The sequence below is a fragment of the Aedes albopictus genome, chromosome 1 (assembly GCF_035046485.1).
Source record: "Aedes albopictus strain Foshan chromosome 1, AalbF5, whole genome shotgun sequence".
NCBI lineage: Eukaryota > Metazoa > Arthropoda > Insecta > Diptera > Culicidae > Aedes > Aedes albopictus.
Window position 1 is genome coordinate 25794286 of NC_085136.1, and position 117787 is coordinate 25912072.

At 39.6% G+C, this 117787-nt stretch overlaps 1 protein-coding gene across 3 annotated transcripts; it reads right to left on the bottom strand.

The window, feature by feature from the left end:
• Positions 1-4237: 4237 nt before the first annotated feature.
• On the bottom strand, positions 4238-110100 carry LOC109428393 (uncharacterized). Of its 3 annotated transcripts, none has more exons than XR_003892822.2 (3): positions 109542-110100; positions 108874-109479; positions 4238-4774 (listed from the first exon to the last, which is right to left on the bottom strand). XR_003892822.2 is itself a non-coding variant. In XM_029855849.2 (2 exons), the coding sequence occupies exons 1-2, from the start codon at positions 109695-109697 to the stop codon at positions 108967-108969; spliced, it is 669 nt and encodes a 222-aa protein (XP_029711709.1). In that variant the 5' UTR covers positions 109698-110099; the 3' UTR covers positions 39931-108966. The 3 variants fall into 3 exon arrangements, 1 of the variants encoding a protein (XP_029711709.1); XR_009995973.1 differs by lacking the exon at positions 4238-4774 and adding an exon at positions 39931-58760 and having other exon boundaries at positions 59471-109479; positions 109542-110099; XM_029855849.2 differs by lacking the exon at positions 4238-4774 and having other exon boundaries at positions 39931-109479; positions 109542-110099.
• Positions 110101-117787: the final 7687 nt, after the last annotated feature.

Consider the following 117787-nt stretch of genomic DNA (forward strand, 5'->3'; position numbering starts at 1 on the left):
ATAAGACCGGTGATCCTCTACGGGCACGAGACATGGACCATGCTCGAGGAGGACCTACAAGCACTCGGAGTTTTCGAGCGACGCGTGCTAAGGACGATCTTTGGCGGTGTGCAGGAGAACGGTGTGTGGCGGAGAAGGATGAACCACGAGCTCGCTGCACTTTACGGCGAACCCAGTATCCAGAAGGTGGCCGGAAGGATACGGTGGGCAGGGCATGTTGCAAGAATGCCGGACAACAACCCTGCAAAGCTGGTGTTTGCAACTGATCCAGTAGGCACAAGAAGGCGTGGAGCGCAGAGAGCACGATGGGCGGACCAGGTGGAGCGTGACTTGGCGAGCATCGGGCGCGACCGAGGATGGAGAGCGGCAGCTACGAACCGTGTATTATGGAGAAATATTGTTGATTCAGTTTTATCTTGAATTTGATGTAATACTAAATAAATGAATGAAATGTATCAAACAGCCGTCTTATTTCATATAAACTATTCATATATCTAATTTATAACTAAATATAATGTTGAAAAAAAAAAATAGTATAGCATAATTAGTAATCAACCTGAACTCAATGATAACGTAATCTTCGATAACGTGCTATGTGCTATCAATTTGTTATCTTTACTCGGGTTCATTGTGACTCTCATCGCAAAGACATTCGTTTGGGTCAAACGTGCCTCTGGAGCCGACCTACTGAAGCGAAATATATGTATATGGATAAATTGAATGTAATTTGATCAACTAGCGCCCAGCAATTTGGTAAGAGACCAAGAGGCTTGAATACCCAATGGTCTATTCATAGATTAGTAAGTTTTGCTAATACCTTGGAAAATGAAGCATGTTGCACCGTCTTCCATTCTCCTCTCTTTTCGTGCTCGTTCAGGAGAGTTGTTATCCTATGATGAACTGGTTGGTTTTAGGTTATCCCGTTAGGCGGTTTCAATGATTCATAGTGCTGCCGAGGTAGAATTTTACTGGAGTTCTTTGAGCAGATGGAGCACACTGGCAGTTGCTTGAATCAGCTAAAACTGGATTAGTTTGTTTCATTTTTCATTTAACATTCTTCAGCCACTTGACAATATCGGCTTCGGTTCAACCCGGATCTAGTTTCCTTATTATTACAAATTCTAACAAACTTACTGTGATCGAATAGTGATCAATCGACTTGATACTATCGCTACTTCCTACTCGTTTTATTTGTATCTCCTACAGTGAAGCTAATAGCATATGGCTTTGCTACTCTCACTGTTTGCGCGAGGGTAAAATGGCTGATTTTCGCCACAACACATAAAAATTTTGAACTTGTGTATCTAGAGAATAGAACTACATACTCAGGTCCATATAACCACAGCTGTAAATTACGTGAGCCGTGAAATACGATCACGCATCATTAGAGGAAATCGTTTCTACTGCGAGCTCCGGAAGAAGCTGGGATAGATGAGAATGAGATGTGCAGAATGCTAATAAGGTGGTCCTTTATAAAATTAAACATATACCATGCTCAAAGAACATTTGCAAACATTTCGAATTACGAATTGCTAAGGATAATCTTTGGCGCTGTACGAGAGAACGGTGTGTGGCGGCAGAGGGTGAGCCACGTGCTCGCTACGCTCTGCGGTTGTTAAAGTATGCCGAATATCAACCCATTATATATAGAAATTATTAGAATGCATATGCAGGAATGCCTAAAAACTGTTGGAAACTATCCATTGAAAAACTACTAGTAGATTTTTTTAATTATTACTAATGTAAACCCTTTCTGGAACATTTCAAACTGTATTTTTTTATTAAGAGAAAATCAACTATTCCTTGCATCATGATCAGTCATCTTAAATAGATTTACATAACTCATACGCTGAAAGACGGCTTACGGTTGAAATTACTATTCTGAGGGTCAATTTAAATACACAACGCCACTAAATTTGTGCAGACTGAATTTCGTTTCAATTGGGTTTTTAAATTAAGAAAAATGCATCGATTTTTTATTTTATACGAAAGAGCACCTTTTTCTAAGCCACTATGATTTTTTTCAGATTTTTAGAACTTTATTTTGGTACCTAAAATCATTTTCAAAGAGATTTTTTGAAATCACCTTTTGACAGCTGGGTAACTGTTTGACAGCTCCACCCAGTACAAAACGCGACGAGGGGTGATTCGACAAACTCGAAATTGTGACGTGCTGGAGCAAATCTGAGCCCGGATTTGGATTCAGCGGCCCAAAATCTGTCAGAGACACATAAGTTTGCTCTTGAGACAGATCAAAAGCTAATTTTTGTTACGCTGTGTAACCTGTTGAAACTATCTAGTAAAAGGAACAAGTTTTGTTAAGGACAGACTTGTTAGAATCCCAAAATGGCCGACTTTGGCACCTACTCACGATTTCGAGGGCACAAATCTCTTCGTAAACGAAAGCATTGCACCTGATCTTCTTATTTTAAGCTTATTACGAGTGAGCAAGAACAGAATAATGAAATGCACTGCTGTGTAAAGCTTGCTTCTTGAGATTTGTGCGTTTGAAGTTCTAATGCAGTGTTGAAGGATTTCAAGACGATTGTCCTTAAGTGAACTAAACTTTTTTTTTACAATTCGATATGACGGATAGATAGTAAACACTGCTTATGATTAAATTATCAGCCTACTGTGTTTATAATTCTACTGAAGTTAGTGAAGTTCTTGCTAAAGGGCTGTTTGCAAATCAGAAGGATTTTCTCGGCCTATCTTGATGCATGGGAAATTCCTTGTCTGAATCGCTCAAGAAACCGCTTTTCTTCGATCGCAGTACGCAGTTGCGAAGAAAAGACAATTCAAATGGCAGTCACTGTAGAAAGTTTCTGCCAGGAATCGATCAAGAAATTTCTTGGGCGATTTCTTTTAACTACGAAACTGGGCTTAATCCTCCAACAGGCACAGCCTCCCCCCGACGGGAAAGGAGGGGCGAAGAAATTAAACTGGTGCCATTCTCAAGAAACTCGTAAGTTTTATCCACCAGGGTGCCAGGCCGCCATTTTTAAGAATCCAACATCAGTATGTAAACACTTGTGTATCCACAATGGATTCCATTGTGGATACACGATAGATGTTGGCTCCTGTCAGATGCATTAGGTGGGATTAGGGTTGCCACATACGTGGTTTTACCACAATCTCAGTGCATCCCTTCAACAAAGCACCTGATAATGATGGTATCGCGGCAAATACACACACACACACACTCAGGCAAATAATTGTAAGGAATTCATAAAAATGCATTATGAAATTCAGCCATAACTTAAACATACGATATTCGTAAGTACTCATTATGAAACATGTGAAAACGGAACAGATTCTGTTGCCGGCTTGGTTGCCGGTATCTTTAAAACTGCATTATGAAATCATAGATAAGCCCATATGAATTCATTATGTCACATTATGAAACTCATAATGTTCTCTTTTGATTTCAAATGAGACCTTATGAAACCATAACATGTGTTAATGAATTCATCAGAGCTTGATTATGATTTCATAATGTTGTTTTATGATTTCTTGCTGCTGAATTATGAAGTTCAGTAGCCAAATTAAGAAAATCGTAGCGCTTAGTATGGAATTAGATTATCGGTGGAATGATGCAATGCACGTGTAAATTGACTCTAGAGCGATTTCTTTACGCATAAACTGGACCGTTTTGAATTCGAAACTAGTTTATTTGTTGTTAATTGTTCAATTTCATGGTGATGAAGCTTTCGCTCAAGAGCCAAACCTCTCCTAATTCAACGAAGATGGTTTACGGTAACTATTCCGTACGAACCGCTGCATACTTGTGACAATAATGTCGCCGTGATGCAAATTTAGTTCCTCACTTTTGGAAACTGAAACAGTTCATAAAGCACATTATGATTGTCTAACTATAGAAGCATTAAAAAGGTTAATCAGTTCTATGGAAATCAGCATGATCGTTACGAAAATCATAGCTGCCCTATGGACATATTTTTTCATTTTTCTCGCTGCTTCATAAAGTTTACTTTATGAAATTCGTATGCACAGTTGCCTGAGTGCAGTACATGCTAGTAGGCGGATCGATAACGACAGGATTCGTTTAGGAAGTAATATCACAACGATAGACGCGGATACCTTTGAGGTAGTGAAGGAATTCGCCTACCTTGGATCGGTACTCACTCACAACAAAATGAGTCGTGAAATACGAAACACTCGGAGTTTTTCAACATCTTGAAAGGCTGTCATCGTTAAACCGTCCCAAAACAAAGTCCAATTTACTGTTCTACAGTTGTACATTTATTTTCAACAGTGTTACGCATCTTATACACTACAAGTAGGTATATTAATGTAAGAGGGGTTTCGATTTCTTTCGTTCTTTTTTCCGTTTACACAGACAATAAACTACCATTTCATTCCCATTTTTAAATATTCAGATTTGTTCGCTTCACTGAATCGATTTTTCGCACCACCCCTCAGTACGGACAGACTTACAAGTGACTATCTCTAAAAAAAGAAAGTTCATTAGGATATTGGTTTCAGGGCTTTCAAAACCGTTGCTCTATCTATATAAGTACAGTTAGTTGTTTACTATTCCAAATCCCAAAGTGCACAATTTCTAAAACTGCCAGCGTTCGACACTGTCACAGAGAGTTCTAAACGAAACGAAACGAAACGCAAATATGTTGTAAATATGTAGTACATTTTAATTATTTTTGTATACTTTAACTCGTCTAGAGAGTTCTACTTTGAACGTAATTAATCTTCTTTTTGATTTTAGGTGATCTCCTATTTTGGTTGTTAGCTCGTGGTTCTAGGGGAGAAAACGTTTCTTTAATGTTTTTTTTTTCGACTTATAATCTAATATAATTGAAGCTAAGTATTGGAGTATCAATAAACTTCACTCTGTCAGCAAACGTGGAGGTATCCAGCTACGAAATCTTAATATATATCAGCCTGAAGCTGGAAATCTCTAGTTTAAAGACAAATAATTCTATTCCTAGTGGCGAATAAGGATGTGAGAAAGAAAATGTTTAGGGAATGTCTGTAAAAAGCTTTATTTTTTTCTGCAACAGCTTTTTGTAACAACTCAAACGCAATATCATTAAATTTTGATTTCAATAATTTTCAACTAAGACACTCTAGGGTCAAACCGATGTAATTATTAAAGTTTGTTTTCGCATCAATACATAAATAAGTGTAGGACAAGGGAGTGTCACCATTGTATACAGGCGAAGAGGGCAAAGGCAAAAATAATTGATAAAGTTAAGGACTTACTGCAGCACGCAGTCGTAGGTCGATCACGTGATTGTCAAAGCAATCAAGATAATGCGTAGATATGCCGTTCCCTTAGGTTAAGAAATAGTATGTTAGTAGTTTAGCATATTGCTGAGTAGGCGATGTGTACGGGAAGGTTATTATTAGTGAAGCTGTCAAGTACACTGGATGTATAATCTCCACATTGTGGACGTGGCTCCAGTAGTGAAGAGAAAGATTGTAACCAGGAGAGAAAGATTGCAAACCAGGAAATCACTACTGGAGGCTTTGAGAAACCCGTGACAATTATTGAGAAGAACCGAAACTTGCGGTACCCCTTGATCCATCTACATGAATTCATCGGTCATATGTTCGGACTCGATGAAGCGCAATGGCTATTGATCGATGAAGCCGTCAAGATCACATCGTTCATCTGGACTGCATACACTGTGCTGAAGCAAGAGGCTAAGTCTAGTGATATTCCCCTTGCCTGTCCTTCCCCTAGTAAGCATCGGTGACAGCAATCATGTTCATCATGACGAGACAGTGAGTGTGTTGCTGCCTCATTGAAGAGTGGAGCTTTGGCGGAGCCAGTCGCCTGTATTGCGAGGTCCCGTATCATGCCAAGTGATTCTACTGCAGTTTGCTAAGAATGTCGGAAACGGATTGTTAGAGTGAGTTGCATAATATTCACACATCCAACTACATATTTTCAGTTGAAGAAAAGGAGATGTGGTAGTTTAGCATATTGATGAGTAGGCTATGTGTACGGGAAGGTTATTATTAGTGAAGCTGTCAAGTACACTGGATGTATAATCTCCACATGGTCCACTGCACGAATTTATTCTGGCCTGCTTACTCTCACACGAAATTTGACGTTTGAGAGGTGTCGGCACCGCTCAAACGTCAAATTTCGTGTGAGAGTAAGCAGGCCAGAATAAATTCGTGCAGTGGACCATTGTGGACGTGGCTCCAGTAGTGAAGAAGAGAAAGATTGTTAATGAAGCGAACCAGGAGATAACTACTGGACGCTTTGAGAAACTCGTGAGAAATGTTGAGAAGAACCGAAACATGCGGTACCTGTTGATCCATCTACATGAATTCATCGGTCATATGTTCGAATTCGATGAAGCGCAACGCGTCAGGAACTGTCAGGCAAAAGGTCAAGGACGATACGGCTTGCGCAGAGTTAGTATTTAATTTTAGATTTCGAATTATCTGCCAGTAGTACTTGATTCAATGAAATACATGATCTTTTGTCAGTCGAAATAGTGCGTTTCACTGCGAAAGAACTCATCCTCGGGAACCCGGTCAACCAGTGAGAGAGTTTCGATGTCGATCGATATCGATTTGTTTTGAAACGAATGGCGATATCACTATCGACAGATAAAGAACCATAAAGAAAATTTGAATCTGGTTGATAGAGAAGTGACTCCTCTACACCAAGGTGGAATTCGATCCTCTTAGAAAGCCAAGACTTCTAGTCTAGTGCAAGTATCCAGCTCTTAGGTTTTGAATTTTCACCTCAGAAGTTTCACTTGACCTCTTCGGTGATATTTTATCTGAGTAATTTCAGTAACCTAACGCTGTCAAACTGTTGACGACTGAGCAATAAAGTTCAGCATGAGGATAAGAAAATGTATGTTTATGATATGGCCGGTGTCAGGTTAGGATCAGGTAAAACTCAGACATAAGAAACCCCAAGTAAATAGAAATATGGAATAGGAAATAAAATAAATAAAGCATCGTTCGAATTTACGTTCATTCTTCCATTGTTTGAAAAAGAAAGTCCATTTTTTGGTAAATCAGTGTCATCATCGTGAGAAGAGTTGATTTCTTGGCTAAAGAAATGTTTGGTGGCTCCAGAGAGGATCCAAGTGTTTTCCTCATGGTGGCCGTTGTGACTAGTTCTTGTGTTTGATAGTGACATCCTAAGACACGGCGGGTGATCGGTATAGGTAAAAGAGCGATGTAGCATACTAACCGTAGCATACTAGATCACTTTAAGAAAACCCAACAATAAACAACAGATCAGTTGATTAGCGATATCAATAAACCTATTAGCATAAATTCCAAAATGTCTAATTGTCATTGTCATTAGTTCTTTTGTCTACGAGAAACTTACGGTTTCACTCAAAACAAACTCACCAACGGTTTTACCCAAAAACATCACATTATAAACATCAGAAGCGAAACGCCTTAACCTTCTAGGGGTTACCCACAATAAAATAATAAAACAAAGTTTGTAGCCAATGCCAGACACTACACCGTTAAGTTATTTGCCTACTCACATGTTTGGGTCACGTACCTGAACGGAGAAGAAAAGTGTAAACTAGTATTTAAGAGAAACGTAATAAAGAAAACGAGACATTCTATCTCAAGCAAAAATCTTAGGCGGACACGCTGTCCGTCATGTGTTAAATTATTCAATCATCACCACCGGTACTGAAGTACGCCTCATGGCGACCGGACTCTAAAAATCGGCAATCTTCGAAGTGAAAGAAGTGAAACGTGAAAATGTCGTGGTTTGGAGATACCATAGTGAATCGACACGAGAACACCATAGAAGTTCGTGTGATAGCGGGTACATTCGCCATTCTGGTATGCGTACTGATCGCTTACATGTGCATACGCGCGCACAATAAATTCAGCAAACGAAGCGTGCAATCCACGATTCAGCACGAAATACGACTGAACAATGTGCGAGTACAAGCGGACAAGTAATTATACAGACAATTGATCAGTGCTAGATACATTTTTGAAAATTCACAAGGAAACACAAGAAGCTCAAAATAAGATGTTCCAAGATTTTTTTCAAATAACGAATTTGAAAACGGAAAAAAGTGTATCTTTTTCAACTGTATCCCCTTTTGTAACATGCGTTGACAACGATCGCTGATTGGTGATCGATGAACATAGCAAGGTTCATGTATTGGCGCTTCAAGTATCTCCCGTAGGTTAAATTATATTTCGTAAAATTTCAATAAAACATTCAGTTTTCAACCTTCGAACAGGATGGTGAATTACTTGGATAGTACATATCACTACCCTATGAGTAAAGTTATAACATGGCTACCCAATGACAGGCAGATCATTATTCTAGTGAAGTGAACAATTCCAATGGAAAAATAGAAAAATGGGCAATAAGAATTCATGTCCTAAAACCGAACAAAGTGACCCAGGAAAATTGTAGTATATAAGATATTATAGGTAAAATAGGGTAAAATAAAGTTAGTTCTTAGCTTCATCTCATGTGAGTCGGTCGTTGAAATCCGAGAGCACCATAGCACACTTCTTCTTGTTAATGTTCGGTTCGCCCCCAAACATTTTTGGTGTCACTCCAGAGAGGAGACGTTAATGGTGTTGTCAGCGCCCAAAGATCGACAAGTGTACGGGATTTATACGCGAGTGAAATTAGAACTCCGGAAGTAAATCTGTCGTAATAAAGAACAGCTAAGTGAAAAGTAAGAGTGAGAAACCTCATAAGTCGTTGAGCCGCAGATGGTTGCAAGAAGTGAGACTAATTAAGGCACGTAAAGTAAAAACGTGCTTCAAGTGAAGTGAGAACTGAAAAGAGTTGGTAAATCAGAAACAGTGATTTAAAGACAAAGCCAACAATGGTGGAAGCAAAAGTGTTTAAATTTGTGGACAATGAAAAAAGGCGCAATTGTCGTTTGTGTGCGGAGACCGATAAGAAAGACAACATGGTGTCCTGCGACGATTGTGAAAGGTGGTTTCACCTGTCATGTGTGAACCTCTTAAGAAGGCCAACTGAGGAGAAGAAATTTCTTTGTCAAAAGTGTGAGTATCTGTGTAACGAACGCGACATTAATAACAAATTAGCAATTATAATTGATGATGGAAAATTGCTACGAATGAATCATTTACACATCGTCTGGCTTTTTTGCATATTGCAATCGGCGTGCTACATGGCACTTTCCTCCCTTAGTTTGAGCGTTTATTGAGTTTTATTATCTACCACAAACTTAGAATGATAAGAAGGTTTGCCGAAAAGCGAACGGAAAGTAGAATTAAGATAAGCAAAAGGGACCGCAAATTATTGCCGGATGCAAATGCATATGCGTCAGAGCATGATGCAGATCAGGTAGAATATTTCTAATGTAATTGTATTATATAAGACCCTTAGGTAAGGAAAATAAATGAGTTCTTAGCTTCATCTTTCATGAGTCGGTCGTTTTTAAATCCGAAAGCGCCGTAGTAACACTTCCTCAAGTAAATCCCCCAAACATTTTGGTGGCTCCAAAGAGGAAAAGAACTCCCAGAGTACAGTGCAAGTGAAATTTGGTGTTGCCGGCGCTTATATCGACAAAAGTGGCGTGGTGAATGGTGTAGCAAGAGCTCCGACATTCCTGTCGTATTTTGAAGAGTAAAGTGACATTTACAGTGCAAAGAAGCGTGTATAGTGACATTTAAAGAAAGTTGAGTCGAGTCAATCTAACAGTAAAATACGATGGCGATGGCTAATTTCTCATTCTGAGAACAAGAATGGAAGTTCAGCGACATAGACAATTTGAATCGTTTACAGCAAGCATAAGAAGGAAATGCTTTAAAAGCCGTGTATCATTTTCTGTTTGAGCTAAATAACGTTCCAAAAATAATGGAACGTTTAGAAGAAAACGTTGGCCGATCAAGCCAGGTATACGAGGAATACCTGAAAAAGTTTACCAAAACAAAAGGCGGTTCGTCAGATTCTGTCGTTGAAATTTCCGATACATTGGATTCTCTAGTAGCACACATAAGTGTCATGGAGAAAAAAATTTACCTGACGGATTTCAGGTTAGTATATATATAAGATATTACTTAGGAAATAAAGTTCAGTTGTTAGCTTTTAGTTATACAATACGTCATTCTTTTAGACATACGCCTAGTATATGTATAAGGATGTTTGAAATAGATGAATAGAGGTCAGTTGAAATTTAGTATTTCATTCAGAAAGTTATCCGTCCCTTTGATCCTCGTTAAGGCGACCCTTGTTTCAAGGTAGTTACCAAACTCTCTAAAGAGGCCAGGACTTCTGCTGCGAGTAAACAGCCCTTAGGTTTTTGGAATCTCACCCAACGAGTTCACTTGGAACTTGTAAAATATTCAATCCAAAACTCCCTCCGTAAACCTTACGCTCTCAAACCATTAGAGCAACCGGCCGGAGGCTTAGTGAGGAAAACAATGTTTTACAAGAAGAGGTTTCTTCTATTTGGCAGTTTCACCTCTGACAGTATTGGCACGGTACGCAATTCCTTCGCGCGTTTTCCGGCCGTTACACCAATGATGATACGTCGACTTGACAAAGCTAACCAAAAATAAGGCATATGTCACAATGAATCTATCAACTGGTTTTTCTTCCTTGGATCTGCATTCGGACTAGGATCGTCTGGACTAATTGCATATGACTGTGCGGATCCAGGAGTCAACCTGACAAGCTATTCGTTGTTAGAAGTTGCCTCTTGCGTACCTCCATCCTCTAGACTGATAACTACAGAAGAAACTATACAAGTACTGCAACGGAATGCGAAATCTCTTACTAAGGTTACGCAATGTAAGGTGATGATACAGCGTTTCATACGACATTGTGGTATGCATTCCCATATATCAGATTACGAACATGGATATGCGTATATAGTAAAAGAGTTTTCTACGGAGGAGTGCATTAGAGCGCATCAATTGGCAACCAGCAGTTATTCAGGAGCTAAAAATGAACAGCACAACACGAGGAGAAGTATTAATAGCACGAAGCGTTCATGGAAGTAACTGCACTGAGACGTACCGAACACCAGCATATACGTGAACAAAAGCTCTAGTGAACTATAGATATGTAATTACGGTGAACGATTATACAACCAACATCGATATGGAGCTTGATCAGATCTTGCTAAGATTGGTGCACATACTCTATCGGAAAATGCTTGGACGAGTAGCGGGGTCTCTTCTACTCGACAGTTTTAACTTCAACATTATCGGCACGGTTCGTAATTCCTTCCGGTGCGTTTTCCGGCCGTTTACATTTGGTGGCTCCAGAGAGGAAACCAAAATCGAACAGTACGCAAAGCAGGAGAACGTTGATAAACCATAGATCGCATCCGGCTTCTTCAGGAGAAGAGTTGCAGCATAACAAACGAGACGAACAACGAGATTACCAACGACGACATCGAGGAAGTAGCTAGGGCGAGGTCTGATAACGTTATTGCAAAGTACAGTGTGTGAAATGTAAGTTATAAAAAGAGTAGAGGCAATAAAATCATTGTAACATGAGCATTCTGCACATGTTGCCGAAACCGTCTATTCACATATCGTGGGAAGCCTTGCTAGTTCCCATGCCATAAATTATTCTGATTCGACACAAAATGTGTCGCGATCATATTGCATTTATTCAAAGGCATAATCGATGTATTGTCGTCAACCTCTCTTCTTTAACCAAATTCTCTCACACTCACACCAATCACAATTGGTGATCGTTCATATAATAATTATGTAAAACTCCAAGCACCTCCAGTAGGAAAATCTGTAGAAGTTTAAGAAAAAATGAATACAAGGCAGAGTGATTTCAACCTTCAACGTAATTGGTTCAATTGTGCTTGCGAGATATCACGGTCCACTAATTACTACTTTTACATGGCTGACCGTTGACCCGCGCCTTCTCCGTGATTAGTGAATTAGTGAAGCATGGGTAACCAAAAATCTAGCCCTGCGATTAGACAGAGTGGAGATGGAGACCTGACCATCATTAATTATCAGGAGCTACATACGGAATTTCACATTGGCCATGACGAAAAGTTGTTGATCATCATTATCCTTGTCTCAATACAGCTAGTGGTAATGCTGTATAAACTCATCTCCAAACGTGAAAGAAGACGTGCAGCTAATCGAATTGCTAAATCAATGGCAAACCTTACTGAGGTTACAGTTCAGAAAGACTAAAGTGCAAAAAGGAACTAATAAGCCCCAGCGAATTCGAAAAACGACTTTCGCGGTGAACCTAGGTGAAGATATTTAAGCAAGTGCATCGTTTTAGATTACGCCAAGTCAATTATCAACGTTAAATTCCAGTTGATAACGTGAGATGAACAGTGTACGAAACCAGGATTCCAGAGAATCAGTTATGTTTATATTTTGAGTCGCTGATGGACAATTCAAACTAGGTGTATAAACACAACAGTTGGGTGTCGCAAATGTGTTACTGCAGCATGAACAAGTGAAACCTTGGATTCCAGATGATCAGTGATGTTTATATTTTGAGTCGCTGCTACATCGAGTACAGACACAACAATTGAGTGCAGTGGATATGTTACTACAATTTCGTGTGGATCCGATCTCAGCAGTAAAACCGAAGCAGTGTGCAGGGGGCACAAATGGCAACTTGGATGATAGTTGTTTGCAGCTCATGCACCACGGGATGCCGTTCCAGCTGACAGTAAAGCTAAGTACCATTATAAATGAAATAGTTCAAAAATTTAAAAATTGTGCGTTGTGATACCATTCAAGTTTACATTCAGGTAATGGATTTTCCTTTCTAACAATTTGAAAAGCAATCGTCAGTTTCTTATAATTTGAATAATATTATCAATGAATCAGTTCGAAAAGTTAAAAAAGCTTCATTCAAACTTGAAAAAATCCATACATAATAAAATTTCGGACAAAACCTTGCAAGCAAAACTTGACATAAGCACTGCGTTGTACAACGAAATAGAAGCATTTTTAAAGGAAAATTGTGCGATTTTGGAGGAAACAGTTTTTACTAATACAGTCGAACCTCCATGAGTCGATGTTCCTTGACTCGATATCGACTCATGGAGGTAAATTTTTCCATACTGAAAAATAATTTCTGGGTTACTATGATGGCCCCCCCCAAAAAGCATCCCAAAGGATTTTTGTTCCACTACTCGATATTTCCTTGAGTCGATGGTCCCTTCAATATCGACTCATGGAGGTTTTACTGTATATGTAAAAACTCGCGTCTCTTTAATTACGAAATACAACAAATTGTTAATCAAAAAATTGCTGAAAACAAAATACAAAATAATTTAAATTCGTCCAGTAGACACAGTTTGAAACGCGTTGCTAAGACTACGGTATTGTGTTCGCAGTTGCTGTTAGGCACAAGAAGAAAGAATCTACACAAATCCCCTCATCATCATTCTAAACATAAGAAACGTTCAAATTCTACACAGCCTTTGACCATCGCTCCAAACACAGCAATGGCCTTCAATATTGCTACTGCTGCGCAGCTAGCGCAGTTGATTCCAGCATTCGACGGTAAGCCATCAGGATCAAAATCATTTATAGATGCGGTGGAATTAACTAAAACGATAGTGGCAGAGGCAAACCACGCGAGTGCAATACAATTGGTACTTACGAAATTGACAGGAAGAGCAAGAGATTTATTCTCTGTAGCTCCTGCAACTTTAGATGAAATTATCCAGAAAATTAAGGATAATTGTAGCGAAACCGGATCATGCGATTTAGCCGCAGCCAATTTGAAAAATTTGAAATTAAAGAAAACTGATGATATGGTAAATTTTTCAAAAGATGTCGAAAATTTTTGTGAAAACCTTGCTCAAGCGTACATTCGAGAGCAAGTTCCAGGAGATGTAGCTAAGAAATTGGCCCAAAAGCAAGCGATACAGACGCTAATTTCAAATTCACACAATTCTGAAACTAAAATAATGTTAAAAGTTGGCAAATTTACCACGGTACAAGAAGCCCTGAATGTTATGGTGGAAAATGAGCAAACAAGCCAAGGATCTACAGCATCAATTTTGCATGCTAATGTTAATGAAAGGAAAAATCACCGATACCCCAACAATGATCGTGGTTATCAACAAAATTATGGATATAGGACACCAAACAACCGGCCAACAAATTTCTATGGAAATCGCGGAAGATTCACTTCCCGCGGTAGAGGATTTCATCGCAGAGGTGGTTTTCGTAATGGCCAAAATCAGTTTTACAGAAATTATGGTCCAAACAACTCAAATAATCAGTTAAATGGTAGCTCAAGAGTGTTTTATGCTACTGAGTTTCCTCCACAGCAACATGAACAGGTCAGGGTCATTTCAACTGGGCACGTACATCAACAGGCAGACCCTTTAGTCGCTCCGCAGCAAATCCAACCAACAGCACAAAGGCAGCACCCTTTAGGAGTTCCGTTCGGGCAGCATACACAATAAATGTATCTGCCTCAAATTTTGTGTGCATAAATATCGAAGCGTCGGAAACACCATGCATATTGATGCTTGATAGTGGTTCCGACATTTCGATCATTAAAGCACAACATATCAAGCCGTCACAAATTTATTTTCCAGATAACAAATGTAATATTACAGGTATTGGTACTGGGTCTGAGACCACCCTAGGAGATACAAAATCAAACGTAATTGTAGAAGATCTGACACTTCCTCAGAAATTCCACATCGTAAGGAATGACTTTCCAATTCCAACAGATGGAATTCTAGGAAGGGATTTTTTGACAAGCTGGCGTTGTAACATTAATTATGACACTTGGCTATTGTCAGTAAAAACAACCTCAAAAGTTAGAGACATACCCATTCAAAATCAGCTAAAAGGCAAATTTGTAATCCCTCCTAGGTGTGAAGTAATAAAACCAATTGCTTTTGATCTATCAGAAGACTATGTCACCATTGCACAAGAAATTCAGCCAGGAGTTTTTTGCGCAAACACTATCATAAATAAAAGTAATCCATATATTAAATTCATGAATACTACTGAATATATGATTCAAATTCCATCAAATTTTCTTCCAAAATTACAACCAATTTCAGATTTTGAAATCTTGACTGCTTTTGAATCATCTCATTCAAGCTCCACAAGAAAACAATCTCTTCTAAATGAACTAACAGTTCAAAATTTGGATCCGAAAATAAAAGTTAAATTGGAAAAATTGTGCATCGAATTTAATGACATATTTTCTTTGAAAAATGATATTCTAACCGCAAATAATTTCTACGAACAAAAAATTCATCTTCACGATCCAAGCCCGGTATATATAAAAAATTATAGAATTCCCGAATCACAAAAGGTAGAAATGGATTCACAAGTTCAACAAATGTTGAGAGATAGAATTATTCAGAATTCCACATCGCCATACAATAACCCAATCCTTTTAGTTCCGAAGAAATCTACTACAGGTGACAAGAAATGGCGCCTTGTAGTGGACTTTCGCCAATTAAACAAAAAAATCAGCCCCGATAAATTCCCTTTGCCTAGAATCGACGAAATCTTAGACCAATTAGGAAGAGCGAAATATTTTACTACGCTTGACCTGATGTCTGGATTTCATCAGATCCCCCTAACGGAGGAAAGCAAACCTTTTACAGCCTTTTCATCAAATAGTGGACATTACGAATTTAACAGGCTACCATTCGGGTTAAACATCAGCCCGAATAGCTTCCAGAGGATGATGACCATAGCGTTAAGTGGTCTCCCTCCGGAATGCGCGTTTCTGTACATCGATGACATTATAGTCATTGGATGTTCCGTTGAACATCATCTCTCAAACCTACGGCATGTTTTCCAATGTTTAAGAAAACACAACTTAAAATTAAATCCCAGTAAATGTAATTTCTTCAGAAACGAGGTCACCTATCTAGGCCATCATATTTCTGATTTAGGAATACAACCAGACAAATCTAAATACGCAACGATTTTGAACTACCCGGAACCAAAAAACTCGGATGAAACACGACGATTTGTTGCTTTTTGCAACTATTATCGACGATTCATCCCAAATTTTTCGCACATTTCAAACCCGTTAAACAAATTACTTCGAAAAAACGTTGAATTTAAGTGGGATGCAGACTGCCAAAATGCATTTAAAGCATTAAAAGCAAGTTTGCTGTCACCACGCATTTTACAGTATCCCGACTACAGAAAAGAATTTATTTTGACTACAGATGCCTCCAAGGTAGCATGTGGAGCAGTGCTTGCTCAGCTACACGACGGTGTCGAATTGCCCATTTCTTTCGCCTCTAAAGCTTTTACGAAAGGTGAATCAAATAAATCCACCATAGAGAAAGAATTAACTGCGATTCATTGGGCAGTACGATATTTTCGTTCATTCATTTATTTATTTTCCATGAAAGATCCTTCATCCAAACTAACTCAAATGAGACTAGACTTGGAAGAATTTGATTTCAAAGTAGAATACATAAAAGGAAAGGCCAACGTCATTGCTGATGCTCTTTCCAGAGTACAGATTAATACTGAAAATCTCAAACAAATGTACGTTACGACACGTGCAATGGCTAACAAAGAGAAAGCAAAGCTCAATCTTTCCACTCAGGAGCCTGATCAACTCCATGTTTACGAGGCATTGAGCAACCACGAAGCTTTTGAACTACCAAAATTGACATTCGGATATGACAAAAACAAGTTGAACATCTTACTATTTAAAAAAAATACACAGGTGGGTTGACCTTAGGGTACAACCTCCAAATACACAGTAATACTATTGAATTGTTGCAACACATTTTTAAAACGATTGAGGCCTCAGTCAACAAAATAAATGCTAATAAACATTATACGAGAAATAAATGTGTAATTAAACAATTGGCTATTGCTAAAGATGATAGCATTTTCAATCTATTGAATTTTGATTTGTTTAAACAAATCGGTAACAGCATTCTTCGGAATGTTACCATAATAATCTACACTAAACCAAAAATATTGACAAAAGTTGATGAAATCGAAAAGGTTTTGAAACTATACCATAATACGTCTACAGGAGGACATTTAGGCATTAATCGACTTTATAAGAAGATCAAAGCCATGTACTTCTGGCCAAACATGAAGAGGACAATAACAGATTTCGTGAAGTCATGCGCTTCATGCTTGTCAAACAAACATTTTAATCCAGTAAGAACAAACTCTACTATAACAACAACTCCAATTAAACCATTCGACGTTGTATCGATAGACACGGTTGGACCTTTTCCATTATCCGAAAATGGAAATCGGTACGCCATAACGATACAATGCGATTTTACTAAATATATTATAATTATCCCGATACCAGATAAGTCTGCAACAACTGTGGCAAAAGCTGTCGTCGAAAAATGTATTCTTCTATATGGACCAATGTCTTGCATTAAAACCGACCAAGGTACGGAATTTAAAGCCGTTTTTCATGAAATTTGCAATTTGTTGGACATAAGACATATATGTTCTACTGCTTACCACCCCCAAACAATAGGAGCATTAGAGAGGAATCACAGGTGCTTAAACGAGTACTTGAGAATTTTCTGTAATGATATAAATAACGATTGGGATAAATGGATGCCATATTACGGTTTCTGCTATAATACAACACCAAATCTTGACCACAACTTTACACCATTCGAATTACTGTTTGCTCGGAAACCGAATAACTTTGAACACATAATTACAGATGTTTCTCCGTTGTACAATCATGAAGCTTACGATAAAGAGATGAAATTCAGATTGCAAGTTGCGCATGCAAAAGTTTTGGACGCGATTCAAAAAATTAAAAATAAACGTACAATTAAAGCTAATAGTGACATTCAAGAAACTGAGATAAAGACAGATGATATTGTGTATTTAAAATTGGAAAATAGAAGCAAGTTGGATAAAGTCAATGAAGGTCCGTATAGAGTTACCAAAACAAGTTTTTCCAATGCAACCATTGTAGATACCAATAATAAATGTTTAGAGGTACATAAATCCAGACTTATAAAATTTAAATAATTCCAAACTCTCTCAGGGGGAAGGAATAATAAATAGTGAGTGAAAAATAATAGTGAGTAGTAAGTACAAAATAAAATTTAACAATATTTCCATTTAGCCTGCTATGTAACCAGAATTTTGTGAGAGGTCCTTGGAGTCATTACAATCTATCCTTGTCCTTCAGACATTTTCGCTTACGGGGATGGTGTAACATGAGCATTCTGCACATGTTGCCGAAACCGTCTATTCACATATCGTGGGAAGCCTTGCTAGTTCCCATGCCATAAATTATTCTGATTCGACACAAAATGTGTCGCGATCATATTGCATTTATTCAAAGGCATAATCGATGTATTGTCGTCAACCGACTTCGCTAGAATTGCCCTCTCCGCATTTCTCTCTTCTTTAACCAAATTCTCTCACACTCACACCAATCACAATTGGTGATCGTTCATATAATAATTATGTAAAACTCCAAGCACCTCCAGTAGGAAAATCTGTAGAAGTTTAAGAAAAAATGAATACAAGGCAGAGTGATTTCAACCTTCAACGTAATTGGTTCAATTGTGCTTGCGAGATATCACGGTCCACTAATTACTACTTTTACATCATTCATTCAGTTTTTGTCAGGCAAGTAGTTAGTTTCTTTTTAAAAACTCCTATCCAAAGGCCCAAAGTTTAGCTGGCGCAGTCGGGTCGGATTTTCAATTCAGTGCTGTGAACCGCGGTAGTGCATCCGCGAGCGAATATTGTGGACTAGTGTTTACAACCTGCTGGAAATCCGGAGAACCTCTCTCTAAACTTAAACCGAGGTAAGCATTTTTATTTTTCCTAACAAAGCTGAGAAAAAGTGAATGAATAAGTAATATTTTTTATTTTATGTGAAGTGACAAAGTAATATTTTTTATTTTAAGTGAAGTTAACAAAGCCAAATATTTAAGCAATAGTATCGTGTGTGTGTGAAAATCAAAAATAAATAATGGATCAATATTATCAACAAGTCGCCGCTTTGCGACAGGAATTAGAAGCAAAAGATGAAGTGATTCAACAATTACAATTAGAAGCGCAAGGTGCCGCAGAAGCAGCTCACGCAGCTCGCGCGGCCCAAGCAGAACAAGCTGAAATAAAAAGTAGAGCGCAAAATAAGGACCTCCGATTACATAACTTTATTGCACCACTTGAAATAGGACTAAGCATACATATGCAGATGCACTCGAGCTAGGAAAATACACGCCCACATGTGGCTTAGGAATAGCAGATAGCTTAAGATTTCATCTCTTTTCACCCCTTGTGCTAGATAGGAACTAGACCGTACAAATGTTTCACAATTCTATACTTTCGAACCACGCCTTAACTAATAAGCCTCTTCGATTCTGAAGTTAGCAAACATGAAAACAGATAAAAAAATATCGAAAATCTCAGATTCGAGAGGGACATAGCACATAAGAGGAAATAAATAAAATATCAACCTATTCAGCGACAAATAAGTCTAAGCCCTTTTTCTATTAGATTTATGACATATTTTGAAAATCCCAGGTCCTGAAAGGGATATGAAAATTCCGTTTTTGACAACTTGTAAACCTAACTATTATACATCAATAATGCAACACGTTGAATCAAGATACACACTGTAAGAATTGTAAATAAAGTGGATGTTCAAAGATCATTCCAAAGTGTTCTCACTAATCCGAAACCGGATAAGGTTATTTTTGAAACAGATTCTCACCAAGTGGAAACTTCTCTCCCTAACCGTTTTTTCTCCGGTAGCTTGAAGAAACTTCACAATCAGTAGTGAAAACGGTCTCCCTAACCGGAGAACAAAGTAGCTACTGGCGGCGACAACTACCATAAATGGAACCAAGACAGGTCGCTAGAAGAATCATAAAGAGGAAACTTGTCTCTGTCCCAAATGTCACGAAAAGGAGAACGAAGTCAGGCAGAACATTCTGGATTCGTAAAAGGATGATGGTTGAGGCAAAAATCCAGAAGAAGGAGATTCAAGATAAGTACCTCACTGCCAAAATAAATTACTCGTTACGACTGCATAATGTTGAGGACCAGAATTACGCAAAGCACCAAGCGCTAATGAAGCTACCTAAATTAAGCGGAATCGCAAAAGAATGGCCGCGTTTCAAGCAGATCTATGACGAAACAACAGTAGAAGAAGGATATACTAATTTGGAAAACATCGCCAGGCTGAAAGAAGCTTTAGTCGGAGAAGCGGCAAGAAGTGTATCGAACCTCATGATAGGAGCAGCCAACATTCCGAAGGTAATACAACGTTTGGTAGACACATTTGGAAAGCCGGAAATCGTCTATAAACAGTTATTAGACGATTCAACCAGAACACTGAACAGCACTAGGGCAAACACGATCAGGATCTCGGAAGATCATGATTCCCTAGTCACAAATGTAGACGAGGATATGATAAACATAATTGTCTGTTAGGAAAAACCCGGTCCTTTAACCAAAATTTATCCAATAATAACAAAAGCTGAAATTCCATAAAAAACAAGCGAAATTAATTGGCAATAAAACTGATCCTTCAAATTAGACGTAACAAGGATCCGCCCGTACCGGCTCTCTTTTGTAACAGTCTTCAATCCTTCCGATCACGTGAAAGGGTTTCGCAGGTATTCTGTAGGTAAATTTAGAATTAAGCAATCCCTGTATATAAACGTTATTCTGAATATAGGAAGTTAGTTGCATTTTGAAACTTGCGTGAATCAGTCGTTTTCTTCCTTAAACCGAACTCACGACATCCGAAAGTTTCAATTTAAATACTTTTCAATTCTAGAAAAGCTTCTCGAACGAGTAGAATGACCTTGACAGAACCTAGAGAATTATTCAAGATTGATTGCCATTTCCGTGACAAAAACTTTTGTACTCTGGATAAAAACTTGACAAAGCTAAACAAAAATAGGGCATTTGTCACAATGAATCTATCAACTGGTAGCAGTGACTTAGATACACAACAAGGAATTGAAAAAAAAATAGAACAAGCTGTCCACCATGGATCAGAATGGCAATGCCAACGACGATCAGTCTGGAGGCAGCGGGAATCCGAACCGGAATCAGAATGCCCAGAACCAGGATGCGACGGCCCTGAACTTCCACGCAGAGGTGGCCAAGATTAACGCTGATCTCAATCGGTACAAGGAAAACATTGTCCGGCTGGTGGCTGCCGTTGGGGATGACGAGCGCAAGCGAGCAGAAATTGAGAGGAATTTCGAAAAAATCAAGCAACTGGCAAGCGGATCAGCTATGATATAGACATTTTGTCAGTGCTAGTGAAGGATTGACGAATGCAACAAGTATCTACGATAGTGAATGATACAATAATGAAAAATCCAATGCAAACACTTCAAGCAACTATCGACGGCGAATAACAAAGACAGTCAGAATCAAAAGGCGGAAAAGTGCTTGCTATCACGAAGTTTACATTTGGAATCCGAACGTTGATTAATAGAGCAGCATAACATTCTTCAGCAGGCACAGAATCCATGTTTGTGATTACTAGCCCGAAGCTTCTTGTTCGCATTTTGATTTGATCAACAGGTTGGTGGCTCCAGAGAGGATTAATCCTGAGACAACAGAGGAATCACGGCATATACGGTTGCATTCAGTTCAGAAGTTTTACAACAACCCCTGTAAGAAAGGCATTCGAAATGACAAAAACTTATTCACCACCAATGCATATTAAAGAAGTTTGTAGATTGACTGCATAATGAGAACTTTGTTACCGTATACGATAACAATGACCCCAAGCGACGCACCTGCATGAGTGCATTTACCGCGAGCAAATGTCCCACGATCGCTATTGAATTCGCGGAGTTAGCGAAGCAATGTGGGTATATTACTGTACCATGCTATTATGGCAACGCCTTTACTTCGGTCAATACAGCACGAGATACCGATGACAGCGTATTGTTGGACCGCACAAGTTATTGTTGTTATCACTGCGATATCACCTCCCTGTTCGGTACGCGTCAAAGTCTGACTAGTTCGCATTCTAGTGCTTCGTGAGTCTGCCGGTGTGAAATCTCTACTCTGCGGATAATCAATAGTAAGTTCCTTAAGCAACGTGAACTACCGGACCAGTAAATGAGTAAGTGGAGTAGCACACTTTCAAACCGGAGCGCTGCTGACTTGGGCACAGGCTTTCAAGATCACCCTGAACGAGCATGACCAGTACGTGTACGAGTATGGACCGGTGCTAACTGAAGCCCAGATTCCGAAACATATCGGAGAAATGGATTTCTCGGGCAAGGGAATGTGGAACGTGTATAACATGGTAGCCAAGGTCGAAGATTTTCAGCTGAAGTGTGTCGATGGAGCAGCAACAGCCGTGTACTCACAGTGGTTGTCTTATACTGTCACCGGTCTGTGGATGGAGGACACTGCCATCCTGCTTCACGTGTTTGCCACAGAGCCGATCCTACGTCGCTCAACGGGCAAATTCCAGAAGGTTAAACTTCTTCCTGCTCACTATGTCTGCAAGTTGGCTACAGCAGCGCAAACCAAACTCGGTGCCACAGACCCTTACGTAGGCATTCGTTGTCCTTCCGTGTCAGGCCGTGCTACACCCAAGTGGGATGCTGATGATGCTCGAAACGTATTTCTGGAGAGAGGGGCCACCCAGATCGGGATCACATCAACTCAGCCGTCAGTCTTGCAGGATGCCCTGGATGCCCATAAGAAGGTTATGCAAGCGAAGATTCGTCGTGATGGGAAGGTTGATTATGGAACGACCGCCTGGTATAAGGTTGACGGGACAAGCGGAATGGACTCCTATGGCACAGAGGATCCTATCGTCGTGCAGTTAGATAATAAGTACATTTTTAGTCAGAATTAAGTTTTACCCAATCTTCACATTTTAATAAACATTTATGAAAGCCCTTGGAATTATCATTACTAGTCGAGACGTCAACTGGGGAAGTACCACATTGGCGACGAAAGAACCCCCGTTTGCTTTGGATAGTAGCAACAAGAACAAGCCACAGAATCTTCCGGGCATCCGTTAAGCTATGTTGGATGCAGGTATGAATCTGGATTTGCAGGAGCTCACCGACATCGAGTGGGCTAAGATTATTAATGAGAAGTGAATGAAAGGCAGTGGAATACGTAGTTGAAATTTTGCAGTGATAACGGCGCGCAGAGATCAACTAGAATAAGTGGAAAGGACTCCGACAATAAAAAAAAGTTGTCGTAATAAATAGCCGTGATTGATTTTGTAACGTGGTTTACTGTCGCCAGGAGTGCAGTCTGAGTGTTGTGCATTATCACAAAATTTAACTGTTACAAATCTTGAGCCAATAGTGACAAACATTCGAAAGTTGTGAATAGATATTCATGAATCCGGTCTAAAATACCTAGTGTGTTGATTATTAAAACCTAGAGTGGTAAATCAAGTGAAACTAAGACATAGGACATTTTTGAAAATAGTGAAACTGCAGTGTGTGAATTAACAAAAAGGTTTGGAAATACCTTTGTAAGCTGTTATCAGAAGTAAACGCGCAGATCCGGCAAAAGGAAACAGAGAAACAAAGTAGCAGCAAACAACCAGGTGAGAGTAAAGCAAACATTTGCGATGGCAAAATCAAAAGCTATGTTCCAATTCGTGGAAAATAAGAATGGAAACAGCCGTTTATGCAAGGAAGCTGACACCAAGAATAATATGGTGTCTTGTGACGATTGTGATAGGTGGTTCCACCTTAGTTGTGTGCAACTTAAGCATACGCCGTCACAAGAAGAGCGATTCCTTTGCGCCAAATGCGAATATCTGGAAATCGAACGAGCGACATTATTGGACGTAAAAGTGAAGTTTGATTTAGCGAACCAGCTAAATGAACCGCTGAAAATTCAGAGACACATAAGTTTGCTCTTGAGACAGACCAAAAGCTAATTTATGTTGAGCTGTGTAATCAGCCCTTCGCTTGAGAGAGACCTGAAGGATAGGGCCGAAATACACAAACATTGTCAAGATTCACTATCTTTGTCTTGCGATTTAGTCGAACTTTTGCGCCGTTAATTACGGCTGAAACAAGTCAACAGATACCGAAACCTTCGCGCGGTATATTGTTCTATCAAAAATTAACATTGGTGGCTCCAGAGAGGAAAACAGTTTGAACTCGTTACTAGCAAAAGCGTGCGTTGTCGCTTGAAGAGCGACCTGTCAAAAGTGAGAAATAAAAAGCCGTTGCATAAGGAGAGCACCTAAACGAAGGAAAATTACGATTACGAGTACGATGTCATTTGTAGCATCCCTGCTACCCACTTCCAAAATTCACAGAATTCATAGCTTTTCCAAATCAATCCTTCGATCATTTACGCTTGCTAATTTAGAAATCGCATACAATCTGCTTTACAGATGTGTGCCTCATTCACGGTCATAAAACGGTAACGTTGGATATTTTGAGTATGCTGCGCTTGCAACCTTCAGCTGCCTGCGCCGAGTAATTATTATTGTTCATCACCCACGAAGCGAGACCTTAAGGCGACGTTGATACGTGGAAGCGAGAACAACGTGTTTATTCTTCATGTCGATGACAATGTTAAGGAGAATATTAGTTGGCATACCGTGACAGTTCTCAAGTCCTTCTCCAAAGTTAACAGTAAGTGAATAAGTGAAAACCGGCAAGCACAGAAAAAAGTGATAAAAATGACGTGGTTCGGCGACAACATTATAACGAACAATATCGCGGTTGATGAAATAAAACTTATAGCAATAGTTTTAATAGTTATAGTCGTGATACTAGTAGCCTACGGGATTTTCCGCGCCTACCATAACCACATGAAGGCAGTAGTGAAGAATGTGGCAACGAGGGAAATAAAGCTCAATAATATTGCATGAGATAAGTGCAATAAACAGTGCCCGCGAAGTGAATCGAGTAACGGTGCGCGATAGAATACGTTGTATAATCGGTGGAACGGTTCCCCAACAAAAACTACAAACTCAAAACATTTGTGCAGAAAAATGATAAAAGTGGCCTGTGGAGTGCGCGGCTGTTGGCCAATTTCAGTGACCACAACGGAAAGAATAACGACCACCACGGAGGCAGATGAAATTACGGTGACTAGTGTACATTCGATCCTTGAAAACATCCCGATCGTGGGAACAACTATTACTATGTTGGTGTTGCTCCTGTTATTCTACACAATTATACTGTGGAAGATCTACTCCATACTGAAGAAAACTCGTCGTGGAGCGACATTAATTGATCAAAAAGTTGCTGAATATCTGAAGCTGGAAGGGAAAAAAGCAAACAATTACCCTCAATTGGACCCAAAATATCAGCAAGGATGTTGAAAGCCGATATGTTTCATTGAAGATTAAAGGAGCAGCAAGTCAAGCATTCACAATAAAGGGTGTCCAAACTATCAAAAATCTTCAGTTGCCGTCGCAATCAGTGGATTTGCAAAATTTCAAGGACCAATACCAGCAATTCAAGGATATTACATTGGAAGAATACAACAACGCAAAACCAACAATCCTATCAGGATCTCAATCTACCTAAAGAGACAGGCGTTGATTAACCTACCAAAGTTCGATGGATCGGCAAAGGAGTGGCCAAAATTTGAAAAAAAAGACACCACTGATGAAGGAAGATTTACCCCCATGGAAAATTTGAACAGACTACAACAGTCTCTAGTGGGAGCAGCTGATGGACCCCGGAAACGTCGAAAACATTATGGGGAAAGATTAAAGTTGAATTACGGCCGTCCAGAAACCATCTATAATGAACTTGTGACAGAGTTGACAAAAATTCGAAAAGAAAGCAAAACTGCTGTTATCGAGATTTCGGAAGCTTTAGACAATCTTGTAAGTAATCTGGAACTGATAAATTATCAAGATTATCTACGAGGCCCGAAGTGTAGCATTCCTGCTACACATTAGTCATAGGATTTTTCCAAATCGATCCTTAGGCGTGATTACCCACGCCCCCTGAATTAGCAATCTCGCACAATCTGCTTCCAAGATGTGTACGCTCATTATCACGGTCATAAAACAGTAACGTTGGTTATTTTGAATTTGATGCGCTTGCGACCTTTACCTGCAAACGCTGAATTATTATTGTTTACTACACACATAGCGAGACCGTTAACCTTTCAGGACGCGCGCCATCAAGCAACCGAAACTGCACCACGCTCGCGCTGTATACGACGAGCGAGGTTTTTTTTGTAGTGTTGTACTTTTTACAACAGCGCGCGTCCTGAAGGGTTAAGCATGTCTCATGGTTATGCCGAATTGCAACCTTTGCAAGGGCGTCACCCGAGCTATGTTTATGATGCCTCAGTTGGGTTATTCCAAATATTGTCAATAAACTGTCTGTGTGAGGTAGCGTAAATCTAGGTAACTCTAGTTGTAGGAAACTTAGATGTAAGCTGATGAGACTATTCTTCTGAATCCGGACACAGTTGATTGCAGACTTCATTTTTGATGACAAGTCGGTAGTGAAGTTTCAATGGGAGAGATACTATTTGGCGAACCGCGACTAAGTGGCCAATGACCTGCCTTCTCCGAAAAAAATAAGTTCATCACACCGCAAAACCAAGTGTTGCTAAAGTGTTCGTACAGAGTCGTGCAGTAATAAGTGCTAAAATGAGTTGGTTCACATTTGATAACTACATCACGAACCAAGTGGAAATGAACACCATGGAAATGAGAATCCTGGTAGGCGCGTGCGTGACAATTGTAGTGGTGATCATCGCGTATCTCTTGCTGACTTCACAGCAAGTACATGAAAAAGGGGATCAAAAACGTGATTCAACACGAGATTCAAATGAACAATGTAAGAAGTTTGTGATCACTAAGAACAATATAACTATCGCGTGTGTCGCTATATGAAGAGATAACATAATGAAGTTTTGAGCACGGACGTTAATCGTGTAAATAAGTTAGTGGAAAATAGTGAAACTGTCGAAAATCATCTGATATTCGTGATAGCAACATGGACATTAATAATTGTGTCAACAGTGATAATTAGCGCTGTTTGGTACAGACGCAGACAAAAGAAGAAAAGAAGAGAAAAAACTAAATTGATTAAAGTAGTCGTTTTGACGGCACAACAGTTCGTTCTAACAAACACGTTGTAACGAACGCGACATTAATAACAAATTAGCAATTATAATTGATGATGAAAAATTACTACGAATGAATCATTTACACATCGTCTGGCTTTTTTGCATATTGCAATCGGCGTGCTACATGGTACTTTCTTCCCTTAGTTTGAGCGTTTATTGAGTTTTATTATCTACCACAAACTTAGAATGATAAGAAGGTTAGCCGAAAAGCGAACGGAAAGTAGAATTAAGATAAGCAAAAGGGACCGCAAATAATTGCCGGCTGCAAATGCATATGCGTCAGAGCATGATGCAGATCAGGTAGAATATTTATAATGTAATTGTATTATATAAGACCCTTAGGTAAGGAAAATAAATGAGTTCTTAGCTTCATCTTTCATGAGTCGGTCGTTTTTAAATCCGAAAGCGCCGTAGTAACACTTCCTCAAGTAAATCCCCCAAACAATCGAGTAAAGATTATGGATGCCGATTAAGACTCACAACGGATTCTTTGGAGAGAATGCAACAAGGAACAAGAACCCAATGTATATGTTTTGCAAGTTATGACGTTTGGTGCAACATGTTCTCCATTTTGTGCCCAGTAGGTCAAGAACAAAAATGCCGATAAATTTAAAAACACGTACCCAGAAGCCACCAAGGCTGTACAAAAACAACACTATGTTGATGACTACCTCGATAGCTTCTCCTCAATCCATGAAGCCAAACGTATAGTCAATCAAGTAATCGAAATTCATCAGCATGCTGGATACTTTATACGAAACTTTATCTCAAATGATATGGAGCTGCTAAAAACAATTCCGGAGGAAAGGAGGCACAAGTCATTTATAAAATCATTAGAAGATAAAGACTCGGAAGCGGAAAAGGTGGTATATATTGGAATACCAAAGATGATTGCTTAGCGTATCAAATAAAATGGAATAAATATGGAGATAAGTTGTTGAAAAATGAAATACCAACCATGAGAGAAGTATTAGCCAACATCATGAGTATTTACGATCCGTTGGGACTGATATCTGACTTGTCCATCCATGGAAGAATACTGATGCAAGAACTTCATAAAGCAACGACTAAATGGGATGATCCAAATCCTACTAATCTACATGAACAATGGACAACATGGGTAAAGACTATTAAAGAAGCGGAAAATCTATCGATTCCAAGATGCATAACTCATGGTAAAGTCGAATATATTGAACTTCATACATTTGTCGATGCATCAGATAAAGCGTTTGCGGCGGGAGTATATGCCAGGAGTATTGATCAAAACGGAATTTGTGTAAGATTAATAGCTGGAAAGCAAGAGCTGCGCCAATACCACACCAGCTGTCAATACCACGTCTGGAATTACAGGCCGCTTCTTGGTACTCGATTAGCGAACATAATTACCAAGGAATTACGACTCAAGATATTAAAAATATTCTTCTGGTCGGATTCACAAACTGTTCTGTCCTGGATTAAGAACATTAATGTAAAGCTCCAGCCATTTGTATCACACCGAATCGGAGAAATCTTAGATACCACAACGATGGATCAATGGAGATGGGTTCCCTCCGAGAAAAATCCTGCTGACGCCGCAACAAAAAAATCATAAACAAAACTATATGGTTAAATGGGCCGGATTTTTTTGAGATTCAACGAAGCTGATTGGCCTGCAAAATCGAATAAGGAAATCCACGAGTTTTTGTCACTTCATTCTAACCAGGATGAATATGGATTTATCAAAGAAACGGATTACTCCGACTGGTGGGTACGTGAATGAGAAAAGGTCTCGCAGGTATCTTGTAGGTTAATTTAGTATTAAGAAATCTCTATATAAAGGTTGTTGAAAATATTGAAAGTTAGTTGCATTTTGAAACTTGCGTGTATCAGTCGTTTTCTTCCTTAAACCGAACTCACGACACCCGAAAGCTTCAATTCTAATATTTTTCAATTCTGGAAAAACTTCTCGAACAAGTGGAAGAAATTGCCAGAATCTCGAGAATTATTCAAGATTGATCGCCATTTCCGAGACAAAATTTTGGACTCTGAGTTATAGAAGTTTAATTAGAACTTGCGGACTTGCAACGAAAAAGCATTGCAATGAGCGGGTTTGTAACGAGCGAACGGGCACTGTATCAGGTTGAAGGTAGAAAGATTGTTTTGTGTAAGGCCGTAGTTTTATAAATAAGGTTAGTTGTTTAGTTGACGAGCTGAAAAAAAAATCTTTTCTCTTCACATTTGAAATCCGAACGTTGATTAATAGAGCAGCATAACATTCTTCATCAGGCACAGAATCCACGTTTGTGATTACTAGCCCGAAGCTTCTTGTTCGCTGATCGATTTGATCAACAAATCCAAACGGGTGACAACAGTTTGGTGGCTCCAGAGAGGATTAGTCCTGAGAAACAGAGGAATCACGGCATGTACGGTTGCATTCAGAAGTTTTACAACTGCAACAACCCCTGGAAGAAAGGTATTCGAATGACAAAAACTTATTCACCACCTATGCATATTAAGGAAGTTTGTAGATTGACTGCATAATAAGAACTTTGTTACCGTATACGATAACAATGACCCAAGCAACGCACCTGCATGAGTGGTATAATTAACAAAATTAACATAATTAACAAAATTAACAAAATTAACAAAATTAAAAAGAATACTGATGCAAGAACTTCATAGATATACTTTTAAAAAATTTAATTAATATACAGAATAACTTCAAAAAGTCTCCCAATAGGAAATACCTAAGGCAGACTTTAATAAAAAAAAAGCTACTGAAAGCCGTAATTTATGTTATCATCTTTTAGAAAAGTTAGAATTCCACTCGCATGGAAAATTTATTTTAAGTGGTGTACGAAACACGTACAGCGAAATTAAAATATTCATAGTCAAGTCAGTAGGCTAGTGTAGCATACTAATTATTCCAAATTAACAATCATAAAATTACACTGATTAGGGTTTCCCAAATGGTCAACGACGGGAAATACCGACTTACTTTCTTACCTCTTCGAGTTGTAAAAACCCAAACAACCTTTTTACCAACAAACAAAAAACCCATCGCTTTTAACCTTTCTTTCAACCGTCAACAAAAAAAAAAAACCCATACGTAACGGCACTGCAATGCCAAGGCAATGAACAATAAACTTACCTTTTAGATAAACATCACTTACCTGTAAAAACATCACCAGACTGTTGTACAAACAGCTACCTAGGCTAAGAGAAATGTGTAAACATAGTATATAAGATATAGTGAACATTAAAGACAGATGATTCGTGAAGTTCAAGTTTAACTGAGCGGACACGCTGTCCGTTGTTTTATTCCTCAAGTTGTGACGTTCACCGCCAATCCTCTCTGAGTTTCTTCCGACCAGAACACCAGCGAACACGATGTTCGAAATGATTGTTGTTTAACTGCTAAAGTGTTATTATAGGCCGATACCGTCGCAGTTGCCGAATCCGCCGAGCGAGACGAAGAATTATTTCGTTCAATTATACATTATATTGTTTCCGACTAGAACATGGCGACCGGTGATTTAAATCTGCAATCATCGAATTAGAAGTGTGCGATACAAAAGTGAAACAAGTGCTTTGGTAGTGACAAACATTAAAGATGGGCTGGTTTTCTACAGAAAATTTTATTACAAACAACAACATGGCGGTCGAGGAAACGAGGATAATCGCAATCGTACTCGTGGTACTCACAGTGATATTAGTTGCTTTCGGAATGTTTAAGGCTTACAATAGCCATATGAAGGCCCATGTGAAGCACGCGGCAACAAGAGAGGCTGTGTTAAATAACGTTCGCGCGTTATAACAGACTAATGTTTAGAGTCCCATGTGGAACACCCGGCTGTCGGCCGATTTGGGCACGCCGTCCAGAAGAACGAAGCACGACGGAACCTACAACAACGACGATAACCAACACCGTGAGTGAAAAAGACAATGAAACAGAACATATGGTGTGCCTAGTATCCATCACAATATTAGTGTTTGTGTTGACAGTGCTAATTATCACTGTTTCGTACGTTTACATGCAGCGCAAGAAGACGAACGCGCAAACGAAATTAATACAAGTGATCATCGCGGCAGCGCAGTCCGCCGCAGTGGAAAAAGGTGAAATGCAGTAGCACAATTCCGTGGTCAGCATCATCAAAATATAACAAGTCCAGGGGCGAACGGTCGAGGCCAGATCACCCTGTGGGACAATGCAACGAACGGAGCGCAGAGATCCATAATTTCAGGGGCGAACGGTCAGAACCAGACCACCCTGAGCAACGAAAGGGGCGAACGGTCAGAACCAGACCACCCTTAGGGCACGAGAACGAGCATTAAAACAAATTCTTCGGACTGGTTGGTATGATCTTAAATTAAATTAATCCTTTTTCCTATACGATGCAATAAATCAGATGACCAGATTGAAGGAAATCAACCAATACATAAGCAGAGAACATCTAAATTTATTAAAAAGCATAAATCGTCCACGCTCATTACAAGGGGTAACAGAAAAAACCGAAATCTTGAAAGATTTATTTATCGAATACAAACTCATTTTAAACAAATACGCCAATAGAATACCACCATTAGAATGGAATAGAGAGATAGAAGCGTACCAGGCACTTAAAACAAAATATAATGAATGTATGAATATTCTGGAAAATACGCAGATAGCTACTACCTCTCGAAAGTATTCATTAAAATCTGTGGCAAAAACAATTATCATATGCAAACGCTTAAGTGGCGACAAATATTCGTGGGATTATTCACCCACTGTTTCCATCACGTCAAATCCAAATCCTTCTAATACACGTTTGTTCAAGTCCGTTGTCAACGCCATAATATTTTGCCAAAAATTAAGTGGAAGCGTTAAACCGTGGCAAAATACACCCACCGTTTCCATCACGTCTACACAAAACACACAAATTATTACAATGCCAGACCCGGCACCTTTTGACGTCAAGTCAGCGACGGCGATCGTACAGCCATACGACGGCTCACACGATGCCCTGAACACTTTTGTCGACTCAGCTAATTTGCTGAAAGAACTGACCACCGCGGAACACGTACCGATTGCAATACGGTTTTTAAAAACCAGGCTGACCGGAAAGGCTCGGTTGGGCCTACCAGATGCTTTAGCCACTATCGATGAGTTGGTCAACGATGTTAAAAACAGATGCAAAGGCACTGTAACATCCGAGACCATCGTGGCCAAATTAAAGACCACCAAACAAAGGGGAGACACGGAGAAGTTTTGCAACACCGTCGAGTCCCTATGCCATCAGCTACAAGCAACATACGTGGAGGCCGGAGTGCCAACTGCCGTAGCGAAACAAATGGCAACCAAAGCAGGAGTTGACGCCCTCACCTCCGGCGTTACCAATAATGAAGCCAGGTTAATACTGAAAGCATCTACTTTCACGGACATTAATCAGGCAATTCAAAAGGTAACGGAAAACGCGACAACCAACAATATCGACACCCAAGTCCTAGCGTTCAATTCAAACCCTAGGCACAACGAGAGGAACTCGTTTAGTCCCTCGTTTAGTCAAAATCGTGGGTATCAAAACCACTACGGACATCGCGACAATTACAGAAGTCAAGATCAACGGCAATCACAACCACAACACAGAAATAATTTCAACCGAAATTATACTAGAAAGGGATCCCAACAACCCCGACCTCAGTCCAATCAACCGCAATATAACAACCCACCGCAAAGATTCTATAACGGTTATAATAGTAATCGCTTCCAGCGTGGAAGGTCCAACTTCCCATCAAGAACCATTTATACCACGAGCGCCGAACAGGCTCAACCATTGCAGGCGTCAATGTCATTCGACACCCCAACTTCAATGGCAGTAGTACAAAACCATCATCAAAGGCTGATGATGCCACCGGGTGGCCCAGTTATGCAACCAGGTGGCTCGACGCAAAACAATACTTTTTTAGGGCACCAGGGCCAGTACACGGGCCCACCAAATCACTATATACAATAAATACTAGTGCAGCCAATTTTGTGACGTTATACGTACAAATGGCCAATCGCAAATGCACGTTTATCGTCGACACAGGAGCCGAAATTTCGCTTAGTAAGATAGGATTATTAAATCCTATGCAAATGATTAACACTAATGTAGTCTTTAGGGTAACCGGTATTACAGAAGGCGTCACCACCACAATTGGTGAAACCAATACGAACATCACTTTTTCAAACAATTTAACGGTAAATCATTCGTTCCAACTAGTTGGAGATGATTTCCCCATCTTGACCGACGGTATTTTAGGTCGAGATTTCTTCATTAAATACAAATGCACATTAGATTACGAGAGTTGGTTGCTCAACTTTAACTTTAATAATAGTTTGGTATCAGTACCCATAGAAGATAAGATTAATGACAGTATCTTGATTCCAGCAAGATGCGAAGTTATTAGGAAAATACCGAACTTTGAAGTAACCACCGATTCAGTGGTTTTGTCACAAGAAATCATTCCAGGAGTATTCTGCGCGAATACTATAGTTTCGCCAAATGCTCCGTATGTAAAACTAATAAATACGACCTCCAAACAGGTTGCTATTGCACGTTTTGAACCGAAAATTGACCCATTAAATGATTACACTAAGCCTGAGCCCAAAGGCAGTGATGCTCAAATAAATCGAAACGTTCGGTTAAACAAAATATTTTCAGAAATTAAACTGGATCAAGTTTCATCCCATGTACGACCGAAACTGAAAAAGTTAGTCAAAGATTTTCCGGACATATTCTGTTTACCTGGAGAAAACCTGACCACTAACAATTTTTATTCACAGCATATCCCATTACAGGATACTGCACCGGTGTATATACCCAATTATAAAAGTATTCACTCCCAACAAAAAGAAATTCAGGATCAGGTACAAAAGTTAATTGATGAAGACATTATTGAACCATCGGTGTCTTCGTACAATTCACCTATCCTATTAGTACCAAAGAAATCAGACGATGCTTCAAAGAAATGGAGGCTCGTCGTGGATTTCAGACAATTAAACAAAAAGGTGCTGGCAGATAAATTTCCATTGCCTCGCATAGACACTATTTTGGACCAATTAGGTCGAGCTAAATATTTCAGTACGCTTGATCTTATGTCGGGATTCCACCAAATCCCCCTAGATCAAGAGTCCAGGAAGTATACTGCTTTCTCCACTCCTTCTGGACACTTTCACTTCAAAAGATTACCATTTGGGTTGAATATCAGCCCAAACAGCTTTCAAAGAATGATGAATATAGCAATGGCTGGACTTACTCCAGAATGTGCTTTCATCTACATCGATGATATTGTAGTTACAGGATGTTCTTCTGACCATCATCTTGATAACTTACGAAAAATATTTGAACGACTAAGGCATTACAATTTGAAACTTAATGCCAGTAAATGTAAATTTTTCAGAGCCGAGGTTACTTATCTTGGTCATAAAATTACAGATCAAGGAATTCTGCCGGATGACTCAAAATTCGATTTATTGAAAAACTTCCCTACACCCACAAACGCAGAAGAAGCTCGTAGATTTGTAGCTTTCTGCAATTACTATAGGAAATTTGTCCCAAACTTTGCGCATATTGCCAAACCATTAAATGATTTACAGAAAAAAGGTTCAACGTTTCAATGGACCAAAGCTCATGAAAAAAGTTTTCAGACACTCAAACAATATTTGATGTCACCTCAGATTTTGCGCTATCCAGATTTCTCTAAAAAATTTATACTGACCACAGATGCATCGGATATAGCATGTGGTGCTGTACTTTCCCAAATGTACGAAAATGGAAACTTCCCAGTTGCGTTTGCAAGCAAAAGTTTCACACCAGGAGAGCGTAATAAACCAATAATTGAAAAGGAGTTAACAGCAATTCATTGGGCCGTTAACTATTTCACACCATACTTGTACGGAAATAGGTTTTTGGTCAGGACAGACCATAGACCTCTAGTATACTTATTCAATATGAAGAACCCTACATCGAAACTCACTAGAATGAGAGTCGATTTAGAAGAATTTAATTTTGACATTGAATTCGTAGCGGGAAAAGCAAACGTTTGTGCGGACGCGCTCTCACGTATTGCAATTCCTACTACCTCAGAACAACTCAAAACGCTAAGTGTTCTCATGGTTAACACAAGAGCCATGGCAAGAAAAAAAGCAACATTAACTACGTCCACGGATTCAAAGAAAAACTGCAGTAAGACTGATCATCTTACAGCTTGGCAAACCGAGAACCCGTCATACACCACAAAACTACTTAAACTTGGTTCTGAAGTGCACCACAACCAGTTAAGAATGTTCATTTTTAACCATAATTATAAGAAAATTTTAGGAGCAGTCAACGTTCCGCTAACGCGCGCTAATGGAAGCCGAACACTAGAGTTCGCGTTTCTAGAAATTGGAAAAATACTCGAGAAATACGGAAGAAATATTATCGCATTATCAACAGAGGACATTTTGTTTAGAAACGCATCCCTGCATACTATAAAGGAAATCGTTAACACAACCATTTCCAGTTATCAGCTAATCATATACAAACCTCCAACAATATTGACGAAGCAGGAAGATATAAACCATATATTACATCAACACCACGCTACTCCGGTAGGTGGACATGTTGGACAACATCGTTTATATCTAAAAATTAGAGAGTTTTACAAATGGAAAAATATGAAAAATGACATCACAACCTATGTCAGGAATTGCGAAACATGTAAATTAAATAAAATCACTAGACATACTAAGGAAGCAGAAGTCGTAACCACTACTCCTTCCAAGGCATTTGAAGTCCTTTCAGCGGATACAGCTGGACCCTTTACAAGAACTCACAGCGATAATAGATATATTTTAACCATTCAATGCAATTTGAGCAAGTACATAGTTCTCATACCACTAGCTAATAAAGAAGCCAATACGATTGCCAAGGCACTCGTAGAAAATTTTATCCTCAAATATGGACACTTCCTTGAATTAAGAACGGATCAAGGAACAGAATATAATAATCAGGTATTAGAACAAATTTGTAAGATTCTTGAAATTAAACAAACCTTTAGTACAGCCTATCACCCACAGACCATTGGTGCGCTTGAGCGAAATCACAGATGTCTCAATGAGTATCTGCGATGTTTTGTTAATGCTCACCAATCGGACTGGGATGATTGGGTAAAATATTATGAATTTTGTTTCAACACCACTCAGCATACAGAACATGGCCTAACTCCGTTTGAGCTCGTTTTTGGACATAAAGCTACTCTTCCACAAAATATATATAATAGCTCTGTAATCGAACCTATCTATGATATCCACCAATATTTTAACGAATTAAAGTTTAAAATTCAAAATTCCAATGCAATAGCGAAACAAAACCTAATCGATAATAAACAAAAACGTCAAAGCATAGCCAACAAAAATATACATCCAATTTCATTAAACGTAGGAGATAGAGTATACATTAAAAACGAAAACAGAAAGAAGTTAGACTCATTTTATATAGGTCCTTACATAGTAGATAAAGTAGAAGATACAAATTGCACCATATCACATCCAAACACAAACAAAGTGTCAACAGTTCATAAGAATAGAATAATTAAAGCATAATCAAAAAAAAAATTGTCCTTTTTTTTTTTTGTCAAAAATTTACAATTTTTTTTCTTAAGGAGGGAGGTGTAGCATACTAATTATTCCAAATTAACAATCATAAAATTACACTGATTAGGGTTTCCCAAATGGTCAACGACGGGAAATACCGACTTACTTTCTTACCTCTTCGAGTTGTAAAAACCCAAACAACCTTTTTACCAACAAACAAAAAACCCATCGCTTTTAACCTTTCTTTCAACCGTCAACAAAAAAAACCCATACGTAACGGCACTGCAATGCCAAGGCAATGAACAATAAACTTACCTTTTAGATAAACATCACTTACCTGTAAAAACATCACCAGACTGTTGTACAAACAGCTACCTAGGCTAAGAGAAATGTGTAAACATAGTATATAAGATATAGTGAACATTAAAGACACATGATTCGTGAAGTTCAAGTTTAACTGAGCGGACACGCTGTCCGTTGTTTTATTCCTCAAGTTGTGACGTTCACCGCCAATCCTCTCTGAGTTTCTTCCGACCAGAACACCAGCGAACACGATGTTCGAAATGATTGTTGTTTAACTGCTAAAGTGTTATTATAGGCCGATACCGTCGCAGTTGCCGAATCCGCCGAGCGAGACGAAGAATTATTTCGTTCAATTATACATTATATTGTTTCCGACTAGAACAGATGATATCAACACGAGAATGGGCAGCGGAGAAGCAGCTAAAATGGAAATCCAGTGGTCATTCAATCCACCATCATCCCCACATTTCGGTGGAGTCTGGGAACGATTAATAAGGATAATTAAATCGTCTCTGAAAGTTCTAATTGAGTCATGGGGTACCAGAACGCCAAGGTGCGAAACATTGAGAGGAGCTTTTATTCAAGCCGAATTCTTCTTGAACGCTAGACCACTCACGCACATACCTGTCGAAAATATTGACGATGAGGTATTAACTCCATTCCATGCACTGATAGGACGGTCAGGAGAGTATGCTCCACCACAATTTATGGAAGTTAAAGAATTCGACAGGGAACAGTGTAAACAAATTGAACACGCTGGAAGACAATTTTGGAATCGATGGAAGTCAGAATATCTCCCAACACTTGCGAAGAGAAATAAATGGACGAACAAAATTGAACCAATCCAAGTCGGTGACATTGTTATTATAACTGATGATAACGCAGCACCAAACACCTGGTCGAAAGGACGTGTAGAAAAGGTTCATAGTTCATCAGACGGACAAGTTCGATCTGCGGAGATTAAAACTAGCAAAGGAATAATCAAAAGACCAGCCGTTAAAATTGCAGTGTTAGACGTCTCTGGATCAAAGGAGAAGGAAATGGACAGGAAAATACAGCAATCAATTACTGCAAAGGAGAAAGTTATGCATATATCAGAGAGCTATCCCGAACCTACACATAGTGTCAACAGAAAGTTTCCAAATTGGGGTAAACGAAAAACATTTGATGAAGACGCTGTGAAGACTCCCAGAGACAAGTCTTTACGGAAGAAAAAGGTGAAGACAAATGCATCTGGATCACTGGGACAAGTTATCCTGGCTACAACAGCTTTGTTATCTCTCTCAAACGCCATCAGTATAAAACCAATTGAGGAAGATGGATTAATTTTCGATCACGAAGGCACGTGTCTTATCAAACGAGGTTCTTGGAGTACCAACATAGAAACCGGAATTTCACCAACTCAGGATGTCGACTTGATCAATTGTATTCATCGAAACTTAACAAATGCGTTAGCCGAAATGGAAAAGCAAACAACGGACGATACTATTCATCAGCTGACAGTATCTATCGGCCATCAATGTGATGAGGCAATCCAGGAGATTCAACAAACAACCCGACGGCGTCGAAGTAAAGGAATATTTGGATTCCTAAAAGATATATTCTTTGGAGGAGACGACATTGACGAAGCAGTACAAGCCATGAGGATCGAGGAGGACAACAAGATTCATCATGTATCGGAAACGGTACAAAAGGTCTACGAAAAGACAAAGATCATGAATGGGCAACTACAGGATAAAATTAATAGGCTATATGAAGGAATTCATTCTTTAGATCACGAAAATTCATTTTACGACTTTGAACTTTTACATGGCAGGTTGATGGAAACATCAATGTTAGCTAAAGAAATGATTGAAGAGATCATTTATAAATATCGAAAGCTAAAAACATTTCCTTTAACAATTAATGAATTGGAAAGTATAAAACTAAATATTTCAAACTCATTACCGATTGGATATAGATTGTTAGACCATTCTTCAGCCATAAAATATGAAACAAAGATTGTACAGGATACCATTGTTATTAAAATGCATACAGTTCTTATTAGTAAAGAACAGTTTGAACTATTTCATGTCATATCAATTCCAAATGTTGTTAATAACTCAAAAATTATGGTATCAGATCAACGTATCGCTTTGAATTCTCAAGGAGAATATTTTTATCCAACAGCAGATCTAACAAAAATCAATGAAACTCATTTTATTATAAGCCAACCTGAAATAATGCAAAAGCCTGATTGCATAGCTGCAGCATTACAACAAGTAAAAAGTGAAGAAAAATGTACCACAATCAGGTTACCAATTAAATATGCAAAACTAATCAAATTGGCGAAGATCAACACAGTATTATATTATACAAATAATCCAAAGGAAATTGTTATTTATTGTGATAAAACAGTTATTTCTCCACCATACGAAGCTGCTATTGTAAATATGGATTCAGATTGTAAAATTAAATCAAATTTCAGAACTATCTATGCTAACATGAAAAACGAATCTAAAAAAACCATGACATTTTTTCAACCCAGAGCGACAATTAAAGTAAATGCATATATTCATACTGTTTCTAACATGAAAAAGGAGAAACTAGACGGTAGTTATGATGAAGTTGATGATATAAATGAATTATTCGATGAAAATCCAAATTTTAACTACTATCATCCTTACTCATGGATTGGAGCAATAATCATTTTGATTTTTATACTAGGTGTAGTAATATATTTCAAATGTTTCCGAGCGAAACAATCTGTTTCCCATTTGCCGATTAATCGTAGAAATAATCATAATAAAAGAGTCCATATAACAGAAGATGAATCAGAATTATAGACATTTTTTGGTAAAACTATAGGGTAGTTTTACGAGGGCGGGAATGTCGCCGACGCTATCATAAAAATACAATACGATCAATTAGCAGTACAAAAACAAAAGGAAAATAAACCGGCAATAAAACAGACCCTTCAAATTAGAAGTAGGAAACAAGGATCAGCCTGTACCGCCTCTCTCATTAGTAACATCCCTTTTTCAATCATCCCGATCACGAGACACCTCCTCAGGTAATTTGCAAGACAAAAAGGATAACAGTGATAACACGTGACTGTGTCTGACCGGCGACGACGGCGCGGCCGTTAACAAAGTAGATAACAACTGATTACCTGAAGCTGGCGGCAAAGCAGGCGGACACGCGAAACATGTGCGAGGCATGTGAACGAAAAAGGTCTCGCAGGTATTTTTTAGGTAAACTTAGAATTAAGATATTTTTGTATAAAAACCCTTGTTCAGAAAATAAAGGTAGCATTTTGCACTTGAAACTTGGTAAGAGTCATTTCACTATTCGAACTCACGCGTCACATTATCCGAACGCTACAAGATTAGATAATCTCAATTCTGGAATAGCTTCTCGAACGAGTAGAAGAACTAGCCAGAATCTCGAGATTTATCCGAGATTGATAGCCTTGATTGTGACTTAAAAACCTTTTGGCACTCTGAGCCACAAATTTATTGAACCACGCTGTTACCAGCTGTGGGTAAAGTCATGCAGTTTTGAGGGACTCTGTCTCTCCCGCTTTCGCATGAACAACGATCGCTGATTGGTGATCGTTGTACATAGCGCTTTTATATATCGGTACTTCAAGTGTCTCTTGATAGGAACCATGGAAGATATTTTTTGAAAGTAAGAAACATTCTCATGTCTGAAGTCAAGACAAACAGTCTATCCGTTGGAAGATCCGAAAAACAAACTTGACAGACCGGTGCTAACTGAAGCCCAGATTCCGAAACATATCGGAGAAATGGATTTCTCGGGCAAGGGAATGTGGAACGTGTATAACATGGTAGCCAAGGTCGAAGATTTTCAGCTGAAGTGTGTCGATGGAGCAGCAACAGCCGTGTACTCACAGTGGTTGTCTTATACTGTCACCGGTCTGTGGATGGAGGACACTGCCATCCTGCTTCACGTGTTTGCCACAGAGCCGATCCTACGTCGCTCAACGGGCAAATTCCAGAAGGTTAAACTTCTACCTGCTCACTATGTCTGCAAGTTGGCTACAGCAGCGCAAACCAAACTCGGTGCCACAGACCCTTACGTAGGCATTCGTTGTCCTTCCGTGTCAGGCCGTGCTACAACCAAGTGGGATGCTGATGATGCTCGAAACGTATTTCTGGAGAGAGGGGCCACCCAGATCGGGATCACATCAACTCAGCCGTCAGTCTTGCAGGATGCCCTGGATGCCCATAAGAAGGTTATGCAAGCGAAGATTCGTCGTGATGGGAAGGTTGATTATGGAACGACCGCCTCGTATAAGGCTGACGGGACAAGCGGAATGGACTCCTATGGCACAGAGGATCCTATCATCGTGCAGTTAGATAATAAGTACATTTTTAGTCAGAATTAAGTTTTACCCAATCTTGACATTTTAATAAACATTTATGAAAGCCCTTGGAATTATCATTACTAGTCGATACGTCAACTGGGGAAGTACCACATTGGCGACGAAAGAACCCCCGTTTGCTTTGGATGAGTAGCAACAAGAACAAGCCACAGAATCTTCCGGGCATCCGTTAAGCTATGTTGGATGCAGGTATGAATCTGGATTTGCAGGAGCTCACCGACATCGATTGGGCTAAGATTATTAATGAGAAGTGAATGAAAGGCAGTGGAATACGTAGTTGAAATTGTGCAGTGATAACGGCGCGCAGAGATCAACTAGAATAAGTGGAAAGGACTCCGACAATAAAAAAAAAGTTGTCGTAATAAATAGCCGCGATTGATTTTTTAACGTGGTTTACTGTCACCAGGAGTGCAGTCTGAGTGTTGTGCATTATCACAAAATTTAACTGTTACAAATCTTGAGCCAATAGTGACAAACATTCGAAAGTTGTGAATAGATATTCATGAATCCGGTCTAAAATACCTAGTGTGTTGATTATTAAAACCTAGAGTGGTAAATCAAGTGAAACTAAGACATAGGACATTTTTGAAAATAGTGAAACTGCAGTGTGTGAATTAACAAAAAGGTTTGGAAAGGTAAGCTGTTATCAGAAGTAAACGCGCAGATCCGGCAAAAGGAAACAGAGAAACAAAGTAGCAGCAAACAACCAGGTGAGAGTAAAGCAAACATTTGCGATGGCAAAATCAAAAGCTATGTTCCAATTCGTGGAAAATAAGAATGGAAACTGCCGTTTATGCAAGGAAGCTGACACCAAGAATAATATGGTGTCTTGTGACGATTGTGATAGGTGGTTCCACCTTAGTTGTGTGCAACTTAAGCATACGCCGTCACAAGAAGAGCGATTCCTTTGCGCCAAATGCGAATATCTGGAAATCGAACGAGCGACATTATTGGACGTAAAAGTGAAGTTTGATTTAGCGAACCAGCTAAATGAACCGCTGAAAATTCAGAGACACATAAGTTTGCTCTTGAGACAGACCAAAAGCTAATTTATTTTGAGCTGTGTAATCAGCCCTTCGCTTGAGAGAGACCTGAAGGATAGGGCCGAAATACACAAACATTGTCAAGATTCACTATCTTTGTCTTGCGATTTAGTCGAACTTTTGCGCCGTTAATTACGGCTGAAACAAGTCAACAGATACCGAAACCTTCGCGCGGTATATTGTTCTATCAAAAATTAACATTGGTGGCTCCAGAGAGGAAAACAGTTTGAACTCGTTACTAGCAAAAGCGTGCGTTGTCGCTTGAAGAGCGACCTGTCAAAAGTGAGAAATAAAAAGCCGTTGCATAAGGAGAGCACCTAAACGAAGGAAAATTACGATTACGAGTACGATGTCATTTGTAGCATCCCTGCTACCCACTTCCAAAATTCACAGAATTCATAGCTTTTCCAAATCAATCCTTCGATCATTTACGCTTGCTAATTTAGAAATCGCATACAATCTGCTTTACAGATGTGTGCCTCATTCACGGTCATAAAACGGTAACGTTGGATATTTTGAGTATGCTGCGCTTGCAACCTTCAGCTGCCTGCGCCGAGTAATTATTATTGTTCATCACCCACGAAGCGAGACCTTAAGGCGATGTTGATACGTGGAAGCGAGAACAACGTGTTTATTCTTCATGTCGATGACAATGTTAAGGAGAATATTAGTTGGCATACCGTGACAGTTCTCAAGTCCTTCTCCAAAGTGAACAGTAAGTGAATAAGTGAAAACCGGCAAGCACAGAAAAAAGTGATAAAAATGACGTGGTTCGGCGACAACATTATAACGAACAATATCGCGGTTGATGAAATAAAACTTATAGCAATAGTTTTAATAGTTATAGTCGTGATACTAGTAGCCTACGGGATTTTCCGTGCCTACCATAACCACATGAAGGCAGTAGTGAAGAATGTGGCAACGAGGGAAATAAAGCTCAATAATATTGCATGAGATAAGTGCAATAAACAGTGCCCGCGAAGTGAATCGAGTAACGGTGCGCGATAGAATACGTTGTATAATCGGTGGAACGGTTCCCCAACAAAAACTACAAACTCAAAACATTTGTGCAGAAAAATGATAAAAGTGGCCTGTGGAGTGCGCGGCTGTTGGCCAATTTCAGTGACCACAACGGAAAGAATAACGACCACCACGGAGGCAGATGAAATTACGGTGACTAGTGTACATTCGATCCTTGAAAACATCCCGATCGTGGGAACAACTATTACTATGTTGGTGTTGCTCCTGTTATTCTACACAATTATACTGTGGAAGATCTACTCCATACTGAAGAAAACTCGTCGTGGAGCGACATTAATTGATCAAAAAGTTGCTGAATATCTGAAGCTGGAAGGGAAAAAGGAAACAATTACCCTCAATTGGACCCAAAATATCAGCAAGGATGTTGAAAGCCGATATGTTTCATTGAAGATTAAAGGAGCAGCAAGTCAAGCATTCACAATAAAGGGTGTCCAAACTATCAAAAATCTTCAGTTGCCGTCGCAATCAGTGGATTTGCAAAATTTCAAGGACCAATACCAATCTCAATCTACCTAAAGAGACAGGCGTTGATTAACCTACCAAAGTTCGATGGATCGGCAAAGGAGTGGCCAAAATTTGAAAAAAAAAAGACACCACTGATGAAGGAAGATTTACCCCCATGGAAAATTTGAACAGACTACAACAGTCTCTAGTGGGAGCAGCTGATGGACCCCGGAAACGTCGAAAACATTATGGAAAGATTAAAGTTGAATTACGGCCGTCCAGAAACCATCTATAATGAACTTGTGACAGAGTTGACAAAAATTCGAAAAGAAAGCAAAACTGCTGTCATCGAGATTTCGGAAGCTTTAGACAATCTTGTAAGTAATCTGGAACTGATAAATGATCAAGATTATCTACGAGGCCCGAAGTGTAGCATTCCTGCTACACATTAGTCATAGGATTTTTCCAAATCGATCCTTAGGCGTGATTACCCACGCCCCCTGAATTAGCAATCTCGCACAATCTGCTTCCAAGATGTGTACGCTCATTATCACGGTCATAAAACAGTAACGTTGGTTATTTTGAATTTGATGCGCTTGCGACCTTTACCTGCAAACGCTGAATTATTATTGTTTACTACACACATAGCGAGACCGTTAAGCATGTCTCATGGTTATGCCGAATTGCAACCTTTGCAAGGGCGTCACCCGAGCTATGTTTATGATGCCTCAGTTGGGTTATTCCAAATATTGTCAATAAACTGTCTGTGTGAGGTAGCGTAAATCTAGGTAACTCTAGTTGTAGGAAACTTAGATGTAAGCTGATGAGACTATTCTTCTGAATCCGGACACAGTTGATTGCAGACTTCATTTTTGATGACAAGTCGGTAGTGAAGTTTTAATGGGAGAGATACTATTTGGCGAACCGCGACTAAGTGGCCAATGACCTGCCTTCTCCGAAAAAAATAAGTTCATCACACCGCAAAACCAAGTGTTGCTAAAGTGTTCGTACAGAGTCGTGCAGTAATAAGTGCTAAAATGAGTTGGTTCACATTCGATAACTACATCACGAACCAAGTGGAAATGAACACCATGGAAATGAGAATCCTGGTAGGCGCGTGCGTGACAATTGTAGTGGTGATCATCGCGTATCTCTTGCTGACTTCACAGCAAGTACATGAAAAAGGGGATCAAAAACGTGATTCAACACGAGATTCAAATGAACAATGTAAGAAGTTTGTGATCACTAAGAACAATATAACTATCGCGTGTGTCGCTATATGAAGAGATAACATAATGAAGTTTTGAGCACGGACGTTAATCGTGTAAATAAGTTAGTGGAAAATAGTGAAACTGTCGAAAATCATCTGATATTCGTGATAGCAACATGGACATTAATAATTGTGTCAACAGTGATAATTAGCGCTGTTTGGTACAGACGCAGACAAAAGAAGAAAAGAAGAGAAAAAACTAAATTGATTAAAGTAGTCGTTTTGACGGCACAACAGTTCGTTCTAACAAACACGTTGTAACGAACGCGACATTAATAACAAATTAGCAATTATAATTGATGATGAAAAATTACTACGAATGAATCATTTACACATCGTCTGGCTTTTTTGCATATTGCAATCGGCGTGCTACATGGCACTTTCTTCCCTTAGTTTGAGCGTTTATTGAGTTTTATTATCTACCACAAACTTAGAATGATAAGAAGGCTAGCCGAAAAGCGAACGGAAAGTAGAATTAAGATAAGCAAAAGGGACCGCAAATAATTGCCGGCTGCAAATGCATATGCGTCAGAGCATGATGCAGATCAGGTAGAATATTTATAATGTAATTGTATTATATAAGACCCTTAGGTAAGTAAAATAAATTAGTTCTTAGCTTCATCTTTCATGAGTCGGCCGTTTTTAAATCCGAAAGCGCCGTAGTAACACTTCCTCAAGTAAATCCCCCAAACAATCGAGTAAAGATTATGGATGCCGATTAAGACTCACAACGGATTCTTTGGAGAGAATGCAACAAGGAACAAGAACCCAATGTATATGTTTTGCAAGTTATGACGTTTGGTGCAACATGTTCTCCATTTTGTGCCCAGTAGGTCAAGAACAAAAATGCCGATAAATTTAAAAACACGTACCCAGAAGCCACCAAGGCTGTACAAAAACAACACTATGTTGATGACTACCTCGATAGCTTCTCCTCAATCCATGAAGCCAAACGTATAGTCAATCAAGTAATCGAAATTCATCAGCATGCTGGATACTTTCTACGAAACTTTATCTCAAATGATATGGAGCTGCTAAAAACAATTCCGGAGGAAAGGAGGCACAAGTCATTTATAAAATCATTAGAAGATAAAGACTCGGAAGCGGAAAAGGTGCTTGGTATATATTGGAATACCAAAGATGATTGCTTAGCGTATCAAATAAAATGGAATAAATATGGAGATAAGTTGTTGAAAAATGAAATACCAACCATGAGAGAAGTATTAGCCAACATCATGAGTATTTACGATCCGTTGGGACTGATATCTAACTTGTCCATCCATGGAAGAATACTGATGCAAGAACTTCATAAAGCAACGACTAAATGGGATGATCCAATTCCTACTAATCTACATGAACAATGGACAACATGGGTAAAGACTATTAAAGAAGCGGAAAATCTATCGATTCCAAGATGCATAACTCATGGTAAAGTCGAATATATTGAACTTCATACATTTGTCGATGCATCAGATAAAGCGTTTGCGGCGGGAGTATATGCCAGGAGTATTGATCAAAACGGAATTTGTGTAAGATTAATAGCTGGAAAGCAAGAGCTGCGCCAATAAAAGGAGTGTCAATACCACGTCTGGAATTACAGGCCGCTGTTCTTGGTACTCGATTAGCGAACATAATTACCAAGGAACTACGACTCAAGATATCAAAAATATTCTTCTGGTCGGATTCACAAACTGTTCTGTCCTGGATTAAGAACATTAATGTAAAGCTCCAGCCATTTGTATCACACCGAATCGGAGAAATCTTAGATACCACAACGATGGATTAATGGAGATGGGTTCCCTCCGAGAAAAATCCTGCTGACGCCGCAACAAAAAAATCATAAACAAAACTATATGGTTAAATGGGCCGGATTTTTTGAGATTCAACGAAGCTGATTGGCCTGCAAAATCGAATAAGGAAATCCACGAGTTTTTGTCACTTCATTCTAACCAGGATGAATATGGATTTATCAAAGAAACGGATTACTCCGACTGGTGGGTACGTGAATGAGAAAAGGTCTCGCAGGTATCTTGTAGGTTAATTTAGTATTAAGAAATCTCTATATAAAGGTTGTTGAAAATATTGAAAGTTAGTTGCATTTTGAAACTTGCGTGTATCAGTCGTTTTCTTCCTTAAACCGAACTCACGACATCCGAAAGCTTCAATTCTAATATTTTTCAATTCTGGAAAAACTTCTCGAACAAGTGGAAGAAATTGCCAGAATCTCGAGAATTATTCAAGATTGATCGCCATTTCCGAGACAAAATTTTGTACTCTGAGTTACAGAAGTTTTATTAGAACTTGCGGACTTGCAACGAAAAAGCATTGCAATGAGCGGGTTTGTAACGAGCGAACGGGCACTGTATCAGGTTGAAGGTAGAAAGATTGTTTTGTGTAAGGCCGTAGTTTTATAAATAAGGTTAGTTGTTTAGTTGACGAGCTGAAAAAAAATCTTTTCTCTTCACATTTGAAATCCGAACGTTGATTAATAGAGCAGCATAACATTCTTCATCAGGCACAGAATCCACGTTTGTGATTACTAGCCCGAAGCTTCTTGTTCGCTGATCGATTTGATCAACAAATCCAAACGGGTGACAACAGTTTGGTGGCTCCAGAGAGGATTAGTCCTGAGAAACAGAGGAATCACGGCATGTACGGTTGCATTCAGAAGTTTTACAACTGCAACAACCCCTGGAAGAAAGGTATTCGAAATGACAAAAACTTATTCACCACCTATGCTTATTAAAGAAGTTTGTAGATTGACTGCATAATAAGAACTTTGTTACCGTATACGATAACAATGACCCAAGCAACGCACCTGCATGAGTGGTATAATTAACAAAATTAACAACTCGGAGACGAACCAGCCTCGGGCTGAAAGTCTCGATAATAAAGACAAAAAAAAAAATTAACAACAATAAAAAACATTGATTGGATTTACCGCGAGCAAATGTCCCACGATCGCTATTGGATTCGCGGAGTTAGCGAAGCAATGTGGGTATATCACTGTACCATGCTATTATGGCAACGCCTTTACTTCGTTCGTGTGGTGCACCAGTCTACAGACGTGCCCATCTTCATTCAGGCTTATTTCGGTGGCCACAATATTATATGCTGACACGAACGATGAGCCAGCATCGCCTGGAATCCAGCATAGCCTGGAATCTTCGTGCCTCAGGAACAAAGCCTTCTCCAGAAAATAGAATGCTGAAGTTAGTTCTGTTGGTATGTGTAAGTGCAATTTTCGAAATAGTGTCATTGTATAGCCTGCTAATGTGGCTAAAAAATTACTACGGAAGTGAATAAAAGCTAATACGGACCAAAAAGTAATGAGCAAGCTCCAGAACATTGATGAAAGATAGTAAAAAACGCCTTAAAATGGGGAAATCCGCGAGTAAAACCGTTAACACTAACGGGGACCCCCAGCAAATATACTATATTAACAATATAGGTCACTTCGTGTTTTCACATACAACGACATGGAGACGCCGTTTACGAATGATTACAGCACCATCTGTTGTCAGAAAAAGTCAATAATTGTATTTTAATCAATTTTTGTTTACCGTGCAAGGTGACATTTCTCGAAAAAAAGAAGTTAGGGGTGTCAAAGTTTTTTATTCCCAAATAATCGATTATTAAAAAATCGATTTACAATATACACAAACAAAATAATATTTCATTACATGACATCTACGAATACATCTGTAGAAGAATTTGAATGCTCCATCATTGTAATGCCACCGAAATCGGTTCACTTCAAAATTCAAAATTTTCACCCTCAAATTTAACTTATATTTTGCCCTGATGATTGCTATTTTCTCTTGACAAAGGCTTTTAATATCATCTTTCTTAATGTCCACGCTGACAAACATACATCGGATTGGATAGCTTACCAAAAATCCGGAAGATCACCAACCAAGTGCACGTCAAATTTCTCGTGGCAGAGTGCCAGACATTGAATTCAGTAACAAATTTTGAAAACGACGTATAATCAATGCTACACCATTGATTATACGTCGTTTTCAAAATTTATTACTGAATTCAAGGGTGCACAAGCTAATGGACCGATGCACGAACTTAATAATTTCAACGTTTGAGCGTTCCGTGCTTACAGAAAATGAGCTCCGGGACCGGACCTGAGAATAGAACCCGCCAAATTTATTTTCGATTAATTTCGTTGTTCTTCTTAAGTGAACTGTCAGTTTATTCGAATGCTGATTGTTTTATTCCGGACTAATCGACTTTGTTGTTGGATGTGTGAACATTGTGCTGTCAAAGATAGAACATTTACACGATCGTCGCGAAATTCTTGCAAAGCTCATTATTTTTAAATATACAGTCATGGGCTACTGGGTGAACTTCAGTTAAGGTCCCATTAGACGTGACAAATATTTGGCCAAACAAACCCAACAAATGACCAACACAACTTGAATCATAGCAACCTTGGATAAATGTCGGACTTCAATTGCAAATATTTTGTATAATGACAAACACTCTAATGGCATCTTTAGTAAAAATATTCTGATAAATTCGCCTGCTGCAGAGTGTTAATCCTCCATAAATTTGTCAGGCATTCCTTTAGATGTTCCTTCTGAATTCCTTCTGATTTTGTAACGGAATTTCCTTCTCAGTTTTCTCTTTTCGTTTGCTAATCGGAAAAATCCGCATTTATCCGTTGCTAACCGTCGTTAACCGCGTCTAACTGCACTTGCGGCTTATGTCGTTTTCGTTTTTGATTCAGTTCCAACCTGGGTTGGAACTGGATCAGATCACAGTTTCAACCCCAACCCGACTTCGGTTTCGCTTGTACTAAAGTTTGTTTGACGTTGTTTGTTTACACATTTTCCGCCGATCCAGTTCCAACCCAGGTTCAAAAACGAATTCGACATTAGATAGCGACGGTTAGCGACGGTTAGGAACGGATATATTCGGATTTTCCGATTAGAAAAGGATATGTCATTCCCCTTGGTTTCCTCCTAGAGTTTTTTTTTTTCTAAGATTTATTCTGGAGCTTTTTGTGAAGTTCCTCCAGGAGTGCCTTCAGAGATTGATTTAAAGTTTTTTTTTATTAAATTTCTCCAGAGGTTCCTTCGAGGGACCACCAGGAGTTCCTACTGAAATCACTCCAGCAATTTCTTCTGATGTTTTTTCAAGAATTAATTCTAGGAATCCTCAAGAATTTTCTTCTAGGATTTGTCAAAAAGTTCCTTATAGGATCTCCTTATAGGAGTTTCTTGGAGTCTTTCTTGGATTTCTACGGAAGCCCCTTCAACAATTCCCTCAGGAGTTTTTTTACGAATACCTCCCGGAGTTCCTCCTGGAATTCCTCCAAAATTTTCCAAGAACGATTTATCCAAAAGTTCATTTAAAAAATCCTCCTTCTGGGAATTTCAACCGGGATTTCTACCAGTATTCTCCCAAAAGTTCCTACCGGAATTCACTCCGTCCTTTAAGGATTTCCACAGAGTCTTCTGGGATTTTTCATGGAATTTCTTTTGAAATTCCGGAGAAGTTCTGAAGTGACTTTGTATAACTCCAACGCGATTTTATATAAACAATTTAATTAATATTTTACGAGGGATCTTTCCAGGATTCCTTCAGAAGTTCCCTCTTTGAAGTATCAGAAATCCCCCAGGAATTATTTTCGTGATTCCTTACGAAATTTCTATAAATTTGGAATGTCTTTAGAAGTACTTTTTTCCGGGATTCCCAGAAGGAATAAGTTAGTTTGTTGTATGGTGAGATGTTTGACTCTCCGTTTCTGCATTGAAACGGTGCAAACTTATGGGTATTATGATTCTTAGCCTAGTTTAATGCTGCTTGAGCAAAACTTTGGAGAACTATTTTATTGAAGTTGCATTGAGAATACAACAACACAGTTACACAAAGTTTTGCTCAAACCACAGAGAACAGACATCCAAGTCCAGTTCTGAACCTGTGTAAGGAATTTAACGGCCATTTGAAATTGGCAACACAAGTGGCAATAGCGTGGCGCTACAATCGGTTAACTTCCCATACTAATTTAATTCACCACTTGAAATGTTTCAATTCACCACTGACTGTGGCAATATGGTGTTTGGTGGCGTTAGTGTTGTCATCGTGTATTGGTTTGCAACCTTACTCAAGTAAAGATTCAAATCCTTACACAACTTTCCGAATGAAATTTGTTCTAGCCTGGATGTCTGTTCTCTGTGCTCAAACAGCATCAAACCACACAATCAGTCATAAAACCCTTGCTTTTTTGTTACCATTATTGCAGTTACCATTTTATTGCAGTAACGGAGAATCTACTTTCTCATTATAGCTCATTACTACAAATCTAGTATTTCACTGATTGCGTTTTATTCATGAAGATATCACAGAGAACAGACATCCAGGCTAGAACAAATTCCAAATTCGTCCGAATTGAAAAACTACCATGGCTGGACGATCGATTGACAGAAAACGTACGCCAATGGGGTGTACGGACGAAAATTGACGTGGATAAAGTCAAGGCGCTGGCCGCGCAACTACGACGACCAAAGAAGAAGCCAACTACAAACATCCGTATGAATCCAGAAGAACCAGCGAGGGCAACGAGCCAGTAAGTCAACAACGTCCACGACAGTAGAGCACCGACCGGTAACCGGAGCCAGCAGTAATAGGACACTGCAAACGTTATGTAAGTAAGTTATGATGAAACATGGTTCGTTGTCAAGATGCTCAGCGTAAACTAAAAGTTAATACCAGCAATTTATGACGAATTTATGTAAGCAATTAGTATCGAATCATTGTTCATTGTTAAAATGCCCACCGGAAACTCAATTTTTTTTTTCATAAACTGCCAGCGGGACTTTTTTTTTAATTCTCCATTTTAATGGATGATGAAGTAGATATACTTTTAAAAAATTTAATTAATATACAGAATAACTTCAAAAAGTCTCCCAATAGGAAATACCTAAGGCAGACTTTAATAAAAAAAAAGCTACTGAAAGCCGTAATTTATATTATCATCTTTTAGAAAAGTTAGAATTCCACTCGCATGGAAAATTTATTTTATGCAATTCAGTATCATAATTTATAGTTTATATAACTCATTTTGGTATCATAATGGCCAATTTTTCCGAACTGGTTCATTATGCAACTGAAATGAGTTGCATAATGAAAAATAGTTGTATAGTGTTCATAATGCAACTCATTTGAGTTGCATTATGAACATTATGCAACTCAAATGGGTTGCATTATGAAAAAATCATTGCATAAAATTTTGTATGGAACTCGTTGCAAAACTCGATTTTTTCAGCACTCTTCGTATTTATCCAACTCGGCAAGCCTCGTTGGATAAATGTACGACTCGTGCTGAAAAAATCAACTTTTTGCAACTAGTTACATAAATAACTATTAAGTGGTGTACGAAACACGTACAGCGAAATTAAAATATTCATAGACAGTAGGCTAGATTTAGATTCTAACCTACCAAGCTTTAAAACAGTAGCACAAACTATTTTAAATGCTATAAAAATCAAAAACATTTTTGAAGCCTCCAAAATGACAACAATCCTCGAGGTCATCAAGACAGCTTCTACGCTGGTCCCAAGCTACAACGGGAACCCAGATAAATTAGAATCGGTGATTTCCGCTTTAAACGCTCTGGGTACTATTGTAACAGATGCGACTAGAGCAGCTGCAATAAACGTCGTCTTATCAAAACTGGAAGGAAAGGCACGCTCCGCCGTCGGAAACGCACCTCAAACGCTTAACATTATAGTGCAAAATTTACGCGACAGATGTAGAAATACACAAACTTCAGATCTTATATTAGCAAAATTATCCAGCACGCGACAATCAGCGACACTATCCAATTTTACGGATGAGATCGAAAAGCTAACTGACCAACTAGAGAATATCTACATAGCTGAAAATATTCCTCAGAATACAGCTAATAGAATGGCCGTAAAAGCCGGGGTCAAAGCATTGTGCAGCGGCATAAAAAATTCACAGACCCAGCTTATATTAAAGGCAGGCAATTTTGAGACGCTGAATGCAGCGATAAGTAAAGCCGCTGAAAATGACACCCATCAAGACAGACGTAATGATGACAATGCAAACGTTTTTGCCATGCGGAAAAGATTCAACAACACAAGAGGTCGGACTGCCTCAGGAATGGCTTCAGTCCATTGAGTTAGGCGACAAGATTTCATAGTTCACCTCAAAGAGGGACTGCTTCGAAAACGAAGTTTTCCGTTCAGACGAGATAGTGGTTCTGCAACGGAAAGGCGGTGAGGTTTGGACACATCAGGGTGGCGATGCAGGGCATTAGTGGGTTGTACGGCCTCCGATTCGACGCAACTCCTGCGATGCGTGACCTGCGAGGCATCTTCCAGGTCAATTTGAGTCTCATGTACACTTTCAAATACCGGGCTAGTGAGGGCATCTACCTCAACTCGACATACAAGACCACCGTTGGAAAGGACGGCGTCGATGTAGAGAGGCTGATAAAGAGCTGGGGTGCCAAGCCGGACCATTTGCCATTCTCGTATGGAGCCAATTTCCCTCCGGCATTGCAAGCGTCGTCCATGCAACAAATGGGAGCAGTTCCACTCTTAATTGGCCTCTGCGAGACACTAAACAACAATTTCCAGACCAAATGGGAAAAGGCTGTGGTGGCACAGATGTCAGGTGTCCCCAACATAGCGTGAATTGCCCGCGTGTTGAAAGGCACAAAGTCTCAATACCCCAGTCTGGTCAGTGGCGTTCTAGACATTGTAGCGATGGGCACGGCCAAATAGACACACAAAGCCGCATTCCCATGGGCCTTCCTGAGAGGGACCTTTCAAACCGGAGCGCTGCTGACTTGGGCACAGGCTTTCAAGATCACCCTGAACGAGCATGACCAGTACGTGTACGAGTATGGACCGGTGCTAACTGAAGCCCAGATTCCGAAACATATCGGAGAAATGGATTTCTCGGGCAAGGGAATGTGGAACGTGTATAACATGGTAGCCAAGGTCGAAGATTTTCAGCTGAAGTGTGTCGATGGAGCAGCAACAGCCGTGTACTCACAGTGGTTGTCTTATACTGTCACCGGTCTGTGGATGGAGGACACTGCAATCCTGCGTCACGTGTTTGCCACAGAGCCGATCCTACGGAAGGACTATGGACAGGCTTTTGTAAAACGTCGCTCAACGGGCAAATTCCAGAAGGTTAAACTTCTACCTGCTCACTATGTCTGCAAGTTGGCTACAGCAGCGCAAACCAACCCACAGACCACAGACCCTTACGTAGGCATTCGTTGTCCTTCCGTGTCAGGCCGTGCTACAACCAAGTGGGATGCTGATGATGCTTGAAACGTATTTCTGGAGAGAGGGGCCACCCAGATCGGGATCACATCAACTCAGCCGTCAGTCTTGCAGGATGCCCTGGATGCCCATAAGAAGGTTATGCAAGCGAAGATTCGTCGTGATGGGAAGGTTGATTATGGCACAGAGGATCCTATCATCGTGCAGTTAGATAATAAGTACATTTTTAGTCAGAATTAAGTTTTACCCAATCTTGACATTTTAATAAACATTTATGAAAACCCTTGGAATTATCATTACTAGTCGATACGTCAACTGGGGAAGTACCACATTGGCGACGAAAGAACCCCCGTTTGCTTTGGATGAGTAGCAGAGCCTCCGGCACGATTATCAGCCAAACGACTCAGCCATTTTGGAGATCAAGACAATTAAAAATTCAAGATCGTGCAAGGACGTGCAAGTCCTGCAAGTGAAGCTGATCAAGAATCATCATAAGATCAAGAAGGAACCCTCTCCTGCTCTTGTAACATGCGCAGCGCACATGTTATTCACATTCCTTTCGATCATACATTTCCAGCAGACCACACCAGTGGAATCATGCTGAGAAGGTAAATTCAAACCGACATTGAACCTTCAGTTCAATGTCTCGCACTCTTGGCGACAAACGAAAAGTGTCGCATTACAAATTTATTGAACCACGCTGTTACCAGCTGTGGGTAAAGTCATGCAGTTTTGAAGGACTCTGTCTCTCCCGCCTTCGCATGAACAACGATCGCTGATTGGTGATCGTTGTACATAGCGCTTTTATATATCGGTACTTCAAGTGTCTCCTGATAGGAACCATGGAAGATATTTTTTGAAAGTAAGAAACATTCTCATGTCTGAAGTCAAGACAAACAGTCTATCCGTTGGAAGATCCGAAAAACAAACTTGACAGACCGGTGCTAACTGAAGCCCAGATTCCGAAACATATCGGAGAAATGGATTTCTCGGGCAAGGGAATGTGGAACGTGTATAACATGGTAGCCAAGGTCGAAGATTTTCAGCTGAAGTGTGTCGATGGAGCAGCAACAGCCGTGTACTCACAGTGGTTGTCTTATACTGTCACCGGTCTGTGGATGGAGGACACTGCCATCCTGCTTCACGTGTTTGCCACAGAGCCGATCCTACGTCGCTCAACGGGCAAATTCCAGAAGGTTAAACTTCTACCTGCTCACTATGTCTGCAAGTTGGCTACAGCAGCGCAAACCAAACTCGGTGCCACAGACCCTTACGTAGGCATTCGTTGTCCTTCCGTGTCAGGCCGTGCTACAACCAAGTGGGATGCTGATGATGCTCGAAACGTATTTCTGGAGAGAGGGGCCACCCAGATCGGGATCACATCAACTCAGCCGTCAGTCTTGCAGGATGCCCTGGATGCCCATAAGAAGGTTATGCAAGCGAAGATTCGTCGTGATGGGAAGGTTGATTATGGAACGACCGCCTGGTATAAGGTTGACGGGACAAGCGGAATGGACTCCTATGGCACAGACGATCCTATCATCGTGTAGATAGATAATAAGATAAAGGATCGGGTAGAATAGGGCCATAAAATCGGGCGCATTCGGGACGTAGGACGACGCACGGCGACGAGCTGTGTGAAGGAAACGACCGATTGAAGGTAGCTGTAGCTGGTAGGAGGTAGAAAGATTGTTTAGTGTATATAAGACCATAGTTCTAGAAACTAAAGTAAGTTGTTGAGTTGACGAGCTGAAGGAAAGTCTTTTTCTTCACGTTGTGCAATCCGGACGTTGATTAATAGATCAGCAGAACGGTCTTCACCAGGCATAGAATCGAAGTTTGTGATTACTAGCCCGAAGTTCCTTGTTCGTTGTTTGATTTGATCAACCAATCCGAAAGGGGTTAAGGAAAGGTGGCAACATTAGAAACATTTTGAATAAGACCACTTACTTCGATATCACTAGACGCAACAGATGAAGAGCCTCTCACGCCAAACCACTTCCTAATTGGATGTTCAGGAGGAGCAGAACCTTCACTGAATGATGTTTCAAAAGCCGAAGCATCTAGATCGTAATATAAAAAGGCGCAACTGATGGCAAAAACCTACTGGGATCGCTGGTTACACAAATATCTGCCTACGCAGGCAAAAAGGACAAAATGGTCCGAAGCAATAAAAAACGTACTAGAAGGAGATGTCGTAATGATCGCCGACGACGACCAAAAGGCCAGATGGAAAAAAGGTATAATAACAAATACACATAAATCAAAGGATGGCCAGGTCAGATCGGCCGTCGTAAAAACAACATCCGGAGAGTATACCCGTCCTGTAATAAAACTAGCCGTTATGGATGTCGGGCACCGGAAATTCCCGCCACAGAAGAAAATCCCAGAACAGAAAACACCAAGCAAAATACGGCAACAAAACGGAGTTCTAACCAACCCGTAGATGAAGCCTGTACGTCGAAACAAAGAAAATTTATGGGAAGAACATCCGAGAACATACTGAAAGGGTACGAATTCGGCAAGAAAAAGCCATAGATGTCGACAACGTTAAAGAAATAGCAGCAGAAATAGCAAAGCCGAAGATAAAAAAAGGCGAAGTCGCGAGTAAGACCCGTCACTTGGATGAACTGGATGGTTATATTGTACCTGGCATGTGCGATATTCGGAACCGCACTGTCTTTTGAAGGCTCGGGATCAATCGCCTACGATTGCGGCAATCCTGAGGTGAACCTCACAAGTTACTTCTTATTAGATGTGGCTTCCTGTATCCCTCCATTAAACAATTTAACGACGAATGAAGTACACATTCAAGTACTACAAAGAAACGCCAAAAGTAACATAAGAGCTTTCCAATGCAAAGTGATAATAAAACGAACTATTAAACACTGTGGTATGCATTCTCATACCTCCGAATACGAAAGAAGTTACGAGTATATAGTAAAGGAATTCACTTCCGACGAATGTCGATACTCTCAACAGTTGGGTATAGTAAAATTAACAAACGATATTCAACTACGCGAGCACAAACGCAATGCAACCACTCGCGGGGAAACCCTTATAGTCGGATCCGTGTGGGGTAGCAATTGCAAAGAAGGGACGTACAGAACGCCGATATATACATACCTGGGTTGATGCTTATTACGAGTATGAAGTAACTCTACATGATTACGTTGCTACCGTAGATTACGAAAACGATGCAATACATTTAAGAACCGGACTGATCTGTGTATATTCACATGGAAGATGTCTTGACTCTGAAGATGGATATATTACTTGGGACATGGCATCAAACAATAAATGTGAAGAAACGGAGTATGAAGTGATCTACGAAGGCACTGTAAACAAAACGATGAATGAAAATAAGAATAAACAAATTGAAAAAAGCCAATTTTGTTTATAGCACAGTTTCAAACACACATCTCTTTTCAATAAGGGCAAAGGAACAAACAAAAATATGTGGCCACATAGGTTTTACAACCGACCACCCGCGCATACTCATAGTCGAGGTGATAGGCTTCAATTCCCCAAAGCATGACAGAGCTTTATAACACTGTTATGGCGGAAATGTGCAAGGTGGATAAGGCGCTTGTAGCATATTAGCATGCTAGATAAATTAATAGATAAATTCAGAAATCCCCAAGTCATAAAACAATTAGAAGAAAACCTTTTTTTTTGCAAACCATCACAAAAAACCCGACCGTCATAAACCGTCAGTTTGTAACGGCATAGGTAAAAACCAAAACAATAAAACATAACAGAAAACCCAACAACATTTGTCCAATGACAAGGGCGCTACCCGCTCTTGAGCTTGAGCTACCCGTTAAGCATAAACAGAAAACAGCAACAGAGAAATTTGTAAACTAGTATTTAAGGCCTGATGTAAATAAAGCCTTCTCAGTCTTTTAGATGGAAATTCGGATAAGCGGATATGCTGTCCGTATTGTGTGATGTGTTTAATCAATATCACAAACCCGTGAAACCGTGTAAGAGCATACTACTAATACAGAAAACACTAATGGAAACTAAACTCACATTAGCACGCCTTAACCCAATCGAATTTGTAACTAGCATCATTAATAGATCGGGATATACTGCCGTAGTAGCAGGAGAAGTATTGCACATCTTGAAGTGCAAACCAGTTTACGTAACACCTCGATCTGATGATACTTGTTATCAAGAAATACCTGTAAATTAGAACAATTAAACTATGTTCATTGCCCCAGCAACTCATATTTTACAAAAAAAAGAGGTACACAAATTGATTGCACACCCCTTCTGTCAGCCAAATTCCAAATAGGTGGAAGATGGTATACAACTGACGGCCGTATCCGAGAAGCCATCTCACCGTTAAAACTCACAACCGATTTATCAACAACTTTGTCATATACACATCTACCTAACTTAAAGCAAAGCGGAGTATATGACTCTGATAGCGTAGAGAAAATGAGAAATATGATTTACGAGCAAGGAGATATGTAGACGAGTTGCATCGAATGTGTTGCACAAAATATTACTTGGACAACAACCTGAATTTCAAGGCTTCCGTTTCGAAGCACTGGTTTCAAAGAAAGTAATCGAAAACATAATAGAAAGATATTGGAATGAGCTAATGTCGTGGTCAACCCGTTGAGGCAATATTACCTCAACATTTATAGGATTGTACATGATTGGTAGATTCATTAAATTTCTGATTCTGATTGATACCATAATGCATGGACGCATATTGTACGACATATACGGTCTAGGATGGCAACTACTTGCGTCATTCTGGGATTCTTTGACTAACTTTCTGTCCCACAGAAACGCTATGAAAAGAACAGCCGGACAAGGAAATAATTTACAACCCGAAAAACAAGATGATGAAGTACTTCAAGTAGACGAAGAAGAAATTTATACTCAAGTCGCACGTCCACACCCAACTTCATACTCGCGGACCAATACCCAGGTATGAGTAAATCTAGAACGATTTACGGGCTTCGGAATATCGCCGCGAGTAATCAATAAAAAAAAACAGCCATAGAAACCAATTTCCCGACGGTCCATCGAAGCATGGTCGATGTCGATACCAAAACGAGAAAATGAAATAAAACTTTGAAATAACTTTACACGCCTCAATATTTTTGCACACCGCATGTGTAACCCTTACACACTTTCCGTCATAGCTTGCAAAGCTGGCGGAATGTGTGAAAAAAATGTGTAAGGCAAGCGCATGCTATAAGTTGATGGCACCTTACTCATTTTTGTGCAAGCCGTATGGTTGACAAACGCTTAGAGAAGATATTTTTGTTTACACCACTTGAGTTAGCTGCTGCGGAGATAGTTCACGAGCGCTGGCGAGCTGCCGGTTTTTTAGCTGCTCAGCATAGTAAAAGCACGACTGTTTTGCTAAATTATATAAATAGTTATTCACAGATGAATTACGAATCAATAAACCCAAAAGTATGTCGTTATGTGCTGCCGGAGCGCTTCCTCCTGACTTTAGCTACCGGGATTCCTGCCTAGTAGACCAACCGGATAAGGAGCGAACTTTGCAACTTTGCCGTTCGGTTCTAATCCGGTTGGTAGACTAGGCAGAAAGCTTGGAAGGAAGCGATAACTTTCGGCATTCTGGAGCTCGAGCTCGAGCTCCTCAGAAAGCACATAAATCAATTTTAATATCGCGGTCGCGATCAGAATGTGTAGCTCTCACTCATTTTGCAAGCAAGGGAAGCGTTCCATCAATGTGTGACAGCTACACATTCTTCGAAGCAGTCTGCAAACGCTTCGATGTGTGACAGTTACACAGACTGTTTCGATTCGCAGGCATCAACACAAAAATGTGTAAGGTCACTTTGCACAAATTTAGTGTGGTCTGGAAAATATGCACAAATGAGTGATCCTTACACATTTTTGAGCTGACCGATTTGAGCGTGTATCGCACCACTTGAAATAGGACTAAGCATGCATATGCAGATGCACTCGAGCTAGGAAAAAACACGCCCACATGTGGCTTAGGAATAGCAGATAGCTTTTTTCACCCCTTTGTGCTAGATAGGAACTAGATTGAAAACCGTACAAATGATTCACAATTCTATACTTTTAAACCACGCCTTAACTAATAAGCCTCTTCGGTTCTGAAGTTAGAAAACATGAAAACAGATAAAAAATATCGAAAATCCCAGATTCGAGAAGGACATAGCACATAAGAGGAAATAAATAAAATATCAACCTATTCAGCGACAATTAAGTCCAAGCCCTTTTTCTATTAGATTTATGACATATTTTGTAAATCCCAGGTCCTGAAAGGGATATGAAAATTCCGTTTTTGACAACTTGTAAACCTAACTATTATACATCACTAATGCAACACGTAGAATTAAGATGCACACTGTAAGAATTGTAAATAAAGTCGAAGTTCAAAGCTCATTCCAAAGTGTTCTCACTAATCCGAAACCGGATAAGGTTATTTTTGAAACAGTTTCTCACCAAGTGAAAACTTCTCTCTCTAATCGGAGAGCAAAGTAGCTTGAATCAGTAGTGAAAACGGTCTCCCTAACCGCAGACCAAAGTAGCTACTGGCGGCGACAATCCGTGTAAGTGATCCACCTAATGGCGACCTGACTTTAAACCGGCAATCTACGAATAGTGAATAAAAGTGACAATGTCGTGGTTCGGGGACACTATAATGAACCAGCAAATGAGACATGATAGAAGTTCGTGTGATCGCGGGTACGTTTGTCGTAAGCAGTGAAAATAAATGTGCGTGTCCAGGTAAACGAACTCGTAATAGTGACTTCAACGACAGAAAGCAGCACGGTCTAGAGCACGGTACCACGTCCAGAGGAAGTAGACTCAACTACTAAAAGCGAAGAACACTCGATGGAGCAATTTAGTGTTAGTGACCAGCTAATCTATCTGACAATTATTGCAACGCTGGTGATTACAGTCATAGTGATTTCAATCTTTGCCCTGTCCAAATACAGGCAGAAGAAAAACAATCAAACAAAGTTAATCCAAGTAATCATCGCGACGGCGCAGGCCAACGCATTGAAGAATATGCAGTAACCGCAAATAAAGCAAAATACGCCAGCGCTGTCTCGCAATAGGGCACTGCATACGGCGGTTGCTATGATAAAATTTTTCTAAGTCTTTGACGTTTCGTGGCCTTGTTGTTTACGATTCGGACTTAGGAAAAATTTCGCCAGGTTTCCTTAGGCAGCAGTGCGATTAAATTCAAAATGTGAGTTTGCGCGTGCTGAGTGATGTGCTAAGATTCCATCAAGAGCTTCTGCAGCGGTTCCCCCAGGAAATCCTTCTGGAATTATCGGCGAATCAACACCTACTGAGGCGTCCCATCTATAATTGTCCCTGGCACCATCGCTTTTCGTCAGACCAGCGGATCAACGATTCACGTTGATAAGAACAAGTTCTAAATCAACTTGGATGTGCAGCAGTTTAGCTCAACGGAAATTTCGGTGAAGGCCTCCGACAACAGTATCACCGTCAAAAGGAAACACGACGAGAAGCTATCATGGCTACATCTCCCAGCACTTCATATGGCGCTTGCTGCACCCTTCCACCGCGACACGATTCCAACCACTTAAAATTGACGATTTCGGTTGCGAAGAGGACGATGGCGAATGCGGAAGGCCACAAGTCGATTCTCATCGTTTAGACAGGTCAATTGCTGAAGAGAATCGATCACGAGTAGAAGGAAAACATTGCCAACAAATCTTAGTAGAATGGTGGTCTAAAATTTCGACTGTTTCAACAATTTGCACGGTCAGGAACCTCTGTACGCACAGTACTTGTTAATTTGAAGCTGAATAAATGATATCTGTTGAATATCTTTTGGAGTTCTTCAAGAATTTCTTTCGCAATTTCTCCAGAAATATATTATCTTCCCCAGCTCCTCCTTCAGTAGTTCTCCAGAAGCTCTTTTCGGAATACTTCCAGTAATTAGTTCCTGGATTCCTATAGGTGTTTCTTCTGGGTATCCTCAAGAAATTTCTTCTAGGATTTCTGAAGTTGTCTGTAGTGGGATTTCTCCAAGAATCCAGGAGTTTTGTTTTCTGGAAACCCTTTAGTCATTTCATCCGGGATTTCTCCAGAAGTTCTTTTCGCAATTTCTGCAGAAGTTTTTTTTTTCTATATTAGGCCGGAACAAATCTCATTTTCTTCTTTTGTCCCAATGCTCGTTCACTCGTCAAGGGGAGGGGATAATAAATAATATAAGAATTTGATGATAACCCGGGCAGAGTTCAAGTACTGACGATCAAAATGTGATATTGGTTTGTTTGAGATAAGAGGTAAAAGTACTGAAAATAATAGCAAAAAATTGTTCTTGAACCATCTAACCAATAGCAAAATATGATATTTGAAGATCAATCAAATAGCTCACTGCTATTAATTAGATCTTACCAAGAGCTAAATGTGCTATGATGATGATGTTCCAGGAGTAAAATTGAGATATTATTTTCAGTACTTTTACCTCTTATCTCAAACAAACAAATATCACTTTTTGATCTCCATATCAAAATATGCTGTTATTGAGTTTTTTTCCTCTGCTCGGGAAAATACTCAAACAATTAGGCAAAATCGATAAACTCATCAGATTTGTTAAGCAATTTTCTTGGTGTCTTTAGTTTCACCTCAATATTTCAAAATTTATAGAATAATTTATTCGTGTCCCCCCTCAAAATGTTGAATTCCGACCAAAATTTTCCGAGGGGAGGGGTGGGGGTTGACATAAGAGAAAATCAAAATTTGTGTCAGCCTTACTGCAAGCATTCCTCTCAGAATTCCTTCAGGATTTCTACAAGAGCTTCACCCAAGATTCCTTTGAGAACGCTGTGTACAATTCTTCTAGCAATACCTTCAGGGAGCCACCGTAGAGTTACGAAATCCTTCATGAACAATTTAACCCTCGTCGTGCATTGGAGTCATAATGACCCCTAAACGTGCACTAGGTCAGCGAGGTGAGCGCAAGCTAATGCACGAAGAAGGTTAATATTAATTCTTACGAAATTACTGTAGGAGATCCGTATGATTTTTTTTCCATAAATTCCTTATAAAATTCTTACAGGAGTTCCTCGAAAAATTCTTCATACAATTTCTTAAGGGATTCTTCTTGAAGACCCTTCTGGGTTTCCTCCGATAATTCTTTTAAGGAAAACATTTCTTCCGGAATTCCTTGTGGGAATCTAAAAAAAAAACTGCTGAAGACATTCCAAAAGGAACTAAAAGAATCTCAGAAAATACGCCAATATAAATCCCTGTATTAATTTCTAGATGAATCTCGAAATGAACTCCTGGAGGAATCTCAGAGGGAATTCCTGTAAGAATGTCAGCACAAATTCCTGGGGAAATATCGGAAAGAATACCTGGAAGAATCCAGAAACTCTTAGAGGAATTCCTAGGCAGATCCCAGTGGGAACCCTGCGAAGAGTTGTTTGAGAAATCCCAGAAAGCACTACTGGAAGAATTCTAGATGAAACCTCTTCAAGCATCTCTGAAAAAAAAAACTCCTGGAAGAATTCCAGTTGGAACCACTTTAAGCACCCCAGGAAAAAAAAAACCCCTGGAAGAATCTCCTTGAGGAATTCCTGTAGGAATCCTGGAATAAATTTAAGGAAAAACAATGGAAGGATTTCATGGAAGAGTCTTATGAAGAATTCCTGGCTAATTCTCAGAAGAAATTCTTAAAGAAATCTCGGAAGGAACTCCTAAAGGAATCCCGCAACCTTTGGGAACTTCTGAAGGACTCCCGGAAAGAACTCCCTGAAGAATTATAGTTGGAACCGTTTTAGAGATATTAGAAGAAATTCTTGTAAGATACTCAGAGGGCATTCCTGAAAAAATAATGAGGAGCTCCTTTAGATACATCAGGAGGAACTCCTGGAGGAATCCAGGAAAAAAAATTCTAGAAAAACAGCGAAAGAAAATGCTGAAGGAATTCCGAAAGGAATTCAAATACTAACAGATATAATTTATTCAGCTAATAATTAACAAATACTGGGTGAACCAAGGGACCATACAGATTGTTGAAACAGTTGTGGTTTCAGACCACCACTCCACTAAGGTTTGTTAGCAATGCTCTCCTTCTTCTCGTAATCGGTACCGACTCTTTTCAGTGATTGAAATTCCTGAAAGATCGGAATCGACTTGTGGCGTTATCCGTCGTCGCCCTCTTCGAAACTGGAATCGTCAAGATGCTGTCGGACGAAATCGACCATTTGATGTAGTTGGAATCGTGTCCCGGTGGAATGGTGTAACGCCAAATGAAGTATCCGGAGATGTATCCATGATAGTCCTGCTCCTCGTCGTGTTTCCCTTCGATGATGATGCTGTTGTCGGAGGCCTTTGCCGAAACTTCCGTTGAGCCGTCTGCTGCACATCCAAGTTGATTTAAAACTCCTTCTTGTCAGGGTGTATCGTCGATCCTCTGTCCTGACGGGCGGCGGTACCGGAATGGCGCCAGGGATGATTGTGGATGGAACGCCTCAGTTAGTTGTGGATCGCTGATAACTCCGGAAGGAAGGCCTAGGGAATTACTGCAGAAGCTCTTAGTGGAATCTTAGCAGTAAGTCTTAAATTACCGCACTTCTCTGCACGTGCGAACTCATATTTTGAATTTCATCATACTGCCTAAGGAAACCTGACGAAAATTTTCCTAAGTCCGAATCGTAAACAACAAGGCCACGAAACGTCAAAGACTTAGAAAAATTTATCATAGCAACCGCCGTATGCAGTTCCCTATCGACGGTATGCCTACAATAATTATCACAATAACAGGGGCGAACGGTCGCAGCCAGACCACCCTGTGAGACCATTCCATCTGTATAGGTATAAATTAAGAAGGGAATCGAAAAATAAATGTCATTCACCGAACTAAAGTGTAGAGATCACTATTCCGAAATGTCCAGAAGACTTACACCAGGTATGAAATAGTGAAGATGTGTGATGTAAAATAAAATTTCAAACTTAACACAAATTTTCCCATTTAAAAACTGGAGTACATTTAATGGCAAAAACTGATGAATAGGCTTAGGGTAATAGACGAACACGTAAAAAGAGAGCATGCCAATTTAGTGAAAAGCGCAAAACGACCACGAACTTTACAAGGGATACTTGAAAAAAGCGAAACGCTCAAGGATTTATTTAACGAATACAAATTAGTGCTGAATAAGAACAGACATTATCTATCGGAGACAAAATGGAATGATGAAGTGGAAATTTATCAAGAATTCAAAGTTCGATATATGGAATGCGCAAAAATTTTGGAGAACACACAAATTTCCACAACATCAAAACGTTCATTCAAGTCTGTAGCCAACTCAATTATCTTTTGCAAAAGAATAAGTGAAAATTTTAAGGCGTGTCGCACAGTTACGCTTAGATAGCAACCTTTTGGCAAGGCGTCACCCGTCGTTATTTTTATTACGTCTGTTTCGGGAAAATCCAAATGTTGTTAAACATCTGTTTGAGGTAGCGTGACTGTAGGAAAACTTTGATGTAGAAGGTAAAAGGTAGAAACTAAGTTCTATATATATTGATGATGAAATGAAGAGAATAAAGGCGATGTTGAAACGTGGAAGCGAGAACAACGTGTTTACATGTACGTACGTACATGTACGTGTATTCTTCATGTCGATGACAGTGTTAAGAAGAATATTAGTTGGCATACCGTGACAGTTCTCAAGTCCTTCTTCAACGTGAACAGTAAGTGAATAAGTAAAAACCGGCAAGCACAGAAAAAAGTGATAAAAATGACGTGGTTCGGCGACAACATAACAACGAACAATATCGCGGTTGATGAAATAAAAGTTATAGCAATAGTTTTAGTTAGTCAGTCGTGATACTAGTAGCCAGTAGTGAAGAATGTGCCAACGAGGTGTAGCATACTAACCGTAGCATACTAGATCACTTTAAGAAAACCCAACAATAAACAACAGATCAGTTGATTAGCGATATCAATAAACCTATTAGCATAAATTCCAAAATGTCTAATTGTCATTGTCATTAGTTCTTTTGTCTACGAGAAACTTACGATTTCACTCAAAACAAACTCACCAACGGTTTTACCCAAAAACATCACATTATAAACATCAGAAGCGAAACGCCCTAACCTTCTAGGGGTTACCCACAATAAAATAATAAAACAAAGTTTGTAGCCAATGCCAGACACTACACCGTTAAGTTATTTGCCTACTCACATGTTTGGGTCACGTACCTGAACGGAGAAGAAAAGTGTAAACTAGTATTTAAGAGAAAGGTAATAAAGAAAACGAGACATTCTATCTCAAGCAAAATCTTAGGCGGACACGCTGTCCGTCATGTGTTAAATTATTCAATCATCACCACCGGTACTGAAGTACGCGTCAGAGGGAAATGAAGCTCAGTAACATAGCATGAGACAAGTGCAATAAACAGTACCCGCGAAGTGAATCGAGTAACGGTACGCGATAGAATACGTTGTATAATCGGTGGAACGGTTCCCCAACAAAAACCACAAACGCAAAACATTTGTGCAGAAAAATGATAAAAGTGGCCTGTGGAGTGCGCGGCTGTTGGCCAATTTCAGTGACCACAACGGAAAGGATAACGACCACCACGGAGGCAGATGAAATTACGGTGACTAGTGTACATGCGATCCTTGAAAACATCCCGATCGTGGGAACAATTATTACTATGTTGGTGTTGCTCCTGTTATTCTACACAATTATACTGTAGAAGATCTACTCCCTACTGAAGAAAACTCGTCGTGGAGCGGACCAGGACGAACCCTAGGCTAAATATCACAATATAAGGACGAACAGTTACCAGACACCCTCAGGACACATCACAACATCAGGAGGCGAACAGTGCAAGACATCCCAGAGTCTAATCACAACGTCAGGGGCGAACGGCACCAGACACCCTGAGGATCGAATCATCACACTACCGAAGACGAACAATACAAAGATGAGTACAGATTAACCGATTATAAAGTAAGTGAATAGATACTAAATAAAATGAATAAATCGATATTCTAAATGAATAGAATTCGCACTATAGAAGACATTATTGCAAAAGAATTTTCAAACCTTAAGAAAAGTATTCACAAACCTAAAACCTTAGATACGGTAGTATCTAAGGAACAAATTTTAGATAATCTTTTTACCGAGTACGTCAAGTTATTAAAATCTGGTCGAAAGGAGTTAGAAGAGAGAGGCAGTTGGAACGCGCAGTTTGAAAGCTTTGAGGTCACAAAAACCAAATATGAAGGTTGCAAGCGCAGCATACTCAAAATATCCAACGTTACCGTTTTATGACCGTGAATGAGGCACACATCTGTTAAGCAGATTGTATGCGATTTCTAAATTAGCAAGCGTAAATGATCGAAGGATTGATTTGGAAAAGCTATGAATTCTGGGGATCTTGGAAGTGGGTAGCAGGGATGCCACATTCCGAAGAAGGTTATTTGACCTGGAATGTAGACTTGAACCAATCATGTGAAACAACTGAATTTGAAGTAATTTATGAAGGACTTGTCCATAAAACTACAAGTTTAGAGGGTAATATAACGCAAACTCATTCAGTGGTTTACAGCACTATTTCAGAAACGCAAGTATTTTCGATCAAAACACGAGAAGATACTCGCATTTGTGGTTACAACGGATTTACTACTGATCATCCTAGAATTTTAATAATTGAAACAGAGAGTATTAGATCTCCATTTACAAGAAAAGCAAACAGTGGAAAAAAATTGGATCTGTTTACTTATTTTAATTCCAACATTACTCTTGTAGAAAGTGTAGCATACTAATTATTCCAAATTAACAATCATAAAATTACACTGATTAGGGTTTCCCAAATGGTCAACGACGGGAAATACCGACTTACTTTCTTACCTCTTCGAGTTGTAAAAACCCAAACAACCTTTTTACCAACAAACAAAAAAACCCATACGTAACGGCACTGCAATGCCAAGGCAATGAACAATAAACTTACCTTTTAGATAAACATCACTTACCTGTAAAAACATCACCAGACCGTTGTACAAACAGCTACCTAGGCTAAGAGAAATGTGTAAACATAGTATATAAGATATAGTGAACATTAAAGACACATGATTCGTAAAGTTCAAGTTTAACTGAGCGGACACGCTGTCCGTTGTTTTATTCCTCAAGTTGTGACGTTCACCGCCAATCCTCTCTGAGTTTCTTCCGACCAGAACACCAGCGAACACGATGTTCGAAATGATTGTTGTTTAACTGCTAAAGTGTTATTATAGGCCGATATCGTCGCAATTGCCGAAGCCGCCGAGCGAGACGAAGAATTATTTCGTTCAATTATACATTATATTGTTTCCGACTAGAACATGGCGACCGGTGATTTAAATCTGCAATCATCGAATTAGAAGTGTGCGATACAAAAGTGAAACAAGTGCTTTGGTAGTGACAAACATTAAAGATGGGCTGGTTTTCTACAGAAAATTTTATTACAAACAACAACATGGCGGTCGAGGAAACGAGGATAATCGCAATCGTACTCGTGGTACTCACAGTGATATTAGTTGCTTTCGGAATGTTTAAGGCTTACAATAGCCATATGAAGGCCCATGTGAAGCACGCGGCAACAAGAGAGGCTGTGTTAAATAACGTTCGCGCGTTATAACAGACTAATGTTTAGAGTCCCATGTGGAACACCCGGCTGTCGGCCGATTTGGGCACGCCTTCCAGAAGAACGAAGCACGACGGAACCTACAACAACGACGATAACCAACACCGTGAGTGAAAAAGACAATGAAACAGAACATATGGTGTGCCTAGTATCCATCACAATATTAGTGTTTGTGTTGACAGTGCTAATTATCACTGTTTCGTACGTTTACATGCAGCGCAAGAAGACGAACGCGCAAACGAAATTAATACAAGTGATCATCGCGGCAGCGCAGTCCGCCGCAGTGGAAAAAGGTGAAATGCAGTAGCACAATTCCGTGGTCAGCATCATCAAAATATAACAAGTCCAGGGGCGAACGGTCGAGGCCAGATCACCCTGTGGGACAATGCAACGAACGGAGCGCAGAGATCCATAACTTCAGGGGCGAACGGTCAGAACCAGACCACCCTGAGCAACGAAAGGGGCGAACGGTCAGAATCAGACCACCCTTAGGGCACGAGAACGAGCATTAAAACAAATTCTTCGGACTGGTTGGTATGATCTTAAATTAAATTAATCCTTTTTCCTATACGATGCAATAAATCAGATGACCAGATTGAAGGAAATCAACCAATACATAAGCAGAGAACACCTAAATTTATTAAAAAGCATAAATCGTCCACGCTCATTACAAGGGGTAACAGAAAAAACCGAAATCTTGAAAGATTTATTTATCGAATACAAACTCATTTTAAAAAAATACGCCAATAGAATACCACCATTAGAATGGAATAGAGAGATAGAAGCGTACCAGGCACTTAAAACAAAATATAATGAATGTATGAATATTCTGGAAAATACGCAGATAGCTACTACCTCTCGAAAGTATTCATTAAAATCTGTGGCAAAAACAATTATCATATGCAAACGCTTAAGTGGCGACAAATATTCGTGGGATTATTCACCCACTGTTTCCATCACGTCAAATCCAAATCCTTCTAATACACGTTTGTTCAAGTCCGTTGTCAACGCCATAATATTTTGCCAAAAATTAAGTGGAAGCGTTAAACCGTGGCAAAATACACCCACCGTTTCCATCACATCTACACAAAACACACAAATTATTACAATGCCAGACCCGGCACCTTTTGACGTCAAGTCAGCGACGGCGATCGTACAGCCATACGACGGCTCACACGATGCCCTGAACACTTTTGTCGACTCAGCTAATTTGCTGAAAGAACTGACCACCGCGGAACACGTACCGATTGCAATACGGTTTTTAAAAACCAGGCTGACCGGAAAGGCTCGGTTGGGCCTACCAGATGCTTTAGCCACTATCGATGAGTTGATCAACGATGTTAAAAACAGATGCAAAGGCACTGTAACATCCGAGACCATCGTGGCCAAATTAAAGACCACCAAACAAAGGGGAGACACGGAGAAGTTTTGCAACACCGTCGAGTCCCTATGCCATCAGCTACAAGCAACATACGTGGAGGCCGGAGTGCCAACTGCCGTAGCGAAACAAATGGCAACCAAAGCAGGAGTTGACGCCCTCACCTCCGGCGTTACCAATAATGAAGCCAGGTTAATACTGAAAGCATCTACTTTCACGGACATTAATCAGGCAATTCAAAAGGTAACGGAAAACGCGACAACCAACAATATCGACACCCAAGTCCTAGCGTTCAATTCAAACCCTAGGCACAACGAGAGGAACTCGTTTAGTCCCTCGTTTAGTCAAAATCGTGGGTATCAAAACCACTACGGACATCGCGACAATTACAGAAGTCAAGATCAACGGCAATCACAACCACAACACAGAAATAATTTCAACCGAAATTATACTAGAAAGGGATCCCAACAACCCCGACCTCAGTCCAATCAACCGCAATATAACAACCCACCGCAAAGATTCTATAACGGTTATAATAGTAATCGCTTCCAGCGTGGAAGGTCCAACTTCCCATCAAGAACCATTTATACCACGAGCGCCGAACAGGCTCAACCATTGCAGGCGTCAATGTCATTCGACACCCCAACTTCAATGGCAGTAGTACAAAACCATCATCAAAGGCTGACGATGCCACCGGGTGGCCCAGTTATGCAACCAGGTGGCTCGATGCAAAACAATACTTTTTTAGGGCACCAGGGCCAGTACACGGGCCCACCAAATCACTATATACAATAAATACTAGTGCAGCCAATTTTGTGACGTTATACGTACAAATGGCCAATCGCAAATGCACGTTTATCGTCGACACAGGAGCCGAAATTTCGCTTAGTAAGATAGGATTATTAAATCCTATGCAAATGATTAACACTAATGTAGTCTTTAGGGTAACCGGTATTACAGAAGGCGTCACCACCACAATTGGTGAAACCAATACGAACATCACTTTTTCAAACAATTTAACGGTAAATCATTCGTTCCAACTAGTTGGAGATGATTTCCCCATCTTGACCGACGGTATTTTAGGTCGGGATTTCTTCATTAAATACAAATGCACATTAGATTACGAGAGTTGGTTGCTCAACTTTAACTTTAATAATAGTTTGGTATCAGTACCCATAGAAGATAAGATTAATGACAGTATCTTGATTCCAGCAAGATGCGAAGTTATTAGGAAAATACCGAACTTTGAAGTAACCACCGATTCAGTGGTTTTGTCACAAGAAATCATTCCAGGCGTATTCTGCGCGAATACTATAGTTTCGCCAAATGCTCCGTATGTAAAACTAATAAATACGACCTCCAAACAGGTTGCTATTGCACGTTTTGAACCGAAAATTGACCCATTAAATGATTACACTAAGCCTGAGCCTAAAGGCAGTGATGCTCAAATAAATCGAAACGTTCGGTTAAACAAAATATTTTCAGAAATTAAACTGGATCAAGTTTCATCCCATGTACGACCGAAACTGGAAAAGTTAGTCAAAGATTTTCCGGACATATTCTGTTTACCTGGAGAAAACCTGACCACTAACAATTTTTATTCACAGCATATCCCATTACAGGATACTGCACCGGTGTATATACCCAATTATAAAAGTATTCACTCCCAACAAAAAGAAATTCAGGATCAGGTACAAAAGTTAATTGATGAAGACATTATTGAACCATCGGTGTCTTCGTACAATTCACCTATCCTATTAGTACCAAAGAAATCAGACGAAAGATTACCATTTGGGTTGAATATCAGCCCAAACAGCTTTCAAAGAATGATGAATATAGCAATGGCTGGACTTACTCCAGAATGTGCTTTCATCTACATCGATGATATTGTAGTTACAGGATGTTCTTCTGACCATCATCTTGATAACTTACGAAAAATATTTGAACGACTAAGGCATTACAATTTGAAACTTAATGCCAGTAAATGTAAATTTTTCAGAGCCGAGGTTACTTATCTTGGTCATAAAATTACAGATCAAGGAATTCTGCCGGATGACTCAAAATTCGATTTATTGAAAAACTTCCCTACACCCACAAACGCAGAAGAAGCTCGTAGATTTGTAGCTTTCTGCAATTACTATAGGAAATTTGTCCCAAACTTTGCGCATATTGCCAAACCATTAAATGATTTACAGAAAAAAGGTTCAACGTTTCAATGGACCAAAGCTCATGAAAAAAGTTTTCAGACACTCAAACAATATTTGATGTCACCTCAGATTTTGCGCTATCCAGATTTCTCTAAAAAATTTATACTGACCACAGATGCATCGGATATAGCATGTGGTGCTGTACTTTCCCAAATGTACGAAAATGGAGACTTCCCAGTTGCGTTTGCAAGCAAAAGTTTCACACCAGGAGAGCGTAATAAACCAATAATTGAAAAGGAGTTAACAGCAATTCATTGGGCCGTTAACTATTTCACACCATACTTGTACGGAAATAGGTTTTTGGTCAGGACAGACCATAGACCTCTAGTATACTTATTCAATATGAAGAACCCTACATCGAAACTCACTAGAATGAGAGTCGATTTAGAAGAATTTAATTTTGACATTGAATTCGTAGCGGGAAAAGCAAACGTTTGTGCGGACGCGCTCTCACGTATTGCAATTCCTACTACCTCAGAACAACTCAAAACGCTAAGTGTTCTCATGGTTAACACAAGAGCCATGGCAAGAAAAAAAGCAACATTAACTACGTCCACGGATTCAAAGAAAAACTGCAGTAAGACTGATCATCTTACAGCTTGGCAAACCGAGAACCCGTCATACACCACAAAACTACTTAAACTTGGTTCTGAAGTGCACCACAACCAGTTAAGAATGTTCATTTTTAACCATAATTATAAGAAAATTTTAGGAGCAGTCAACGTTCCGCTAACGCGCGCTAATGGAAGCCGAACACTAGAGTTCGCGTTTCTAGAAATTGGAAAAATACTCGAGAAATACGGAAGAAATATTATCGCATTATCAACAGAGGACATTTTGTTTAGAAACGCATCCCTGCATACTATAAAGGAAATCGTTAACACAACCATTTCCAGTTATCAGCTAATCATATACAAACCTCCAACAATATTGACGAAGCAGGAAGATATAAACCATATATTACATCAACACCACGCTACTCCGGTAGGTGGACATGTTGGACAACATCGTTTATATCTAAAAATTAGAGAGTTTTACAAATGGAAAAATATGAAAAATGACATCACAACCTATGTCAGGAATTGCGAAACATGTAAATTAAATAAAATCACTAGACATACTAAGGAAGCAGAAGTCGTAACCACTACTCCTTCCAAGGCATTTGAAGTCCTTTCAGCGGATACAGCTGGACCCTTTACAAGAACTCACAGCGATAATAGATATATTTTAACCATTCAATGCAATTTGAGCAAGTACATAGTTCTCATACCACTAGCTAATAAAGAAGCCAATACGATTGCCAAGGCACTCGTAGAAAATTTTATCCTCAAATATGGACACTTCCTTGAATTAAGAACGGATCAAGGAACAGAATATAATAATCAGGTATTAGAACAAATTTGTAAGATTCTTGAAATTAAACAAACCTTTAGTACAGCCTATCACCCACAGACCATTGGTGCGCTTGAGCGAAATCACAGATGTCTCAATGAGTATCTGCGATGTTTTGTTAATGCTCACCAATCGGACTGGGATGATTGGGTAAAATATTATGAATTTTGTTTCAACACCACTCAGCATACAGAACATGGCCTAACTCCGTTTGAGCTCGTTTTTGGACATAAAGCTACTCTTCCACAAAATATATATAATAGCTCTGTAATCGAACCTATCTATGATATCGACCAATATTTTAACGAATTAAAGTTTAAAATTCAAAATTCCAATGCAATAGCGAAACAAAACCTAATCGATAATAAACAAAAACGTCAAAGCATAGCCAACAAAAATATACATCCAATTTCATTAAACTTAGGAGATAGAGTATACATTAAAAACGAAAACAGAAAGAAGTTAGACTCATTTTATATAGGTCCTTACATAGTAGATAAAGTAGAAGATACAAATTGCACCATATCACATCCAAACACAAACAAAGTGTCAACAGTTCATAAGAATAGAATAATTAAAGCATAATCAAAAAAAATTGTCCCTTTTTTTTGTCAAAAATTTACAATTTTTTTTCTTAAGGAGGGAGGTGTAGCATACTAATTATTCCAAATTAACAATCATAAAATTACACTGATTAGGGTTTCCCAAATGGTCAACGACGGGAAATACCGACTTACTTTCTTACCTCTTCGAGTTGTAAAAACCCAAACAACCTTTTTACCAACAAACAAAAAACCCATCGCTTTTAACCTTTCTTTCAACCGTCAACAAAAAAACCCATACGTAACGGCACTGCAATGCCAAGGCAATGAACAATAAACTTACCTTTTAGATAAACATCACTTACCTGTAAAAACATCACCAGACTGTTGTACAAACAGCTACCTAGGCTAAGAGAAATGTGTAAACATAATATATAAGATATAGTGAACATTAAAGACACATGATTCGTGAAGTTCAAGTTTAACTGAGCGGACACGCTGTCCGTTGTTTTATTCCTCAAGTTGTGACGTTCACCGCCAATCCTCTCTGAGTTTCTTCCGACCAGAACACCAGCGAACACGATGTTGGAAATGATTGTTGTTTAACTGCTAAAGTGTTATTATAGGCCGATACCGTCGCAGTTGCCGAAGCCGCCGAGCGAGACGAAGAATTATTTCGTTCTATTATACATTATATTGTTTCCGACCAGAACACAGGGACTCTAACCCGTCATGCTCATATTTCAATATGACTATGTCGTGTCTGTTGCCAAGGCCACAATCGGTATATCGCCTTCTCCGACCTTACGTTCTATCTCTTTTCTCTCTATCTCTCTTGGTTAGTCTCCCGTATTCACCATATTGATCACTGATTGGTGATCGAGTAAATAGCATATACATAAGCGTAAACTTCAACTGTTTCCAGCAGGTTGCCTGTAAACCAAAATTAACAAATAAATTGATTCAAGTTTGTATCTTCAAACAGTGAGGTTGTTTTTATCATATCACATCCGTGATTCGGAACGAGTAACACGACAGTGATAATAACCAATAATGTATCGTGAACTTAGTGTACTGATTTTTTCGATACTACTTGTGGCAGTAATGATTAAAATTCATCGGTTGTTACGAAAAACTAAGAGTGACAATGGAAATGGCAAGGAATGCCATACATTAAAAAGAACATTTAGTGCAGTGGAAAATAAAGTGCTTAAGCCTATTACTAATGGTGATAAAAATGGGGAAATCTCAGTCCAAACTCCAGGACGGGACTACCAATATTAACATTGAAGACCATTTAACGGCGAACAACTTATTCCACGAAGAACACGAACTCAAATTATGGTTCATTTTAGCAGTTAATGCTATACAACTGTTATGGATCCTCCGTAAAGTGCTAAAGAAGAAGTGGCGTCGTCAAGGTTTCGATCGTGCTAGGGCACTGTCGAGAGATAATCTCGAGTTAATCGCAATTGAAAAATAATCGAAAAACTGAAGTGATGTGTAACCAGAGACAGCAACAAACGATAATATTATTATTACTGTAGAGCAGTGCAGAGTGTGAAACAACGAACAGAAAATCAAATCGTCTATGCCACTAACTGGTTTATAGTTCTATATGTAACACAAGAACCCCACCACATTAATGAAAAGAAGAAAGTGAAACCGTTCCTGATGGGCTAACCGGCAACTTGGAGCGGTCCGATGTACAACACAGAAGGTGCACAGTTTATCCAGTGCGATGCACAGGTGTCAAAATCCGATACTCTGACGTCAAAACGAGCGTTGAGGAGTGCGCCTCCGCCGTACAACATCAACGTAGTGCTATCAGGAATCTGAGCTTTCCAAAGACGACGACAACTGTAAGTTTGTTTCTATTTTTAGTAAGAGTGAGTTTACTATTTAGCCAGGAATAACAAAACAGTTCAATTTTCATTTAATATTGCGTATCAAAAATTTCGGTTTCATTCGAATTTGATTGGCTAACTTCAAAAATGTTGGCATTATTGGCAAGTTATTTAGTGAATGGAGGTTGAAATAAACAAACGTGCAATCGATAGTCACATTGCACACTTGAATGCAACTTTGAGCAATTTTAAAAAAGCCCCTAATCGTAAATAAAAAAAAACACTTTGACAACGAAACTTCGAGATGCTCGCGCAACATATACGGAAATAACAAATCTTTTAGCGGAATATGAATCAAAACATTCCGAATCCGAATTTATTTTCCTATATAAGTGTACGCGACAGTTATTCAGTGAAATACACACGTTGATTTTAGCAAAACTCGAGTTTGCAGGTATTCATATGTAGCATATTAGCATGCTAGATAAATTAATAGATAAATTCAGAAATCCGAAAGTCATAAAACAATTAGAAGAAACCCTTTTTTTTGCAAACCATCACAAAAAACCCGACCGTCATAAACCGTCAGTTTGTAACGGCATAGGTAAGGGGCTGTCCATTAATTACGTAAGGGTTTTTGGGGGGAGGGGGGGTTTGAAAAATCTTACGAGTCATACAAAAATATTTAAGGTTTCATACAAAAAATCTTACAAGGGGGGGTGGGGGTGCCGAAAAATCGTGAAAATTCCCTTACGTAATAAATGGACAGCCCCTAAAAACCCAAACAATAAAACATAACAGAAAACCCAACAACATTTGTCCAATGACAAGGGCGCTACCCGCTCTTGAGCTTGAGCTACCCGTTAAGCATACACAGAAAACAGCAACAGAGAAATTTATAAACTAGTATTTAAGGTCTGAGGTCAAGCTCGTCCGTTGAAAATTTGAAATTACCACGTGCTGCCGTTGAAAAAGCACGTTTTAGCTCTCTCGGAGAGGCAGCTTGTCCCACTCGTTCGGGGTTGGCAGTGTGGCCAGGATTATTTTGAAATGAGTTTATGGTTCAGTATAGCCAAAGTTGTACAAGATGATTTTGTATCAACATTCTGGTTTTCATTTTGTCCTCAGTGACAAAAGTTATAACATGGATATGGTAGAAGATTTGCAGAGAAAGAAAATAATGTAAACAAATATAATAATGAAAGATGTGAATATAACTGACTCAGTAAAAGGTCGGGCATTCATCAAGAATATACTGATGGTGTCTGAGCTCGTTTCTTGATCAGTACATAAACTTTACATAAATTATCGTTGTTATCCAAGGCTATGGGTATCTTAGCATGCATATACGATATAAGAAAGCGAAAATGATTTATCGATCATAGAAACCACTTTGCTATTTGCTTTATAAGTACAAGCTAAGTAGCAGGTTGAGTCCAAAAGACGGGAGTTACGAAGAAGTAGAACAAGAATAAGTGTATTGTATTGATACAGCAATAAAATGCATGGCGAATTATATATAACAAGCAGAGTTACTTCTTGTTATGCTTGACGTCGGAGAAGATTTCCACTATTGTTTCATCGAGCATTTCATTGTGTTTTCATTTATATTGAAACTAAATACTATCACAGCATGGAATCATAAATGGTTAGGCTTATCAAACCTCTTGTATCTAAAGGTAGGATCTCAAATCATTATTGGCAACCACAAAAACGGTGATCCACACCGACCTCAATTTTCTCATTTCAGTCGATACCAACAAAGCAGAAGAGAAAAAAAACTCTCCCGGCTGAAGGCTGTGGATGGATGCCCGCAGATGGGAGAACAATAGAGCACGGTATAAACAAACGCCGTCCTGGCAGGGCAGGTGCGTTTGGTAGCTGCGAAATAGTTGCTATGAAAATGATTTCGTGCAGTTCGAGCAAGTTGCTCGAATACTCAATCAATGATTTTATGTAGCAGCAAATGCATTGATTTGCATTCATTGCATTGCATTGATTGCAGCTCAAGGTTTGCATGGAAAACTAAGAGAAAATAAACTAAATCTTCTCAAAACTTAAACAAAACAGAAACATTTTATAGATTCAAATTTATTTAACATATTTCATTCAAACATACAGAGAAAATAAAACTGCTCGAAACTCTAGTCGGTTGTAAGCGTCGACTCATAGGAGAGCTACGAATTTCATAGAAATCATATATGGTATATCCGATGATTTTGGGTGGATCGGTGAATATTTTTTTATCATCCGGAAATACATCTAGAAATTCAATGGATTTCCTTCGGGAATTTCTCTAGGAATTCCTCTTGAAGTACCTCCAGAAATTTCTCTAGGAGGTCCTCCACGAATTCCTCAAGGTGTCCTTCAAGGCAGTCTTCAGGAGATTTCTTGAGAAGTTCCTCCCGGAAATCCTCAAGGTGTTCCTCCAAAAAAACCTCTAGGAGTACCTCTACGAGTTCCTCTGGAAATACCTTGGGAAGTGTCTCCAGAAATACCTTTTGGAGCCCAACCAAGAAATTCCAGAAAATTTCTAGAAGTTCAAAAGATTTTTTTTCTACGAGCTTCTCCAGGATATTCTTGGGGAATTCCTCCGAGAATTCTTCCCAAAGTTCCTCGCAAATCTCCTGTAGAAAATCCTCAAGGAATCCCTCTAGGAGATTGTCTAAGAGTTTCTTCTAGAAATTCTTCTAGAAGTAGGATTTTTTCTATAAGTTCCTCCGGGAATTCCTCGAGGACTGCCAAAGGAAACTCTTTGGAGTTTCTCTAGGGATTTCACTAGAAGTTACTTCGTGAAATCCTTTTCGAGTGTCTCCAGGAATTCTTCTTGAGTTCTTTCGGAAATTCCTCTAGAAGTTCTTCCAGAAATTGCTTTTCGAGTGCCTATGAGATTTCTTTGTAGGAGTTCCTCAAAGAATTTCTCGGGATTTCACTAGTCGGTCCTCCGCCAGTTCCTCTAGGAGTTTCAATTGCATTTTTTTTTCTAGGAGTTTCTCTAGGAATTCCCCAAAGAGCTCTCTTGAGATTGCCTCTAAGAGTTCCTCCAGAAGTTTCTCTAGAAACCTTTAAAAAGTTCAAATGCATATTTTCTAAGAGTTTGTTCTGAAATTCTTCAAGAGGTTCTTCCGGATATGTGCCTATATGAATTTCTCCGGGAATTCCTGAACGAGTTCCCACCCTTAGTAATTTGTCCAGCAGTTTCTGCGGAGCTTCCTTTAGAAGTTTCTTCAAGAGTTCCTATGGTCTCGCCGGGAATTCTATTAGGATTTCCTCCAAGAATTACTCTAGGAGTTCCTCCAGGAATTTCTGTACAAGTTCTTCCGGGAATCCTAAGAATTTTTTCGGGAATTACTCTTGGTGATCATTCAACAATTCCTCCAGGAACTCCTCCAAACAATTCTTAAGTAGTATACCTCTAATTCCTGTAGGAGTACCTCCAAGAATTTCTTGAGAAATCTCTCCGGAAATATCTCTAGGAATACCTCTAGAAATTCCTCTAGAAGTTGAACATGCCTTTTTTCAGGAGTTACTCCTGGATTTCCTCGAGGAGTTTCTCGGAGAATTCTACCAGAAATTCGTCCAGAATTTTTTCAAGAAGCTCTTCTAGGAGTTTCTCCGGAAACTCTTTCAGAAGTACCGATTGGATTTTTTTATGAGATCATCCGGGAATTTCTCTAGAATTTCTCTGAGAGATTCTCCGAGGATTCCTCAAGGAATTCCTCGAGGAGTATCTCCGGTTAATCCGCTAGGTGGTCTTCTGGGAATTGCTATAGAAGTTCCAAGAGGAAATTTTTTCTAGAAGTCTCCCCGAAAATTACTCTAGAAATTCCAAGAATTTCGCTAGGAGTCCTTCCGGGAGTTTTCTTGGGAGTTCCATCAAAAATTCCTCTAGGAGTTCATCCGGAAATTACTCTTCGAGCTCCTATCGGATTTCTTTCTAAGAGTTGCTCCGGGAATTCCTCTAGGAGTTTCAATTTGATTTTATTCTAGGAGTTCCTCCAGGAATTTTCCTAGGAGTTCTTTTGGAAATTTTTCAAATGTGATTTTTTCTAAGTATTCGTACATAAATTTCTCGAGAAGTTCTCCAGAAAATGCCTATGGGAGTTTAACCGGGAATTCCTGAAGGAGTTCTTACCCCAGTATTTCCTCGATGGGTTTCTCCGGGAATCTAGATCCTAGATTCCTCTAGGATTTCCTCCAAAAATTCCTCTAGGAGTTCCTCCGGAACTTCTTCAAAAAGTTCACCAGAATCTCGTCTAGGAATTCTTCCAGGAATTTATCTAGACATTCTTCTATAAATTCTTCAGGTAGCTCCTCCGGAAATTGATCTTCGAGTTTTTATAAGATTTCTTTCTGGGAGTTCTTCAGGGAATTCCTCGAGATTTCCCTAGTCAGTCCTCCGGAAATTCCTCTAGGAGTTTCAATCGGATTTTTTTTCTAGGGGGTCCCCCAAGAATTCCCCAAAAAGTTTTCTCGAGATTTCTTCTAGAGGATCCTCCAGCAATTTATAAGGAGGCCTCAGCGAAATTCTTCTAGAAATTCAAATGGGATTTTTTCTAAGAGTTCGTACGTTCGTATCTCTGAGAATTCCTGTAGTTTTGCCGGGATGTCTACTAGAATTCCTTCAAGAAGTCCTCTAGAAGTTCCTCCAGAAATACCTCAAGAAGTTTCTCCAGAAATTCTTCCAGAAATTTCTCTAGAAGTTCTCCCGGGAATTCTTCTAGGAGTGTCTCCGAGAGTTCTTCTTGGTCGTCAACCAGCAATTTCTTCAGACGTTCCTCCAAAAAATCTTTAAGAAATATCTCCTGGAATTCCTCTAGGAGTATCTCTCCCGAGAATTCCTCTACAAATTTCTCCAGATTTTTTTCTAAGAGTTCCTCTCGAAATTCTTCTAGGAGCTCCTACGGGATTTTTTCTTTTAGTTCGTTCGAGAATTCCACGAGTGGATCCTTCGGGAATTCTTCTTGAAATTTCTTCAGAAACTCATCTTGAAATTCCTTCAGAAATTCCTCTACGAGTAACTCCAGGAATTTCTCCAGGAGTTTCTCCTAGAATACCTACTAGAAGTCTCTCTGGGAATTCTTCTAGGACTTCCAAGAATTTCACTAAGAGTCCCCCTGGGAGCTTCATTGGGGGTTCCTCTAGGAGGTGCTCCAAGAATTTCTATAAGACTTTCTCCTTGTTCCTCAAGGAGTTTCTTCAGCAATTTCTCTACAGGTGTTTCAAAAACTATTCTATGAATTTATTTTTAAAGTTCCTGCGGGAATTCCTCTATGCTGTCATTCGGGACTTCTTCTTGGAGTTACGATGTATTTTTTTTTATTGGCGTTCCTCCGGAAATTGATCTACGTAGAATTAGCGGTACCAGTAGAATTCGTCCAAAATTACCTCCGAAAATTCCTATGGAAGTTCCTTCGGGAATTCCTCAAGGTGTTTCTCCGCATATTTACCCAGGATTTCCACCGCAAATTCTTCTAATTGTTTCCTTCAGTAATTTCTCTTACAATTTCTCCAGGAATTCCTCTGGGAGTTGATCCAGGGGTTTCTCCAGAAATACTTCTAGGAGTTCCCTTCAGAATTCATCTAGGTGGTCTTCTGGGAATTCCTCTCTAGGAGTTTCATAGGAATTTTTTTCCTAAAATCTCACCGGAAATTCCTCTGGGAGTTCCTCCGGGTATTATTACTTGAATATCCCAAAGAGTGTCGTAAGCAATTTTCTTCAAAGGTCATCCAGGAATTATTTTATGAGTTTCTCCCGAAATTCCTCTTGGAGTTCCTCTAAAAATCCTGCAAGAAATCCCGTCGGGAATTTTTATAGGAGTACCTTCAGAAATTTCTCTATAAGTTCCTCCTGGAGTTCTTCTTGAGATTTTGTGTGTATGTTTCTCCGGGAATTAAACTAAAGTTTCTCTAAGAAATCCTGTCGGAGTATTTTCAAGGACTTTTCAAAAGTTCCTCCGAAATTGCTCTACCAGTTCTCAAGGAATTTCTTTCTAGCAGATCCTCCGGTGATTCTTTGGGAAGATACCCCGAGAATTTCTGCAGGCGATCCCGATATTCCTCTAGAAGTTTCAATGGGATCTTTTTCTTGGAGTTTCTCCATAAATTCCTCGAGTGATTCTTCCGGAGTTTCCCCGGGAATTGCTCTGGGAGTTTCATTTCTCCTAGAGAAATGGCTGAAGAAACTCCATGAGGAATTTAAGGAGGAACTCCTGGAAGAATTCCGGGAGGAACTACCAAAGAAATTCCAGGAGAAAGTCCTAGAGGTATACCTGGAGGAACTCCTAGAGCAATTCCCAGAGGAATTCCTAGAGGAGTTCTTGAAGGAACTCCCAAAAGAATCCCCGAAGAGAATTTTAGAAAAAAAAAATCTCTTGGAACTCCTGAAGGAATGCACCTAAAGAAAGGGGATCTCCAAGAGGCATACCTGGAGGAACTCCTATAAAAAATCCCGCTGGAACTCATCGAAGAGAAACACCTAGAAAAACTCCACAGATTATTACAGGAGTTTCCTCTGAGATTCCTTCGGCAATTCCTCCTGGAGTTCTTCCGGGATTTCAACTTAGAATTCCACTTGGAAATCCTCTAGGAATTCATGCTAGGATTCCACCTAGACTTCCTTCATTGATTTCTCTCTTTCTTCCTGGCATTTCTACTGACATTCCTCCAGGTTTTCCTCTTGGAATTCCTCATGGGATTCCTGCGTGAATTTCTCCTCAGATTCCTCCATAAAATCTTCCTTGGAATTTCTCCTAGGACTCCTCCAAGAAATCCTCCTCGGGATTCCTAGAGGAACTCTTCCTAGGATTATTACATAGCTTTCTTTTGGTATTCCACCAATAATTCTTCCTGGGATTTTTCCAGGAATTTCTCTTCGGATTCCTTCAGATATTACTCTAAGGAATCCTCTAGGAATTCTTTCAAGAATATCTCCAGGAATTCCTTCTAGGATACTCACAGGTTTTTTTTCTGAGATTTTACCAGCAATTCTTCCTGGGATTCCAAGAATCCCAATCCAAGAATTCCTCTTGGAGTTTCTCCAGAAAATTCTCCTATGATTCCCCCAGGAAATCCTCCTGGGTTTCCTTTTGAAATTCATCTTCGTCAATCTTCCTGAACTTCCTATGGCAATTACTCCTGGTATATCTCTAGGAATTCCTCCTGAGGTTTCTCCAAAAAGGCCTTCAAGAATTTCTCCAGAAATTCATCCAAGCCATTCCTCTTGGGAATCCTCCGGGAATGTCTTCGGAAATGCTTCAGGAATTCCACAAATATATCTTCTGAAACTCCTCCTAGGATTCCTCCTTGTATCAATACAGGAATTAATTCTTGGATTCCTTCAGCCATTTTTCTCTGAATTTTCCAAGGCTTCCACCACGAAATTTTACAGGAATTGCTCCAAGGATTCTTACATGAGTTTTTTTCTGGGGATCCTTCTACAATTCGTCCTAGAATTCCTCTACACACTTAAAACAAATTTGCGAGCTCGGCAAAAACGCGCACAGCCGTGTGTTCAGCAAAGCTATTAGCTGATGTCTCAGCAAAAAGTGACGTTTGTTAGCTGACTCTCAGCAAAACGTTTGCCGAATCTCAGCAATGAACTGTCAAAATTGCTGAGATCCCGGCAAAATTGTTGTTTGCTGATCGCTCGGCTGTGCAAATTTTGGCAGAAGAATGGAAAAATGCTGATATCCCGGCAATCTGAATTAAGTGTGTAGGAATTCATCCTAGGATTCCACTTGGAAGTCCTTTAGGAGTTCGTCGTAGGATTCAACTTGGAATTCCAATATGGATTGCTCCAAAAATACCTCCAAGTATTCCTTCAGGGAATCCTTTAGGAATTCCTCTAGGCATTCTTCTGGGAGTACCTCGTGGGATTGTTCCAGGCATTCCTGCTGGGATTCTTCCAGGAATTCCAGGTATTCCTATTGGCATTCCTCCAGGTATTCCTCTTGGCATTCCTCATGGGATTCCTCCAGGAATTCCTCCTGGCATTCATCCGTGAATTCCTCCTTGAATTCCTCCATGAAATCCTCCTAGGATTCCTCCAGGAAATCCTCCTGGGATTCTTCCAGGAAATCCTCCTGGGATTCCTCCAGGAAATCCCGGGAAGTTTTCTATAAATTTCTCCTAAGATTCCTCTAAATTTTGTTTCGGGGCTTCCTACAGAAACTTCTCCTCAGGTTTCTTTAGGTGTTCCTCCAAAGATTTCTCCAGGATTTCTTTTGGGAATTCTCCAGGCATACCTTCGGAAAATTTTCAGGAATTCTTCCAGAAGCTCCACCTGGGACTCCTCCATTAAATCCTCCAGCGATTCCTTCAGGAAATCCTCCTGGGATTCTTCCTGGAACTCTTCCTTGTATTATAACAGGCAATAACTCTGGAATTTCTGAATTAATTCTTCCAGGGATTTGTTCAGGAATTTCTCCAGAATTTTTTTTCGGATTCCACTAAGAATTCCACCAGTAGCAACGCTTATGAGAAATCTCAGTAGGATTTGCTGGAGAAATCTCAGTAGGATTTCCTGGAGAAATCTCAGTAGGATTTCCTGGAGAAATCTCAAGAGGAATTCCTGGAGGGATCTCAGTAGGAATTTCTGGTGGAAACTCAATAGGAATTCCTGAAGGAATCCAAAGAGGAATTTAAGGAGGAATAGAAAAATTGGGAGAAATATCTGGTGGAATCCAAGGAAAGATTCCTAGAAGAATTCTAGAACGATTTTCTGGAAGAATCTTACGAGGAATTTCTGGAAGATCACCAGAAGGAATTTCTAGAGGAACCCCAAGGGAAATTCCTTCAGGAACTCCAGGATGAATTCCTGGAGATATCTTGGGAGGAATTTCTGCAAGAATCCAAGAAGTAATTTCTGAAAAAACCTAGAAGGAACTCCTGGAAAAATCCCAAGAAAAATGCTTGGAAGAATCCTAGGTAGAATTTCTGAGAAAATCCCAGGAGGAATTTCTGGATGAGTCCTTGAAGGAAATCCTGTAGGAATCCGAGGAAGAATTCCTAGAAGAATCCCGGGAGGAAACCCTGGAGGAATCTCAGAAGAAATTCGTGGAGGAATTCCAGGAGGAATTTCTCAAGGAATCACGGTTAAAACTGTTGTGGAAATCCCAGAAGGAATTCCTCGAAACATCCCGGAAAGTATTTCTTGAGAATGCTGAGGAGAAATTCCTTGAGAAATTCCAAGAGGCATTTCTATAGAGGAATCCCAAGATGAATTCCTGGAGGAACCCCAATAGAAACGCCTGCAGGAAATCCAGGAGGAATTCCAGTAGAAACCCCGGGAGGAATTTTATGAGGAACTTATCAAAAAAAAATCCTGAGAGAAATTCCTGGAAGAATCTCAAAATGAATTTGTGGAGAAATTCTTGGAGAAATGCTTGGGAGAATCGAAGGCAAAAATACTGGGAGAATCCAGGAAAAAACTCCTGGGGGAATCCCAGGAGTAAGTCTTGAAGGTATCCCAGAAGGAACGTCTGGAAGAATCTAAGGAGGAATTGCTGGACGAGTTCTAGGAGGAATTTTGCAAAGATGACCCGCAGGATTTCCTGAAGGAATCGCAGGACGAATGCTAGGAAGACTCCAAGGAGGGATTCCTGAAAGAGTTCCAGAAGAAGTTCCTGGAAGGAAATCAGAAAGAATCTCCGCAGCAATTTCAAAAGAACTTCATAAAGGAATCTCAGGAGGAATTTCTGGAAGAATCCCAGGAGGAATTTCTGGAAGAATCCGAGAAGCAATTCCTGGAGGAATCGCAATAAGAATCTCTGAAGTCCTAAAGGAAACTAAGACAAAATTCCAGTAAGAATTCAATAATTAATTCATGGAGGAATCCCAGGGGAAATTCGTGAATAAATTCCTGGAGGAATCCTTGAAACAATCACTTTAGAAATTCCAAGAGGAATTCCTGGAGGAATCCCAGTAAGAATCCTAGGAGGATCCTTGAGTACTTCGGAAATTCTTATTCCGATTTCTCCGGGAATACTACCTGCGATTCCTCCAGGAATTGCTTCTTGGATTTTTCCAGAATTCCTCCACAAATTCATTTTGAGATTCCTCAGGAAGTCCGTATGGAATTCTTCCAGGAATTCCTCTTGGGATTAATCCAAGAATGCTTCCTAGAATTTCTCTAGGAATTCCTCAAATAATTTCTCGAAAAATTTCGCCTGGGATTCTTCCAGGAATTTCTCTCAGGATTTTTATTTTTGATAAATTCCTCCTAAAATTCCTCCATGAATTCCTCCTGGGATTCCTCCAGGAATTCCTCCTGGGATTTCCGCGAGATTTTTCCTGGGATCCCTCCAGGAATTTCTCCTTGGATTCCTCCCACGATATACTTTCAGGAATTCCTTCAACAAATTTTCCAGGAATTCCTTCCAGGGTTTTTCCATGAATTTCTTCTTGTAATCTTCGAGGAATTCCTCCCGGGAATTTCTACTGGAATTCCTCCTGGATTTCCTGCAGGCATTTCTCTTGGGATTCCTCCAGGAATTCATCTTGGGATTCCTCTAGGAATTCGTCTTGGAATTTCTCAAGGAATTTCTCCTAAGCATTCTCAAGGAATACTTTCCGGGATGTTTCGAGGAATTCCTCCTGGGATTCCCACAACAGTTTTAACCGTGATTCCTTGAGAAATTCCTCCTGAAATTCCTCCACGAATTTCTTCTGAGATTCCTCCAGGGTTTCCTCCCGGGATTCCTCTAGGAATTCTTCATCGGATTCCAACAGGATTTCCTTCAAGGACTCATCCAGAAATTCATTCTGGGATTTTATCAGAAATTCTACCTAGGATTCTTCCAAGCATTTTTCTTGGGATTTTTCCAAGAGTTTTTCCTGGGATTCCACCAGGAGTTCCTTCTAGGATTTTTTTCAGCAATTACTCCTTGGATTCTTGCAGAAATTCCTCCCGGGATATCTCCAGAAATTCATCCTGGAGTTCCTGCAGAAATTTCCCTTGGGGTTCCTCCAGAAATTCCTTCTGGTGATCTTCTAGAAATTCCTCATAAGATTCTTCTAGAAAATCGTTCTAGAATTCTTCTAGGAATTTTTCCTTCGATTCCACCAGATATTTCTCCTAATTTTTTTATACCTCCTAAAATTCCTCTTGGGATTCCTTCAGGAATTCCTATTGAGTTAACTCCAGGAACTCCTCTTGAGATTTCTCCAGGAAATCCTACTGAGATTTCTCATAAGAGTTGCTACAGGAGGAATTCTTAGTGGAATCAAAAAAAAAAAATCTGGAGGAATTCCTGAACAAATCCCTGGAAGAATTGATTCAGAAATTCCAGAATAAATTCCTGTTATAATGCAAGGAAGAGTTCCTGGAGGAATCCCAGGAAGATTTCCTGAAAGAATCGCAGGAGGATTTAATGGAGGAGTCCCAGGTGGAGCTTCTGGAAGAATTCCTGAAGATTTGCCGAAGATATGCCTGGAGAATTCCCAAAAGAAATTCCTGGAGAAATCTTTGGAGGAACACCTAAAGAAACCTTAGGAGGAATTTCTTTAGGACACCCCGCAACAATATTTAGAGGAATTCTAGGAGAAATTTATAGAAAACCTCCCAGGATTTCCTGGAGGAATCCTAGGAGGATTTCCTGGAGGAATCCTAGGAGGATTTCCTGGAGGAATTCAAGGAGGAATTCACGGATGAATGCCAGGAGGAATTCCTGGAGGAATCCCATGAGGAATTCCAAGAGGAATACCTGGAGGAATGCAATAGGAATACCTGGAATTCCTGGAAGAATCCCAGCAGGAATGCCTGGAACAATCCCACGAGGTACTCCCAGAAGAATTCCAAGAGGAATTCCTGGAGGATCCCCTGAAGGAATACTTGGAGGTATTTTTGGAGCAATCCATGTTGGAATTCCAAGTTGAATCCTACGACGAATTCCTAAAGGACTTTCAAGTGGAATCCTAGGATGAATTCCTAGAGGAATTCTAGGACGAATTGCAGAAGGAACCCCAGAAAAAACTCATGTATGAATCCTTGGAGCAATTCCTGTAAAATTTCGTGGTGGAAGCCTTGGAAAATTCATAGAAAAATGGCTGAAGGAATCCAAGAATTAATTCCTGTATTGATACTAGGAGGAATCCCAGGAGGAGTTTCAGAAGATATATTTGTGGAATTACTGAAGGATTTCCAAAGATATTCCTGGAGGATTCCCAAGAGGAATGGCTTGGATGAATTCCTTGAGAAATTCTTGAAGGCCTTTTTGGAGAAACCTCAGGAAGAATTCCTAGAGAAATACCAGGAGGAATTCCCAAAGGAAGCTCAGGAAGACTACGAAAAGGAATCCCAGGAGAAATCCGAAGATGAATTCCAAAAGGAATCCCAGGAGGATTTCCTGGGGGAATCATCGGAGAATTTTCTGGAGAAACTCTAAGAGGAATTCTTGGAGAAATCACGGAAGAATTGCTGGTAAAATCTCAGAAAAAAAACCTGTGAGTATCCTAGAAGGAATTCCTGAAGATATTCTTGAAGGAATTCCTAGAGGATTCCTTGGAGTAATATCTGAAGGAATTCGAAGAGAAATTCCTGGAAAAATCCCAGGAAGAATTATTGGTGGAATACCAGAAGGAAGCTATGTAATAATCCTAGGAAGAGTTCCTATAGGAATCCCAAGGAGGATTTCTTGGAGGAATCCGAGGAGGAATTCACGAAAGAATCCCATGAGGAATTCCAAGAGGAATTCCTGGAGGAATGTCAGGAGGAATGCCAGGAAGTATTTCTGGAGAAATCAATGAAGGAGTTCTAGGTGGAATCCTAGCATGAATTCCTAGAGGATTTCCAAGTGGAATCCTAAGTTGAAATCCCGGAAGAACTCCACTTCTCTTCGATGAGTTCCAGTGGGATTTTTTATAGGAGTTCTTCCAGGTATGCCTCTTGGAGATTCTTTGGTAAATTCTTTAGGTGCTTTCAGGAGTTCCAAGAGATTTTTTTTTTCTAAAATTCTCTTCGGGGATTCTTTTAGGAGTTCCTTCAAAAACTCCTCTAGGAATTCCTCTGGGAATTGCTCTAGAAGTTCCTCCAGGTATACCTCTAGGACTTCCTCCGGGAATTTCTCTGGGAGTTCCTCCCGGAATTCTTCCAGGAGTTTCTCCTTAAATTCCTCATGGAGTTTTTTCAGCCATTTCTCTAGGAGAAATGAAACTCCCAGAGCAACTCCCGGGGAAACTCCGGAAGAATCACTCGAGGAATTTATGGAGAATCTCCAAGAAAAAGCTCCCATTGAAACTTCTAGAGGAATATCAGGATCGCCTGCAGAAATTCTCGTGGTATCTCCCCGAAGGATCACCAGAGGATCTGCTAGAAAGAAATTCCTTGAGAACTGGTAGAGCAATTTCGGAGGAACTTTTGAAAAATCCTTGAAAATACTCCGACAGGATTTCTTAGAGAAACTTTAGTTAGAGAAACATACAAAAAATCAATTAGAACTCCTAAAGAAAAACCCGGAGGGCAGCCTAAAGGAATTCTCAGAGGAACTCCAAGAAAAATTTCAAGAGGAACTCTAGGAGGAACTTATGGAGAAATTTCTGAAGGTACTCCTATAAAAATTCCCGACGGGATTTCTTGCAGGATGTTTAGAGGAACTCCAAGAGGACATGACATTTGAAGAAAATTGCTTACGACACTCTTCGAGAAATTCAAGTTATAATACCCGAAGGAACTCCCAGAGGAATTCCCGGTGAGAATTTGGGAAAAAAATCCCATGAAACTCCTAGAGAGGAATTCCCAGAAGACCACCTAGATAAATTCTGAAGGGAACTCCAAGAGGTATTTTTGGAGGAACCCCTGGAGCAACTCTCAGAGGAATTTCCGGAGAAATTGTAAGAGAAATTACTGAAGGAAACAATTAGAAAAATTTGCGGTGGGAATCCCTTGAGGAATTCCCGAAGGAACTTCCATAGGAATTTTCGGAGGTAGTTTTGGACGAATTCTACTGGTATCGCTAATTCTACGTAGAGCAATTTCCGGAGGAACTCCAAGAAAAAAAAATACATTGTAACTCCTAGAAGAAGTCTCGAAGGACAGCATAGAGGAATTCCCGCAGGAACTATAAAAAGAAACTCATAGAATAATTTTGAAACACCTGTAGAGAAATTGCTGAAGAAACTCCTTGAGGAACAAGGAGAAAGTCTTATAGAAATTCTGGGAGAACCTCCTAGAGGAACCCCCAATGAAACTCCCAGGGGGACTCTTAGTGAAATTCTTGGAAGTCCTAGAAGAATTCCCAGAGAGACTTCTAGTAGGTATTCTAGGAGAAACTCCTGGAGAAATTCCTGGAGTTACTCGTAGAGGAATTTCTGAAGGAATTTCAAGATGAGTTTCTGAAGAAATTTCAAGAAGAATTCCCGAAGGATCCACTCGTGGAATTCTCGAACGAACTAAAAGAAAAAATCCCGTAGGAGCTCCTAGAAGAATTTCAGGAGGAACTCTTAGAAAAAAAAATCTGGAGGAATTTGTAGAGGAATTCCCGGGAGAGATACTCCTAGAGGAATCCCAGAAGATATTTCTTAAGGATTTTTTTTTGAGGAACGTCTAGAGAAATTGCTGGTTGACCACCAAGAAGAATTCCCGGAGACACTCCTAGAAGAATTCCCGGGAGAACTTCTAGAGAAATTCCTGGAAGAATTTCTGGAGGAACTTCTTGTGGAATTCTCGGAGGAACTTCTAGAGGAATTATTGGAGGAAATCCTAGTAGAAATCCCGGCAAAACTACAGGAATTCCCAGAGAAACTTATCGAGAAAATCTTGGGAGTATAAACTCTTTCAGGGATTCCCGGTGAAACTCCTGAGATTTCTCAAGTAAATTCTCGAGATTTCGCGAGAGGTTTCGCCTGGGATTCTTCCAGGAATTTCTCCCAGGATTTTCTTGATAAATCCCTCATAAAATTCCTCCATGTGTTCTTCCTGGGATTGCTCCAGAAATTCATCCAGGGATTCCCGCTAGATTTTTCCTGGGATCCCTTCAGGAATTACTCCTTCGATTCCTCCCACGAAACAACCAGGAATTCTTCCCGGGATTTTCTCAGGCATTCATGTGGAAATTCCACTGGAGGTTTCTACTAGAATTCTTTCAGAAATTCCTTCTAGGATTCCTCCAGGAATTCCTTCAACAAATTCTCCAGGAATTCCTTCCAGGGTTTTTCCATGAATTTCTAGTTGTAATCTTCGAGGAATTTCTCCCGGGGTTTCTGCTGCAGGAATTTCTTTTGGGGATTCTCCAGGAATTTATCTTGGGGTTCCTTCAGGAATTCCTCTTGGAATTTCTCAAGGAATTCCTCCTGAGCATTCTCAAGGAATTCTTTCCGGGATTTTTCGAGGAATTCCCCCTCGGATTCCCACAACAGTTTCATCCGTGGTTCATTGAGAAATTCCTCCACGAATTTCTTCTGGGATTTCTCCAGGGTTTCCTCCCGGGATTCCTCTAGGAATTATTCCTCGGATTCCTACAGGATTTTCTTCAAGGACTCATCCAGAAATTTCTCCTGGGATTCTCTCAGAAATTCTACATAGGATTTTTCCATGCATTTTTCCTGGGATTTTTTTATGATTTTTTTCTTGCGATTCCTGCAGGAGTTCCTTCTGGGATTTTTCCAGGAATTATTTCTTGGATTCTTGCAGAAATTCCTCCCGGGATATCTCCAGGAATTCATCCTGGAGTTCCTGCAGGGATTTTCCTTGGGGTTCCTCCAGGAATGCCTTCTGATGATCTTCCAGAAATTCTTCGTAAGAGTCTTCCAGAAAATCGTTCTAGAATTCTTCTAGGAATTTTTCGTTGGATTCCACCAGGCATTTCTTACAATTTTTAAGTCCTCCTAAAATTCCTCTTGGGATTCCTCCAGGAATTCCTACTGAGATTTCTCCTAAGAATAGCTTCTGGAGGAATTCCTAGTGGAACCCAAAAAGAAATTTTTGAAGGAATTGCTGAACAAATCCCTGAAAAAAATTGATTCAGAAATCCCAGAATAAATTTCAGTTATAATTCAAGGAAGAGTTCCAGGAGGAATTCCAGAAAGATTAAAGGAGTCACAGGTGAAATTTCTGGAAGAATTCCTGAAGAATTTGCGTTATGCTTAGAGAATTCGCAAAAGAAATTCCTGGAGAAAACTTTGGAGGAATACCTAAAGAAGCCTGAGGAGGAATTCCTAGAGAAATAATAGGAGAAATTCCTATAGGAAGCCCCGCGACCAAATTTAGAGGAATCCTAGGAGAAATTTCTAGAAAACTCTCCAGGGTTTCATGGAAGAATCTTAGGAGGACTTCCTGGAGGAATCCTAGGAGGATATGCTGGAGGAATCCAAAGAGGGATTCACAGATGAAACCCAGGAGGAATGCCAAGAGGAATACCTGGAGACATGCCAATAGAAATACCTGTAATTTCTGGAAGAATCCCAGCGGGAATGCCTGGAACAATATCACGAGGTACTCCCAGAAGGATTCCTGGAGGAATGTCAAGAGAAATTCCAGGACGATCCTCTGAAGGAATACCTGATAGAATACTGGGAGGTTTTTTTGGAGCAATCTATGAAGGAATTCCAAGTCGAATCCTAGCTGAATTCCTAGAGGATTTCCAAGTGGAATCCTAGGATGAATTCCCAGAGGAATTCTAGGGCGAATTGCAGAAGAAACCCCAGAAGAAACTCATGTAAGAATTCTTGGAGCAATTCCTGTAGAAATTCGTGGAGGAAGGCTTAGAAAATTCCTAAAGGAATCCAAAGAATAATTACTGCAGGAATTGCTGGATCAATCACTGGGAAAATGGCTGAAGGAATCCAAGAATAAATTCCTGTATGGATACTAGGAAGAATTCCTGGAGGATCCACAGAAACATTTCACGAATGAATCCCAGAGGAGGATTTTTAGGTGATATTTTTGTGGAATTCCTGAAGGATTTCCGAAGATATTGTTGGAGGATTCCCAAGAGGAATGGCTTGGATGAATCCCAGGAGAAATTCCTGTAAAAATTCTTGAAGGCATTTCTGGAGAAACCTCAGAAGGAATTCCTGGAGAAATACCAGAAGGAATGCCCATGGGAAGCTCAGGAAGAAATCCGAAGAGGAATTCCTGAAAGAATCCCAGGAGGTTTTCCTGGGGGAATCCTAGGAGAATTTTCTGGAGAAATTCCAAAAGGAATTCTTGGAGAAATCCCAGGAGGAAATCCCAGGAGAAATTGTCGGTGAAATCTCAGTAAAAAAAACCTGTGAGTATCCTAGAGGGAGTTCCTGGTGATATTCTTGATGAAATTCCAAGAGTAATTTCTGAAGGAATCCGAAGAGAAAATCCTGGAAAAATCCCAGGAAGGATCATTGGAGGAATACCAAAAGAAAACAATGCAATAATCCTAAGAAGAGTTCCTCTAGGAATCCCGAGGAGGATTTCCTGAAGGAGTCCTGGGAGAAATTTCTGGAGGAATCCTTGGGAGGATTTCCAGGAGGAATCCAAGGAAGATTTCATGGAGGAACTCAAAGAAGAATTCACGAATGAATCCCAGGAGGAACTCCTGGAAGAATCCCATGAGGAATTCTAAGAGGAATTCCTGGAGGAATCCTCGCAAGAATTCCCAGAAGAATCCCAGAAAGAATTCCTGGAAGAATCCCAGGAGGAATTTCTAGAGGAATGCCAAGAGCAATTCCTGGAGGAATGTCAGGAAAAGTTCTTGGGAGAACCCCTAAAAGAATGCCAGGAAGTATTTCTGGAGTAATCCATGAAAGAATTCTAGGTGGAATCCTAGCATGAATTCCTAGAGGATTTCCAAGCGGAATCCTAAGATAAATGCCTAGAGGAGGCCAGCAGGAATTGCAGAAGGAATCCCAGAAGAAACTCCTGTAAGAATCAGTGGAGCAATTCCTGTACCTATTAATTCCTGGAGGAATCCTTTCAGAATTCCTAGAGGAATTCAAAGAGCAATTTGTGGAGAAACTGCTGGAGAAATCCCTGGAAAAATTTCTGAAGGAATCCAAGAAGAAATTCCCGTATTATTACTAGGGAGAGTTTCTGGAGTAATCCCAGGAGCATTTCCCGGAGGAAACCTAGGAGGAATTCCTGGAGGGGACATTTGTGTTGGAATTCTTGAAGGATTTCCGAAAATATTCCTGGAGGATTCACAAAAGAGGAATGGTCTGGAGGAATTCCAGGAGAAATTCTTGAAGACATTTTTGGAGAGTCCTCAGGAGGAATTCCTAAAGAAGTTCCTGGAGGAGTTCCCATAGGAAGCTCATGAAGCCTTCGAAAAGGAATCCCAGGAGAAATTTCTTAAGAAATCCGAATAGGAATTCCTGAAGGAATCCCGGGAGGATTTCCTGGGGGAATCCTAGTAAACATTTCTGGAGAAATCCTAATTCCTGGAGGAATCCTAGAAAAATTTCCTGGAGGAATCCTAGGATAAATTCCTGGAGGAATCCCAGGTGAATTGCTAAAGAAATCTCAAGAAAAATGAGATTCTGTGAGATTCCTAGGAGGAGTTCCTGGAGATATTATTGGAAGAATTCCCAGAGGATTCCTTGGAGAAATTCCTGGAGAAATCCCAGAAAGAATTATTGATGGAATACCCGAAGAATAACATGTAATAATCATAGGAAGAGTTCCTGCATACCAGGAGGATTTGCTGAACTAAATCCTGGCCATCCGGAAGAACAACCCACGCAACAGTTGATTCCAACACCAGCAGACGCCGAGCACACAAGCGCAGTACTCCCGGATGATTTCCAGAGAAACTCGTTACCCAATCATCACCTTACCCATCCTTGAAAAATGTGACCTCCTAACCTCTAGTTGCCCTAACTTAGAGTACATTGGCCTCCATTCAGAACTAATCACTACAATCAAGTAGTTATTGCCTTCAATAAATTAACTAGATTAAAAAAAAAAGATTTCCAGGAGGAATCTTAGGAGGAATTCGTAGAGGTATCCCAGTTGGAATTCCTTTAGAAATCCCAGGAGGAATTCCTGGTGGAATTCCAGGAGGAATTTCTTAAGAAAATCCTGTAAGAATCAGAGAAGGAATTCCGGGAGGAATTCTAAGTATTTCCAATAGTCAAGAATTATACATAGATTCTTCAAAAATCCTTGAAATCCTTTAGTGGACCAATGTATGGACAAAGAATTAAAGATATGGACAAAAAATTATATAAGGTTCACGTAGTTTCTTCAAAAATCCTTGAACTACCTTATAGATAAAATATGGTCAAGAATTTCAGGTAATCCTAAAATTGATTAAGTTTACATAGCTTTTTTTTGGAAATCCTCGAATTACCGTAGCGAACCAAGATAAGAACAAAAAAATCTAAATATTTCTCAAAGTCGTTAATTTTTTATAGATTCTTCAAAAATACTCAAACTATCTTTGCGGACAAATAATTCTTAATAAGGGGATTCACTAAACAGTGTAAACTGATTAAACTGATTAAACGTCGCGATCACCAAGGCAATCTTCGATTATTTCATTCGCAAAATCATGAAACATTTCAAATAAGCAGAAAATCATGGCTTACGCAGCAAATTAATCTGTTTAGTGAGTCCCGCTAATATTTTTATGAATGTAGAATAAGAAATTCTACATTTTTAAAATATTCAAATAAACTTATAGAGCATTCACAAATGACGTAGCTTTTCCCATACCTATTACATGGTGCGTAGCACTTTGAGGAACTCCATTCTATCCCAAAATTGCTACGTGATTTATGGACGGTCCCTTAGAGGATCCAGGTATGAACAAGAAATTCCAAAAGTCAAGAATTTTACACAGATTCTTCAAAAATCCTTGAACTTCTCTAGCGGACCGAGATGTGTACAAATAACACTAACTTACAAAATAAATCGAAAGTCATGAGCTTCTATCAACGACCAAAATTTTTGATGCATAACTATGTGCTGATATCAAGATCGTGCAGCAAAAAATTTTAAGTAGAACAGTTTTTAAGTTTTTCCTGAAAATCGAGCTCTACAGTTTTCAAAAATATGAAATTTACTAATATATAAATATCTATCGTTGCGATCAACCAATTTTCAATCCTTTTCCATAAAAAGAAAGCTGAATACAATATGTTTCAATCATCTGAACATAATTTTTGAATCAAATTAGTGGGATTCGAGATATTGGTGATTATATTGGCCAATCTGCTTAAATTTGAGCGAATTTTCCATAAAATAATGGAGATTTGTATTTTTATTTTTCAGTAAGAAAATATCAATTGAAAAATTCTTTCTCATGGGCAAAAAAGTTCCTTATATTCCTAAGAATGTAGAATAATTATTTATACTATTCGAAAATCCTCAAATTACCAAAGCGCACCCAGATTTGGACATGGAATTCCTAGTAATTCTAAATGTCGAAAATGGCGGGTATGATCTCCTAACGATTCATAAACTATTTATAATGGGAATTGCCTCTACTTTCATGTGCTTAGTGTTATCGTCGGGCCTACAACACGATATAAAAGTACAGAATGGTCATTGGAAGAGAAAAGTCAAAATTTATAACTATGGAAGAGCTCATGAATGCAAAAGCTCACTAAAATGACGTTTGAGTAGTGCCGCATTTACAGAAAATTAACTCTTTTCAATGGCATAGCACAAAAATCAAACGTGGGAACACGTGCCTTGATTCACAGAACAGCAGGCTGAGCAGCAGGCTGAGCAGCAGGCTTCGTCTTAGTGAGAACAATACTCAAAAAAGAAGAAGAACAATACTCAAAAAAGAAGAAGAAGAAGATATAAAACATCTCATCAATATTTTAGCAGAGTAACCATGCACTATCAAATGATACTTGTTTCCCTGAAATACTCAACTTTTGAGAATATCTATAAGTTTACTAAATTATCCAACAATGAATTTGATATAAATGATTGTGTTCATAATCGTTTTTTTTTCGCTCTGCTGTTTCTACCATTGCATTGATGTTATTGTTTTTCATTTGGTTTATAAGCAAAACAGGAATAAAAAAGAAAAATTGAAAAACGGTTAAAGTTTTTTGTTACAAATTTGATAATAAATGAAAAAAAAAATATTTTATCTGTTTGGATTCGAGCACCTTAGAGGTGAACAACTAAACGCACCGCAGTCGTAAATACAGAGCCAACGATGGAGAGCGAAAGTAAACCGCGTAGGGTTGCCAACAATGCCTCGACTCTTCTAATTTCCTCACAGGGTGAATGATTGAAATAAAATGATAAATGTGTGCATACGTCTTTTGCTATATTTTCATTTTATTTCACTGCTACTTGCACTTGTGATATGAACCATTTTTATACTATAAACAAACGCGTTTTCAGTATGTGACATAATTTCAATTAGTTGGTAATGTATCCTACCACCACAAGACATTTTTGGTAACCCTGAATCCTTGCGCTACCCGCTATGCTCTTGCTCTTTCTCTGGATGAGAGAAAATGGGAGATTGGCTCCTCTCAAATTTGAGTAAATTTGAATGGTTTTACCAAAATTACATTTTCTAAAAAAGCACGGTTTACAAAGTTTTATGCTGTAACATGTACTTTTTTTTACGTTTACAGCATCTATGAACTTATAACAGTATTTGCACATGGGCTTTTGAGGATACATGACTTTTTTGTGTATCAAATTTGCAAGTAAAGTGCACAATCATCTACTTTTTGTCTGTAGATTTGATCGCTCTTGACCACGGTATTCAAATTTGGGATATCCTAAAATCATGAAATTTTTACAGAAGACTCTGGGATACCTGAAGAATAATTGCACATGAGGAAATTGCGATATTCGACCTCATATTCGACAAATTACGCAGAATATACCAAAAACCCATGAAATCCTCTCTCTCGTGAGAAGCGTGACCTCAGACCTTAAGGCTTGAGGTAAATAAAGCCTGCTCAGCCTTTTAGATGGAAGTTCAGATAAGCGCGCTTAAGGTGGCAACATTAGAAACATTTTGAATAATCTTGAAGGACGATTGTTGAGGAAACGCAAAGGAATGGCCCCGTTTCAAGCAGATCTATGACGAAAGAACAGTAGAAGCAGGATATACTAATTTGGAAAACATCGCCAGGCTGGAAGAAGCTTTAGTCGAAGAAACGGCAAGAAGTGTATCGAACCTCATGATAGGTGCCGCCAACATTCCGAAGGTAATAACAACGTTTGCAAGACACATTTGGAAAGCCGGAAATCGTCTATCAACAGTTATTAGACGATTTAACCAGAATACTGAACAGCACTAGGGTAAACACGATCAGGATCTTGGAAGATCTTGATTCCCTAGTCACAAATATGGAAATTCTGCAGAAGAAGGAGTTTCTCCACGACTATATCCCTGCAAAACGATGGGTTGGTTCTCAACGGAAAATCACGTGACAAATCACATCGCGGTAGAAGAAATACGACTGATCGCGATAGTGCTTATCATAATAGTAGCACTGGAGATTTTATTCTTCATTTTGAAGGCTTACAACAGCCACGTTAAAACGCACATTAAGAACATTGCAAACCAAGAAGTTGCGCTGAAAAATGTCATCGCCACGAAGTGAGTAATCGATAAAAGTGAAAACGAGTGTGCCGTTTTTTTCTACCATGGTACAGTAAGACCCAGGCAGGAAATTGTATTATATAAGATAGTTTAGGTAAGAAATAAAGTTAGTTCTAACGACACTGCCGAGGGTTTTGGTTGTAATGCGAAATCCACACTTCCTCAATTTAGTAGTTCTGCGCGCCAAGTGCGACCAGAACATTTGGTGGCTCCAGAGAGGAAAAAGTGAACTCCAGGAAGTGTTCTTGTGAGGTGTTGTCGGCGCCAGAAGACCGGCTAGTGATTTTTAGAACTCCGACAGTAATTCTGTCGTAGAGTAAGTGTAATAACCGAGTAAGTCGCTGAGTCGCAAACGGTTAGTTAGTGAGTGACTTTTGTAGTAGAAGAGTAATGTTAAGAACGCGACGATATTATTAGCAAATTATGGGGCGCAAACCATATCGCAATAATTCGAACCAATCATAAGTAATGTTCCTTAAAAAAAAACAAGCATCAATAATCCATCCCACAACAACCAAACAAGTGAACCAGGTAGAGATTCGATCCTTGACGATCCCACCATTCAACCAAGAAAGAGATCGAACGAAAGAGAAAGTGTCAATAATAACACTTGTCATGCGGCGCACGCCCCGGGGGAGATGCAGGGTCCGAACCGTTCATACTTATTATGCGCCGGCCGTACTCGAGCCAGGTACTCGTATAGTTCTAGATATACGCAGTGTACACATTGAGAAAGGAAAGGTGTAGGACACGATTGCATTATTATACGACGGTCAGGCCAGAGCTAGAGCTAGGATCTTGTAATAGCTCTGGATGCACGCAGTGTACGCATCGGGAAAGGAAAGGCGTAGGGCACGATTGCATGATTATGCGCCGGTTAGGCCAGAGCTAGAGTTTCGGTAAAATTCTAAGAAGGTAGGTGACCGCCACGACAACAATCGGTTAAGGCCAGTGGCTGGGTTACATAATAGCAGGAATAGGCGGGAAGGAATAAATGCATCCCAACGTCGAGAAAAAAGGGCTGACGCCCACGAAAATGAAGGATCGTAAAATTGGAAATTTATTATCAAGCGTGACAAAAATACCTGAAAAACAATTGTACCATTTGCCGTCCCTTCGCATTCTAGAATTAGGTTCGAAACTAAGATATATAAGGCAATTCTCGAAATACATGCAGTAACGTTTTAACATCGAATCGGTAAACATCGTTCCTCGAAAGAAATACCTTTGGTATGGTCAACAATCAATTTCCATTCAGATTGAATGGAACTTGAACATTCTGGGAAAGACCATCTTCCTCCAACTTCCACCGTCAGGTACTAGGCGTACTAGCCTGACAGTCTGAAGTATCCAGAAGACCGATTCTCCCGGCTTCCACGCCAAGGCAAGTACGCGTAAGGCTGTGCTCCCTTCCGAACATAGATTATTCGTTCAGGCGAGTATCGTTTCGACGGAGTAGAGTTTCACGCTAGAAGGTCTTACGGGCAGCCTCGACCTCCACTTGCAGTTACTAGGTATACTAGGCTGATTATTCTGAGGGACGTAGGCAATACGTTGGATTTTCGAACAACAACAATCCGGATATGGACACGCGTTAATAAGATCTCGTTTCCCTTCGATTGTGGATTACTCGTTTAGGCGAGTATAATTTCGACAGAACAAGGTCTTATTCTAACTTTCAGTCTGAGGGCTGGAGCAGTACGCTTTACTTTCGTGTGTCGACTAAATCGCACCAATTTCGGCAGGCATTCCGAAATATTTCGAAATCCCTTCTAGAGACCATGTTTTATGGTGGCTCCAGAGAGGAGATAAGAGATTGTATTCAATCAAAGTGTTGGAAAGTTCCCAAAATAGTACCGTGCATCGAAACAGTATGCTGCAAGTGAGTTAGCGAAAGATAGTGTTATTCATCAAAGTCAACAGCAACCGGAGCGAAAACACTAAAAAAAGTGTTTCTACAGTATGCTGTAAGTGCATCAGCGGAAAAAAGTGCAATTCAACAATAGACCTTACTCTCGAGGACCAAGTTTATTATCGCTTCGCTGCATCGGAAAGTGCTGAAGCCCGAAGGTGCACATCTATGGTGAGCCAGAACCCTATCGGACGGGAACTACACCAAGTTGGGAGTTTAAACTCATCTTGGCGAGCAAATAAATATCGAGGATCGCCGCATCGAGGAGTCATCAGCTAATCGAGGAAATATTAATCGAATCGAAACCCTGTTGAGGCTATCCAAGATGAAATTCAATGTCTATGTCCGGAGTGTTTTGGGCAGTAGCCTTCCAGCTGCTATCCGTCCTCACGGGACTGATATTTATCTTCAACTTGATGTTCATGAAGGACACATTCTGTTTCAGAATTCCTTGTGGTTTTCTCAAACTACCGAACGTGAAACTAACGTACAATTTAGTGGAGCAATAAAGACAACTCCTTTACGGGTTGCCAATCCCTTTACAGAAGTGTATGATTCTGTTTGGTGCGCGCATAACCGGGAAGTTGATAATGATCATCATAGCTTGGAAGATGGTAGATCACGCCGTTATTTCGTTGCATCAGGTAAATTTTGGACTATGGTATCGATTCCGATACTTAAGTCCTATGTTCCAATCACTTCCTCACGTTTGGGGAAACGTGATGAATTCGGATTATCCCAATTGCAGATGATTAGAGCGTTTCGAAGCAACGGAGAGATCATCGAAATCATGATTACTGTCGTTTTTGGTAAGAATATGTGTGATTACAAAACGTACAGTGCAGATGACTACAAGAAAATCATTTCTGAGGTCATGTTTATGAGTGATCGTGCTGTTTCCTTATCAAAAAATTGGAAGGGATCTGATATTATGAAAGAATGGTTAGTTATAATAGCCAAGGACCATAGTGCTAGAGTTGACGCGATTGATGTGGATTCATTTACGATATGACATCATGCTTCAGGATTATGATGATTGTTTCCGACGCTATGATAAAATACAGTGCAAACAATTAGCACTACGAAGCAAAACGAATATTAACGGCAATAAAACTGATCCTTCAAACTAGACATAACAAGGATCCGCCTGTACCGACTCTCTCTTCACTTCGATCCTTCCGATCACGTGACGCCCGCCCGTGTAAATTGCAAGACAAAAGGGAAAAACCGGAAAACCCCTGACCGACTGAGTCTGACCGGATACGGTAAACAAAACAGATAAATCCGGAGCACAACTGATTGCTTGAAGCAGGCGGCAAAGCAGGCGGACATTCGAAACATGTGCGAGGCACGTGAATGAAAAAGGTCTCGCAGGTATTCTGTAGTAAAATTTAGAATTAAGCAATCCCTGTATATAAACGTTATTCTGAATATAGGAAGTTAGTTGTATTTTGAAACTTGCGTGAATCAGTCGTTTTCTTCCTTAAACCGAACTCACGACATCGGAAAGCTTCAATTTTAATGCTTTTCAATTCTGGAAAAGCTTCTCGAACGAGTAGCCAGAATCTCGAGAATCATTCAAGATTGATTGCCATTTCCGTGACAAAAACATTTGTACTCTGGATAACATTTTGGTGGCTCCAGAGAGTAACAACTGATACACATTTCAATTTGTATTATTTTTTTGTAAGCCTACTTAAATTATAAGTAGCATTTTCACAACCAACTGGTGAAATCAGATTTGTAAGCCTGCTAAACTTGATTAGCAGCATATTGATTAAACAATAAACGTCATTGAATTTATAAGCCTGCTAAATTGATTAGTAGCATATTGATAGACAATTTTACAGCTGTTGATACAATTGTATTTGCAAGCCTACTAAACCAATTAGTAGCATATTGAAACAAGAGACAATGTCTAACAACCCAAACCTTATTAACAATCCAAATGGAAATTGTCGGTTGTGTACCGAGAAGGACCATAAGGACAATATGGTTGCCTGCGATGATTGTGATCGCTGGTATCATATTGAGCTTCTCGAGAATTTTTAGCATTTCGACAAGTTTCTCTTCGACCTCTAGGTTGCGCGCCAGGGTATAATGTGTGTTGGGCACTTTGCGACGATTAACTCAAATCCGCACACCAGCGCACAATTTGCGCGCCGATTGCGTATGCGCCAAGTTTTTCACTAGCCAAATCACTATTAATCAGTGGTTTAATGAAGTAAAAGCGTTGTTACCGTCAATAATATCTTTGTTGTACATTATTTCCAGACATAAAGACGTTCAATGTTTTAGACAAAAAATGGAACCGAACCCTAAGAGAGATAGAGCTCTTGGCGCGAACCATTTTGACACTTGTTTATTTACATTTTGTATGGCGCACAGCCCGGCGCATGGGCTGTCGGCGCACCAGTTGTTGGCCGGTATGCGGATTTCAGAAAAGATTCGCAATATCAAGTGCGCCAGGTTAACGCGTACGCCTACTGCTGAGGAAACTTGGACCTGTGCCAAGTGTACGGCAGACCAAACCAAATGGTATAAACAAGGTGCGACAGCAGAGAAACAGACTTCTCCGGCACCAACTAACTCGAACCACCAGAAATGACGAATGCAATAACTAATGCAGTCCAACGCATCAAGATCGAACCGGCAAACAACACTGGAAATGATTGGACAATCTACCTAAAGAGACAGGCGTTGATTAACCTACCAAAGTTCGATGTATCGGCAAAGGAGTGGCCAAAATTTGAAAAAAAATATTTAAAGACACCACTGATGAAGGAAGATTTACCTCCATGGAAAATTTGAACAGACTACAACAGTCTCTAGTGGGAGCAGCTGCAAGAAGCGTCAATCAATTAATGATGGACCCCGGAAACGTCGAAAACATTATGGAAAGATTAAAGTTGAATTACGGCCGTCCAGAAACCATCTATAATGAACTTGTGACAGAGTTGACAAAAATTCGAAAAGAAAGCAAGATTGCTGTTATTGAGATTCCGGAAGCTTTAGAAAATCTTGTCAGTAATCTGGAACTAATAAATTATCAAGATTATCTACGAGACCAAAGGCTTATTGACGAAACGGTGCGAAAATTGCCATATTGTAGCATTCCTGCTACGCATTAGTCATAGGATTTTTCCAAATCGAAAGCGTAAATCTAGGTAACTCTAGTTGTAGGAAACTTAGATGTAAGCTGATGAGAAATACAGCTATCATTCTGAATCCGGACACAGTTGAGTGCTGACTTTATTTTTGATGACAAGTCGGTAGTGAAGTTTTCAGCGGGAGAGAAACTATTACTAGACTAACCGGGAAAGCTCGTCTAGGGCTTCCAGATGTCTTAAACTCCATTGATGATTTGGTTAATGATGTAAAAACAGGTGTAGCCTTCGCTTGCGAGAGGATTCTAGCTCTGGAGTTCTAATATCAAGAATTCAAGTGACAATGATAAGATTATTGACCAAGCAAGATTGTGCATTTAGACTTTGATCGGAGTATTTTATATCCAACAGATAATCAACCCTTCGCTTGCGAGAGGTGTCTGACCTGAAGGATAGGGCCGAAATACACAAACATTGTCAAGATTCACTATCTTTGTCTTGCGATTTAGTCGAACTTTTGCGCCGTTAATTACGGCTGGAATAAGTCAGCAGATACCGAAACCTTCGCGCGGTATATTGTTCTATCGAAAACTAACATTGGTGGCTCCAGAGAGGAAAACAGTTTGAACTCGTTACTAGCAAAAGCGTGGGTTGTCGCTTGAAGAGCAACCTGTCAAAAGTGAAAAATAAAAAGCCGTTGCATAGAAAGAGCACTTCCACGAAGGAAAATTACGATTACGACTACGATGTCTGTTCGCAACCATTGCGAAGAGTTAGCATTTCTAAATAAATCATAGATTTCGACACATTAAATAGACGCAATTATCTGCTTCTTTCCATGCACCAATAGCTTATCAAGTTTAATCAATGAATCATCACAGTAGACTGTCGCCCTGTATAAACAAACCAAAAGAGAATACGCAAACTAACAACTGATAAGGTTAGGACCCTACTGCACCACGCAGACGTAGGCTGATCACGTGATTCAGAAATAAAGCATGATAAGGCGTCGATGTGTCATTCCTTTAGGTTTAGAATTAGTTTATAAGCACTACTTGAACCAACGAAATACATGATCTTTTGTCAGTCGAAAGAGTGCGTTTCACTGTGAAAGAACTCATTCTCGGGAAGTGACTCCTCTACCAAGGTGGATTTCGAGCCTCTAAGAAAGCCAGGACTTCTAATGCAAGTAACCAGCTCTAAGGTTTTGAATTTTCATCTCAGAAGTTTCACTTCACCTCTTCGACAATATTTTATCTGAGCCACTTCAGTAACCTTACGCTCTCACACCATTAGAGCAGTCGGCCTGAAGTTTCGCAAGGATACGATATTTCGAAAGGTTCGAGATTCTTCCGCCAAACTGCAAACGTAGCAGTGTGTCCGTCTCAATCAGCCGATTGAGACAATTTCATCGGCCATCCATCAAGGCCACTCATCGAGGCCACCTTCAGCCGAAGGTTCCGTCAGTTTCCACCAATGGTCAAGTATCGACCAATGTCATTTCAGTACGTAATCAACTAGAAGGGTCATTAGCGATTATGCTATGAGCCCGATGACAAATGTGACATGGTCTGTTGCGATCAATGCGACAGATGGTTTCACCTTATTTGTGTTGAGGTGGAACGAAAGCCAACAAAGCAGGAAACTTGACTCTGTCCCAAATGTCACGAAAAGGAGAACGAAGTCAGGCAGAAAACTCTGGATCTTGAAAGGACGATTGTTGAGGAAACGCAAAGGAATGGCCGCGTTTCAAGCAGATCTATGTCGAAACAACAGTAGAAGGAGGATATACTAAATTGGAAAACATCGCCAGGCTGGAAGAAGCTTTAGTCGGAGAAGCGGCAAGAAGTGTATCGAACCTCATGATAGGTGCAGCCAACATTCCGAAGGTAATACAACGTTTGGTAGACACATTTGGAAAGCCGAAAACGGTCTATAAACAGTTATTAGACGATTTAACCAGAACACTGAACAGCACTAGGGTAAACACGATCAGGATCTCGGAAGATCTTGATAACCTAGTCACAAATATGGAAATTCTACAGAGAACTCATCAGGGTTATAATAGCAGTAGCTCAAATGTATGTGATCACTAATCACAAATCAAACGAAGAAGACGAGATGCAGTAAATTTATGTCGACATCTGCTACTGGAGAACAAGTACGATGAGACAAGCTGAGACAACGAAGCACTGTGAACAACAACAAGTTAAGTAATCTAGATTAAGCTTCTGCAATTAGCAAAAGTTTTCCTTATGTACATCTTTGTGGGCTACTATATAAATCTGGATCTAACTGTGTGCAAACCCATTTTTTTCGAATGGCAGTAATAAATCAGAAACGAATTCTAACTAAGTACAACACCAATGTTTGCGACACACACTGTAAAAATTGCAAATAAAGACTAAGTTCAAAGCTTACTCCAAGGTAATAATTAATCCGAACTCCGGACTAAGTTCACTCAAGTGAAAGCTTCTCTCCCTAACCGGAGAAAACAAAGTGGTTGGAAAACGTCAAAGCCCTGGTGAAAAGGATCTCCTTAATTGGAGAACCAAGTGACCCCTGACAGTGACATAGGGAATGCATCAATTCAAATTCCTATAAAAAGAAAATCATCAAGATGGAGCGGGAGTGAGCAACATCAAGAAGATGAAAGACTTGATAAAGTAACTGTAGGATGAAATGTCTCAGATGAAGTGAACTGCAGCATCAAACACAAAGCCAGAAGTAATCGACCGCAAACTGCAAAATAAGAATCAAGAAGACATTGAAAGCAACGTGTTGCAACGCAAATGTTGCGTGAGAAACAAATGTTCATGGAGTTACTCCGCTTTAACGGTAACCCAAAAGATTGATCGATATTTGCGTTTGATGTCACAAACAACGAAAGCCGAATATTAAAACTTAGACAATCTTCCACGATTGGAAACTTCCATACAATCTATAAGTGAATCGGGTCGAATGTACCCAGAAATATGTGACACTACATAAGAGACCTGCAATGGAGAAAACCGAACGAATGAATGTTCATCACGACAAAACTCGGGAGAAAACTCGACAATAGTGTCGCACGTGCAATTCGGCGCACAAAATGCTTAGAAGATTGCTATTTTTCCACGAAACTATCTCGACAAGAACGAGTCACTAAGATATCCAAACTTAAGTTATGTACGAAGTGTTTTAAGACATATAACTACTAGAAAATGCTTAAGATAGATGAGAAAGTAGAATTAAGATAAGGATTAAGAACGAACCAAAGGTAACAGCCGGGTATGGTGAATGCGACATCTTTGGTGGCTCCCGAGAGGAACAGTGACGTTTTCTTTGTAAGACTGTTTCACTGATAGGCCGAAATGCAAGTTACCTTGTCATAACTCATTGGCTCTGTCTTGGGATACAGTCGAATAGGTGAAAAATATCGAACCCATCGCGCGGTATATTGAACCCGGTAAGAAACTAGCATTGGTGGCTCCAGAGAGGATAATTTCGAACCAGTAATTTCTTAAAAGCGGGGTTGTTGCTGCAGTTATCTGATATCTGAGTGAGTAGTAAAAATGATTAAGAAATCGTGTTTTGTTAGTAATAAGTCTGGTCATGGTCGATTGTGCGATGAGCCAGACAAAGAGGACAGTAGTTTCACTAGACCTTCACCTAAGAAACCTCTGGACTCCGAGATTACGGAAGTGGAAACTATACTCAGAAATAAGAGAACCTAGTAAAGGCTTCTTTCTTCAAGTATTTCTCATCTTCCAGGAGAGGCGTCTGACCTGGAGGATCGGGCCGAGATACTGAGCGCAAGCTACAACTCATTATCTTTGCTTTGCGATTGAGTCACGCATCCTTGTGATCTTTGCTGTTTTCTCTCGATTGGAGCAAGACTTTTAATTACCGAAATCTTAGCGCGATAACTTGCTGAAGCGCATTGACACACATGGCTATTCAAATGCCAAACCTAAATTGTTACTCGGGGACAACCACATGCATTCCTGGTGGTTCCAATTCAACCAAATATAGGTCTTGAGAATTCAACGAATGAATCGCCAGAAATACTTGACTTGGCGTTGATAGTTGAGAAAATAGAATTGAGATAAGCAGACAGAGACAGTAAAAATTGCTGGATACAGATGCAAGTGCGTCATGGCACAGTAAAACCCAGGGAAAAAATGCATAGTAGTATTTAAGATATTGTAGGTAAAATAAAGTTAGTTCTTAGTTTCATCTCATGTGAGTCGGTCTTTGAAATCCGAAAGCACCATAGCACACTTCCTCTTGTTAATGTTCGGTTCGTCCCAAACAATTGGTCTCCAAACAAGATGAGAAAGTATTGGCGACACTACGAGAGCTAATCGAAAGAGGGTACGAACTTGGTCTCTTATGGAATCGCTGGAAGCGCTGTCAAGATTATTGATTCAGGAGAGAAAGATGAAATCCAATCCTGGTCTTAGAGAATGGCACAATTCAAGGATAATCGTAATAATCAAGAAAAACATGTAACAGAAGTGTCTTGACCACCAAGGAAAAGGGTAATAAACTATGGCGCATACATCTTAAAGGACCGCCTGCGTCTAGAACAAAGAACAAAGATGAAGCTTGACAGAATGAGTCATGAAATGAAACGATATCATTAAGCAGAAAGGATAAGCAGCGATCAACAGGTACTGCCTGTATCAAAGGAAATCCCATTTGGTAACAAGTATGCGAAAAGTAATGAAAGAGAAATGACATCTTATTTCTGCAAAGAGAAGACAGATGACAGTATATATGCAAACCTTACAGTTACACCGATTGACCCTTGAGTGACCCTTTTCAAATATTAGTGCAGATAAGACAAAAAGATGTGCTATTTAGAGTAGCTTCGTAACTTTATGAATCCCTAGCATCATGCAAACTTGTTTCTAACATCCTTAGTCATCAATTTGATTAAATGGACCTCCCATAGTTCCCTGACAAAGTGAAGCCCTCGGACACGCCACTAGACATACCTGTATCCCTACACGGCGCGTTCCAAACCCCATTTGGTGGGAATGCTTCTACACATGGAATGTTTGTTTTACCTGCCAGCACGGCCGTCCGCCTTACATATCCGTTGGCAATATATCCGGAATGAGATACTTGCACAGCTCCTCCTCGCTCGACACGAACACCACCTTGCCGGAGGTGTTCTCATCCAGCCATCCCTTGATCACCGGCCAAATGGTAGAGAACACCATCGGCGCGTTCAGGATCAGGCAGGCCCCCAACCGTTCCGGATAGTGCTTACTGAGCAGCCAGATCAGATTCTTGATCAGCTGGTAGTCCATGCAGGACGTGCTGAACTCGGCCAGATCGAACACGATGCACAGATTGTCGGTCACTTCCTCAAAGCAGCGCTTGCACGCCTCCTCCAGACAATGCACGATGAATTTGGTCAGCTCGTCGATGTCCCGCTCGGAGGAATGGTTCTTGGCCGGAATGTAGATCACCGGTCGGCCGGTGCAATCCCGATGCTTCAGCACCCGAGCCTTGTTGGCGTTGGCCGCTATGGCCGGACTGTCGCACAGCGTTTCCACCCCGTACTCCTGGCGCCACTTGTTCGTCTTGAGAACCGCCTATATTCGAAACAGACGAGTTAAACACAGAGATGCAAACTAATCAAGGACACAACACTCACCTGGAAGGCCGCATCGACCGTTTTGAAAGCCCGCAGATACCGCCGGAGCGAAAACTCATTATGGTACTGCTTGGGATCAGCCTCGGCGATAAGTTTCATTCGCTCCTTCAACGATGCCAAATCAGCAAGATTCACAGCCGCGGGCTCCATTGCCATATGGTTATGTACTGCACACGTCTTTCAGCACTCGATAGTTAACTGGATTATAACACTCTAGCTAGCTATTACGCCAAAACTTTCTCCCAACTGGACACTCGATGAGTCATTTACCACTAAGTCTTCTGATTGAGCACTACTAACACTAGCACTGCTGAGCAGGAACCGCACAGATAAGCCAAGTCGGACGATTGCGATAATAACGCACGGATGACGGATGACTGACTACTGTGCTGTCCAAGCAAACAAAAGTCCAAGAAAATTGACGACGATCGGTATGGTAGTCTTATCGCCAGCTGGCTGGACGCTCCTTGTTTCACATTCGTGTACCTATCGTCTAGGTACTGATAACACGCACGAACAACGAGTGTGGGTAGCAAAAGGGGCGCTTTTCCTCTCTGGGGTTTTCAGGTTTTGTTTTGATCGCGGTAGACGTTTTGCTTTTGTCACATGCGAGGTGTCATCCAGTGACGAATCCAGGGTAGATTTGTGGCAAAGTATCTAAATACCAAGGTAAGAGACTCCCGCTAATATTCACGGATTAGTGAGAAAAGGAAAAAAGCAAAAAATAGTTATGAAGTCTGGAGCTCGATTTGAAAAGGTCGTATGTGCTTTCGTCGATTAAAAATTCGATCAGTTGGATTCGCTTATTATAGCAAAAACCGTTGAAATTGAACAAAGTTGATACATGCAGCAGAATCATCACAAAACAGGCTTTCCGTTCCATCATTAAAAGTCTCCAAAATATCTTCCCTTTTGCTACAATAACTAAAATAAACTGATCGAATTTTATATCGACAAATGCACATACGACCTATTCAAATCGAGCTCCAGAAGTTTGCGCTGATTTGTATGGGCACATCACTATTTAGCAAACTTTCTTAAGAAATTAAGCACTCCCATCTTAGAAGCTATTATTATGTTTCCAGTTCAAAACCGAATTAGCGACATTTTTTCTTTGACTTCCGCTGCTTTTGCCTTGCATTAAACACAATGTCGGAAGTGGGGCGCTGTATAGAGCACCAGGTGTACAATACAGCGCCCCACTTCCGACATTGTGTTTAACGCAAGGCAAAAGCAGCGGAAGTCAAAGAAAAAATGTCGCTAATTCGGTTTTGAACTGGAAACATAATATTTAATTGCATCTGACTGGATTAAATGTGACCTCCATGCAATAAAACAGAAAATATTGGCGCATTTGCCCAAAAGTACACGCGGCAAATCCCTGAGGAAAGGAACAGCCGCGTTTTTTGCTCTCCTTTTACTCCATTCTTATGGGAGATAACATTGCGGCGTTTCCTCAAGTGCGGCTGTTCCTTTCCAAAAGGATTTGCCGCGTGGAATTTCGTGCAAATGCGCGTTTGGAACATTACAAAGGCCGCGCGGTGTATCACATTCAGCAAACCAGTCAATATCGCCATTTGAAAATCGGTAACAAATTTTTTTTAATTGATTCTAAACATATTTTTTCAGCATTTAGAAACATCCAAACTAACAAAACTTCACAAACTTTGCTGAAATAATGACATTTTAGTGTAAAAACACCAACTTTTCATAACTAACGCAGATGTGTTGGTGAGTCTCATTTTTGACATTTACGGGAATCTCTTACCTTGGTACATATTTATATACTTTGGATTTGTGGTGCGTGGTTCATGTTCAGGTTCGTTTACACTCAACCCCCTGAAGAAAGCGTTAGTTCTTGAAGCCGCCGCCTTTGGTGGGGCGCCACGGGTTTGTTTACGAAATTTCAGTCTGCTGCCCAATCTGCTACGTGCGGAAGCGAACTTTGTCGTGCGAAGATAAATTCGTGATCGAAAAACGATCATTTCCACATATTGTTCAATGGGTTTAGTGCTCTTTGTTAAATTTACAAGACGCACAAATATGAAAATACATTTAGCCCATTTAGAACAACACTAAAGTCAATTAAATTTGAATGTCGCACCTGCTCCAACAGAAAAAATCACTGTGTTTTCAGCCTTATGCAACCGCCGATTCAAATCAGCACCATATTTTTGGCTTCAATCCAGTTGTATGTGGATGACAGCCGTTTCATGGGGTTGTTTACACTGCATTTTTCGCGGGGATTGTGATTCCTATTCTAGATTGTGCAGACCTTTTTTCAAATCGAACGTAAGATATATTGATAACATATTGTGGATTTACCGGCTACTTGTATTCCATCCGAGAGGGTCGACAGTAATCAATTTGCTTCAGTAACCGTGCGATAAGCCGTAATTTTTGTCGTTTTCGTTTTTGCGGTGTAGCTACACCGGTGTAGCACTTTTGCACTGAAAATGTTCGTTTTTGATTTTCGTGCTGCACCGGTGTAGCACTTTTTCTGCACCGCTCATGATAGTGCAGCACTCAAAAAATCGGGAGTGTAGCAGGTGTACACCGCGTCCACCAATCAGCGTTTGCAAAGTTGTCAATATTTTGGTTTTTATACACGCACACCAATGCACCCGGATAAAAAATTACCATTCTTTACATGGTAAATATTATTAACAAATGACTGGTTTTATTGTTCACAATAAAACACATAGTAGATATATTGTTACTTTTTACAATAGAAATCAAGCCCATATAGTTCGTACAATAAGTGAACATTAGCTTTATTAGTGACTGATTGATTCGATTGTTTTTCAATAGTTCTATAATAATTTAAAGTTACTATCAGTAAAAATTAATTAAAGTTGTTTTTAAATAGTTGCAAAAGTGCCTGCAAAGTTCTCATGGACTTTTTATTAAAAAAGAGTTTATTTCTCAATTACACTTAAAAACAATTTGTAACAAATGAATAACAATAAGTATTATTGTTGCTTGGATCATGTTTGTATAATCAAATACAAAATCACTTGACACATTTTTTATAGTTTTCGTTTTAAATTTGAGTACAGTAGATGTTTCGGTTATCGAATGTTATTCGCTAAAACTGACAGACGTCAAGCCGTGTTGGCAGAGGAAGCTCTCAATGAATAACTGAGGAAGTATTTATAGAAAACTAGCTGAAAAGCAGGTTTAGCCAAGTGAGGATGTTAAGACAAGAAAAAGATGAACAATGATTTTTCTAATGTTTTCCAATAAATTAAAGGAATCTAGTAAATAGTAAACTGCCATTGATAACAATACAAATACAATTAGTTTAATGGGGTCAATTGAACCGATGTTAAAATAAACATGCAATAATATTTGTTGTTATGTAAACAGATTTCGCCTTTGAAAAACCAAAGAATTCATATTTCTCGGTAACATTTTTCTCCAGCATTTACAGATACTAATGGCCACATGAATTGTGAACGATTTATGGTATCGATCATACGACCTGAGGTCTGACTTGTGATATTTGGCAGTTATTTGAAAAGATTGAAGATAGATCTTATCAACAGCTGCCAAGCAATACATACCAGACATACATCAGAGTGTTTGATTCTTATCATAAAATGTGCATATCATTCTGGCGGACGTTAGTGCTCGTAAATGCTGAATATAAATGTTAGCGGGAAATATAAATTCTATGGATTTTCAAAAGCGAAAACTGCTTACAAATAACAACAAATATTAATGTATTTTTATTGTAACAACGATTCATTTGACGCCATTCAATTAATTGTATTTGTATAGTAAGAACAATGAAAAAACATTAAGATATATTGTTATCTTTTGAAAATTGCCCTAAAAATGTCTCATAAAAACACAATACATTCTATTGTTTTTCGCGAAAAAGTGTATGAAAATTTTCTCAAAATTTTATGGTTAAGATACATAACGACCACCATTTTTTATTGTAAAAGTGCCATTTACCATTCGCCGAATGGTATGGAATAATAGGGGTGATGGTGAGTGTATTGTGTAAATTCACGCAGAAAAATCTATTTTAAAATCAAAAATATTTGAGGCAAATTCAAATAAATTCTCAATTTGTTCTGGCCACAAAAATAAAACTGTTTGGAGCAAATCGAACGTCACATTTGAAGCTAATGAAATCCATGTTTGAAACAAAAATGCATCTTCTGACAGATTATGTTAGAAATAAATGTAAATATTTTTGTTTTTTTTTTGTGCAGGTCGGCCCTACGGAAATATTTGTTTTCCCTTTGAACTTATAAAGTCATTTCCTTCGCTGGAAAAATCCACCTCCGGTGTTGTACTTCCAATGCCAACATCATGTATATATCTATCAGATAACACACGCTCCCGACAAGAGCGGGATTTCGTGAAGACTTTCGGTGAACCTTGCCTTTTTTGCAGGAGGAAATTTTGTTTGATGTTGCAGCTGGAACTTGTGAGTTTTGTTTATGATCTCGAGCGCGGAACGGGGGGCTCCTCAATGGGTATCGTCGCAATAAATGTGTAATTGAGTTAGTTTTAAAAATTAAAATTTTAGTTTTAAACATTTTATCAATTTACCGAATAAATATGAATATTTTTGTTTCAAACGAACGAAATTTGTCTCCGTGTTACAATATGTTTAATGGTGAATATTTTTCGAAAAAATGGTGTTGTAACAATAAAATTTATCGTATTTTTATGATACTTTTTATCAGGGCAACTACACCAAAAACGTTCGTTTATTCAGCGAAAAGTGTAGCACGAAACGGTGTAGCATCGCCACAAAAACGAAAACGACATTTGTTTGATTTTCTGAATTATTGCGACATTTGCACCCATCTAGACTCAGCCGAAATTCATTATCATCACAGTCGAATTTCGCACACGATTTAGCAGCGGCTGGCATAAACAAGTTCGGTTGAGTTCATGACAGGGGCGACGAATGCACGACAGGTAAACAAAATAAGTTTGATTAGTGTGAGATTTCGCTTGGAAATGATGATTCAGTCAAGGTGTGGACGGTACTAAAGTAATGATTTATTTCTAATGTCTAATTTTAGTTACAAGGTTGCTTCGATACGTTCTTCAACAGTTTTCATTATACAAAACATCGGTTTGATTCTATCGGATTTTTCTCATTTTTCAAGTTAAAGTCGATTTTATGCTATTTATTTTCCGCAAAATGGTAAAAATTTAAAATATCTAAAAAAATCGTTCAAAAATCGCTTAAAATTGACGATGAAAATGGCTAACGTCTCTTAGTACTTATGACACACATGTGATACAAGAATCACTGTACAATTGCGCTTGAAATGAGTGTCATACTAAAAATTCTCTCAGTTCAAGTCAGTCTTGTTAAAATTTTCTTGACACTGCGTACCGTTGTACAGGAATCACACTCGTATCACATGTCTGTCCGGGGTATAATGTGTTGCGACGTCACGTCGAAAATTTTGACAGCTGCTGCACGTTTGACCGGTTAAACGATTTTAACTGCGCGACGAGGCGATTTCGGATGGAATTGATGTTAATGAAGGAAGATTTGTGGTCGACAGTGAAAGATCCGAAACCGGTGCCGGCAGATACTACTTCAACCTGGACGCGAAAAGATGAGAAAGCTCGTGCGACGATAGGACTGGCACTTGAAGATGGACAGTTGAGTCATATCATGGACGCTGTAAGTGCTAGTGGCATGTGGGAGCGACTCAAGGGCTACCATGAGCGTGGGTCGTTGTCCAACAAGATTCATGTTCTGCGACAACTGTGTTCAATGCGACTCGACGAGGAGGGAAACATGTCAGACCATTTGACGAAGGCATCGGAGTTGGTTCACCGTTTGGCGAGGATGGGAGAACCGCTAAAAGAGCATTTGGTCGTTGCGATTTTGCTGTCCAGTTTGCCTGAATCTTATAGCCCACTCGTTACTGCTTTGGAAGGCCGACCGGAAGAGGATCTGAAGCTGGACTACGTAAGAGGAATATTGTTAGATGACTGGCGGAAAAAAGACGAAGTCCGGAAGCAGAAGAATGTTCTAGAAAATATATGATGAAAGCTGCTGTTGAACGGAGGAGCATTATCTGAACGTGTTTTCATTGCCGAAAAGAAGGCCATTTGTGGAAGAATTGTCCAGTTGTACGAGAGGAAAAAGATGCAGAGGTGAGGAAGCGAAAAGAAAGAGTGAAGTCGATGGCTTTGCAATCGTCGGATGCAGAATATAGTAACAGTAGTCGAGGAGTATGTTTTACGACAACTACCGGAAGTGATGTGACGAAACAAGGAAGATTGATCATTGACAGGGGATGTACGCAGCATATGACTGGGTACGAAGCTTTGTAGACAGGTCGAGAGACATTTTAACCTTAACCCTTGGTATCCCACTGACGAGCTTCACGACATTGCAAATATGGAAACCTTGGATGAGTTTGTCAACCGCATTGGTGGGAACACAGAGAACAGACATCCAAGTCCAATTCCGAAACTGTGTAAGGAATTTAACGGACATTTGAAATCGGCAACTCAAGTGGCAATAGCGTGGCGCTGCAATCGGTTAATTTCCCATACTAATTTAATTCACCACTTGAAATGTTTCAATTCACCACTGACTGTGGCAATATGGTGTTTGGTGGCGTTAGTGTTGTCATCGTGTATTGGTTTGCAACCTTACTCAAGTAAAGATTCAAATCCTTACACAACTTTCCGAATGAAATTTGTTCTAGCCTGGATGTCTGTTCTCTGTGGTGGGAAGTTCCTGCTTAGCTGCCAGCTGTCCGTCAATCCGCTGATCGAAGGCATATTAGCCATAAACAAATTACTGTGATATTTTGATTACTTATGTTACTTAATAGTTGTTGTTAATTTCGTAGTTGTAAACCAATCTTGTGTATCTCTACTATGTGTTTGTATGAAATAATTGAATAATAAATTGTATTGTAGTTGTAAAAAAAAAAGGTCGAGAGACAGGTTTCCGTGGAAGGAGAAGATTTCATTAGCGGACTGTTCATTTTATAAAGAGGACAACTTTGCAAGGCTATAAAAAGAAAAGGCGTAGTTCAAATTTGAGCAGCCTTGGTTAGTTGTTCAGTACATTATATTAGCAGATAATAACCATAAATAAATTGGTTTAAAATTATTGAACTTCATAGAAATGTGGCAAAGTGTTTCGAGAGATCAATTTTTCAATTCCCAAAAACTAAAGATAAACACAAAATTTCTGTAAATCATCGGTGTATCGTTTTTAATTGCAAAAAAGTATTTGCCATGCTGCGGCAGTTTGAGTGATACATATTCTGGCAAAATATAAACCTAATCGGAATAATGGTTGTTGAGATATTAAAGTTCCAAATTGGACTCGATTTTCAGAATAAAATTTATTTGTTAGAAAAAAATGTATAAAAATATTAAATTTTGAATGTTTTCAATGGATCTAGTCGAAAGCACTAATAATGCAAATTCAAATGCAGAAAACCGCTTCTTGATAGCATTGTTGGCTTGGTTACTGTGCTTCATGGCAGTTACCGGAGATAAAACCGCTTCGTTTTATGAAGGTTCTTCTAAATAACGATGTACTCTATTGCAAATACAACGTAACAATGATGTCGAAAATAAAAATTAACATGTAGTTATTTTCAAATAAGGTATATAATTACATAGGGTCAGACCTTGCTGAAAATAAATAATAATAAGCTTCTCTAGAATCAAAAACTTGCATTTATGGAGCAAAAAGTATGCAATTTTTCATTATGGCCATCATTAAGTATTAAATTTATGATGAAGAATGTACTTTAAAGCATATTTTTCTTCGGTATCATTTAGAATGCGATTCTCTTCTATACTGGACAAATTTTGAACTGATTCCGTAGTGTTATTGCATCACTGGACTTAAATAAGTATTTTTTATCAATTTCATTGATAACAAGGCAACTCACTATATCAAGCTGTATAATGCTTGGTGCATTATTAATGACCAACTATTACACTCTACCTTTAGAAGAATAGTATTAGATCCGAACACATTGAAAAGTTCATGAAAATTTATAAGTTATGTATGAGGAAAGTTGTGTAGAATTTTGAGAAATGGGGTTTTATTGAGTTTTAACGAAAACCGCTTCAGTTCCATAACTAAGGACAATTTGTATAATGTTATATTTTTCCTACACTGTAGAATAGCTATGGAAATTATGCAAAAAACCGATAATGATTTTATTGAAAAATAAAAAAGATATCACACAAATAAGGTGTCCTCTTTATAAAATGAA

Bases quoted from the DNA above. Each gene is read 5' to 3' on its own strand.
- LOC109428393 (XM_029855849.2), bottom strand. From the start codon at position 109,697: ATGGCAATGGAGCCCGCGGCTGTGAATCTTGCTGATTTGGCATCGTTG. The intron at 109,480-109,541 runs GTGAGTGTTGTG...TTTCGAATATAG, and splicing joins CGGTCGATGCGGCCTTCCAG to GCGGTTCTCAAGACGAACAA.